At 38.5% G+C, this 121,896-nt stretch overlaps 2 protein-coding genes across 4 annotated transcripts; one reads left to right on the forward strand and one right to left on the reverse strand.

The window, feature by feature from the left end:
- Nucleotides 1-3,846: 3,846 nt before the first annotated feature.
- On the reverse strand, nt 3,847-13,083 carry LOC124868582 (protein CutA homolog). Of its 3 annotated transcripts, none has more exons than XM_047366002.1 (7): nt 12,992-13,083; nt 12,476-12,541; nt 11,464-11,612; nt 10,457-10,516; nt 10,261-10,306; nt 4,452-4,501; nt 3,847-4,249 (listed from the first exon to the last, which is right to left on the reverse strand). In XM_047366002.1, the coding sequence occupies exons 2-7, from the start codon at nt 12,536-12,538 to the stop codon at nt 4,150-4,152; spliced, it is 468 nt and encodes a 155-aa protein (XP_047221958.1). In that variant the 5' UTR covers nt 12,539-12,541; nt 12,992-13,083; the 3' UTR covers nt 3,847-4,149. The 3 variants fall into 3 exon arrangements, with proteins under 3 accessions (XP_047221958.1, XP_047221959.1, XP_047221957.1); XM_047366003.1 differs by lacking the exon at nt 12,992-13,083 and adding an exon at nt 12,813-12,984; XM_047366001.1 differs by lacking the exon at nt 12,992-13,083 and adding an exon at nt 12,612-12,806.
- A 19,114-nt stretch (nt 13,084-32,197) lies between these two features.
- Nucleotides 32,198-113,389, forward strand: LOC124869086 (voltage-dependent calcium channel gamma-2 subunit-like). Its single transcript, XM_047366816.1, has 4 exons — nt 32,198-32,763; nt 85,439-85,522; nt 105,472-105,612; nt 110,776-113,389. Exons 1-4 carry the CDS (start codon nt 32,553-32,555, stop codon nt 111,291-111,293), a joined length of 954 nt encoding a protein of 317 aa, XP_047222772.1. The 5' UTR covers nt 32,198-32,552; the 3' UTR covers nt 111,294-113,389.
- The last annotated feature ends 8,507 nt before the right edge of the window (nt 113,390-121,896 follow it).

A 121,896-nucleotide genomic window follows, 5' to 3' on the forward strand; every position in this document is an offset into this window, starting at 1 on the left:
TTGAAGGTCAACGTTTTTTGTATTAAAAACACTTTTCTTTTATTGGTCGGATGAAATATGCTAATTTTGTTAGATAGGAATTTTGGGTTTTCATGAGCTGTATGCCAAAATCATCCGTATTAAGACAATAAAAGACGTGAAATATTTCAGTTAGTGTGCAATGAATCTAAAATATATGAATGTTAAATTTTCATCATTACATTATAGAAAATAATTAACTTCATCACAATATGCTAATTGTTTTAGAAGGACCTGTATGTCTTAATGTCGTTAATATATCCTCTTGGCCCGTCATCTTGGCGCTAGTGCTGCTGCTTCTTCTTCTTCTGCTGGCGGTTCGCAACAAACTCAGAGGTGCATACCGCCACCTACTGTACATCATTGTATAACTCCACCCACTATATTCTATGTTTTAGTTTTGTATTTCATAAAAATAAGAACAATGCTTCATTTATAATACTCTTGATTTCCCCCCCTTTATCCCCTCCGTTCCTAATATTTCTTTTAGACTGAATTACCTCCCATTCCGGCACGTTTACTGGCGTTGAGGAGTGTGACAGCGCATGCGCAACGCGAATCGACTAACTATGCTCCACTAACCAGCCTGAGATCACGTGACACCAAGTCGCTGATGTAAATTCGTATTCTTAAAGAAAAGAAATCGTATTCACAAACTGTTATAGCATATTGTATTCATAAAGAATAAACTACAATTATAAACTTGAACTTTGTGTTTGTAATTTCTTAAAGCTGTAACATTTTATTTTGAATATCTTGTACTCAAATAAATTATACGCTGTATGAATCATGTTCCCTGTGGTACAAAGCAGTTGATGAGGGTTCCTACTGTAAAGTGCAAAAAAAAAAAAAAAAGTAAAGTGTTCATCTGCTGCCTCAGCTTCTGCAGGCATCACGCAACAGTATTTCAATGTACGGACATTGTTTGAGGTTTTTGTGAAACATGATCTATACATTTTCAAGCATGCAGATTGAGCTGGACATTATTACATCCTTGTCATATACTCCCAAAAATCAACTAAATAAGCAGTCACCCTTTAGGATGGAAGGTATGTAATAAAAGTGGCAGTGAACCCCTAACACTGTAGTTTGTCTGTTTTCCTTCAAGTTGAAATGTTATGAATTATATTAGGGTACCGTACTTTTAATGTTTTGTTCAAATACCTTTTGTACGATTATGTTGAGTTGAAGGAGCATAAATAATATTTAAGTGCTGAGACATAGTCTTTAAAGCTTAATTAATACAGAAACGTTTACTTTGTTTTAGCCTAGATCAGTTAAATTTTGTCAGTGTAATATTCAATGTAGTAGTATTGTATTGTGAAATATGTATTTAAGTGTTGAGACATACAGTCTTTAAGGATTAGTACAGAAATGTTTACTTTGTTTTAGCCTAGATCAGTTAATTTTTGTCAGTGTAATATTCAATGTAGTAGTATTGTATTGTGTAGTGAAATATGTATTTTAAGATTTATTTGAGACTTGTATATAATACCAAGACTGACATATTAGGCATAACGATGTATTTGACATTCTGTGTGAATGCTGATATCGCAGAAAAGCTAAGTGTTTTGAGTGTTGACATTGCACTTAATAAATGTTAATACCTTGTGTTGTATGTTGTCACTTGATCTACTTTTAAAATGAGCAGATATACACTACCGGTCAAAAGTTTTAAAACACTTTTCTCATTTAATGGTTTATGTTTAATGGTTTATGTTATTGTTTATGACTGTAGATTCTCACTGAAAGCATCAAAAATGTGAATGAACACATATGCAATTATGTGGCAAACAACAAATTGTAAAATAACTTTAAATATGTTATATTTTAGATTCCTTAGAGTAGCTGCCCTTTGCTATGATAACTGAAATACAGGTCCTTCTCAAAAAATTAGCATATTGTGATAAAGTTCATTATTTTCCATAATGTCATGATGAAAATTTAACATTCATATATTTTAGATTCATTGCACACTAACTGAAGTATTTCAGGTCTTTTATTGTCTTAATATGGATGATTTTGGCATACAGCTCATGAAAACCCAAAATTCCTATCTCACAAAATTAGCATATTTCATCCGACCAATAAAAGAAAAGTGTTTTTAATACAAAAAACGTCAACCTTCAAATAATCATGTACAGTTATGCACTCAATACTTGGTCGGGAATCCTTTGGCAGAAATTACTGCTTCAATGCGGCGTGGCATGGAGGCAATCAGCCTGTGGCACTGCTGAGGTCTTATGGAGGCCCAGGACGCTTCGATAGCGGCCTTTAGCTCATCCAAAGTGTTGGGTCTTGAGTCTCTCAACGTTCTCTTCACAATATCCCACAGATTCTCTATGGGGTTCCGGTCAGGAGAGTTGGCAGGCCAATTGAGCACAGTGATACCATGGTCAGTAAACCATTTACCAGTGGTTTTGGCACTGTGAGCAGGTGCCAGGTCGTGCTGAAAAATGAAACCTTGATCTCCATAAAGCTTTTCAGCAGATGGAAGCATGAAGTGCTCCAAAATCTCCTGATAGCTAGCTGCATTGACCCTGCCCTTGATAAAACAGTGGACCAACACCAGCAGCTGACACGGCACCCCAGACCATCACTGACTGTGGGTACTTGACACTGGACTTCTGGCATTTTGGCATTTCCTTCTCCCCAGTCTTCCTCCAGACTCTGGCACCTTGATTTCCGAATGACATGCAGAATTTGCTTTCATCCGAAAAAAGTACTTTGGACCACTGAGCAACAGTCCAGTGCTGCTTCTCTGTAGCCCAGGTCAGGCGCTTCTGCTGCTGTTTCTGCTTCAAAAGTGGCTTGACCTGGGGAATGCGGCACCTGTAGCCCATTTCCTGCACACGCCTGTGCACGGTGGCTCTGGATGTTTCTACTCCAGACTCAGTCCACTGCTTCCACAGGTCCCCCAAGGTCTGGAATCGGCCCTTCTCCACAATCTTCCTCAGGGTCCGGTCACCTCTTCTCGTTGTGCAGCGTTTTCTGCCACACCTTTTCCTTCCCACAGACTTCCCACTGAGGTGCCTTGATACAGCACTCTGGGAACAGCCTATTTGTTCAGAAATTTCTTTCTGTGTCTTACCCTCTTGCTTGAGGGTGTCAATAGTGGCCTTCTGGACAGCAGTCAGGTCGGCGGTCTTACCCATGATTGGGGTTTTGAGTGATGAACCAGGCTGGGAGTTTTAAAGGCCTCAGGAATCTTTTGCAGGTGTTTAGAGTTAACTCGTTGATTCAGATGATTAGGTTCATAGCTCGTTTAGAGACCCTTTTAATGATATGCTAATTTTGTGAGATAGGAATTTTGGGTTTTCATGAGCTGTATGCCAAAATCATCCGTATTAAGACAATAAAAGACCTGAAATATTTCAGTTAGTGTGCAATGAATCTAAAATATATGAATGTTAAATTTTCATCATGACATTATGGAAAATAATGAACTTTATCACAATATGCAAATTTTTTGAGAAGGACCGGTATTAACCTCTGGCCATCTCTCAATGAACCTCTGAAAAGTTATTTTAAGACTCTTTGAAAAACTATTTCAGGTGGGCTGATGGAGGGAATGTCAAGGATGCAAAGCGGTAATCTAAGCAAAGGATGGCTATCTTGAAGAATCTAAAATATAAAAATGCTATTTAACACTTTTTGTTTATTACATAATTCCATGTGTGTTCATTCATAGTTTTGTTGCCTTTGGTGAGAACCTAAAATTTAAATAGTCATTCAAATGAAGAGACCCATTAAGTGAGAAACTGTATCTAAAACTTTTGAGCGGTACTATACATTGAAAATAACAGATGACAGACTTGATAAAATAAATACTTTAGAAAAAATGTATTTCACACAATGCAGCCTAAGCAGATAGCAAGAAATGTACCTGGCTCATCGTTTCAAACAGGTCAAAGCAACAACACCCGTTTAATTTCGGAACATACAGATGCTGCCCTCTAGTGGTAAACACATTTGAATAAAAGCATTTTTGAAGGATAGCATCTTAAAGCATGGCTGCAACAAACCAAATTTATATTTTCTTTTCCTTGATTTTTATTTTCCCGATGATGATTTTTAGCTATGTTTTCTGTAAGCTATTTCGCATTCCTTTTTTTATCCATCCATCTATCCCTACTCCGGTACAACATCTCCTATCCACTTCAGGTAAGGTGGGTTGCCCTGGTCAATAGGCAGACTGATGACCTCGGCTACCTCGTAGGGATGGTTAGAGCTGGTGAGAAATACAACCATAGTTAACACATTGTATTGCATAGAACACATGAACACCATCACTTAAAGTTGTACTCTTCGACAGCATGAATGATGTCAGCTAACAGGCCAGATGGAAAGCATAATTATCTTGCTGGATATTAGTGGAGCAACATGTTTGTTATGGTACGATTGAATTTAAAAAAAAAAAAAAAAAAACCTACCGGACATATTCAGCAAGGGCAGGCACTTTGGAACTTCTTGTTTTGATCATCTAAATAGGAGAGATCCAAGGTCAAATAGACTTAATAAAAACATGCTATGTATTGGATTGTGGACACAGCTGTTTAAAAACTTGGCAGGAGTTCAATCAAAATTTTAGCTGTTTCCTGTGCATTTTTCCAAATACCAAAAGGGATATGACAAAGCAAATTTAATAAAAAAAAAAACACCACACATGCAGAAATGTGTTAATGATACAGTGGGTTGCTTTGTTGAGCAGAAAATGTAATTCCCTAACTTTATTGCAATGCAACTTAGCCATTTTATAGCCAAAACAAAAAATGTAGCCAGATGTTCTTCAGACAAAAAAACATACCAGATATATTAAATCATTTTAGCATTTGAAAAGGCTACTCACTATCTGGGGTATACAGGTCCTTCTCAAAATATTAGCATATTGTGATAAAGTTCATTATTTTCCATAATGTTATGATGAAAATTTAACATTCATATATTTTAGATTCATTGCACACTAACTGAAATATTTCATCGTGCACAGGCGTGTGCAGGAAATGGGCTACAGGTGCCGCATTCAAGCCACTTTTGAACCAGAAACAGCGGCAGAAGCGCCTGACCTGGGCTACAGAGAAGCAGCACTGGACTGTTGCTCAGTGGTCCAAAGTACTTTTTTCGGATGAAAGCAAATTCTGCATGTCATTCGGAAATCAAGGTGCCAGAGTCTGGAGGAAGACTGGGGAGAAGGAAATACCAAAATGCCAGAAGTCCAGTGTCAAGTACCCACAGTCAGTGATGGTCTGGGGTGCCGTGTCAGCTGCTGGTGTTGGTCCACTGTGTTTTATCAAGGGCAGGGTCAATGCAGCTAGCTATCAGGAGATTTTGGAGCACTTCATGCTTCCATCTGCTGAAAAGCTTTATGGAGATGAAAATTTCATTTTTCAGCACGACCTGGCACCTGCTCACAGTGCCAAAACCACTGGTAAATGGTTTACTGACCATGTTATCACTGTGCTCAATTGGCCTGCCAACTCTCCTGACCTGAACCCCATAGAGAATCTGTGGGATATTGTGAAGAGAACGTTGAGAGACTCAAGACCCAACACTCTGGATGAGCTAAAGGCCGCTATCGAAGCATCCTGGGCCTCCATAAGACCTCAGCAGTGCCACAGGCTGATTGCCTCCATGCCACGCCGCATTGAAGCAGTCATTTCTGCAAAAGGATTCCTGACCAAGTATTGAGTGCATAACTGTACATGATTATTTTAAGGTTGACGTTTTTTGTATTAAAAACACTTTTCTTTTATTGGTCGGATGGAATATGCTAATTTTGTGAGATAGGAATTTTGGGTTTTCATGAGCTGTATGCCAAAATCATCCGTATTAATAAAAGACCTGAAATATTTCAGTTAGTGTGCAATGAATCTAAAATATATGAAAGTTAAATTTTCATCATTACATTATGGAAAATAATGAACTTTATCACAATATGCTAATATTTTGAGAAGGACCTGTATACACTGCTCAAAAAAATTAATATAACGAAAATTGGAAGTAACTGTAGAACCTGATTTGTGTTTGGATTGTTTTGATCCTGTGAAGCTTCCTGAGTTATCAAAAATATTAGCTTCATCTAAACCTTCAACTTGTATGTTAGACCCAATCCCAACCAAATTATTTAAAGAAGTGTTCCTTCTGATTACCAGCCCCATTTTAGATATGATTAATCTATCCTTAGTTAATGGATATGTATCACAGGCTTTTAAGGTAGCTGTAATTAAACCTTTGCTTAAGAAACCTTAGCTTGATCAAGATGACTTGAAAAATTATAGACCTATATCCAATCTTCCATTCTTATCTAAAATTCTTGAGAAAATAGTTGCTAATCAAATGTGTGAGCATTTACACAGCAATGACCTGTTTGAAGAGTTTCAGTCAGGTTTCAGAGCTCATCATAGCACTGAAACAGCTCTGCTGAAAGTCACTAATGATATTCTTATGGCCTCAGAAAATGGACTTGTGTCTGTACTTGTCCTGTTAGATCTCAGTGCTGCATTTGATACAGTCGATCACAATTTTCTCTTAGAAAGGCTGGAATATGCTGTAGGGATCAGGGGAACAGCGCTAGGCTGGCTTAATTTGTTTGACAGATTCCAGTTTGTTCATGTAAATGATAAATCATCTTTAAACAGGGTTAATTGTGGAGTACCACAGGGTTCAGTCCTTGGGCCAATTCTATTTACTATATATATGCTTCCAATAGGTCAAATTATCAGGCAGTATAGAATACATTTTCACTGTTATGCTGATGATACTCAGCTCTACTTATCCATGAATCCTGATGAGTCCAACCAGTTAGATAGACTAAAAGCATGTCTTGAAGACATAAAAACTTGGGTGACTTTAAATGTTCTGCTTCTAAATTCAGACAAGACAGAAGCTGTCGTCTTTGGACCGGAGTCTTTAAAAAAGAAACTGCTTAGTCAATCACTTAACCTGGATGGCATTAAATTGACCTCCAATAATAAAGCTGATCCAAAATGCTGCAGCAAGAGTTCTGATGAAAATTAAAAAGATAGATCATATTTCCCCTACTTTAGCTTCCCTTCATTGGCTCCCTGTTAAATCCAGAATAGAACTTAAAATTCTCCTCCTCACATATAAAGCCCTTAATGATCTAGCTCCATCATACATCAGAGATCTGATTGTTCCATACGTTCTTAACAGAGTACTTCGTTCTCAGACTGCAGGTTTACTGATGGTTCCTAGAGTCTCTAGAAGTATAATGGGAGGCAGATCCTTTAGTCATCAGGCTCCTCTCCTGTGGAACCAGCTCCCAGCTTTAGTCCGTGAGGCAGACACCCTGTCTACTTTTAAGGCTAGGCTTAAAACTTTCCTTTTTGATAAAGCTTATAGTTAGAGCGGCTTAGGTTTTCCTGAGCTATCTTCCTTATTTTGTACCTCCGTCTTCTTCCCTCCCTGTTAGATGGAGTAAGGGGGAGTCAGGTTTAGCCTAAACCAGCTCAGTTATGGTTGAGGTGCAAACACACCCTCCATTTCTGCTACCTGTATGACCCCCTCTCTTTTCCAATGGTTATGGTCAATCTGACAGAAAGAGGTATCCCAGTCGTTGTGGTTTTTAGCATAACAATGGCCATCAGTGGGCTCTAGATGGACAAACTGTCTACTTTTAAGGCTAGGCTTAAAACTTTCGTTTTTGATAAAGCTTATAGTTAGAGTGGCTTAGGTTATCCTGAGCTATCTCTGTAGTTATGCTGCTATAGGCTTAGGCTGCTGGAGGACATGATGACCACTTTCACCCTCTTCGTTACATTCTCACACTACTCTCTAATTCTGCATTATTTGCTGTTATTTCAGTTTTTAACTTTATGTTCTCCCTCTTTTCTCTTCCTAGAAGCTACACCTGGCCTGACTCTCTGTCTACCTGTGACACCTTTCAGGAGAAGGGCATCGCCCGAGCTTCTGCTGGCAACAACTTAATGCTCACCCTCTACCGATGACCCACATGGCCCTGTCTTTCAGTGTTTAACCCTTTCTCTCTCCTAGACATGGCAATTGACTGAGCTTTTACTGTGACCAACTCTATGTGCTCTCTTTCAGACTATAACTTTGAAAACTGGCTCAAAGTTTATTTGTTCTTTCTTTCTAGGTGAAACGACTAAAGGAGCTACATCCATTAACATTTACTTTTCCTTCCCATAGAAAGTACTCCTGAATCAGTGCTTCTTTGTTCTTTTTGTGTCTCTGGTCTGTTCTCTCAAACCACCAGTCGGTCGTGGCAGATGGCCACTCACACTGAGCCTGGTTCTGCTGGAGGTTTCTTCCTGTTAAAAGGGAGTTTTTCCTCTCCACTGTCGCTACATGCATGCTCAGTATGAGGGATCGCTGCAAAGTCAACGCCAGGGACTGTCCACTGTCTCTACATGCTCATCTGGGAGGAGGGAATGCTGCAAGTCACTGACTGGATGCAATCTGCTGGGTTTCCTTAGACAGAAAAACTTTTTATCCAATTTAAATAAATAACTGAATCTGACTGCACTGTTCAATGATTAGGATTAATTGGAATGTATGTACCTGACTTTGTGAAGTGCCTTGAGAAAACATGTGTTGTGAATTGGCGCTATATAAATAAACTGAATTGAATTGAACGCTTTGAAAACACATCAGGCTATTCCAATTAACTAAAATGTTACTGCAGCAACTCAAAATGGTTCTCAGTAGTTTGTACCATGTGCTTGTATACATCCTTGACAGCATAGAGGCATGCTCCTTATGAGATGTGGATGGTGTCCTGGGGTATCTTCTCCCAGCTTCTGACCAGGGCATCACTGAGCTCCTGAACAGTCTGAGGTTTATCCTGTAAAGATCTGTAAGTCCCTCCATAGATATGCCTCCCCAGACCAACACTGACTCACCACTAAACTGATCGCACTTAACAATGTTGCAGTCAGCATAATGTTCACTGTAGCTTCTCCAGACCCTTTCACGTCGGTCACATGAGCTAAGGATGAACCTGCTCTCATCTGTGAAAAGAACAGGGCACCAGTGCCAAACCAGCTAATTTTGGTGTTCTCTGGAATATGCCAGTCAAGGTCCATGGTGCTGGGCAGTGAGCACAGGGCCTACTAGAGGATGTTAGGCTCTCATAAAGTCCCTTGTCTAGAGTCACTGCCTGTCTTCTGGAATCTCCTTCGTGCTCTTGAGACTGTGCTGGGTAACACAGCAAATCTTCAGACAATGGCATGTATAGATGTGCCATCTTGGTTGAGTTGGACTGCCTATGCAACCTCTTTAGGGTCCTAGTGTTGCCTCATGCTAACAGCAGTGACACTGGCGAACAAATATCTGCCACCTCCACCTGCAAAACCATTCCTGTTTTGGGGGTAATTTCATTGTTTCCCCTTTAGTGGACCCGTTGTTAATTTCATTAACACCAAAACAGCTGACACTGATGAACGAACCCCTTTATCAAACTGGCCAGATCAGTGTTGCAGAAGTTTAACTGACTTGATATTATACTCTCATTTAAAAGTGTTCCTTTTATTGTTTTTAGCAGTGTACATAGATGTTGAATATTGTTTTAAATAGCAGGTTATATTGTCATCATGACACTAGACAAAATTATGCATCTTTTCCTGCTACCTTGAAAATTTTATGTAGGCACTGAGGCACTAATGTAGGCACTGAAGTGGATTAAAAATATGTGTCTTAGAAATGACATCCTCCAGGTGCTATAAAAATCCTACAAACACTAAATAGTAAAAAAGTAAAAGAAAATAAAGGTTACAACACATCTGCTGTCAGAAATTCTGTACTAAATGTCAGGTAAAAGTGAGGTGAAAAAGTCTAAGATACTAATTTTGAAAGAGTCATATGCCACAAAAACAACCTTGAAGCAGTAAACGTGTTTTAATAATTCCTCATTTCTGCAATCAATTAAATTTAGTATGACATATGCCTAATAACCTGCTATTAAAATGTATAGTCTAATGTAAAGAGTTTTGTTCATGACTTGTGAAGCTCTAAAGTTTCAAAACCTAGAGGATAGTGTTTTAGTCTTGTTTAGATAATCTACTAAAGTATGTAATTAGTCTTAATATGATAAGTGGATTTCGTATCTTCATATTTTACATTACTATTTTATTTCCACAAAACCTGTGTATGTAGCAAATATTTTATGTGACGATAGAAGTGTATAAAAAAAACAATGTGTATTCAATAAGCTGCAGGTTAAATCAAAGTGTCGATGTTTATGAAGAATGAATCAGAACTCACCAGAAGCACTTCGTTATCCTCTTCGATCTTACCCTGCCACTCATATCTGAACAAAAAAGGAAAAGATTGTTCTTTTTTTTCCACTATTTCCATTTTAGAATGCCAGGATAATTCTGAGCTTGAATAATTTTGTTTGGATCAACAGGAAAGAAAAGTATCTTAAGAAAAGCTGAATAACAGCTAGGTCAAATCTTACACTGATTTAATTGCTGGGACAATGTTCACACAAGCAGCCAGTTTCCTTTCCACAATGCCCCTGCGGGATGAAAGAAAACAATTACAAGGCACATAAGTGTACACACGAATGGGCGCGGTGCTGGTGATGTAGGGGTTAAGCGCGCGACCATTTGCAGAGGCTATAGTCCTCGATGCGGCTCTCCCGAATTCGAGTCCCAGACCCTGCGACCTTTGCCTCCCCGTCTCTTTGCACTCTTTCCTGTCTACCTATTGTTGAAAAAGGAAAAATAAACGCCTCTAGTGCTGCAAAAAAACCAAAAAAAAAAAAACAAAGTGTACACATGAATATGTATAATACTTATCATTATATATAAATGGTAGGGATGCACCGATTAATCGGGCAGCCAATCGATCAGCCTCAATTTCCTTAATTCTGGGAGATGGGTGATCGGCTGATACATGTGAAACTGATCTTTCCCACCGATTTTATTTACTTGTCTAACCTATTTTGTAAGTTATGTTTCTTTTTAAAAAGGAGAAAAATGAAAGACTAAAGGAATTGCAATGCTCTAAACGTTTCATTTATATTTGAGAGCACCACCTCACGTGCAGTTAAAACAAGTTTGTATTGTTCAATGTTTTTGAATAACATAAGATTGGAATTTTAAAACTATATTGTAACCTTATAACACCTGACAGTGTCAGTTATTAAAAAATCTGTATCGGCCAAAATTGGAATTGGCAGGTCGGGCTTTTTAAAGGTTGGTAATTTGAGATCGGCCAGAAAAGCGCAACCGTTGCACCCCTAATAAATGGTCAAGAGTGCTACATGTTGTCAACTTCATGACTAAAATCTGAAATCTTATTCTTTCATAGTGACTTAGTATGCTGTAATCTGACTTAAAAAGCTTTTAGATCTTATAAAAACATAAATAAAAGGTAAACTGCCGAGGGACGTTTTATAAGTTAATTATTTAAAGAGCTATTGTGTAATTATTAAACTATACATTTAGAGCATAGCATCACCTAGCCAAATCTTTAGCAACAGTGTCATTTGGACAGGTGACAAAAGCTGCAGAGTGAGTTCCTGACATGTACGTCTCAGATGCCATAGAGAACGCTCGCAATCCAACAGTCCTCAGCAGCTGGAACATAAACACACTCAGGAGCACCGTCTGAAATGGATAAAGACAAAGAGCAAGAATATGTTGGAAATGTGCCACAAATCCTTTTAAGGCAAGACTTTATGGAATTTGTTAAAAGCAGATGTTTCTAATATTAAAAAAGTGTAACCAGATTAGATGCATAGATACTGCTTTGAATAAGTATTTGCCCCCTTACAGATTTCGGCTTCAGATTATCATCCTACAACCTAACTGCAGTGCGCTTGAGTTTAACATCACAAACTTTCAAGACTTTCAATCATTAAGTTCTCCGGACCCTGATGCAACAAAACAGTATCAAAGCATCACAATGCCACCTCTGTGTTTGGTTGTAATTATGGTGTTCTTTAAAAACCAAAGGTTATTTTACACTAGATGTTACAAACACCCTCAAAAAAGTTCCACGTTTGTTAGTCCACACAACATTTTCCCAACAATCTTGGGGATCATCAAGATGTGTTTTTGGAAATGTGTCTCTATGTTCTTTTTTGTTCAACAATGAGGCCGGTCTCTTTCTTATTGCTGAATAATGAACCATGTTTGAGGCAAGTGAGACTGGCAGTGTTTTAGATATTGTTCAGGGTTGTTTTTTTTAACTTCCTGGATGTTTTCGAACATGTTCTATAAAAGCAACTTCTAAATTCTAAGGGTTCATTCCCGACATAAGTCACATAAAGCTGGTATGGTTTGGAAAGCTTTTTTTACCACGATATATGAAATCATGAGGATCTAAATCATTTCACTGTGGCAAAAAAAAAAAAAAAAAAAAAAAGGAAAAACAGAAGAATTCGGGTTAGAAATACGTTTTCAGAGCACTGCATAACGTAATTCATCCTTGCAGGCGGTCAACGCTATTGTAAATCAAATTCACTCACCAAGATCAGAGCTTTTAAGGATCCACTCTGGAATGTCTCTGCACCGGGAACTCCAATGCGCATTGCCTGCGATATAACACGGTATTCACATTTATAGGTTTACTATTTTATAGCCTTGTTTTTTTTTTTTACTTACTTTCTTAAACCGATTTGTGTCGGACAGTGCTAAAAACATATCAAAAATGGAATGCTAATCTACGGGGTTGAAAACGTTCATCTTCAACGACGTGTTATTTGTTTACCCTTAACGCTTCAAAAGGATTAAGGTAGCTGTACAAGCCTCATAAAATACATTAACAGTGCACCAATTTCAGAGATAATAGCGTTACATTTTCACCTAAAATCCGTGGTTAATGATTTAAATGTGACACGCATGCGCAAACAGTAAACTTCACAGTTAGGCACAAAGCACTGACGGCGACAAGGAAAAGAAAAACTATAGAACGACGTAACACCGAATTTATAACTTATTGAAAAAGAGCAGTTTTTTTCCCTTTGTTTCTTGTGCAATTTCACCTTACGAAAGTGCCACTCTCCCGTTTTCTCCTTGCCGCAAATTGTGACAGTTCTATGTTTATAAAACCGTCGTAAATCAGCATTTTTCTTCTTCTTTAGTTTTAGACGGCAGCTTGCATCCGTTCTGTTGCATTACCGCCATCTTGAGACGGAACCCCGTGCCTACATTTCAAATTCAAATAAATAACTTAGTCATCTCTGAAAACCACTTTACCTACCCTCCTCTTCTCCACACCTTAGGATATCTGTAGATGATGGACATCCCTACTTGTTTAGCCTTCTGAGCATATTTATCCTATTATTATACCTCCTACATCTAATCAATACACGTTCCACTCCTGTCCATTTAAATTAACCCCATAACATGTTTTGTCTTACTTTTTAAGCACGTTTAAATATGGTTTATCCATATTTGTTTTTATTAATAATATTAATATTATTGAAAGGTTTAGCACTTCTTTTGTGTCATTCTGTTAGGTATAATGATAATACAAACAACACTATTTGGGATTAATAAATAAGCAACTGTTTGGCTTTGAAGGTATTTCATTAAATATAGAATCTGGGAATCATAATACAATAAATGACACATTTTAAACAATATTAACCTATAAAATATATATTAATGATGTCACACTAATGGTAAATTACCATATAGAAAAGCTTCTGAAGCTCTTTTTTCTGTTAATTATGATGATATTTTTGTACAGCTACTGGAAACACAGCATTTAAGGTTAGCTATTACAACTGACAAATAATAAACATTTCTAATACAGAAATGTGGGTCTGCTAAAAGAGTTCTATTTTTCAAAAGGAACTTTAAGTCTGACAAATGAGCCTTATTGGACACATATTCTAACTTATTGAATATGACTGCAACACAATGAAAAACGGACATGATGAAGTAAGGACAGAAGGAAGGAAGAAAGGAAGAATACAAGGTAAAGAAATGACCCTAGAAAGCAATGTAGGAAGGAAGAAGGACACTAGAAGGCAACAAAGGTCAGAAGGAAGGGAGGAATGGCATAAGAAAAGAAACAAGAAAAAACATACACACATGGACAGAATTGTTGGTACCCCTCAGTTAATAAAAGAAAAACCCACAATGGTCACAGAAATAACTTGAATCTGACAAAGGTAATAATGAATAAAAATCTATGAAATTGAACAAATGAAAGTCAGACATTGCTTTTCAAACATGTTTCAACAGAATGATTTAAAAAAATAAACTCATGAAACAGGCCTGGACAAAAATGATGGTACCCCTGAAAATAATGTGACCAAAGGGACATGTTAAATCAAGGTGAGTCCATTAATTAGCATCACAGGTGTCTACATTCTTGTAATCAGTCAGTGGGCCTATATATAGGGCTACAGGTAGTCACTGTGCTGTTTGGTGACATGGTGTGTACCACACTCAACATGGACCAGAGGAAGCGAAGGAAAGAGTCTCAGGAGCTTAGAAAGAAAATTATAGACAAGCATATTAAAGGTAAAGGTTATAATACCACCTCCAAGCAGCTTCATGACCACAGTTGCACATAATATTCAGAAATTTAAGATCCATGGGACTGTAGCCAACCTCCCTGAACGTGGCCGCAGGAGGAAAACTGATGACAAAACAAAGAGACGGATAATACGAACGGTAACAAAAGAGCCTAGAAAAACTTTTAAAGAGATTAAAGGTGAACTTCAAGCTCAAGGAACATCAGTGTCAGATTGCACCATCCGATGTTGTTTGAGGCAAAGTGGACTTAATGGGAGACGACCAAGGAGAACACCATTGTGTTTAACAAATTATAAAAAAGCCAGACTGGAATTTGCCAAACTATATGTTGACAAGCCACAAAGCTTCTGGGAGAATGTCCTATGGACAGATGAGACAAAAATCTAACTTTTTGGCAAGGCACATCAGCTTTATGTTCGCAGACGGAAAAATGAAGCATATGAAGAAAAGAACACTGTCCCTACTGTGAAACATGGAGGAGGCTCTGTTATGTTCTGGGGCTGCTTTGCTGCATCTGGCACAGGGTGTCTTGAATCTGTGCAGGTATAATGAAATCTCAAGACTATCAAGGGACTCTAGAGAGAAATGTGCTGCCCAGTGTCAGAAAGCTTGGGCTCAGTTGCAGGTCATGGGACTTGCAACAGGATAATGACCCAAAACACACAGCTAAAAACACCCAAGAATGGCTAAGAGGAAAACATTGGACTATTCTGAAGTGGCCTTCTATGAGCCCTGACCTAAATCCTATTGAGCATCTTTGGAAGGAGCTGAAACATGCCGTCTGGAAAAGGCACGCTTCAAACCTGATACAACTGGAGCAGTTTCCTCATGAGGAGTGGGCCAAAATACCTGCTGAGAGGTGCAGAAGTCTCCTTGACAGATATAGGAATCGTTTGATTGCAGTGATCGCCTCAAAAGGTTGTGCAACAAAATATTAAGTTAAGGGTACCATCATTTTTGTCCAGGCCTGTTTCATGAGTTTATTTTTTAAAATAATTCTGTTGAAGCATGTTTGAAAAACAATGTCTGACTTTCATTTGTTCATTTTCATAGAATTTTTATTCATTATTACCTTGGTCATATTCAAGTTATTTCTGTGATCATTGTGGGTTTTTCTTTCATTAACCGAGGGGTACAATTTTGTCCACGTGTGTAAGAAAGGAAAAGAGGAAGAACACAAGGAAGAAAGGAAAAAATAAAACAAGAAAGCAAGTACATAAGGAAGAGTTGAGGAGCAAAGGAACAATGTAAATAGGACACAATGAAGGAAAAATGTACACAAGGATGGGATGATGGCACAAGAAGGATGAAAAAAGAACACAAGGAAAGAAAGACACAGGCCAGGAAGTAGAGATGAAGGACCTGCGTTAGCGCTCTTTCCTGCCACTGAAGGAGCTGCTCAGCTTCTCTACAGTCCGGTGCAGTGGGTGAGAGGTTATGTCCATGATGGATGTGAGCTTCGTTAACATCCTCCTCTCACAGATTGCTTCCACAGAGTCAAGTGGGCAGCCCAGGACAGAGCTGGCCCTCCTAACCATCTTGTTCAGTCTCCTCCTGTCCTCCTCTGTGCTACCTGGGGTACAGCAGACCACAGCATAGAGGATGGCAGGGGGCTACTACAGACCCATAAAAAGTCCTGAGCAAAGAATTTGTGCTCTTTAGGTGCTACTAACCACTCAAAGTGCTTTACATTAGAGCCACATTTACTCACTCAGTTGTACTCACAAACATGAACAAATTCACATAGATCGGTAGGCAACTTGGGGTAAAGTGCCTTGCCTATAGGTGTACATCGACGTGTGGAAGATGACTACTCTACCCACTAAGCTACCATCACCCACTGGACATAAAGAAGAGAGATACAACACAGTGACATTTAGGGTGAACATACTTAAAGCAGACATTTATTGTAAATTGCCATGGAGAATTTAATGCATACAAATAACTAACCCCAAGTGCCATAGCAGTGGACAGCCACAGGATGGCAGGTTTTACTCAAAAAACAAGATTTTTCATTATGCCCTTTATGGTAGCTTGTTTACATTAATTACATGCATAAAGATACAGTCAATATGTATCTGTTTGCAGAGTTCCATAATGCCATGAGCTGGAGATGTTTTATTTGTAATTTGGATATATGTATGGCTCCTGCACCTACAACTGACAGCTTTAGCAAAGTCACCCACACAACCTTGTCTTTTGCTTCATCCTTGATTAAAGAATAAGACAAGCACTGGACCTACACAAGTATTTACACACACCCTCACACATGCACAAACATTTCACATGGACATTTAGAACAAGACAGGCTGATCTACAGCTGATGTGAGAACTCAACCAGGAACTCCTGGACACACATGAAGACAAAGTGTGAAGCATTAGATGAGTCGTCAGGCTTTCGCAATAGCTATGAGTGGCGTTGGTGGTGGTGGTGAAGATGGTGGGTGGAAGGGTGGGGTAGATTTGTTCCCATGGAAACTGTGCAGTCAGCACATCTGTACTGCTTATACGCTGTCCTCTCTTATTGGAGTCCAATGGCCTCTCGCCATTTCAGCTGGACATGTCAGCATGTTCTCACATGCAAAAGAAGAGAGAATGGAACTGCAAATCTATGCAAATATTTGTCAAGAAAATATCCCCACATTGGTGCTTTGAATTCAGAGGATGTTATTTAACAAATTTTAAGCATGCCTGTGTGCATATATTACAGAAACAAGGCACTCGAACATTTAGCGACGGATACTGGGAATCTGCTGAGACCACTCTGTTTCTCCACCAGATTTTCTCTCATTTTGCTCCTGTCCATCTCCTTCTTTTCGTCTGTCGTTTGCCCCTTCTCCCTGAAAGCATGAGGAGAATCAATATGTTTTCAATTTGCAGCAGAGCCTTCCTCCTCTGCATTCTAATAAGGCTTGACTAGCCCTTTAACGTCCGGAGAGATGGAGGAAGAAACAGAGGAAGAGAGAAAGGGACAACTAGGTGAAGCCAGACTTCAGCTAAAGGACATTGCAGCTAAGATGTCAACTTTAAAATCAATGCGGTATGCCTTTCATGAACATCTCCTTCTAGTTTCACTACAGGCCACTGTTCCTCCTGCAATGAAGCAGAAATCTCATTGTCACAGCTGCACTTTCCACCTTGTAGTTAACTCAGTGCAGTCTCTTCTCATTTCTTTTTTCTTTAAATTTCCCAAAAGTAAAATGTTTGTTTATGTTGTAATATCCTGCACTGAGCATTGGCAAACTTCAACACAAATTATTCAGTTGTAGTAAGTCAATCAGTGATGACCAGCAATGATTTGAGATCTGACTTAAATCTGAAAAAAAGATTAATTGTGAAATGTGTAAATGTGTCATAGAAATTACAAAATGAGTTGGAAGCCGTGTGCTAAATACATGTTTAAAAGCTTTGTTGTCATGTCTAAACAGTACACACGTTACTGCTGTGAGGTCAGCGAAAAATTATAAAATAAAGAACAAGGTGAAATGTAGTGAAGTAGGAATTTCTAATTAGTTACAACAAGAAGTGATTTCATTTTAAAGAATCAGAAATGTCTTTGTAAGGATATGATGAGGGCAATGTGTGGTCTAGAGGTAGACTGTGCACCCCATATACAAAGGCTCGAAGCAGTCATCCGGGGTTAGATTCCTGACCTTGGGACCTTTGCTGCATGTCTTCAACCCTTTCTCTCTCTGCCCATTTCCTGTCTGAATACTGCAAAAAAAGGCTACTAATGCCACAAAAAAACCTAAGAAAAAGAATAATATGATAGATAGTTTTTTTTTTTTACTGTTTTTTTATATGAAGCCAAGTTATTTATCACAAACATCTGTTTGAAAGACATCCTTGTGGTCAATATTTTAATGCTACAGCTAACATAAACAGGATGTTATGAATTATGAATAGCCCATAGTTTGTTAACAAAACCCCTGGCTAAATTACCTATGGCCATGAACTTTGGGTCATGACTGAAAGAACGAGATCACGGATACAAGCGGCTGAAATGAGTTTCCTCCGTAGGGTGGCCGGGCACTCCCTTAGAGATAGGGTGAGGAGCTCGGCCATCCGGGAGGGGCTCGGAGTAGAGCCGCTGCTCCTCCACATCGAGAGGACCCAGTTGAGGTGGCTCGGGTATGCCTCCTGGACGCCTTCCTCGGGAGGTGTTCCAGGCACGTCCCACCGGGGGGAGGCCCAGGGGACGGCCCAGGACACGCTGGAGGGACTATGTCTCTCGGCTGGCCTGGGAACGCCTTGGGCTCCCCCTGGAGGAACTGGAGGAGGTGTCTGGGGAGAGGGACGTCTGGGCGCCTCTGCTGAGTCTGCTGTCCCCACGACCTGGTCCCGGATATAGCGGAAGACAACGACGACGATGACCCCTGGCTAAAAATATAGATGGACTTTAAATCTGCAGATAACTCCATTTTCTGCTGTTAAGAAACATTAGAGAGAACCAATATACACTCTATATATTGTTACAACAAACAACCATTTGTAAACAAAATTTGAAAGAACAACATTAATGCTTTACCTAAAATATCTTCACCTACCAGCTCACTTTCACCCCTTTTTACATAAAATAAATACCGTTCATGATGGTTCAAGTCCCATGCAGACCTCGAGTCCGAATCAAATCATGACTCTTTAGAGCATGAGTTTATGTCAAGTCTGACATTTTTGTTTTGACAATTTAAGTGCGATTGAAGTGTAAGTCAGAGACACAAAGCCCCACCTCTGGTTATAATTCAAACATTCATTACTCAGAAAACGTTTATGTGCATTATTTATCATAGTTTACGCATTCAAATAACTCAGGCAGAGGCACCAGATGAAAAATAGCATGTGCACACAAATTTACAAGGAACAAAGACCAACTTGACATGTGGATTGTACAGGATTTGAACACATGACCCTACTGATGTGAAGCACCAGTGTTAACAACTACACCATCATGCAGCACTGCAATTATCAGCAACCTTCAAATTGGTATCTTTCATAAAAGGCTTTCAGCTGCCGCAGTTGAATTATGCAATGCTTAATGCATTGTCCAGGTCAGTTTATACCAAACTAGCGTGTTCTTTTCTAGTTTAAAACTAAAAGGGATACTGTAGAGCAAATTAGTACAGTAGTTGAAAAAGTTAAGCACTGACTATCAAAATACATGCTCAATCGGACACTCAAAAACTATTAGTTGGTGGTTTTAGAAATACAATATTAATCCTATTTATGGGCAAACAAGGCTTTACCAGAGCTTGTAACGAAATGCCGTAGTTAATGGGGAACAGTTATATGGGCCTCAATATTGCCTAGTACTCATAATATTTCAATTTCAATAGGGCAAATAAAGTTGTCCTAATTAACTTAGACATATTGTATCTGATACACTCTGAGTCATTCGCCTCTTTTAATAACACCCCTGGCAAAGTTTAAATTATATATTAGTAAGGAAGACCAAAATGTCAGATACCATAAACCAGCAATCATCCACAGGCAGGTGTAAACTTCTGACATCGAGGTATGCTTGTAATTTTTTGAATTGAGTGTTAGGCACAAGTGCTTGCTGAAGGGAAGTAGGGTTAGGGTTAGGGGTTAGGGTTATAAATATATACAATCAAAACAACACAATACATTATGCCATCTGTTGTCTTTGGTCCTGAGTAAAAGAGGCTTGCACTTCTGTCGTTCAATAAACAGATGGGGAAAGAGATTTTTATTTTTTTCATTTTCTCAAACATCACAGCTAAAAATGAGAAGTGGGGCAAACTTAATTTAAACTGATGACAAAAACTGGTAGAGGGCTACATGAAGCTTCTTAAAGAAGTAATTTCAGCTAAAAGGTTCATGACTGGCTATGAGGGGCTAGGGATGTCCTAATGGGAACTGAAAGAATAGAGCTGGTGCATTTAAAACATAATCCAGCTAAAATGCTGTTCCAGTTTTACTACAGATAATGAAAACAAAGCAGGCCTAATTACATATTTCCCACTATGGGCCTACTTCTAAACCTTAAAACTGTGCAGATGTACCCTACAGAACAGGCACGTCATCAAAAATATACAGTATTTAAAAAAACTAAGTCAATATTAAATTAAAAAACGGTTTTATTTGTTTTTATCTCCAGCAAGACGCCCTTTACATCTGCTTTAAGAAGGAGTTTCTTATCATTTCAAGTAATAAATTACCCATTTATTCACTTTAATGTATGGAATAATGTTAATTTGGTCTTTACATAATCAAACCTGTGCAGTTATGTTTCATACACTCCTCCACTTCCAGTATTAATAATATACCAAACTGCAATCTCTATCAGCATAACTTTTACTTTGCTAGTGGCACTGAAGCAGCAGGTAACGCAGAGTCATTCATCCAAACTTTAGATTCCTGATGAAAGCATGAGGAACTGGGCACCCTTGTTCATTCTCACACATCAAGAGGCTGAGAAAAAATGAAAGTATTTGTGTGAAACAAGACAAAAAAAGATATAACAGAAATGTGACAAAAAAGAATTACAAGTAGTGTGAAGAGAGAGAACAAATACAAAAGAAAGTAGTATAACAGAAATTAGCAGAGGTGACCTAAATTAGACATGCACAAACAAGACTCCTGTATGAGAATGTGTTTGAAACAGCTGTTGAAATACTCATAGACTTCCATAAATTAAGCCACTCTAAATCTAAAATGCAAAGCATCTGCTCTTGCTGAACCCTCTTTTCCATTACCTACATCCACATTACCCTTTGAAATGCCACTTAGGCCTAAAGTCTGTTCTCTCTCACTTTCAACCATAGTGCTGCATGGATCAACTGCCATTAATGCTCATTCTCCCAGCTATGCATAATACCATACACCAACCAAAAAGGCATTCGTGTTTCAGAGCACCCAAAACTGTAAATTAGAGCATAAGAACAAAGTAAAAGAAAACATCAATTTATCATTTTTAAGAAAATATGGAGAAAAAAAAATAAGAATGAGAATGTGTGAGCTGTATAGTAACACACATCTCCAAAGTAATTTGTTGATGGTCACTACAAAACCAGATGGCATTGTGTGCCAGCTGGAAATCATCTTCAAAATTGATCAGTGAATTAATTAATGTATGTCCAATGGGTAAACAGATATAGCAAAAAGTAAACTTTGGCTGCCATGGTACATTCCAAACACTAGAGATCCAGGGACATGTTTTTTTATTTTATTTGCTATCTAAGATTGGCCAATCCAGTTCTTAATTTAGGCTGGATACATAAATTGAAAACAAAACTGTTTCAGGCCATAGGTTTCTTTCAAATATGGCACTAGAAATATGTTGAAAGTCAGGCTTGGTTAGCCCATTTGACCTACCCAATCACCTTTCATCCATGGTTAGACATCAATAGATTTTTCAACCTTTTTTACACTCTTTTGGTAGAAGGCAATGTTTTCTTTCTTTTATGCCTTGTCAACAAAACCTTGCTCAATGTTTTATGACAAGAAACAATAATTACGTTCATTTAACCAGTTGATTCTAGTTTTTTACTCAACTACTGTCTCTGTTAGAAAATGTTTTGCAGTATGCGTTACCAAAAGGGATCATAAGCCAGTTGTGTAATTGGTCAGAGCTGTTACCTACTGTCATACCCTACAGTGACGCACTTTAGCATACCTTTCTCTCTTTCTCTCCATCTCACACACACACACACACACACACACACACACACACACACACACAATTGCTTTTCAAAAAACAGTTGGGTCTGTTGATCAATTTTAATCAAAATTGACTATTGTCAAATTTTGTCATTCACGATAGTTCTTCCCACGTTGTCTTGCCAATAAGGATATTGCCTTCGTTGTTGATAAAAGTCTCTGGCCAGATCGAGCTAAGCAAAAAGACGTGTAGTACTCTAGTTTTTATTCAGATTTGTTTTTGTTTTTCTTCTTTTACTTTACAGTACTTTTAACCTGTACTGGTAGTACAGTATTTTTATTTGTCTATTTTCTGGGCTTACAGTGTTGGGACATGTTTTGTTTTGATTGTCTATGTTGACTAATTTTGGTTATATGAAGAGAAATAAATCATATTTTCAATAGTCTGCAGCACTGATTTTGTGTTGGTTTGGTGAATTTACCATGTTGTATATTTCCTTGTGAACTTTGCTTTCACTAGGACATTGCTATACTGCGCATCAATACAGTATTCAATTACAGTTTTTTATGATTGCTTAAGCACCATTTTGAAAACAGGACTCAGAATTTCAAAACACTACACACAATTAGCACAATCACACACAAAATATTCAATTCAATTAAATTCAAAAATACTTTATTATATATATGTGGGCAGGAAGGATCTCCTGTAGCGGTCTGTCTTATAGTAGGTCTGAAGAAGCCTCTGACTGAAGACACTCTGTTGTTGTAGGACAGTCTCATGAAGAGGATGCTCAGGGTTCTCCATAATGTTCTTCATTTTATGAAGAATGCTTCAAAGGTTCCAGAGGAGTCCCCAGAACAGAGCCAGCTTTCTTTATCAGCTTGATGAGCTTTTTTAAGTCCCTCTGACGCTGCTACCCAAGCAGATGATGGCAGAAGAGATCACACTTTCCACAACAGACTTATAGAAGATATGCAGCATCTTGCTGCAAACATCCTGCATGCAGAACACCTCAGATCCTGTGCAAAATGAAACACTCTTGTAAAAATTATATACAAATTTATAAAAACCATATTATGTAACCATATAAAACACACACATTTCATGAGACCTAATTCTGTTTGAACCAATTACATACTGCTGTGTTTAACTTAAAACACTTTCAGTAATTCTACCTCCCAGTGATTAGATTACTGTAAGCGAAAGTTTTATGTTACTTTCAGAATCTTCAGAATGTTTTAAGAGAAAGTGTTGTTCTTTGAATATCGATATAGATATTAACCATTTGAATTGGTATTTTAAAGAAGTTCTGTATGACATTCAGCCCTCAGTATGATGCAGGCTACAGGTTAGACCAGAAATCTAAACTGGACAAGAATAATGTGTGTTATGTCACGGGGATGCTGCTTTTTTTGTTGTTTTGTTTTTTACTGAAAAATGTCATTAAATCAGAAAACTGGTAGAAAATAATTTGTATTTGGTGGATTGACTGTGTTTCTCTTGAACTGACAGGATTTGATCAAGAGACTTTTAAAATGTAATTGCAAAAGAGAATGCATTGCACAGGGCAGAATGTGTTCACAGGAGTCAGCCACAACAATGCAGTAACAATATCATGATTAAGGGATTTGCTGTGCCTCTTTTCTCATCTCTGGCCATCAGTAACCAGAGTGCAGCAGGGACTTCAGGCTGTGGCTGGATGAGAGGAGAGAAGGAGGAGTCAAGCAGAATGTTAAACATGTCCTTTAGACCCTGGAGGAAGAGGAACACAAGCCAATATGGAGATGATTCTCCCTCTCTATATATTCAAATGACTCTGACCCCATCATGCTGTATCACTTTCCTTTGCTCTTTGCTTTCATGTTACCATTTGGAAGCTGTTAATATTTGTCATTCTTTGTGTGTCCTTTGCATCGACCAAATCTTTTGGGCCACAATTGTAATTCAGTCAGTGCATGAAATTTCATTAGGCTAAATGATTTGTGTCATTCAATTAGATAAGTCTCATTTGACAGAAATTCAGTCACCTTTAAAAAAAGAATGAATAACTAGATGTCTAAAAAAATACTTTGTCTTTATGACAGTTCTAATTAAATACAAATAATGTGGAGTATATGACTAAAAACCTGCACTTTTGTGTATTTTGAAGAAATGTTTTTCACAATAACTTAAAGGGCAAACATTTGGAACTTTAAGAACCAAAAAAATAATAGTCAATCCCTGCACAAAAAATACAAAGTTAGAATATTATAATGATTAATGCAATTTCTTTTTGCTAGAGAAAATGTTTACATATTTATTTAAACAGTTTTAGAAAATGTATAATATCTGTCATCATATTAAACATTTAGGGATAGACAGCACGATGAAATAAACACACAATTGATCTAGCTGTTCCACTATGAATCCCAAGTCTTGCATTCACACGTCTCCTGAAGATCTGCACCAGCAACACTCATTTAACCAAGAATTCAGCAGGCAACTTTGCACATCTGAGGCAGCAAAAAGGAATAAGAGCTAACCATGAAAAATGTAAACTTTAGTAACCAAAATTCATGACATGCTGTGTGGGAATGCACCTGCTCTGTCAGTTAGCCTTTGTACTTCATAGCCTACAGCTATGTTGCTTCTTTATGTGAGGCGCACCCCAACTGTCATAGGCAGTCTTATCTAAAAAAAAGACTTGGTGCTACTTTAAATGAGGGATTTGTTTTTATATCCACCATAAAGTATAATTCAAAACTTTGTTCTTTGGCGACTTTCGTAGGTATTCTAGTATATTCGTTTCTGTCTGGTGTGTTGTGCCCCAGCCTTGGGATGCAAAATGGAATGAACTGTACCCATAAAGATACTGATAACACAAACTGAATTCCTAAATTTACTGCATTAATCTACTTTAGTCCAGCCCACGAAAAAGGAGTCACAGCTGGAATCCCTGTACTGTCATGGAGCAACTAACAAAACACTCCCAGCTATACCTATTTCTTACTACCCACGGCAGCCCAGCTGATCACGTCAGAGACATGGCACATCATCTGAATGTCTTTTTAGAATCACTGGCGAGTAAGACTTTTCTCGAAGAATCCTTGGATCCAAAGTTGATTATGATCTGGAGTTTACGTACTCACCGATCAACGGACAACCACAACTTAAATAATGGTGTTCGTGCATCCAGTGTTCATGCTAAGGGGTAATTCAGACAAGCTGTTCTAAACCCTTTTTCTGAGCTTCTGCAGAAAAAGAATCTAAACTAGAGGTTCCCCCCAAAGAGACGGTGTCTCTAGTCATGTCGTGTGATGCTGCTTCCCCTGCCTGAGAGGAGATGGCAATTATGACAACTTTGTTTCAATGAGTGGTTCAAACACAGATCATCCATAATACACTGCCGGAGCTCATATACACTTTAATATTTGTATTAATGATATTTCAAGCACATGTGAAACTAAAAGGTTTGCTAAGCTACTTTCCCGTATTAGCTAAAACTGCTAATGCTAGCGCCAGGAAGGTCAAATATTTACATCCGACACATCGCCATCTTGTGAGAGTCCATAGATGTTCCTCTCAGGCAAGTAGTTCATTACTGCACCTGAGGGCTAGTTAACAACATTAAGATCAATTGTCCAAAACGATTATTAATTACTAATTTGGTAAATAATATTTCCTCAAATATTACTTAACTAAAATAATGCTGGCTAATTAAAACCACTGTCCAAAAAGGTTATTGACTTCTAATTCGGCAAATAATTTTTAAAGCTCATTAATTAAGATTTTTAACTAATGTTTTAAAAATATTATTTATTCATAATAATGTTTTACTTACCTTGTGATCTGCATTGTCACTGGTTTTTGAAGACATACCGATTGTTATCCCAAATTAATTTTAAAACTGATCTGACCTTGTTTCCAATTTCCTCAAGATAAACCTTGGTTCTAAAAGGTAAATATCTATACTGAACTGTGATATCATTGCATCATCTTATTGGTTATGGTTTCAACCATTTTATTTGTTCCATTTTGCCTTAATTTGCATACAGTTTAGTAGTTTGTTTGTTTGTTTCTTTGTTTTGTTTTGTTCTTAATTTTATCCTTAATTTTGCTTGGTAGTTTTAGATAAATTATTCTACCCAAGTAGTGAGCTTGTTAACTGAAATATTTCAACTTTGAGTTGAATTGTTTTTAAATTAGCATTTTTTTACATTTTGGAGAGAAGTTGTTCTGAATTTATTCTATATGTGTGCGGAGTTAGCTGTTTCTAAAGCATATTATTGCACAACAGGTGGATAATTTGCATTGGGTTGCATTTAGTTGGTGTGAACTGCATTTTTATCCAAGGTTTATTTTGTAAGTTTTTATGAAAGCCAATATTTTTGCCAAGAATTTTCAGCAAACATCAATTAACCCATTAAATAAAGGGAAATTTGACCCATTTCTATTGTGGAAAGGTCAGGTTGCATGCCATGTGGCAACCAGACAGCCTATCACAAGAGGGAGACAGCTGCCATAGGTTTACTACAGGAGCTGTCCATTTCAGCACCACCGAGATGCAGCCTAAACATTCAAAACAAAGCTAAACACATATCTTTGCTAATTGTCTAAAAAACTTTTTTTTTTAAGTAACCAATAAAAGACACCATTAACTCACAGAGATGGAATACTAATGTTACACCGATTAAAGCTTTCAGAAGTAAGAAATTTCATACAAAGCTAAAAACTCAAAATATGTCTTTCACGCAAATTAGCTTCAGCGTCTGCACAAAAGACCTTGCATAAATCTGAGTAGTTGTGACAGCAGAAGGTTCATTTTCTTTTCAGAAAGGCGAGTAGATAAAAAACATAAGACTGTGTCAAACTTACAGAGCATGGATCAGCGAGTTTTACAGCCTAATACATCTACTTCTGTTCAAGCCATTGAGGCGCTTAACTGCTCAGTCAGGTGTTTTAAAATCATTGCTCCCCCCTTCCATCAAATGTGTCTCCCTTTCCCCTTCGTAGGACATATGAATACATAGCAACCTGCAGGAAAATCATAACGCACCTCTGATTACAAGGTGACACCTTATTGATCAGAAAAATGCCCTCTATTAGGAGATAAGATGTTAGGAGTCACATAGACAGCAGTAAAAGTGGAGCTGGAAGCTTTGATGGAAGAGACCTGAGCAAAGGGCACTTGGTTTATACATCTCCCAGCTCATGAGTCATCAGGTTTTTTTTCATGTACAACAATTAATAATTAGGTCCATAAAGATATACTTTGCAATCCAATACAAGTATTTAATGTAGTACACTATGCTTTGAAAAATCTCTGTGGTTTATTAGAGTTGGTTTGAAGCTGACATCCTCCAGATTAAAAATGTGATTAAACATAGATATTATAGGAAGTGTGAAATTTGACCACTTTGGTAGATTTGTTTTGAAATACATAAAAATAGTTTGCTTCTCTCCACATTGGATTTATACTAACAATACAGAGTAAGGTTTTCCATCAAACATCAACTGCTGCTCTTTTATTCCCACAGACCTGTCATTTTCAAACAATAAAAACTAGAATATTCTTAGACATATAGCAAAACCATTAAGCATTCATCCATTTTGGTATTTTTTTTTTTATCCAAGGAAATTATTTTTCTGAAATTGTTTACTCAAGGCTCTCTAAAGGTTTTTCTAAGTTTTTCTTTGAACTTTAACCTTATTTTTCTCTCTTTTTCAGTCCAGTACATGACGAATGTTATTTTTATCATCTTTTTGTACTTATTGTTTTGCTAGTGAACTTGGACCTATTAATCCTTCAGGCATATAAAAGTTGGATGGTGTTTTTTTTCTATCAGTCAACAAAATCACCCTCAGATATTGTTCATTTGCTGTTTGCATTTAGGCATGTAGACATGGTCAAGACGATCGGTTCAAACCGAGCATCAGAATGTGGAAGAAAGGTGATTTAAGTGACTTTGAACGTGGCTTGGTTGTTGGTACCAGACCGGCTGGTCTGAGTATTTCAGAAACTGCTGATCTACTGGGATTCTCACGCACTACCATCTCTAGGGTTTACAGAGAATGGTCCGAAAAAGAGAAAATATCCAGTGAGTGGCAGTTCTGTGGGTACAAATGCCTTGTTGATGCCAGAGGTCAGAGGAGAATGGCCAGACTGGTTCGAGCTAATAGAAAGGCAACAGTAACTCAAATAACCACTTGTTACAATCAAGACTTGCAGAAGAGCATCTCTGAACGCACAACACGTCGAACCTTGAGGCGGATGGGCTACAGCAGCAGAAGACCACACCTGGTGCCATTCCTGTCAGCTAAGAACAGGAAACTGAAGCCACAATTCGCACAGACTCACCAAAATTGGACAATAGAAGATTAAAAAAACATTGCCTGGTCTGATGAGTCTCGATTTCTGCTGCAACATTCAGATGTTAGAGTCATAATTTGGCATCAACAACATGAAAGCATGGATCCATCCTGCCTTGTATCAACGGTTCAGGCTGGTGGTGGTGGTTTAATGGTGTGGGGGATATTTTCTTGGCACACTTTGGGCTCCTTAGTACCAATTGAAACCGTGTCAACGTCACAGCCTACCTGAGTATTGTTGCAGACCATGTCCAACCCTTTATTACCACAATGTACCCATCTTCTGATGGTTACTTCCAGCAGGATAACGCGCCATGTCATAATGCACAAATCATCTCAGACTGGTTTCTTGAACATGATAATGAGTTCACTGTACTCAAATGGCCTCCACAGTCACCAGATCTCAATCCAATAGAGCACCTTTGGGATGTGGTGGAACGGGAGATTCGCATCAGGGATGTGCAGCCGACAAATCAGCAGCATCTGTGTGATGCTATCATGTCAATATGGACCAAACTCTCTCAGGAATGTTTCCAGTAACTTGTTGAATCTATGCCAAGAAGGATTAATGGCAAAAGGGGGTCCAACCTGGTACTAGCAGGGTGTACCTAATAAAGTGGCCGGTGAGTGTACATTTCTGCACTGTTGGGTATTCATTGTTTTATATAGTTTCCAGTGTTCCAAAAATGTTAAAAGAAAAACAGTTTCTTTCCAATAAAACTGTCAAATTGCATTAGGCCTTTAGCACATTTACAGTTGCTTAGAAAAGTATTTTATAGTCCTTGAACTTTTACATTTTGGCAATATTTAATGACATACTTCAGTGTGTTTTAATGATACATGATTTTCAGGCATACTTCTGTTTCCACATATGGAAACAGAAATCTAAAAAGTGTGGCTTGCATAACTTTTATGCCCCTTCTGAGTCAATACTTTGTAGCACAAGTCTTATGAGATAAAATAGCTCAAGCTGGCTAAGATAGGATGTGAACATAAATTGTCAAGACTTGCCACAGATTCTTCATTGAATTTAGGCCTGGACTTTGACTATGCCATTCTAGCACATACATATGCTTTTATCTAAACCATTCCATTGTGGCTCGGATTGGATGTTTTGGGTTGTTGCCCTGCTAGACGATAAGCCTCCACCCCCATTTTAAGTCTTCTGCAACCTTTAATAGGTCTTCTTGAGTTGTTGCCCTGTGTTTAGCTCCATCCATCTTCATATCACTTGTGGCCAACATACAGTATGATGCTGCCCAAGCCTTTGTTTCACTGTGGGGATTGTGTTTTCAGTTTTATGTGCAGTTTTCCCTTCACATAGATATTGTTTGTTTTGTTTGTTTTTTTCATTTGACTAAAACACCTCCTTTTACATATTTTCTTTGCCCAATATGGCTGCCCCATGACAACCTGAACTATGGTTTTCTCTTACCAATATTTTATTCTTGCCCATCTTCCATAAATCCCAGATTTGTGGTGTGCAAAACTAGTGGTTGTCCCAGATTCTCCCACCTGAGCTGCAGAGATCTGCAGCTACCCCATAATTGCCATGAGCCTCCTTGTTGCTTCTCTGATTAACAGCCTGTCAGTTTAGGTGAACCCCACTTAGGTAGGTTTGCTGTTGTACCACAGTCTTTCAGCTTTTGATGAACTGAACTTTGCATATTGATATATTCAAAGGTTGGGATATTGTTTCAGAAAGTAATGCAGTTTCAAATTTCTCTACAACTTTTTTCTTAACTTGTCTGCTGTGCTTCTTAGTCTTCACTATCCTGTTTGTTCAGCGAATCTTTAGATGACTTATGAAGGCAATTGGTGGCATAGGATTGTATTTAGGGATGTCAGAGTAGAGTGGGCCAAATAGACGTGGGCCACACTATTAATATTTTCATTTGTAAAATAAAAAAAACCTTTTTCTTCCAACTTGTAATTATGTGCTGCTTTGTGTTGGTTTGTCACCTGAAATCCAGATAAACTACAAGGAAAATGTAGGTTGTAAACTTACAAAATGTACATTTTCGTAAAGTAATATTGCATTGACTTGAATGTATTTATTTATTTATATGTTTATTTATTAAGGGGGAGATGGGGGCGCTTGTTTTTGAGTACAGCGCTGCTGCTGCGCACGGAACATCTTCCACACTCTCCGGTTTTTCCTGGCTCTCTGGCACTGTAGATTTTTTTCATCCCCTGCTTTTAACCATAATCCACCCCCTTCTCCACCTCCTCTTCCACCTCCTCCTCTCTTTTCTGCACTTCTATCTCAGCTCTGCGAAGAAGAAAAACGAGGAAACCAAGGATTGACGTGTTGCTCTACTTGAAATTTTCTCCATCTCTCTCTCTCTTTCTCCATCTCTCTCTCGGCATTTTGCGCACACAGACGCGTCGCGCAACGCCAGCTCTTCAAAAATAAATAAATAAATAAAATAAAATAGAGACAAAACCCTTTTCGATCATGTTTGACCATTTTTACGGGATGACAGTTAGTGGCCGTGTCTGTGTACTCTCGCTGTTTTCCGGCTGACCGTAACATAATCGTCTGGGATCTGTTGTTTTCATGCAGGAAGAAGGGGCTCCGGGGCACCTGGAAAGCTTCGTTCATCTCACCGTATTCTTCTCCAGCCGCGACCGGCTACATGACCGGTGATGCTCGGCCTCTTCGCCTGGATGCGCCCCTTTATCCACGGTGTACCGTCGCTGCCGCTGCCCCGATCCCCTAACAGCAGGTTTCCGCTGTTGCCGGAGAAAGGTCTAGGGACCACATATGGAAACTGGGGATCGTAATTTCAGAAAAAAGAACAACCAAACAGGCTGCTTGATTTTTTTTTAACTGTATCTTGATTCTTTTTTCTTCATTTATCCTTTTTTCTTTTTTTTCTTTTTTTACAGAGAGGAGCATCTCTTCCTTGTTTCTATGCTCCATCATCTCTTAAGGAGTGGGTTCAATGGCAGTCATATTACCAGCATATTTTGCATCATTTTACATTTTCTCCTTGATTTTTGAGAAATGTTTGATTCTGCTACTTTGAATTTCTTTTGAGACGTCTAGTACTAATTTTCTCCTATATACCTGGCCCTGTCTCTCTTGCCTGCCTTCCATCATCCCCTTTCCCCATAATATATTTTATGTTATAGCTTGATTATTCGAATCATGCTTGAGATACATTTATATAGTTTGTGTATAATTTTGAGTACATCTAATTAGTCCCATCAGTGAATTCTCCATTGGTGATTGCTGCTTTTGTTCCTTTCGGGGGGTAGGGGGTTATTTTGAAGGAAACCAGGCCGCTAACTGTATTTGTCTTAACCACACTCCACCACCACTCCCCCTTAATCTCTTTTCAGTATGAATTAATTTCAACGGAAACTGTGTGCATTTGGGTGCTCATGCATGTACAGATGTGTGTGCATGAAAGTTTGAGTCTATAAGAAAGTCTGCGGATGCCGGTGTTGGCTGCATGAGACCGTCTTCTTGTGCCACATGTACATTATTCCATGCATCACCATTAAAGCTGTGAGGACTGTAATGTATCAGAAAGCCAAAATAAGGTCTGAAACAGCCAAAGTCCTCCATCTTCTCATTATCTTGACCTTTTTCAGAGTTTGACATTTAGAGGCCTTCAAACTCAACAAAGTAGGCCCAGATCCCAGACCAGGTCTCTTGTGGAATCTGCTGGAAGCTCGTGTTTTTAGGTCAGCCTTTTTTATTTCCAGAGTAGGGCAACTTACTGCCATCTGAAGTTCAGAATTTAGAGAACTTTACCTCTAAGAGTGTTGCTGTCATTGCCAAAGGGTGTTTGACCCTTTTGTTGGGTCAAACAGCCAGAAACCCACCTAAAACCTTAATCGTCTTCCAAATTTTTTTCGTCTGTTTGTTGGTCCCCCCCCAAAAACCAACCATACGATTTCCCCCGAGCTCCCCTAATTCCCCCGCCCCCTCAACAGTCCCCCGTTACCGTCGTCCATCCGACGCAGCCCACCCCCCGCTTTCCGAGCTGGCGTGGCGACGCAAACTCACAAATATTTACTTCCTTTACATCAAAAGGAAAGGGGGCCCCCCTTTCGTGGAATGTGGCAACATGGGCGTGTTTGACCGCGGAGTTCAGATGCTGCTGACCACAGTGGGGGCCTTTGCTGCCTTTAGCCTCATGACTATCGCTGTGGGGACAGACTATTGGCTGTACTCGCGTGGCGTCTGCAAGATAAAGAGCACCAACGAAAACGAGACAAGCAAGAAGAACGAGGAGGTAATGACGCACTCAGGCCTCTGGAGGACGTGCTGCCTAGAAGGTGAGCCAAAGATATGTACATATATATATATATATATATATATATATATATATATATATACATATTATGCACAGACCTGCCACCAATGCTGCTCTCAGCACATCTATCTATCTATCTATCTATCTATCTATCTATCTATCTATCTATCTATCTATCTATCTATCTATCTATCTATCTATCTATCTATCTATCTATCTATCTATCTATCTATCTATCTATCTATCTATCTATCTATCTATCTATCTATCTATCTATCTATCTATCTATCTATCTATCTATCTATCTGTTGTCTCATTAATAATGTTTGAGGTTTGCTTTTTACAGTACAAGCTCAGAAAATTTTGCAAACAGCCACTTTACTTAATATCAATGTTCTAGTCAGGTGTACGGCTCAAGCACAGCTCCACCACTCCATTTATGAATCTACAAGTGGTGCCATTTCTAGTTCTCTGAGTCAGAAAAAGAAAATCTGATATTCTTTTAGTAGGCAGTTGAACACTTGTTTTAGATCTTACAGGGGGTTTTACTGAAAACTCCCTGTAAGAGTTTCTGTTCTCACAGCTTAGGAAAAACAGTGAGGTTGAACTGGTTGCCTTGCACCATCACGGCATATTCGCTATACAAAGGGGGGGAATAATCTATTTCCCTATTTGCACTACTGACTTTATTAATTTACAGGGATGTTAGACCAAATTTGATTCAGGCAACACAGTGAGCAGTTTGCAACGCTTAGAAACAAATGTAATAAGGGAATGAAAGGAAGCAAAAAAGGGTGGGGGCAACGAGGGAAACAACAACAAAAGTTGAAACAACAGCATTGAACTGTGCAGTGGGTACTCTTCCTACCATGCAAAAACATTTTTGGGTAATTGGTCTCTCTAAATTGATCATAGGAGAGAGCCTGCCAGTGTGTGCTCTGCAAGGGTAGGTGGTTTTAACACACAAGTAGTTGGACAACGGGAGTTAAACACTACTGGGAGTGTTAAAAAAGCCAATATATTTAATATCTGACCGATGAAAATTCAACAAAACTCTGGAGTGTTAAACACTGGAGCCCACATAGTTTTAATTGGCTGCAGTTCCCAGTAAACCCCCACATGTTAGATTACCACCGGTTTTTCAGAGATAAAGCTAGAGTTTGGTCAGTGGAAACACATATAAGGGGTGCTAAGTAAGCTTTAGCACCAGTTAAGGAACTGGTTTGGTGGAAAAGGTGCCATTAAACCCACAATCCTAATTCCATCAATCTGTTAAGGTGGCAAATAAGCTGTAATGCAGCAGTTTCTTTGTTTTGACAGTTTAAGGGCTTATTGGAGAATGAAGTATATTTTTTTCAAAATCTGACCCTCTCTAAGGTTCAAGACTCAGACAAAGGTAGGGTACACATGCTACCATTTTAGACATCTGATATAGACAGAAAATTGATTTATTGCGGCAGAGGTTTGGCTGATTGTTTAGTCATATGTTCTGTTAAGAGAAGAAAAAAAGAGCTCAAAGCATATGTGTCTTGCCGTGTGAGTTTGTTTGTGATTATACAATAGGGAAACTGTGAAATGTCTCCTTAAGTGTGAAACAGATTTGACACACTACATAGACACACTCAAACACATAAAGAGAGACACATTACACAAACACACACAAACACACACAGACCAGTCCTGTTCTTTCTATCATTAGACTGAATCAGAACATAACAGGCCCCACATTCACCTGATTCACAAGATAAAGCCATAGGCTGATGACATAGATTGGCAGCAATTGTGAGATTTCTGTCATGATTCATATGGTCCTCTCTCTGTCTGTATAAGATTGCCACAGGAATCGCTTTTGTCTTTATTTTCTGTGTGGATTTGAAATAGAGGAAAAACACCTTCTGTGTGGCTTCTATTAATGCTCAATCTAATATCGGAGGCTGCATGTGACATTTTGGGACTTTGATTGTGAAAATCTGCTTGGTTATTAAAATACAATACTGTCTATATTCTGACTTTGTCAGGCAGCATCTACCTGTTACTTGCAAATGTCTTTGTATAGGGGCTCGCTCATTTTTAGACATAATACGGACATTTTGAGGTGATCACATTGTCAAATTGGTCATCTAATCCTGTCAATTATCCTGTTTCTATCCTCAGCTGAGATAAATAAACTATGTAAAGATTTCAGTTCATCAGTAATCCGACTTCTTTGGTTTTATACATACACCTGCTTAAGTGCAGAGGTTGAAGGGATAAAATGAACAGCACTCAACCTTACATGATGCTTTTGTTTATTCTTGTCTTGGTTTGAGTCATCTCTACATTTTTTCACGGTGTTTCAACCATCAGTCAGAACCTTTGAATATAATAACATTTAAATTTCCTGTTTTTGTAGAATTCATGTACTTAAGTGATGCTACTCTAATGTATAGTGCATATTGATGTAAAGAACGTGTTACAGAAAGAGGTAACTTAATTCTTAAAATATAGTTGTTTAAAGTTTGTTTAAATTTTAATATATATGTCACCTCATATATGTCTAGACATTCTTAATTAGAAGGATAACAAATATTTAGTTATATTTATGTTTTTATTTAATAACAACTTTAATTGATAAACAAAAATAAAAAGAAAGCGTATTGTTCTGTTATAAGATTGTCAAATTACAATGAATCAATGAATCAATGAATCAAGCTTGTTTGCTCTTAAGTGAACTAATTACTTAAAGTTTTATCTGTAATATCTATAAAATGGTATGCTTTGGAGAAGTTTACTTGATGTCCTGAATTAATTTATAGTTGCTCATAGCTGCAACATTATTTATTATTTAGGTATTTATGGCATTTCTTTGTCTACCTTTTGTTACTCATAATACCAAAGATTACATGTTGCTTCCTAAAATAAGGTTCCAATATTAAGATTTTAAATGGAAATTAATGCATTTTTAACCTAATAAAATATTTCTCTAAGTGACTTACAACTTATTTCTCTGCATATAAGATTGTGGCCACAGTGTAACATTTACCTGTAAGAGACAAAATAATAATAAAACTAGTTTAACATTATTTAGGTTTTAATTTGATTTAAATTCAGACTTTACAATGATTTATCATCTTGATATGGATCCCGGTTACATTGCTACATAGTGAAAATGAATTGTGAGATGAAAGATTCTAATTGTCTAATTGTTTTTAGAAACAAGACTATCAAAATATAGTTGGATTATACGACACCATATGTAAACATATAACATAAAATCATGAGTGAAATTGCAAAACTGTGAAAACATCAACACATTTGTTGAAGGGAAAACAATCGAAGCAACTCCCTCCATGTAAAAAGCTTATTTTCTTTGCAAAGTGGCTTTACTTTGCACACTCTCAGCATGCACAGTGTCCTTGGCACCAGAGATTCAAAATGATTAAGAGTAGAGATTCTGAAAGATATCCAGCTCATACGCTTTGCATTGCCATCAGAGCTACTGTTGCTATACAAACTGTGTGGTGAGGAGAGAGGAATGAGAGGGAGAAGGGGACAATTGGGAGTTGCTGAGAAAGACAGGAAAAAAGAGAGAAAAACGAAGCAGCTCTGGTTTGCTGTCACACGCCCTCAGGCATCTTATGCTATCTTTAACACGCAGGCCCACATTCTATCTAACCTATCTTACTGCAGCTTTTAACATAATACATCACAGCGTTGCTGCAATTTCTGTTTAATGCTGGGGACAGGATGTACATAATGTGCAGATACTGGTCAGAAACTTTAGGTTTTTTCTCCTGTTGCTACCTGTCAGCATTGCAAATCTGGAAATATCTGCACTGACACTAGAAATATTTTTTTAGGTTAAATTACATAATTTTTATACATTGGTTAAATACAGATGTAAAAATGAAACCCTGCAATCTTATTAAAATTATACCCCATTACAGCTCTGACATAAATTTTTGTTACAACCAACATGTTTGGTAATTTTCCTAGTCCTTACTGTCGACAGTCTCTTTATCTAAAGCTGCAGCCAGTGACATACCAGGATTGCGCAATAACTAATTGCAGGGAATCAGATTACAAAAATAATCCACTGGTAAAAAATAAAGATGCAGACCGTCAGTTTATCTAAAGCTCCAGTAAGTGGTTCAGTGGCTGGGGAGCACAAATGATATGTAATCTGATGATTGAAGTAATCCTGTTCAGAGAAAAAAAAATTCACATGATCTCTTGTATCAAGCATCTTTCAGGCAGCTGTAATAGGTAGAAGGCAATTGTAATAGGTAGTAACATGAAGTATCATAATTTCACATGATACACTATCACTCCACAGTCAACAAACAATAATAATTTTGACCACATTTTAGTAGGTCAATTAGTAATTTCAGGTCAAAGTTTTAGAAAATAATAATAATCCAGTCACATTTGAGTTTGAGATACACCAATCAGGCTTTTACCTACTGATACAGGTTTCTGGATATCTTTTTAGGTGTCTATTAAGGTTTTGATCAATTCCTGTGTTTTTCCTAAGGATTAATATACACATACATATAATTTCGACAATTACTAAAGACCCTAAACCTTTGTAGGTGATTATTTACAGTGTCATGGGTTGGTAATTTTCTGTCACCATTCTTTGACGTGATATGGGGATTTTCATACGATTGTGATAATTGTGAACATTATGCTTTAGATAATATTTTGGTGTATTTATTCCACAATTAATTAAAGAATGACATGTAACTGGTGCTGATATTGTGTACAGAGCATGGCATTACTTTCAATAGTTCTTTGTTTTGTAGAAGAACAAATTTGAAAAGTAATTAAGAGCAACTGATTTTAACATTGTAAAAAACAGCTTATTGTAAAATAGTGTAGTGATCTCCAATTACAAAATTTTACTAAGTTTCAGGAAGAACAAAGTTGAAGATCTAAAATAAAAATAAAAAAACACACTATTTATGGTGTCTGACAAAGAAAAGGACATAAAAGCCATTGTTGTTCTTCCTTTACACAGAGACATGCAACCAGTCAGCATCAAACAGTACTCTGTGAGCGGCCTGTTGTTGATACTGTAATAGACGTGACTGACAAGCCAAGACAGCTGTCAAACTCCGTCTTCAATATGCCGCAACCACAGAGTTTCTTGAAATAGTTTTCAAAAAAACAAACAACTTACTTTGAGATTATTTTTTACTTTTCAACCTTGCCATGGCAGTAAGACAGTGAAAGCTCAAATTCAAAGAAGACTTGAAAAAATAGGAAACCTATGAGTTCTTTTAACACAACATAAGACTTTACGATCCAGTGACTGTTATAACCAATGATTATATGAAATGAACAGGTTACACTGACATATACTGCATTTCAAAATTTTTATTGGTGCATTAATTTTTAATTTGGTAAAATTTAAAATAGTAATACTGCAAGACCCCATGCATTAAATGTTTATATTTTTGTAATAAGTTATTTTGCTGAATGGCAACAAAGTTTCTTATCATCTTGCTAAGACCCAAAACCTCAGAGAAAACATAATAACACCACTAATATAAAATAAAGACATTTATAAATTTCCTACGCCTGGCGCAAAAATCTTCACACTTTCTAATATTCTGTAAAACCACATCTTGCTTTTGATTATGGCACATATCTGCCATTAAACTGAACTGAAAAAGTTTGCACTTTCTCAACATTTATTTCAATACAAATTGATTGTAATATTGAAATACTGTCTTGTCTTATTCTTCAAAGACCAACTCTAAAATCAAAGACCCCACATAACTGACCCCACTTCACTCATGAGAACAGCTATGCAGTCTGCTCCACTTGGATTCATTCAGTGTGCCTGTCATACTGGACAAATGGCTCCATGTCGGTGGTCAAGCTATTGAGGCTGGCTCCAGAAATCCAGTCTGCTGTTGGCTTCCATGATGAATCTTGCCCTGGGACAGTCGCTTGTCCATAGGCACAGATCGGCTCTGCCTCGGAGACTTCAGCTTTGACAGGTGGAACTCAGCAGGCTCTAAATGCTGTCATTAATCTCCATCATGGCAGGTTTGAAAGCAAGTGAGGTGTGTTTGACAGAATGTATGTTACTGGAAAATAGCTGTGAGTACCTTAGAAAACTGAAGATATGTGTTTATACTAGTATTCTGCTGAAAATTATTTTGTTTGTGAAAACAAAGAGAATTCTTTGAGTCATGGAAAATCTCAACAAACTTGTTTTAGTTAATGTGCGGCTTGCTTGCATTTGTAAACAGGTTTAGTTGTATGTACACTTGTTGTTAATGTGAAAAACACAAGTTAAAGGGTAAAACATGCATATCAATTTGCATTGTAATAAAAATTTATTACAGCAATAGGGCAGTCACTTATGGTGGAAAGTCACCCCAATAAAAATAATTTTAGCTTAATTATTGTGAAAGTACAAGTGAAAAAGTTAGGCAAAGTTGAAAGTAAGAAATGGACTGAAACATTGAATTTGGACAGAGCTTCGGACTACAAATGGAGCTTCAGCAGCAGCTTCCAAATTGAATAGTATAATGTGCATTTTCTTTGTAGATAATGCAGATGAAAACTCAGCTAAAAACAGCTAACATTTATTGTCCAGGATACATGGAAACACCTTCATATTAACATGTTCCAGGATCATCACTCCTTAGTTTGCAAGTACTGCAGTCCATCCTGCTTTATTCACTCCACTATGTCTAAAGTCTCAGCTTCCTCATAACATCTACAAAGCAATTAAAAGAAGTGCTGAAACCAAAAATGCAGCACGTGTCATTGGAAAATATAAATATCAAGATAAAGAGAAATAATACCACATCACACTATTGCATATTTGCCTCACAATTAAAAGGTGTAGGAAGATGCATCTCACAGTAAATAATGATCCAGCATCACTTTCTTATGCATTTGAAACTGTGGCTTACGCACCTTGATGGCCAGTTAAGCCAGGGTGAATTTTTTTGGAGAGAGCAAATTGTTTAGCAGCATGAGCACTACAACTCTGACACATCATATGTAATGCAGAATCACTGCAATTGCTTAGTTAATTACTGAATCTCATTCTACCCTATGCAGATGCTCTGCCAATGAAGATTGAACCTACATTATGCTAAATGTTTAGACCAGCTTTTATCTGAAGAAGTCTGACCAACTTTCTGAACAATTCAGCCAATAAATATTTAACCATCTAATACCACTGAGACTGTTCAGTGCAGTGATTGTTTTTTTTTAAATCTGTAGACGAGTAAATATGGAAAAAGATCAAATAAAATGAGATCATGTTGTCCTGACAAAAGTAACGTATCCCATCCTGAGGCAACATAACACATAAAAGTTTACACCTTACATCCCGATTCAAACACATTAGACAAATTGAGTTAAAGAGCATTAAAAGCAAAAGACACTCGAAAAATGTGACACGTTTAATTTCAGGCCCACACAAAATGTAGACTCTCAAAGTAATAGGGTAACAGCTACTGTAACATTTGTTACAGTGGCCAAATTGGTTTTTCTTGGTGTTTTGACATGGCCTGTGTAAGTGTGTGTATCTTGAACCTTCTCGAGTGTTTATATACAAATAAAACACAAAATTACTTCTTGTCAAAATGTAGAATCCCCATGTTGATTTTAGCAATGTTATTTTTGGATGTAAAACACATTAGATAACTCCTAGTTTCTCTAGTGTCTTAATTATCCAAACTATGTGTTTGTGGTCCAATTTAAATGTATCTTTCATTAAAAAACCTTTTGTTAAATTGTGAAAGCTAATTAACTAAAAATGCATTCAATTGAAGGCTTTTAATCATACCTCATCCATATATTGCATACCTTAACAAAACATATAACAACAATGTAGCTGACTTTCAGGAGGGCGGTGTATATCAGCCATTGTCTCAGATGTTTGGGATGACTTACATACAATTCGGAACCAGTAACAAAGGAAAGTAATAACACTTAAGGGTACTGCCTTTGGTAAATAATGCTCTAATGTCATCTGTCTGCACATTTCGTGGTATACATAATTTGATAACCAGCTAAGCCAGGCTGGGGAGCTTAATCCAGTGCAGAGTTTTGTGGACTTGTTGAAAAATGCCACTGCTACAGAGCTGATGTAACTGCTAAATATTTTAGCAATGTTCAAAGGATAACTTCTAACGTAACGCTATGCAAATAATCTATCTGCTCTGATGAAGATTCACTCACACCAGGATGCCAAATGGTTAAAAGTAAAAGTGAAACTAACTGCATGACCTACTTTCTGATTAATTTGACTAGTTATTTTTTGACCACTTTTGGGCATTCATAGATCATTTAAATTTCATTCCTAGGTGGTCAGCTGATTCTTGGAAAGAAATGCACAAGACAGTGACCTCACTGCAAAATTGATGTACCACACATGCAATATTTAAACTAGGGCCCATCAAAATCAACACAGGTCCTTAAAAGATGTGATGGAATTTGATGTTCCACAAAATCCACAAAATTGTTTCATCACATTTAGACCTGTGTATCACACATCTCTCATTGTGGCAAAATACATGGCAATACAGGAAGAGTGATGTGATAGCAGGTTACGTTTGCACTCTATGGCTTTCATTTTTTGTGCCATATAAGAATTGCCCAATAAATTCATAGAAAAGGAGATCTGGAAAAGGTTCTACAAGGAGGGTGATGGTAAAATAGTTCAAATGCAGGACCTTGAACCTGAAGAGGACAGGTTACTTCTATTATCATCTGAGGCATGGTTATTTTTGTAAGCCAAACTTACTTAAATTAAGGAAAAGATCATAGTTTGTATCATCTAGCAACATCAGAAAAAAGCACACCTTGCAGAGTGTTGGCTGTTTTGTGAATTACATCTTATTGAAATGTTTTGCATATAAGGGGTGGTCAGTATTCAAGCTTATAGCAGTAAAATAAAGGTTTTAAATGATAATGGCACATAATTATACACATGTTGATGACCTCTGCTATAGGTAGTATTATCAAGTTGTGGTTATTTTGCTTAATTACAGGTCAGTCTTTTCTTCCAAATCAATGCTTAAAATATGAGTTTTTAGCATTATTGGGCATCATTTTTGACATCTTTTTAAGCGTCAGGAAGAGCATCCGGAGTAAAAACTTTGTGAATGCTCTGTGCAAGTTGTAATGACTTGCTGTGGCAACCTCTCAATAGGGGAGCAGACAAAAAGATTGCTCATCCTCCTACACCCTTAACCTTAAATGTTTTTACATTTTTTTTTTTTTTTTACTAAAGTAACATTTAAGTCTAATAGTAACCTTGTCCTGTTTACCACATTGATATGGTCTCTACCAGCTTCTATTTGTAGCAACTCTCCTTGTCCTCTTTTGTGGCAGTGCTGGGTATTGATGGCCACATGACACTGTGTAACTATGGCGATACAGCAGTCTGTTGGCAGCACAAGGCCGCCTGTCAAACGGACATCACGGTCTCTCAATCAAAGAGATTGTTTACAAGTGCGCACACACACCACCTGGGACTGACAAACACTTCGCTCTGCTCCATGGGAGGGACATCAGTGACACACAAACAAAATCACACACAGGACATATTTACATACAAAAACATTAAAACATGCAGAAGTGACACAGAAACATGCAAGCCTTTACACCTTGCTTGACAAATTAAACAAATTCTGTTGTTTGCATTAAGATTTTTTTGTATTTTATGATTTAAAACAATGGCCCATATTACAATTATTTCCTCATTTTTTTTTTATTTCCAAATTGATAACTCTAAAAAACAGAATACTGTTATGTTAAATATTTTTAAAAGCGACTTGTTATTTTGGAAAATTTTAATCCCATATCTCATATTTAAAATTACAACAAATGGGCAAATGGTGGATGCTGTTTGTGGATAATGTTTTAGGTCAGCCTATTTATTGAATTTAACTGTGGTATCACTATTACTGGTGTTGCGTCTGGTTTGCATCTGAGTAAACAGGACGTCTATTTAATTCAATCTTAATCTTTAGTATGTTGCCTGTGTGACCATGGTGCCAAAAGCCTCCTGTGTTAATATCTTAAAAATGACAGAGCTGCACAGGTGCGTCCATCCAGTAGTGTGTTTGCTCTTTTGCAGATACTGAGATGTTTCACAAACAGGGTTATGCAACAGGACAGAGGTGTTAGCAGTCAGTGGTATGACAAAAAGCCACAGTGTGCAAGAGTGCTGTAGTATGTATAATGTGCATATTCAAACTAAAATGCTGCATAGCTGAGTTTGAGTGAAAGGTCTGTTGTTGCATTGTTTTTGTTGTCAGTAATCTGCAGTCCATGGTTTAGCTCATTTCATTGTGCTCTAATTTATACAGTGTGGAAAAGATAAAGATAATTGACACTACCTCTGGAAATGCCCCACTTGGTGGTCTTTGCTTTCAGTGTACATGTTTTTTGGGTTGAAAAGTTAGCTGTTGAGTAAATAGGAAGTCACAAATAGGCCATGTGAGAAACTGGAGCAGCAGCTCCCAACCAGGGGTTTGAGGCCACAAGCTAATTATGAGGGATTGCACCATTATTATAATGTAGAAAAACCATCTTGTCTATAAGGGCTTTATATTATTCTACCTTTCTTTTCTATTGTATGAATGAAGTGTACCATTACTTGTTCCTCAGGCTGTTCTTACATGCATATATTGGGTAAAAATTAATTTTGCACTCTAAAGCCTGCCGGGTTGAAAACAGCCCAATTTAGATTATCTTGCCAACCACCCCTGGCTCAAATATGGATCAATCCAGGCTGGTTTGGATTAAACACAAAAGGGTTGGAGACTAATGTCTAACATCAAAGCTCTCAAAAAGTGGGTTGAAAAAGATAACTGATAACATGGATTCCTAAACAAGTAATAATTGGGGTAAAATGAATCAATTTTATTTTAATTCTGCATGAAAAATTATTAGATACAAAAACTCATAATGTCTAAAAAGCCTTTGATTGACAGTTAAATTTGGATAACAAAAGTCATTCTCAATATTAAGCTGTTGCAACTAATTGACTAAACCTTTTAGTTTCTATTTTGGTTACAAAAGATCTGAAAAACAACATAACCATAAAATACAATTATTCTTTTTACTAGTATTTTGGCATATTTCACTTTCCAAGTGTACTCTTATTTTGTAATATCTCCGAACTGATGCATTTTTCCACATGTTTTGGAGACCAAACCCACATGCTTTAAGAGCAGCCATATATATAAAATTGCATAAAAAATTACTTTCTCTGTTGACTTAGTTATTAGTTTTTTTTGGTCAATGTGGGAACAAATACATGTCAAGCACCAGCTTGGACTAAGTTCTTCGCAATATAAATTTTACATATCAGTAAGTCTGAAGGTCCTCTTTTCTAGCTGCTAGATTTGCAATCATGCCCCTGGTTGCAGTGTCCTGCTAATATCACTTTTTGTTTGCCATCACCTGTAAAAAAAAAATGCTTGAATTCGTGCTGATAACAAAAAAGATTTTAAATTGTCTTTCTGTTTACTTCCTGTTAGCTACACAGAAAATACACAATGTCACAGTCAAGTGAAAGATAATGTCTTCACTACATAAAAAAACAAAAAGGATATGATGATTTCAGGAAAATATTTAATTGAGAAAATTGCTAAAAATTGCAACAGTGAAACTGATTGCATTTATCTCTCATTTTGGGACACTTTTTGTCTTTTATTATTACATAATATCCCCACCACTCTCTATCAGCTTTGGCTTCTAAGCCACCAAGAAAATACACCAGGTGTGGGTGGTAAGGGAAGTTAAAGTCCATTAAGTTGTCCAAATATTTTACAGATATGCATAACGTGAATGCTCGTGCTCGTACTCGTACTCATCGTCTTCCGCTTATCCAGGACTGGGACTCAGCAGAGACACCCAGACGTCCTTCTCCACAGACCCAGACACCTCCTCCAGCTCCTCCGGGGGGAGCCCAAGGCGTTCCCAGGCCAGCCGAGAGACATAGTCCCTCCAGCGTGTCCTGGGCCATCCCATGGGCCTCCTCCTGGTGGGACGTGGCTGGAACACCTCCCGAGGAAGGCATGAACAGGTCCGACTTAGTGCCGGCAATGCATCCAGAGATTTGAGGTACTCAGGGTGGATCTCATCCACCCCCGGAGCCCTGCCACCGCTGAGCTTTTTAACCACGTCGGTGACTTCAGCCTGGGTGATGAAAGAGTCCAACCCCGAGTCCTTAGCCTCTGTTTCCACCAGGGAATGCGTGATGGCAGGATTAAAGAGATCCTCAAAGTACTCCTTCCACCGTGAATGCATGACACTTAAATATTGAATGCTACCAAATATTGCATCCAAGTAGTCCTTTTCACTTATAGAATTGCACACACTGCGATGGCGATTGTGATTAGAATTATTGCACAGCTCTAAAAACAACTACAGTTGGGCAAAGTGATACACAGGCTACAAAATCACCAGTAGTTAAAGCAGGTAAATATGAAGTACAATAAAACAATAAAACACAAACAGATAAATACTTAATAATTAAATAAAATATGTTTGATATTTAGAACAATAAAAGCTAAAATATTCTGCTCAACTGGCACTGAGAGCCAGAGAGTATGAATAGGCTTTTAATGCTTAAATAACAGTCTATTTACCTTTAATGTTCAAAAGCAGGTTTTCTGCAGATAAGGCACCACCACTTAGGAAGCTTGTTCACTTCTACCTTTGAGCTGCGATCGGAATGTCTAACAACTCATTTCTGGACCTTAAGGCCCTGGAAAAGTGCAACAGCTCAGAAACAGTAAGCAACAAGTTAAAAAAAATCTTGATGTGGCACAGGCGTGATGTAATCAGAGTTCTTAGTTCTTATTAGAAGGCAAGCGACATTTTTACAGCTTGCATCCTCTGAATAGATCTTTTATCAACACAAGCATGAGATTAACAGTAATCAGAGCAAAATATAATAAAGACATGAATTACTTTTTCAATGCTCCTTTGATGGAATGTAGGACTTTACTGAGGATCAAGCTCTTCTTTACCACTGAGATAGTCTTGACAAATTTATAGCCACTGTTGAGTCTCCGATGAGGAAGACAACAATAATGTTAGAATAAATGCTGTGTTCAAATTGTATTTTCCTATACGAAGGTTACAGATCACACAGAGGTATAAACCATCTCAACCATAGTCCAAAATCAAAGTCTATGAAGAATGAGGAGACTCTTTCTAGTCTCTTATCTAATCCAACAAACTAGGTGATAGTTTTTGACCCAATGTTTAGATAAAACTACCCACAGAAATAACCATAAGCATAAACTACCAACAGCAGAAAGTCTGCATTTAGGTTAAAGAAGCAACCATAGTGGGTGAAAGTATATCAAATGAATATGACAAGAATTGCACGGTAGTGTGGGAGTTAGTTATGTGCACCTCATGCTGCCTGAAATTCTAAATTACGCCCAGTATATTTCAACTACGCTTGTAAAAACCTGGACATTTTTTTTTAACACAAATGAACAATTGAGGCATGACAGTGATCTCTCTGTATACAAGAAACATTTAATGGTTCAAGCTCTCTCCTGTTTTGTCTTTCCTTATTTAAAAACCATAGAACAAAATGAAATAAATTATTAGGCCATTATTTTCTAAAAATAAAAGTTTGTCATGTAAATTAGCTGTGAAATCCCCTGTAAAGGTAAAAGAGAAGCTGCAAAGGCTTTTTGTGGCTCTTCTTTTTGCTCCCTTTCTTTCACCTTCCATACGAGCAACCTGTATCTGAAGTGTCTCTGTTGCTGCTAGAGTCCTTTGGATGGCTACCTGCTCAAACCTGCACACTGCAGTGCATGCCTCGTGACACTTCACAGATCATGACAGCTTCAATCCATCTTTTATTGTGAGTAACACACATCCCCATGTGTAATCCTCTCTGTATGATTTGACGTGCGGGTACACTGGAGTTCTGCAGGAGCACTGCTGCTCTAAAACAATAAAGAGCTCACTGCAGCGGGTATTTTAAATAAACCACAATGTTCAGTCGAGTATCAAAATTTTAATTGCATCTGTTTGTATTACTTCAGTTTATCCCAAACCCATAGCTTGTTAAAACTCTTAAATGAGATTTTACTGGGCGCAGCAAATCAATACTGTGGCACATTCCTTTGTTCTTATAAATGAGGAAAGGAGCTTGAGAGGAGGTAGAGGGCATTTTTTTTTTACTTCCATTTTATGCCTTTATTATTTTCCTTGTCATTCACCAGTAAATTGAGAGCTTTGATTTATGTTACAGCTTTTTACTTACAACAAAAGAACAGAGTTTTACACACAATTATGCAGACGTGGCCCCAATCCGTCTGTCTATATCCTTTTCTATCCTATTAAGTTTTAGGAAATTATCTGTTTTTGTCATTACAATTACCATTAGACTATTTCCTGCCAACCCAATCTCCTTGATATATCATACAACAATGCTCCAGTACATGCAAAACCTTTGTCAACATAAACCACTAAATCCCTGTGACAAACTAATCATCAACCAACATCATCATCAAGTGGTACAACATGGTGAAGAATATCTGGCACATGCAAATGTAATGGAAACAAAACTGCTGTAGATAGGTCAAACATTAACAACAAAAATAGTTAGAAAGCTCAAGCTAGGTTGGCAAAATAAGGCCCAGCTCTCACAGGACTTGCATGCTTGCAAGATGTGAATGTATATGCAAATATATGATTTCTGAAATGAACTAACAACACATCATAGACAAGAAGGTATCATTCACAGATGGACAGCTCTTAGATTACTTGCTGGAACTGGTGGGCTATTTGCATAGCAAGAGTCATAAAGGAACAGTTGAAGAGTGAAGTAAATGGGTGTTTTTTACACTAGGTAAAGTCCCTGAAGATATCACTAGTAAATGAGACACTTCAGGCTTGATTCAAACCATGGGTACCATAAGACTTGAACTGAAATGTGTTTCACACACAATGATCCCCCTGAAGCCGGTGGTGTATAGATTGAACAAGCATAGAAGAATGCAGCTGATGAAGCCAAAAAGCCAAAAAGAGTCACTGCCGATAGGACTATGCTGTTACTGCTGCTGGCTTATGTTACCTGCTGCTGATGTTACCATATGACCCTAAAATCATTCTTGCTTTTGTCCCAAAAGTAAAAAGTGATACAAAAAACAAGTCCACCAGATATGCAGTAACCCGAATGCATTCTAAATGTAGAAATGTACCTGTGTTCTGGACATGGATGTTGCACTCGTCTGTATTTTAGAAAATGTAAAGTGGCATTATATTTTAGTATATCAGATAAAATAAAATAATCTATTATTTCAATGTTGAAAGTAGCAGCGCTGAGTGCATGCCTGGTTATGGCCCTTTATAGCCCTACTGCTGTGATTTCCCCTAAAACAGCTGCAAATGCTGTGTTTCACAGCAAGGCCCATCATCCTACAGTAGTAACAGTATGTCATGCTCTTTGTATTACAGTTTACTGGGTTGAGAGTTTTGTTGAGAGCTGTTGGCACCTCCATGCAACCTGTTTAACGCCTGGTGGGAGAGGTGCTGACAGGCTGACTGCTTTGTAAACCTAAAAATATGAGAAGGCAAAGGGAATGACTGCGGGACTTCACCCGGATTTTGCGTATGCTTCCATGCATTAAAAGGGGTGGAAAAGTTTAATTCGTCACAGTGAGCCAGTTGCATTTGTGAAATATTTGTGCTCACTTAAAAAAAGAAAAAAACACATTATCTGTGGATACAAAAGTATAAACTAGGGCTATTTTTGCAGAAAAGGACCTTCTGGCTCTGACGATGACCACAATCAGTGAAAGTGGTGTCAGATAATCGAACTGCTGCAGTGTGAACGCCAGTAAAGCAGCTATGGAGTTTGTTAGTCATAACATATGGCCAAACCGATGGAGTAACATTGCTGTCATCTGTAGGCCATATTATTCAGACTGCTGGTGTGTGTGTGTGTGTGTGTGTGTGTGTGTGTGTGTGTGTGTGTGTGTGTGTGTGTGAGTGTGTGTGTGTGTACTTGTGTGTCTTCACACAAAGCTTTTCCTTATAGTTTGACTGATATGATTTAGGCATCAAGTAATATAAGCAAAACCCCCACATATTTGTATGCATCCACACCGTAAAGGACATTTTACACACATAGGGGCTACTGTTATCTAGACTAGTGAGTTAAGTAATTACATTCTCACTTACCCACACTACGATTGACCTGAATGTTGTAAAATATATTTTGTCAATAAAATAAAAACTGTGAAAATGAACCTGCTTTTTTGATATTATTCTGCATTTACTTGTATGATTATATAGAAAAATAATATACAGAATAATATATTCTCAATATAAAACATCAGCCAGATAAGAATGATTATCTTTGTCATGGTTTTAATGATTGCAATGTTAACATTTCTGACTGTTCTTGTTACAGTTTTAAAGCAAAATCACCACAAAATCCATATGCACTTTCCATGATGATCAATAACATCTAGTTATTTTATTGTCCATCAAATGCGTCATAATAGAAATGTTGTCACAGACACAAACAGAAATTTTGGGAAGTAAGACGGGGGATGTTTAAACCACCCATGAGCACCAAGTGTTAGGTGTAGCTGTATCTTGAAGTTCATAACTGCTCATGGAAGATTTAATGTAGATGTTTCTGTCCTCAGTACAGGGAAAAGACTTTTCTAGTCCTGTGCCTCAAGCAGCCTCTACCTGCCGTACAGATATTGCTAACTAACTTAACTTTTTACCGGATCTATAAGGTCTTTAGAATGTTCATTAGATTTCTGGGACCACCGTCATAGTGAAGCCAAAGATCTGCTTATATTTGGCAAGACAGCCAAAATATTTTTTACCTGAAACAGTATGATGATTGAAAGCATCAAGATACAGAGGAACATAAACATAGCTTTCTTCAAATCTACACAAAGACGTCCTTAAGCATATACAGTCATTTTCAATAAATTAGAATATGCATTTTGATGAGCCACGTTTGTTAAATTAAAAGTACATTTTTAAAAATAACCTTTAAGCAGATATTAAACGTCCTTTTCATTGAGCCCACCTTTCGGTATTAAAATTTGTTTTTATTGGTCTGATAAAATATTGTAATCTTAAATGTCTTGTAAGCCGAACATCATCATAATTAGCAAAACAATAAAGCCCTGAAAACATCACTCTGTGTGCTAGGTAATGTAAATAATATATATTATATTTGTTGGTGAACTGAGTTACTGAAATAAATGAACTTTTCCATAATATTTTAATTTATTGAATATGACTGTGTAGTGTGTTCTCAACTTCAAGTAGAATTTTTTCAAAGCAGATTTTAGTAATTTACGGTGCATTCTGTGTTCTGGCTACAGATTGTAATTTGTTTGTCACATCATTTCATAACGTGCATTGTTAGATTTGCTCATTTTGTTAATCACGGCTTTTAAAAACACTAAGAAATATGTTAATGCTGGAAGCACCATGTGTGATAAACTGCATACAGAAATTAGGCAGTTACATATTTGTCTATTTGATGATTAAATCTCCTCGCTCCACTGCAAAACCTTTGCCTTGTTATAACAATGTAAGCATTTTTGCAACACATTTGAATAAAATCCAGATAATACTGGTGATTGTGAAGAAAATGCGATTTTCTTCTTTTCTGAAATTCAAAAAATTATTTGCAGCAGTGTCAGAAACAGATCTGTGAATAAGAGATGAGTTCCTTTTGTGACAATTCTGCCTTCCACATGTAAGGTCATCAGTGGAGCTGGTTGCTTTTTTTTCCAATTTGTTCTCCAATGTTGTAATTACAATGGCTTTCAGTTGATTGCTACATATTTCAATTTAGCCATGTGTCACAAACAGCTCTGGACTGCATCTGCAAAAAGAGACATCATTTGTATTGCATAACAGTTTGTGGTGCAAATCTGCCCATGGGAGGGTTAGAGGGGTGGGTAACTGGTTTGCACACATTTTGCGGATGCAAACCCCATGCAGTCTATTAGTGGTCCAGGCTAACTGTGTCTTCCCCCTTGACAGATCTTTTACATCTCACTAGACTGTGCACCTGCACAATGTAGAAAAAGGAACAGACAAAGGAAATTCAACTGCAGTGCTGACAGTGATAGCTCAGTTACCAACTCTTAAGTGGAAGGTAACGGAATCCTATCAGAATCCTTTGTTTTTCTCATCAAGGTCATTGTGAAAGTTCAATGTGAAATTCATCTTCCACCCTAGCAGGGGGGTAGATTGGATTCCTAATATTTTTTGACTAAATATATATTTGCTTTGTTAAATGGTTCAGCTCTCAGCATGTTGAATTAACTGGTTTTAACCCCAGAACAGGGCAAGGAAATTGGTAATTGCTGTAAATAACAGTTGAGTGCTTTTCTTACTTGATCCTTCAACCTTTCTGATTATTCCAATAGACTCAAAGGCTTGTATTTGTGTTCATGGGGTGTACATAAACCTGCAACACAACAGATCGAAATTTTAACTTTACTTCTAATCAGTTTAATGATTCGTTTTGTAGCTTTTTAAAACATTTATTATGGATAATGTTTTACAGTTGGTCATCAGCAGTACTGTTTAATATATTTTTTTGATACTTTAGACATCTCTACATAAATAAATAAAATATTCAGGGACATAAATTATTCCAACTCCTGACAGGTTTGCATATTTGCAAGCAAAAACAAGTATGACAACAAAATTAAGATGTTATTTGGTTTTCTTCCGCAACTCAGATTCGCTGTAGGACAGAATCGGAGAGTCACAGAGAGGCAGTACAGTAAGTACCACAGTGAATAAGTTACGCAGGCATTTAGCTGCTCATTGAGGAACTGCAGCTGCTAAATGACCCAGTAAAAGACTGGTTGTAATGGACAAGTAGTGCCATGTGATTCTGGCAGAACACAACAATGAAATGTGATCTGCTCACAATCTGCTGTTATACATAACCAGTATTAACCTGTTTTTCAAATAATATTTTATGTTTCATTCGTGTTAGTTTGTATAAAAATGTAGGTGCTGAAAGGATACGACTCTGTGTTCATTTCATTATCATATAGGGAAATGTAATGGGCAGTTCAATGATTAAAATATAAAATCAAAAGATTTTATGTCAAAATTTGTTTCCCCAGGTTGACAACAATAAATAAAAGATAAATAAATAAAAGATACATTTCTTACACACTATACATAAGTAGCTTAACTACAATAGGCTGTAAAGTCCATATTTTCTTTTTTTATTTATGTTTTAGAACCTCTCTTAAATAACAGCTAATTTCATCTCTTTGTCAGACTCTTCTTTGCAGCACGTGATGAGTGCATGAGCTGAGTCAGAATAAGCTAAACTATTCAGCAGTTTCCTGGAGTGTCCTCAGAGTTCAGTGACACAAGCATGTGGATACAAAATGGCCCTTAGCCACTCTGCTTGTTTGGTGTTTTGTAACTGCAGTCTGACACGCTGAGTAGCAGGTGACACATGCAGAATGAGCTCAAACAAAAAACAAACGGTTAAAGTTTGTGTATAGCTGTTATATAGGTGTTAACAATTTTTAATTAAAAGTACCTTATAAATATACAAACCTAAAATTCTTGCATTTTTGTAATCTTTTTATAATCTGTAAAATGGCGAGAATTTGAGCTGTTGATTTATGTCCTTAATAATAAAACTTTTCAACATCTTAAAACAATATAAAAACTCAAAGGGGTAAAAACTACAATTGTATGTATTTGACGCCTTATTGATTTCTTCCAAAATAACTAAAGTAAATAAAACATTTTAGGATTTAAATTATTAAGGCGAAAAACTTGGCCAACCATGCATACACACACTAAGGGCAGTTTATAATTGTCTCAGTAATGTTTTTGGACTCTTGGAGAAAGCCAGAGTGCGCAGAGAGATCCCTCATGTGCCAAGGAAGAACAAGTATAGAGACCCAAAACTCAACACCTTCTTGGGGCAAGACAATAAACCATTATATTTCTCAATAAAGTGCAGTCTGTCTTGTCAATCGATATGCAGATAGTCAGCTTCCAAGTTAATCTGTTGAAGTAAAGGTAAGCAATTATTTGGGGCCCAGGATGTAAATATGTGTCCTTTAATCTTGACACCCTGTATTTATGTTTGAGACAAAAGAACAGCACTAAGTTACATAACCACTGAAGAAGCCACCACAACCAACCTCTAGCAATGACAGCATTGTCTGTACAAGGTGGAGAAAAGAAACAGTGAGATAAAAACAATGATGGCCCAAGCATTAGCAGCTAGCAATGCTTAATCTTGCCTCTGCCTCACTTCTTTCTGTGCTTAAGAAGAGGGCTTTTTACATTAACCGTTTCTAAAATATGTCTAGACTGTATTTGATCATTTGTAACTATATCTAATATAATGTAAACTAATGAAACTTTAACTGCATTATTTTCAGAGATTCTTTTAAGCTCGGTAAATGCTCTGAGATTTCTAAAATTGTAAAGGACTTGAATATATCACATGGTGTGAGCTGGATATGACTGTAACTCCGTTTACATTGTACAATGGAAGATGTCAGACTGCCATAGAACCACCACAGAAAGATCCAACCAACACAGCAGTTTATCAGTAAATTATCCGAAAGCTACAAGTGTTAATGCAACTATTATTTGAGTTGGATCACTAAAAGAGAGAAAGGTGGAAGAGAGAAAGCAGAAGGGCTAAATTTATGTTATATTAAAAGTTTCTAGTCAAATTAACCTCCCAAACCTTTATACTACCCACCAAGATTTACTCAAAAACATTCAGACATACGTACCGCGATATTCAGATCTCTAGGCAACTTGTAGTTAAGTGCCTTGCCCATGGGCACATTGATATGTGGTGTGGTAGGAAGCCGGAAGATATCTGAGCCACAGTGGCCATAGGGAAAAGAATCACACATTAGTTACAGATGTCACTATGATGATTTCCGCAGAAAATAGAGCCTTTATCCGTGGGAGCGCTAAATCAGTGGTTTAAGCTCACAACTACATTTTTTTAAACTTAGACCATTTTGGCTAAAACAGCTGAACAGTGTTTATTATGCAACATATACTCTTATAGATTCTCTAAAACATCATTTGTGATTTGTGAAACCTGCTCAGTTATTAAGAACAAAAAAGGAAATTTCTAGTTTTAGCCTAAAATATTGATAAAGTCTTATATGTGTTGTATATTTTCTTTTTTTCATTTGCTGGATGTATTATTACATGCCTACTAATAAAAAATTTTTTAATAACATTGCTTTGTCTGTAAGCAAAAGCACAACACACAAAACCCTCCAAAAATCTAATTAAATACTATAAATGTTTTTGTAATTTTTGGAAATAAATTCACATCAATCTAAACAGATACAGTATTCAGCTGGGGCTGAATTGGTGTATTGAACTAATACCAGTAAATACAAGCTCCTTGGTTTTAGTTTATTAACAATCTACGAATCCAAGTTGCTAATATTTTTATTTTTGTTTTCTAAGCACTTTCCCTAACTCTTCCCATAGTTCCTTCCTGCTTAATGCTGAGTGCTGAGGCATTTGTTGAATATTCACAGATTAATTAAATAGTGCTATACTCAGGAGGCATGAGGTAAGTTTGGGAAGAGAAAAAACGCGAGAGATGAAAAGAAGAGCTGCAATAAGAAAGAGACAGGGAGAAAGAGAAAAAAGGATGGATGGAGGTGATTTTGCGCATCCAAACTCCACGCTTAGCTTTCTTTTTTTTCTCAAACGAAACACTGGAGGCGAGAGCTGCAGCGAGGCGCTACTGAGAATACTGGATGCTCCTTCTTTCCCTCCCTCGCTTTCTTTCAATCCCTCCCACATTCTCAAGGAATCAATAGATGCAAATTAATCATTTTGGTCACAGCACTTTAACACAGAGACACAGAGAGATAGTTTGCATAAAGCAGGGAAGCAGCATCAGTGTGTATAATCGCACCTTCAGCGCATCGAGTCTGATTAGATGTTATTCATTGTTGTTTCACTTGTTTGGGGATGAGTAATCATTGTTGTCATGGTGATGGTTAGATGCTCTTTATATCATTTCATGGAGGAATTTTTTCTTGCCTGGGTTGGACCATCAGCAGTAGCAGATTTTAAAGCTACGCATGCCTGAAAATACTGATTCTGTTTGGTTTAAAAATGTGCTAATGTGCTACTTCCATTAGCCTACATTTTTATTGCAAGATTCAATGCTGTGAGGGTATATATTGTTTTGGGAGCACAGCAAAAAGTTTTTGTTGGAAACTAATTGTGAATGCAGGATGGACAAAGGTTGTTAGGTATTATTAAGGTTATGTACTTTATTAAAAGCAAGGATACTGAAACATGATTTTAGATTTTTTTAATTTAGAAAAATCTAAAAAGTGTGCCATGAATTACTCTTATACTTCTAAAGAAAATGCTGTGCCACTACTTGCTTCCAGAAGTCATATAACCCCATTGTTTTTTTGTTTTTTTTTAAGTGTGAGTATAAATACTGTTGTTTTGTGAGGCTCTCAAGAGGGTTGTTAGAAAACATTGATGAAGAAACAGCCTCAAGAAGCCCAAAAAACACAGGGTCAAAGCTGTAGAGACACAGAAAACACATGGTGGAACGTACTCTGGTAAGATAAGACCAACACTTGTTTTGGCCTCAAAGTAAAGCACTCCGTATGTTGGAAAACTAAGACTGCACATAACCTTGTACATACCATCCCCGCAGTAAAAAACAAGGGGACGATGCGTTTTTCAGGGCGGATAGAAAAACTGGTCAGATTTGATGGGAAGATGGATGGAGCTAAATACAGGGTGATCCTGGAACAAACCATGTTAGAGTCTGCAAAAGACAAGAGACTGGGTTCACATTCCAGCAGGACAATGACCCTAAAATACAGCCAGACCTCGAGGTTGAATTGAAATGTATGTTGCACTGTTTAGAGTTTTGTTTGTAACATACATTAAAATAGTTGTTTCATTCTCCATTCAAATTCACAACTATGCACTATTTTGTGTTGATCTGTAACATAAAATACCAATAAAATACAACGATATATATGGCAGTAAAATCAAAATGTGAAGAACCTGAAAGGGTATGAATGTTCTGGACAGAACATGTTCAAGTGGCAATTGCGCCTTTAGACATTTCCCTGCATAGCAGGTTTGATGAAGGAAATGAAGGGGTGATAAAAAGAGGAAATAGCAGAAACTGAGAGCTTGAACAGTGCATGTATGGAGGCTGAGGTATGAAATAAGAGCTTAGACTGGAGGTGGAGATATGAGGAAAAATCCTATTGCGAACAGATGAAAAGATAAACACTGGTAAGAAACGGAGATATGGACCAGGAAGAATAAGAGTGAAGGAGAGGCAGAAAAGCAAAAGAAGATGGGAACGAGTAGACAGGTCCCAAAGAACATCTATGAGGGTAGGAGAGGTAGCTGTGAATGTGTTCAGCACAAACTCTTCCCAAACAACATCTGCACAGACATCAACATCTGTAATGAGCGAGGGAGAAAAAAGTGAGGTGAGAGAAAGAATAGTGAAGTGCTTAGGTGATGATTTGTGCTGCTTTGAGTGGTTTGGAGTTACTGGTCATGTTGACACAGCAAGCAAGTTTAAGATCCATAAAGTAGAAGCTTGTTTATGTTTCACAAACTCAGAAGCATCCGATGATAGTGATAAGCAGAATGTTCAGTTCAATTACTGCGTTGCTGATTTGGGGAAAAGAGGAAGTAAGTGAGCCTTTTAGGAAGCATCATCCATCACAAATATGGCTTATTAGCTTTGCTATTTGCCCCACATATTAGCGTTTATGGGTGCTTCGGCTTCCGAAGCAATCAGCACACAGTTGCCAGCCATTGAACAGTAGGTTTTTGAAGCTCTGCTTTCTCATAATAATGTTTATGTGCAAATGAATTGCATTTATAATTATATTCAGGTAGCAAAATAATTGCTAGTATTGCAATAAAATATTTTTAAGTCAGTGTTATTACTATAGGTGCCCAAGCATGCCCATAAAAGTCAAATGACATTGTGGTCTCTACTAGGGGATAATCCACTACAGGATAAAATTGGATTTTTGAAATGTGTTGTCAGAGGACATGCTGAATTTCACCTTAATTTGCTTTTCCTGTTTTATAAGATTGCATGCCATTAAAAATGTCTTTTTCATTCAGATTTTGATATGGATTTTCCTAGACAAAGTATTTAACTTTTTAAGTATTAAGTACATTAAAAAGGTATTTGTCACCTTATAGATTTATTGTATTTTGGCTTTTTTAATAACACTGAAATGTGTTAATCACACAAATTTTAATATCAGACAAAGACAAAGTTTATAAATAATGACTTCCTTCGTTAAGGGAAAAAGGCTATCTAAACTAACCTGGTGCTATGAGAGAAAGTAAATGCCCGTTTGCAACAACAATCAGGCCTTTTCACCAAAGAAATTCCTAGTAAACGATTTACAGAGTCTAAGACATCTAACATCTAAGAATGTCTATAGATCTCAAGAAAGGGTGACATTTTACTTTAAAAATGAGCAGTAAGAGTCTGAAATTGATATAAACCCAAACATGATGCCAGTGTAGAAAGCAAGCAAGCAAGCACAGAGATAATATTTTCATTCATTGTAGTCCCAGAAATGAGTCAGGCTGAGGTGTTTTACTTTTAGCATTGTAATTGTCATTTTAAATCTTTAGCAAAATATTACCCAACATTCATGCTATATTTGCACCACCACTCCAGATGCAAGTTTTTAGTTAGAAAAACTGGGAAATGCTTCTTAAAGATATATTGTGACAGTTTTTTTTATGAATCCATGTATACTTGACAAAGAGAAACCTTTGCAAAACACTGACATCAAAACTTGCTTCATATATTGCTTTATATGTGCACCAATAAGAGTTGGCTCAGGCTCTTACACCTTTAACCTAAAAGCAGGAAGCTAAACAATGGTAGCTAAAACAATGTGTTGAAAAGAAATGCAAAAAAATTATTTGTTCTTCCCTAAAAGAAGATATTTGTAAGATGTTTCATTGAGGTTTTGATGTAGTATGTATCTTGCTATGACTTTTTCTTTTCGTTATTTCAGATATGATGTAAGGTATAGCAGTAAGTTTTGTTCCATGTTTAGTATTAAAAAGGTTTTGTGTGATCTGCAAGTTTTATGTTAATATATTTGGTGTTTTATGTCTTATCTCATTTAGTGTGTGTTCTGTGTTTAAATAATGCTATACAAATAAATTTGACTTGCCTTATATATTTAAGTTAGTTTAAATGCATTTTACCTTTTTTCTTGCACCTTTGTTTAGTTTCAAACCCCTCTGTTTTTTATTTTATTTTATTTTTTTAAGTATGTTTATTAAAGTTTCTGTCTGGATCATAATTTTATTCACCAGGATCCTCATCTTCCCAATTATAGGTCCCCTAGTTTATTTTGTCACTACCTGTCAATGTACAGGCTTGCGTACAAATGTTTACTTTCAGAACGATCACCTTATATCACAATTTCTCTTCTTTCAGCTTTCTGTCTGGTCACATAAAAATACTTGTTTGTGTGTTTTTATAAATGACCTCCTGAGTTCTTGTAAATGCTCAGCCAAACCTTTGGCATGGTCAGTCCATGTAGTGTTTATAGGTCAGTGTATTAACATCCTGGTTGCCATGAATCTATATGAGTTTTTGCACAGCTGTTGCTATGCAGGGAAAGCCAACGAGTAGGAGCCAGAGACCCATGCAGTAGATGACTCATAGCCTCTAGTCCCCACACCCTTCACAGTCATACCCCCTGATTTCCTTCCTCTGACTCAGTGGGACTTCACACACATAAACACATGCAGCTGGGTATAAACATGTATTCACCTGGACAAACCCTTACACCCACAAACACACACACAGCTCATCATTGTTTTTTACCAATTCTCTCAGTGGTAGTCAAACCTGTTAACATGTCTTCCCTGTGGATAACAGCTCATGTCTCATATTCAAATATGTGTATACACTTACACCGTCAGATAAAGCATGCATATAGCAGCACACAGCACTACATGCATCGCTGCACATACAATGCACACGAAGCTCATATGTAATGCATTTAGACACGACACACAAATCTTCACACTTGCAGGTGCACGCAGAGATGCTATGCACATGCATTTACCAATACATACAAATGTGTACAAACATAAATCCACTGAATGTTCAATTTTACAGGCATGCACATACACACTCCCTTAACCCAATATTTTGCTTAGTAAGCATGTTTTTTGGTAGAGTTTGTAAAGAGGATTTAAAATGGCCACTATTATTGCTGTCATCTAATTGATGTGAAGCTCCTGTTAACTTTATGCTCTAAAACAGAAATTTTCTCATACGCCCATATATATCTCATTTTTCTGCGCATGCCCATCAGTGAAACGCATAAGGTCAGAGTAGCTGTGGCCTCACCTGCCCCAGTATTTTCTGCGTACTTGACATTTTTGCCCCAGACTGAAGGGCTTTTCTTGTTGGGGCATGTTTGGAAAACAAAGGGCATCTATTCATATTATGAGAGGAAACATACATCAAATGGAAAAAATAGGCCGTCATTACATTGACTTTATTGACACAATATTGCACAATAATCTTCTAATTGTATTATGCACATTTCCTTTTTTGTATTTCTATATAAAAATATGCAGATTTATTTTGGCTGTTACAAATCTCAACTTATTTAAATGATTTCAATAATATTTTGAACAAGGTTTGTTGATTTGATTAAGGTATTTTAATGTAATCACAGGAGAACCATGATATTTAAAACTCTGGAATATGTCTTTGCAAGCAAAAATGCAGCTGTTCAATTATTTAAAGTTAAAAGAAATTGTGAGCTATAGAAAATTTTAAACTGAGAGATGATGAAAAAGACGCTGGGACATTTAACCAGTAAGACATGTTTAGGACTCTCCCACCATATAACTATACTTTACCCATAATTTCTAAAAAGCCAAAAGGCCAGCTTTTAATCTTAAAAACAACAAGAAAAACCATCACATATATATATATGTGTGTGTGTGTGTCTGTGTGTGTATTGAATTGTATTATTTGCTTGGATGTGGTGCTTCAATGTCTGTCAATGTAAATTTTAATAATGTTTTTTTTTATTATTATCTTATGTCATTTTGGCAAAGAAACCTTGGATTTCCATGATTTCCTTAAGCATTACACGTTTACGACTTGAACTGCCTTGTCTTTAAATCAGAATTATTGTCTAAAAAATTATTACACAAAGCAATCTTACCATATACTGAGGTTCAGCATAAGGTAATAAATCACTACTTGAAATCAAAGGACAGGTTTCACTGAACTACATCAATAATTTAAAATTGTTTAATTTGCTTGGTGAGATGTATCTAAAAAAATGTAAATTCTATATCAAACACATGTGGAATAAGGGAGGGAAGTATTTGAACGTGGGGTGAAGTAAGAAGGGGATCAAAGCTGCTAGTATGATGGTTATTTATAGTTTAAATGCCTCAACTCTTTTTGCCTGTATTCATTGTCTGCCCCTCTCTGTCTCTTTCCCTTTCCTCCCTCCAGTCTCTTTCTTTCCCCTTTTTGTTTCTCCATCTCATCATAACTCCCCCCTTTTCATGATTTCATACCCTAAGTCTCCTAATCTCTCTTCTCCAGTTTTTTCTTGCTATGCCTTTCTCAGTTTTTTAATTTCCATTATTTCCCTCTGCTCCTTTCCCCTTCATATTTGTGCTCTCTCATTAGATATTGGGTCAGTGCTTCCTGCTCAGCACCCCCCCCCACCCCACCCCACCCCACCCCACCCCCCCCACCCTCACTGATGATGCTCGCTGGTGTGCTGTTTCTTTAGTAATGTTACGCAACCGCCATCACAGACACACTGGGGGCCATAGGATGGTGGTGGGGCGAGGAGGAAGAAAAGACATAGAGCTGAATGGGGTGGAGAAACACTGCATGAGAAACGTGAAGGGGTGGAAAAAAGCAAAGGAGAAAGCAAAAGCATCCTCCCTTTTCATTGGTCAGTGACCCACCATCTCACTTGTTCTCACGGTTCAGTCAGTCAGCCTTTATGAGCTAATATCTGATTCTGACCCATTTACACTTGTGTTTTTCTCTGGAATAAATGTCTTTTAAATTAGCTTTATTATGTGACCTTATGACCAAAACCAGCTTCTATTTTGTCATTGTAGTTTATCAAGTTTTTGTTTCATAAATACAAAACTGTAGTATGTGATCAGGGTATGCAACCAACACATATTCTCATTTTAACTGTACTACAAATGATATGAACCACTTTGTGAGCTGAAAATATGACTTCATCTTAAATTATTGATTAGATCTGTAGGTTAATTAAGTTGAATGGTCTTTCAGAGCTGGTGAGTATTCAGGGTTATGTGAGGAGGTTGAATATTAATATTTGAAGGTGCTAAAATATATTAAAACTATGCTGGTGATTTGTGCTTAATAAATATGCAAAGAATTTGGGAGATAGATAGTGGAATGATTGTTGGCGCTGTCTTTTTCTACAGAAGAAAAGTTTCTGGTGCAAATCTTGGCTGAAGCCTTTCTCTGTGCAGTTTGCTTCTCTCCATATGCATGCGTGGGTTTTCTCTGGGTACTCCAGATTCTTCCCACAGCTCAAAAACACACATTTTAAATAACTGAAAAATAAATTGATGAATGGAATATGTGGAGTTTCAGCTTTATTGGCACTAACTAGTTACCATCAAGTAGCAAACTAAAAGTAATAAGTTACTACAATATTTAGGTTCCCATGGGGGTTAATAAAGTTTTTTTTTTTTTAAGTTGAACCGAATTGAACTGAAACCCAATGTTTTTTTCCCAGTCAATGAATGCATCATACTATTAAGCTGCCAGGACATGATAAAAACAACTCTTCAGTAAAGAAGTTGCTCCCTAGTGCAGACAAAAATAGTTTTCACTGTTTTCAGTTAACTATTTCAGTATTATCTTTGAAAATGAAGACAGAGGACACACAGAGGTGTAACAAACTATTTAAAAGGAAAAGGTTTTTTCAGGCTAAGACATGTCTGTGCTTCTGTCAGAGAGAAAGAGAGAACGAGCAAGGTTTTCCGCTGATTACAAAAAGGCTCTGAAAAATACTTGAAAGTTACAAAGTTTTACCCTTTTTAGTGTTAGACCTCGGTCTGTCGTGGAACTTCCTGATTTTTAAATGTTAAATGAACAACCTTTTCAGCATCTCAGAGTTAATGTAAAGATATACATTCTCTAAAGAATACACACAGAGATGGTTGCTTTAGTAATGCCAACCCCATCAACTGATAATATAAGATGTTAAAGATAGTAAAAAATGTAAACTCCATTATCATTATTTCTTTGTTTGAAATAGTAAAATTCTGTTTTATATTGGGTTGCATGGTGGCACAGTTGGTAGCACTGTTGCTTTGAAGCAAGAAGCTTCTGGGTTCGACTCCCAGGCGGGGGTCTACCTTAAATTGCCGTAATATAAGTGTATGTGTGATTGACCAGTACAGGGTGCAGCCTGCCTTTTTGCCTGCCTTTGAACTACTGGTATGGGCAGTTGCGATTCTGAACAGGGATTTGGAAGAATAAGAAGGTCGTTATTATGAAGGATGCTTTATTTTCAGTGATAAGCAGAATATATTTAAGACATCATGCTAACAACCTTAATACTAAATTGTTATTTCTTTGCCTATATATGGTCATAATTACCTTTATGTTATTTCCTATTTTCACATCTGTTCTTCAAATGAGTAAAAGTCATCTGCTGCATTTGCAAAGCAGCCAACAGTCTAAATGCAATCTAAAAATAATTTGAAGGAATTGCTACAACAAATTTGTTTTTGTTTTATTTTTTTGTTATTACATCCATCAAACGAAACCCCATTTATGTTGTTGCTTTAACATGAAATCAAAAATAGAATCCTTTCATACAATTACCTAAAATGGTTTTAGTGCCAACAATCTGAATTAGTTTTTACTACTTAATGATAAGTTTTAAGCTATAACTGCCCTTATTTGAAAATAAGGTCTAAGAAAAAAGTCAAAATTTAGTCTGAGATTTGCCTTACATTTGGATTTATTTTATTGTAATAAGAGGTAACTGATAATAGTGTGCCTTATATCCTTTGAGCATTTTCACATTTTGTCATGTTACCACAAATTATAATGTATTTTATTAGGATTCTGTATGCTAGAGCAACAAAAAGTTTATAAAAGGTGTATAATTGTGAAGTTAGGGGAAAAAAGAAGCATGTTTTTCAAAACACAAATAAAATAAGTGTTGTGTGCTTATGTATTCACCCTCCTCCCCAGTCTAAAATATTTTGCAGCCTCTAAAACATTTTCTTCTCATCAGCATGTTGTATTGTGGGGTGGGGTGTTCAAGGTGATGTGCAGTGTTAGATTTCTCACACACATACCAGTTTGCATTTAGGCCATAAATTGACATTTAGCCCTAACCTGTCGGGTCGTCTTGTCTTAAGGATGTTTGCTCACTAATGCTCTCTAAAAGAGACTGACGGACTGGGAGAGCGTATTTGTCACTTCCTGTTTTCACTGTTGCACTCGGTGGATTGTTTGGTGTGTGAAGGCTCTCTCGTTTGATCTGATTTCTCTCTTCTATGATATCTCTTACTTGTTCTAATACATAAGCATATTAAAACGCATACTTTCTGTTACTGCATTTAACGTTCGGGGACTTTCCGTGTCTTACACGATTTTTTAAGTAATGTTAAGGGGCGGCTAGCTTAGCGTTGCTTTAGCTCCACCATGGCTACCCATTCTACTGTTTCTCACTCTGAGTCTCCTCCTCTCTCCTGCTCTCTGTGTCAGATGTTCAGTTACTCCTCTGCCTCCTTTAGTGATAATGGTACGTGTAATAAATGTAGCATTTATTACACGTACAGGGCCGGTTCCGCGCTGTTGAAAAACTAGCAGATAGCCGAGGCCCCTTAGCCAGTGCGGAGGCACCAAAGGTAGCTCCCCGTAGCAGTCCTTCGGCAGAGCCCGCGCAGCCGGGGCCTCAGGCCGGCTGGGTGACGGTACATTGAAAGCATAGTCCTAGATCCCAGCCCACAGGTCACCACCAACCCGTCTGCGTTTCTAACAGATTTTCCCCGCTCAGCGACACACCCGCTGAGAAGCCAACTCTGGTAACTGGCAGCTCCATAGTCAGAAACGTGGCACTAGAGACACCAGCGACCATAGTCAAATGTCTGCCAGGGGCCAGAACGGGCGACATCAAATCCTACCTGAAACTGCTGGCTAAGGATAAGCGCAAATACAGTAAGATTGTAATTCACGCTGGCGGTAATGACACCCAATTACGTCAATCGGAGGTCACAAAGTTAGTGTTGCTTCGGTGTGTAAGTTTGCCAAAACAATGTCGGACTCCGTAATTTTCTCTGGTCCCCTCCCCGATCTGACCAGTGACGACATGTTTAGCCGCAGGCTGTCATTCAACCGCTGGCTGTCTAGGTGGTGTCCAGAAAACGATGTGGGCTACATTGATAATTGGCGAACATTTTGGGGAAAGCCTGGTCTGGTCGGTAGAGACGGCATCCATCCCACTTTGGATGGAGCAGCTCTTCTTTCTAGGAATCTGGCCAAATTTATTAGTTCTCCAAACCTCTGACAACCCAGGGTTCAGACCAGGAAGTAGGGTTGTAGTTTAACACTCCTCTCTGCAGCTTCTGTACTGCTACCCACCCATTACCCTATTAAAACAGTGTCTCGCCCATGGCCAAAATTGAATAGATTAAAAAATAATCTAAAAGGAGGAAATCAGGAAAATCTCAAAAAAATAAACACAACTCCGGCTAAAAAGAAAAATAAAACAATTAAATGTGGCTTACTAAACATAAAATCTCTCTCTTCAGAGACTTTGCTAGTTAGTGACCGGCTTTGTGACAATCAAATTGATTTATTTCGCCTCACAGAAACCTGGCTGCAGCAAAAGGATTACGTTACTATAAATGAATCAACTCCTACTAATTATTTAAATTTCCACATTCCTCAAAATACTGGGCAAGGAGGAGTAGCAACCATCTTTCAGTACGATTTATTGATTAGTCCCAGACCAATCAATAGCTACAACTCTTTTGAATAGTTAATCCTTAGTTTTCCTCATCCAAATTGCAAAGCGCTAAAACCACTTCTGTTTGTTGTTTTAAAACCGTCCACCAGGCCCTTACTCTCACTTTTTAGATCTAGTTTTCAGACCTTTTATCTGATTTAGTGTTAAATACAGATAAGGTTATTATAGTGGGGGATTTTAACATTCATGTTGACACTGAAAGTGATATCCTAAATATAGCGTTTAATGCTATCTTAGACTCAATTGGCTTTGCTCAAAACAATTAACAAACCTACCCACCTTTGTCTTCATTCTCTGGATCTTGTACTGACATATGACATTGAGTGTAAAGACATAACAATATTTTCTCATAACCCTGTCCTGTCTGACCATTTTTTAATAACCTTTGAGTTTAATTTAACCGAGTACTCCACACCTGAAAGAACATTTCATTATTGTAGATCATTATCAGACAATGCTGTAACAACCTTTAAATAATCTGTTCCACTTTTAATTTCCTGATTATCACAGAAAAACACAGTGGAAGGCAATACATTTGTTTCTTCCCCTTCACAAATTGATTCTCTTGTTCATAGAGTTACTTCATCATTGCGTGATGCATTAAACAATGCAGCCCCCTTGATAAAACGGTAATTATTCATAGGAGGCTGGCTCCCTAGTTTAATTCAGAGCTGCGTACATTAAAGCACAATGTTAGAACATTGGAGAGAAAATGGCGCTCTATACACCTAGAGGATTCCTACTTAATCTGGAAAAATAGCCTACTGTTATATAAAAAGACACTTTGCCAAGCCAGAACAGCTTATTTCTCATCATTAATGGAAGAGAGCAAGAATAATCCTAGATTTCTCTTTAGTACAGTTGCTAAACTTACACAGAGTCATAGCTCTGTTGAGCCATCCATTCCCTTAGCACTCAGCAGTCATGACTTTATAAGATTCTTCTTAAACAAAAATGGATTCTGTTGAAAAAAAAAATATTTGACATACTCCTTAAGATGATTACTTCATCCTCAGCAAGTGAGACAACATGGAAGTAACTGTAAAACCTGATCTGTGTTTGGTGTAGGGAATGTGATTATTGTTTAATTAATATTCATCAAGAATCATAATTTAAAATAATAATTAGAAAAATAGTAATTTCTTAACCAAAAATCATCACTTACGAATAGAAATCAGAGATATCCTCTGGTGTTGTGATTATGGGCTCAAAGCTCATTAATAATTACAAATTATTAACCAAAACCACAAACTGTCACTGTTTATTCAACCGCTTCACCGAAGGTGGGGGAACTTCGACCTTGTTTTGACAGATAAATCTCTCTTGCACGAAATAAACACAGACGCTTCTCTTAATTATATATATGAAGATTTATTGAAGCCAAATAATCCTGATATACCATTATTCCGGTCCAAAACCTTCACCTAACTAACAAGCACCGTTCTACACAAAGGGAATAACAATGACTACCTAACAATAATAATAAAAGAAAAATATATATATGCATTTAGTGTCTATGAAGATCAAACCAGCAGTTTATGGACAAAATGTGTAATTTGGGTTAAATGGAAAGAAGTCCTCCTGTCGTGTTGATGTCTCGATCGCAGCGATCAGCTGATGAAACGTGGGGCCACGCCCCTTTAGCCACTATCAGCTGTACGCCCCAAATCTTGACAAAGGGTCATAAAACTCTTGAGGTGGGAACCCAGGCTGTACCAAAAACATTTATAATAATAATAATAGTACGGCACTACTTAGGCTATCAGCCAGGTGTGTTTGTGGAGGTTGCAAGGTGTCTGCTGTGGTGGACTTTAGAATTTTCTCTACTAAATCCAGCAGAACTCAGCAAGTAGGTATCCGTGCCTAGGTGAGAGCGCCTACAGATGAACCAACCTCTCTTAATAAGCCTTTGCCTGAAATCTCTGGCAGCATGTGTGTCCATTACGTCATTCTTAATCACTTCTGTGAGGGTCTGCAGTGCATGCAGAGGTTAATGGAAAAATAGCGTGCAACTTGCAGTTTAACACTGTGTCCTGGAAGGTAGTTATATTTTTAACAGTTCCTGTTGGAGAAAGTTGTTAGTGGTTAGTGCATGTTAGTGTGAGTTTATGAAACATGCACCTATTTAAACTGGTCCTACGCACTAGTCTCTCCTTTCCCGGACATGGAGACAAGCTCTGTTCTTGGGGAGGACAGTTCGACGTAGAACTTTATCTGTTTCAGCAAAAGAGCAGTGCTGGGATAACAGTTTCATTTGGTGCTGACTTAATGAAGCTGCATGTCATAGTTAGGAGGAATTTGTTACCTCCTGCTAATTTTGGATCTGGTTCGACCCAGTTGGTCTTAAAGTGGAACCAAAGTAATGTAACCCCCCTTCGCTGAAGCGGAGGTTGACCGATTGGCTGGGATGGCTGAAACTGGCAGCCAGTTAAGCATCCTTGGATGTAGACCTGAGTGTCGTGAGACGTTGGAGGCCCGTACGCCATCTGTTGGAGGGTGTGGTGTGTGGCTTTGTAGCTCCTATGGTCTCCTATAGGAGAGTAATGGACATAGGCTAATGTGACCCCCCTTTGGTCTGTTGGAACAATGCTGAAAGCTTAGGAGAGCTGTTTGATGCCAATCTGCACACTGGAGGTGCACACTCTGGCTGTCTTAAGGAGAGGGCGTAGCCCGTCTGCTAAAAGGAGTGTGTGGCTGTGTTGTGCCTGAGTTAAAAGGGGATCTTCTTGGCACATGCGGTCATACAGCTCTCTACCAGTTGATAATTTCTCTAGCCAGAAAGCTAGAAGCACTTCTGGTATGAACATGGTTCCCAGGTGTACATCTTCCACCACTTTAAAGAGTGAGGAAATGATGCATGAGTGCATCTGGGATGAGTTTTCTGGGTTGCTGGGTGCAGCTGTGTCCCAGAGGTGCCCATGACCGGCTCTGACGGGGGCCTGAGAGGCTCTTTGGGCTCCTCTAAGCTGGTGACCTGATTGGTCACAACGGATCGTTCGCTGCTTGCACCCAGTGGGTTTGGCATCTCCGCCTGGACCCAGAATTGGTCCTGGTGGCAGTCAATGAGTGGGGCCAGCCTGTCCAGCAAGTCCTGGCCACCAAGAAAAAGCTCTGTGTTTAATGTGAACATATAGATGGGGTGCACCAGAGTCATGTCTTTGAGTGTGATGTTCATCTCCACCCAGCTGGTGATGCTTACATCACAAGCTTCAGCCTGAAAAGGTTTACTGAGGGAGAGCATGGCTCTACTCACCTCCTCAAACGAGACCGAGAACATCAGGCTGATCTCTGATCCTGTTTTAAAATGAAACCTCAGTTTGATGTGTCCTCCTATACTAGTGAGATAGTATAGATAACCTATATGTTCATTATGGTTCAGTTTACCTAAGAACCTTGGAGCAATGGTTTGTGGTGTTTCTCCTGGAGAGGTCCCAAGGGGTTCTTGGAGTTTCCCAGGTTTGTCTCTCCATCTGATCAGGTAGCCTCTGATGGCTGTGGAGACTGGGTCCACTCCTAGTCGTGCTGGCGGGGGTTTTGGATCCGGTTTCACCGGATGGTCAGCTGCCTCTGATGATGGTGGAGGTTGGGTGCATGCCTGGCGCACTGCTTCTGTCAGAATCTTGCGGAAGGCATCCTCCATCTCTTTCCTCTGGTTCCATCCTGCATGTTGACTCCAACCTTTACCGTCAGGCTTACCTTTGGGCCTCACATGATGGTCAGGTCGTCTGTTTGACCGGAAGCGGTCCAGCAACTTTGACTGTGGTTGGTACTCAGTACCACCCCCCCGGTCCAGCTGACCGAACATAAGTTGTTCCTTTAACCTGTTCTTAACATGGATTCTGTTTTAAGGCATTTCTCTGCCTTCTAACGCACCACTGTCTTCTTCTGTGTGGACCTGTAAAACTCTAACCTCACCTTCTGATCCATTAGTAGGGCTTGCACTTGTTTCCCACGCCATCTAAGCGTGTTTATGGATCTCTTGCATGGTGAGGGTTTTTGTTTTACAGTACATAGTAACGTCGTAATGTGCGCTTTCATGAAGGTTGTGGAGGGACAGAAATTTAAAAGCATGTTCCTCCTCTATGCCAGGAGCATTACCACCTTGGAAGTAAGCGGCTCTCAGGCGCTGGTCATACTATCTTGGTGCTTCGCTTTTATTTTGCTGGATAACGAAAGCACCAAGTGTTGTGGAGGCCCGGTCCGTGTACACAGAATATTCTTCCCTTAAAGCTTCGCAGAGGGTTGAATAATGGTCTCGGACTGCAAGGGGCAGGCTCTCCATGAAAACATGGACGCTCCTGAATGTTGTCTTCCAGATGAGCTTCAATTTGTCTTGTGCTGATGGGCAGCACAGGTCAAAAAGGCAGCGTTCAACTTCCCTAAGACAATCATCAATGTTTGATTCCTCATTATTAGGGTCAAAACGCTCTATGCCTTGGGCAAGAGACTCAAGTTGGCGTGTGCACGATCCACTCTCAGGGATTGGTGCTGGCCCATCTGAGTCATCAACTGAAGGTTCACTCCTGCTGCATTCCCCTTGTGTCAGGGCATCACGCTTCACCCTCGGGGGAGGCGCTGGAGGCTGCTCATGGTACAATGGTGGGCCCCGTGCTCCCGGGAATCGGGTCCTGGGCAGCGGTTGAGGGCGGTATGAACCACCAGAGTCCCCGAGATGGCTCTTGGGGACTCATAATAACAATCACTACCTAACAATAATGATAAAAGAAATATATATATATGCATTTAGTGTCTATGAAGATAAAACCAGCAGTTTATGGACAAAATGTGTAATTTGGGTTAAATGGAAAGAAGTCCTCCTGTCGTGTTGATGTCTCGATCGCAGCGATCAGCTGATGAAACGGTGGGGCCACGCCCCTTTAACCACTATCAGCTGAACGCCCCAAATCTTGACAAAGGGTCATAAAACTCTTGAGATGGGAACCCAGTGGAAGATTTTCAGCAATAAAACTGGAACAAAGAGTGGACGGGCGAGTCCCAGACAGCAGCTGCCTTGAATGAAAAACTTTTAAAAGTCCAACTTCCAACTCCTGGCTGATTTGGGATCAGCCGGACAAACATTAACCATGGTTCCGCAGCAAATCAAAACACAGCTCAGCATAACATAATTCAATCAGTATTGCATGCAACAAGTTAATACCTTAGATTAACTACAGGTGATCCTACATCACCTTAACTGCCTCATTCTGCCCAGACCCCTAAATGCACCTATCCGGTTTACTATGAAAAGAACGAAATTACTTTGAAGTTGATTTCTTTTCTCCACAGGCTGAGGATGGGATCAGGTCTGAAGAAAAAGAGGTGGGGGGGTCTTCGATCGGCAAATAAATCCTGTGATCTTCTCGTATCAGACAGATTTCCAGCTTTCAAGCTCTTCCGGGAATGGCCTTGTGGAGCAAAAGTTTGCCTGCGAGCTTTTGTCTCTCCAGAAATGCGCCTCCTACACGCTGTCCTGCGACAGGCGGAAATGGCCCCGAGACTCTGCATCTCAGCCGGTTTATACTTCCAGTGACGTCAGAGCTGCGACGTCTGTTGAGCTGTGCGTCAAAATGTGCGACCAAATGGATGGCCCCAACATTGGACTGTTTTGATCCTGTGGAGCTTCCTGAGATATCAAAAATATTAGCTTCATATAAACCTTCAACTTGTATGTTAGACCTAATCCCAACCAAATGATTTAAGGAAGTGTTCCTTCTGATTACCAGCCCCATTTTAGATATGATTAATCTATCCTTAGTAAATGGATATGTACCACAAGCTTTTAAGGTATCTGTAATTAAATCTTTACTTTAGAAACCTTCACTTGATTGAGATGACTTGAAAAATTACAGACCTATATCCAATCTTCCATTCTTATCTAAAATTCTTGAGAAAATAGTTGCTAATCAAATTTGTGAGCAGTTACACAACAATGACCTGTTTGAAGTGTTTCAGTCAGGTTTCAGAGCTCATCATAGCACTGAAAAAGCTCTGCTGAAAGTCACTAATGAAATTCTTATGGCCTCAGATAATGGACTTGTGTCTGTTCTGGTTCTGTTAGATCTCAGTGCTGCATTTGATACAGTCGATCACAATATTCTCTTAAAAAGGCTGGAATATGCTGTAAGGATCAGGGGAACATCGCTAGGCTGGTTTAATTTGTCTGACAGATTCCAGTCTGTTCATATAAATGATAAATCATCTTTAAGGGTTAACTGTGGAGTACCACAGGGTTCAGTCATTGGGCCAATTCTCTTTACTATATATATGCTTCCAATAGGTAAAATTATCAGGCAGCATAGGATAAAGTTTCACTGTTACGCTGATGATACTCAGCTTCACTTATCCATAAATCCTGATGAGCCCAACAAGTTAGATAGACTACAAGTGTGTCATGAAGACATAAAAACTTGGATGACTTTTTTGCTTCTAAATTCAGACAAGACAGAAGTTGTCGTCTTTGGACCGGACTCTTTAAAAAAGAAACTGCTTAGTCAATCACTTAACCTGGATGGCATTAAATTGACCTCCGGTAATAACGTAAAAAACCTTGGTGTTATTTTTGACTAGGACATGTCAATTAAATCCCATATTAAACAGGTTTGTAGGATTTCCTTCTTTCACCTCCGGAACATTGCCAAAATCAGAAATATCCTGTCCAGGAGTGACGCTGAAAAACTAGTCCATGCATTTGTTACTTCAAGGTTGGACTATTGTAATTCTTTACTATCAGGATGTAATGTAACAAATGCAGTTAAAAGCCTTCAGATGATCCAAAATGCTGCAGGAAGAGTTCTGATGAAAATTAAAAAGAGAGATCCTATTTCTCCTATTTTAGCTTCCCTTTATTGGCTCCCTGTTAAATCCAGAATATAATTTAAAATTCTCCTCCTCACATATAAAGCCCTTAATGATCTAGCTCCATCATACATCAGAGATCTGATGGTTCCATATATTCCTAACAGAGCACTTCGTTCTCAGACTGCAGGTTTACTGGTGGGTCCTAGAGTCTCTAGAAGTAGAAATGGAGGCAGATCTTTTAGTTATCAGGCTCCTCTCCTGTGGAACCAGCTCCCAGTTTTAGTGCGTGAGGCAGACACCCTGTCTACTTTTAAGGCTAGGCTTAAAACTTTCCTTTTTGATAAAGCTTATAGTTAGAGTGACTTAGGTTATCCTGAGCTATTCTCTGTAGTTAAGCTGCTATAGGCTGCTGGAGGACATAATGACCACTTTCACTCTCTCAGCCTCATTCTCACACTACTCTCCAATTTTTCATTATTTGCTGTTATTTCAGCTTTTAACTCTATGTTCTCTCTCTTTTCTCTTCCTAGGAGCTACGCCTGGCCTGGCTCTGTGTCTACATGTGACACCTTTCTGGAGAGGGGCATCGTCCAAGCTTCTGCTGGCAACAACTTAATGCTCACCTTCTACCGATGATCCACATGACCCTGTCTTTCAGTGTTTAACCTTTTCTCTCTCCTAGACATAGCAATTGACTATGCTTTTACTGTAACTAATTATACATGCTCTCTTTCAGACTCTAACCTTGAAACTGGCTCAGAGTTTATCTGTTCTTTCTTTCTAGGTGAAATGACTAGAGGAGCTACATCCATTAACATTTACTTTTCCTTCCCATAGAAAGTACTGCTGGATCAGTGCTTCTGTGTTCTTTTTGTGTCTCTGCTCTGTTCTCAAACCCCCAGTCAGTTGTGGCAGATGGCCTCTCATACTGAGCCTGGTTCTGCTGGAGGTTTCTTCCTGTTAAAAGGGAGTTTTTCCTCTCCACTGTCGCTACATGCATGCTCAGTATGAGGGATTGCTGCAAAGTCAATGCCAGTGTCTGTCCACTGTCGTTACATGCTCATCCAGGAGGAGTGACTGTTATAAGTCTCTGACTCAATGCAATTTGCTGTGTTTCCTTAGATAGAAAAACTTTTTATCCAATTTGAAAAAATAACTGAATCTGACTGCTCTGTTCAATGGTTAGGATTAATTTGAATGTATGTACCTGACTTTGTGAAGTGCCTTGAGACAACATGTGTTGTGAATTGGCGCTCTGGTAAACTGAATGGAATTGAATTTAAAAAATCTTTGGAGGCCTTCACAGAATAGTTGTATTCATACTTAAAATAAATGGTATACTGGTAGAGACCATTTAATAGGGATAAGGTATATAAAATTCACAGTATTTCTCGCGAAGGGGAAGTCCTATCAGTTCCTATCAGCATGTGAATCCATCTGTTAATGTAAGACACTATTACTAGCTCTGGATATGAATGGCAGTGATTCTAGCCTGAAACTTAATTTGAGACTCTTGTGTTGAACTTAGAAAAGGAGTAATTCATGATTAGACCTGCTGTGTTGACAGTCTGCTCACGGACTACTTACTGCTCCCCCATTAGTTTGAAGTTGTGTGTTTTGCAGCCTTGTGGATTCTCTGCACCAAACATAAAGTGATGGAGTGATTTGACAAGATACAAAGACCTCTATTACAGCGACTGGTTAAATGTTATCTGCCTTCAATGCAAGCTCAGTACTGGTGCAACAATAAAGGGCCATTTCATAATTTTTACTGACATAGGACTGCATTTGGTTCTAACTGATTTTAAAACCTAAAGCACCTAGCCTGACCTGCCCTCAACTGAATTTTTCTATTCACAACCATGTTTACTTTCCTTCCACTTCACAATTATGTGCAACTTTGTTTGTCTACCACATAAAGTCCAAGTAAAATACATTTAGGTTTGTAGTTTTAACGTGACAAAATAAGAAAAGGTATGCAAATACCTTCACATGGCTGAATAATATACGTTTTGTGTTTTAGATATGTAATGACATTATTTGAAACACATACTTTTTGCTAATTATGACTTTTACCAAATCTTTTATGTTATGCCTGAAAAATAGCACCGTATAGTCTGGGCTCACATCTTGCTCCATCTCTGCCGCAGATCAGTCGCAAAAGAGTTTGGTAAAGAAGCATACAACAGCCTGATATGATTTAATAAATGGCTTAACTTTTTGTGTCTCATTTATCAGTGAGTTTTGCCGTAATGCCATCAGCTCTGTGAGTCTCTCACTTTTTTTTCCTTGTATCACCCCTCTGTTTTTTCCAGCTCCGACTGTCTCTTTCCTCATCTCATTTTCTCTCTTTCCTCTTGTCCTCCTTTTATTAGGTCCTGTCACTCCCTTTTTTATTATCGTTTTTTGTGCCAAGGGTATTCATCGGGGTGGGAGGAGGAAGAGGAGGAAAGCATTGCAGAAAGTTTTACTAAACAAAACTAGGATACAGCAGTGAGGGGACAGGACAGAGTGTTGTGGGAGTAGTGAAAAGGGGGACAGCATGGTTCTTCCCAGAGTTTGATTTTGCTTCTGTTCAAAGCTGGGTAAGTTTTAACAGGGGTGCTTATTAAATGTCCAATAAAATATGGCTCTTTCAAAATATGAAGGTTTACCCTAGTATGCATACAACTGGTGCATTTGTAAAGCTGTCCCATTTAAATTCACACAGTTTTGGAGCCCCAGGCTAGCAGAACTCCTCTCTCATATCTTGTCTCTATCATTTCCAATCACTTTTGTCTAACTATTTATTTATGTCAATACATTTTGTTTTTCCAATAACTTGGAATTGTTTCATATTTATTATGAAACTAATATTAAACATATTATATATCACTTAACCACAAATAGAACATTTTTGTATGATATTTGACCATCTAGTAAATTATTATAATTTGGAAACTAACTTTTAAAAAAATCAGGCCAAAATTAAAAGAACTTTGTAGTTGTATTGCATGAACTTTACTAGTTCATGCAAGAGTTCTGTCATGGTCTCAGTAAATCCCAAAAATAGGTAGGGGGCATGAGTGAATTATTTGAAATAGACCCACTTTCATTAGGGTTGCTTAAATATATTTTCTTACAAAGAGCATACATTTATTTTTACCAAGATTTTAGTTCTCCATGCTTCCCAGGAATGTTTCTTTGAAGTTTTGTCAGTCTTAAATGACTACACACACTCTGTAAATGTCAGTCTGCTTTCTCCCATTAGCTTTTTTTCTGTCATAACGTTCTCCCCATGGCTGAAAGATTAAAATGTTGTACTTCTAAGGAGAGAGGATCATCTGAATATCTGAAGTTCTATTTGGAGACAAGTGTGCCTCTGACAAAGTGGAAATGCTCTTGTTCTAGTTGTGCAGGCACTGGTGGCACATCACAAGGCCTAGTTTGAGTACAAGAACTACAGCTGCTTCATCTTTGTCCTATAAAAGAAAAATGTGTTTGGACTTTTTTACCACTTGAAAGTGTTATGAATTTGTCTGTTAGAAAATAAAAAAAAAATTTAGAGATGTTTATTGGAGATTCACGGGGGGATGTTTGTAGCACTTCACCAGAAACCCAGATGTGGGATATATATTCAGTATGTTTGAAATTTATGGCCAGAGTCTAAGTGAAGATGGCATGTTTCTATGTTATACTTTATGTTGCCAGGTTAGACCTGACCTGGCAATAATTTTGTATTCTTTCAGAGAGACTCCATCCTATTAGGCTCATCAGGTTTCTTGCCCCAGCCCATTTACTGAAGTTTAATTGCCTGTTGTTCACCAAGCTGTTGTAATCTTGAATAGAGATGCACCAATCACAGACAATAAAGCTCTGGCCTCCTTATTTCCATATCAGACATACCAGGAAAAGGTTTTTTTCATACTTTTTGAGTCAATAGGAAATAAGCAGTCTTATCAATAAAATGTTTCTAATAAAATAAAAAATTATTTCTTGAAATCTTGTCCAGAGTTACTGTTTCTCTGAAAAACAGAGCTATCGGCACAAATAAATCTGAAAACAATGGCAGCATGTCTGATGTACTTCTACACAAGATTTCTTTTTGCATTCCTGATTATGTATCCTTACATGTTAAAAAAAATAATAATAAATGACAGCACGGTCCAACTGAATATTTTAGAGGAATCAACTCAGGTGAACTGTTGAACCATTCATTCATTCGTAGTAACTATACAGAGTTTTAAGAAGCCTTTCTGTCATGATCGATCACCGATTGTTTCAGTATCTAAGGCACCATCACCCCATGTTTGTGATAGAGGTTATTCAATTACACAGCTCTGTATTCCCTGTTGAATTAGGAGGCCCTTAAAATAACTGTGAGATTAAAAAAAAAAAAACGTCAACATTTATCAATCCAGTAGGTCCCATGACAGGCACAATTGCACTCTCCAGAAGAATAGAACAGAAATAGCTTTGTTCTACTATGTTCAGCTTTATGCTATTTCATTTGAGATATGGGCCATATGGGTGATTACCTAGGGTTACACTAGAAAGGCGAAGGTGGGGTCTTGAGTTTGATTGGTTGGGGACAGCAGAAGAAGTGACTCGCCCAGGCCGCTATTTATGCAACCACAACTGTGTTATTTGCCAACATCTATATTATGAGAGCCTAAAATAACAGCTAAATGAAAGCCTCCAAAGAAAATAAATATTTAGTTCTAGAGACGTGTTACACTTTGTGTTCTTAATCTGATTTAATATGTAAAGATCTTAATGATCCTAAAAATATTTCACTTTGAGTGCTCTTCTTTCAATATCAACTTCCACACTGGAGTTGATGTCAGTGCAACATGGTAGACATGTATGTGTTATGTATTATGTACAGTGCTTTCACTGATCAAGAAAAGATCATATTATTTGTTCACAACCAGCCAAGCACCAATCAGACCCAATTCTACTCAGCAGTTGATTTCTTCTGTCTCTAATTCAGAAAAAATCCTGACATAAACAGCCATGAAAAAGGTGTCAATGGCAGTCAAGTGTTTCAAGGGAAACCATTATCTATATTTGAATGTGATCAGTCAAACAGCTGTGTTGAAAAACATAAATAGTTTAATATTTTCCATACTCATATTGCCAATCCACCTACACTCATACTTGAACTTATTTTAAACAAAGCATATTTTAAACAAAAAGATATTTTTAAATTATTATATTTCTTGCCAAAATGCAAACCCTACCTTATTCTTTCCAACTTTTTGTCTTCTTTACATTTATGAAAAACACAACATCTAACATTTAATACGTTTTACCCTGCATAGTATGGGGAAATAGAAATAAGAATACTTTAGTTTTCTTTTTCAAGGCAAAATAAACTAACATGTCTAGATTGGATCAGGAGATGCAAATCAAACCATTTTCCTAAAGCTCTCTCTTAGATTTGAAACACTGGGGGTTGGTTGTGTCCTTACTTGTGTTTAAAATCTTAACACTTGTTTTGGCAAAGGTCTTTGAACCCCTTTCAGCTTTCTAATCCGCGTTTTGGCTACAATTTGTAGCAGAATTAAAATAATTTTATTATTTTCTGTGTTTTATGCAACATCACAACACAGAGCACAGAATCCTCTTCTCAATGAAATCGAAGTCCTATGGAAAAAAAAAATTTCCTACTGCTAACCCAGCAGTTCTCTAAGTCCCTCTGTCTCCCTTTTCTGCTTTGGCACTGCACATGAAACTACTGTATGTGCTGTGCATGCACACATGTGCAAGCCTGCTGATAGGAAGGGCAACTGCTTACTCTAAATTAGTTAGAGCAAATGGGGTAAGAATCTAATTCCACGTTTATTACAATTATCTTTAATAGGTCTTTCTCTTGTTCTGAAATTGTGTAGAAATGAAACACGCTGTCGGGGTTCAAAGATTAAAATGAACAGCAGCTTGCAAAGCAGTTGTTAAATGAAGTGCAAGCTTTTTGTGGTTATCTCTATTCTGCTGTATCCAAGTTTTACTTTTGAAATGTGTAACTTTATTGATAATATTTAATCTGGGCTTATAGCTTTTATTTTTATTAACAATTTCATTCAAATGTATAGTTCTACAAATAATTTTGAAACATCCATACAGTTATCGCTTTCAATACAGTTACAAATACATATATGTAGAATATAGTTATAGAATGGAAATAATGGAATACAATAAAAAATACCCTTCATTGTCCCACAAAGAAAGATTCAGATCTGTCAGCAATAAACTAAAAGGCAAATGAAAGCATACAGGTACTCACAAAAGTGAAATCAAAAAGTAGAGTAGACTGTACAGTAAAGGAAAAAAAATTACAACAAAAGAAATGTAAAAGTGACATAGTTAAATCAAATGAAATGTGCAACTAGGTAGGGTGATTTGAAAATGTAAAAAAAGTGCATTTGTAATTGTGCATGAGAAAACAACAGACTATTTACAAAAAAGGTGGAAAAACTGCAAATAACAGCATGGATGTAAACACTTATTGAGCTTGTTGGAAGCAGTGGTGGTTATAAAGTCGAACAGCTGCTGGAAGGAAGGATCTGCAATAATGCTCCTTTGTGCACCTAGAGTGCAGCAGTTCACTGAAGAAGCTTTCCAGTTCTGCAACTGCTTCATGCATGGGGTGGGAGACATTGTCCAACAGTGATATAATTCAGCATCTCAGAAAATTAGTATAATGTGAAAAAGTTAAATAGCAGAAACTCATGGTGTCACACCCTAATCAGCTAATTAACTTAAAGGACATCCAAAGGTTGTCCTTTAAGTAATTCAATTCACTTCAGTTTATTTATATAGCACCACGACACATGTTGTCTCAAGGCACTTTACAAAAGAGTTCTAGTTATCAAACAATGCAGTCAATTTCAGTGTAATTTTCAAATTGGTTAAAACGTTTTTTTATCTAAGGAAACCCAGCAGATTGCATTGAGTCATGCATGTAGCAACAGGGGAAAGGATGTCTCCCCTTTGGCAGGAAGAGCCCCCTAGTATGTTTTTATTTGGGCGTTCTTATTATACAGTTACTTCAGGGGAGAGTTTAAAAATCTAAATGATTTTACTCTTGCTTTTTTACTTTCATGTTAAATGGAAACCTGCATCCACAGTTGTGTAATTCACTTAGAAAAATTAACCAATTAACATTGTTCCACCAGTTACTTGCCTGCTACCTTTGAGAGTATTTTTGTTTTATCTCTACTATTAAAATAAACCTCTTGTTAAATGTTTTGAGGATTTATTGGCCAACACTGAGAAATCTGCATTTTGAACAAACCATGAGTGTAGCATTATTTGCTTATTAAAAAGAAAGAAAGAAAGAAAATCTTTGGAGGCAGCTCTTACAACCTTTAGAATAGGCAATTTTCAATTGGAGCTTCTTTAGAAACACAAATACAGTAAATGTTCAAAAGATTATGAATGAAAGAAAAAGGTCCCCTATGAATTAACATTATTAGATTAAGAAAGAAATCTCTCTGTGAAATTTTCTTTGGATCACCTTTGTAATCCTGCAGACTGAGCTGATGAAGTATTTTGGCTTGAAGGTTTCTAATTAGCAGTTTATTATGCATATAGACTGAGCCATAATTACCTTAGGATATAAAGAAACTTTTTTAAGTATTTACATAACAGCTGGTTGAGTGGAGAGCATTTTTAATTTACAATTCTCATTCTTACACATACTCACACAGGCAAAAATACATTTCATATTGCAATAAGGGTTACGATGTTAATACTACATAAAAGGTTGCCTGCAAGTGCTTTGTCACACTACATTAACTTATCCTTAATGGCTAAGAGGTCAGGCGATAAGCAGGTTTCTGATTGGCTTGTGAAAGAAGAGAGGGTCATTGGGGTCTCCTCATATTAGCATAAATCAGCCCCTCTTGCTGTCAGCATAAGTGGATGCCAGAGACGCTTTGACCCCAAAGGTACAGGTTGATATCAGAATAATAGTATCTCTTCCATGTTTAAGTAGAATGTATAATTTAAAAGGGGCAATTTGGCAGAGCGACACTTCATTATGACAACAGTGCTGAGAGAAGAGAGAAGGAGTGGAGAACAGAAACGTTTCATGGAAAAGGAAAAGCCTGGTTGATGTTAGTCTTGTTGAAATATGTAAACTGTATTGTTAACAAAAACATGCAGGTTATGTCATGACACAACGGTTGTTGTAAGAGCCAAATAAAGAACAGTAATGGTGTGTAGGGCGTTAATGAAATAAAAAATTTTTTTGCTCTCGCACATTTCTTTTGCAGAGACCCTCTTACAATGTCATGCAGATCTGGCCTGATTTTATAGGGCTCTTAGCAGATTTCATTTGGGTCCCACTTCCAGTCAAGGCCTTTACTCACCACCCAACACGGCACCCATAATATAAAAATGTATCCATGCTTACTCATTTGAGTGTTGCATATGTAATGGCCCTAAATTTAAAGCTTTACTAGTAGGCCAACAAGTGAATTTGACTTAATCACAGAATGTGTTTTGATTGACCCACAAACCTTTGACTTTACATTATTTAATTAATACGCAAAGTGATTTCTTTATCCTCTTACGCAAAACAATTGAAACTCCCTTTTTGATGTCTCTGTTTTTTGAAAGTACTGTGAGTATGGGGGTTGAAGGTAACCTGCTGTTGTTATGCCTTTGACAAGCCAAGAGAGACAGTCACATCCCTGTCTTGACAGATTTGTGTAAGGGTTAGCCAGCTTCCCACCTTGAATGTGTGATGGAGTAATTACAGATGGTCTCTGTGACCAGCTGGCAGGGATTTCATTGCAAAAGCAGACAGACCACTGTGGCGCAGTGCGTCTTGATTTCTTGCTATTAACAGTAATAATGAGCAGGTTGTCCTGGAGTGCAAAGAGACAGAACTGGTCACTGGACCTCAGCCAAACTTGTTTTGTTTTTGGTAATGGTGACACTTAAAAATAAAACTGAGAAGCCATCATACAACACTTGTGTAATTTGCTATTTAGAAAAGGAGATCTCAACATAAAATTAATCTTTAATTTGCCATATCCACTCTGCTGAGCTGTCTGAGAACTGCTCTATGTGTTTTGGAGTGTAGAATGAAGGTCAGGTTTGATTGGTTTAGGTCAGGATTATACATGGAGAACTGTCATTCATTGATTAATTTGCATGTCTAGTGTGTATAAAATAGAAATAAATACTTTAACAAATGATGAACAAATGGTTTCATGGTTACAATTAGCTTATTTGTCAGTTTTTTTAAATCCATACAAAATGTTAGTTTTTTAGGAATTTTAAAGAACTTTTTGCTATAGTCACTAGAACCTTTTTTAGTAACTTTTAAATGTTTGTTTTTGAAAAAAAAATAATAAAAATTCAAAATTTTTACATGACTATTCTTTGTTAAATATTAAGAGCTTTTGGGGGCTTGGTGATCAAAAGCAATAGCTTAGGTTACCTAGGCCTTGAGCCAGTCTTATCTCATCCAATACATCGTTTTTATATATATCTGTAAGTCTTTAATAACATTTTATCACCTTGCCATAGAGGTCAATATTTTGTTCAAAATTCCAGGCGAATTTAATTCAGCAGCCATTAACTCCATGTTTTATATAGCCCATATACCAAACACGAAGTGTGCTGTTCAAGCCTCTTTCCTGTTGGTGCAGTAAAGTGTGCTTTTAATTTTAACTGCAGAAGGCGTAAGGAGAAAGAAGAGTAAAGGATGAAGGAAGGACTCATAGCTGCCAGCTCTGTTTCAGTGGGAATCTGGTCTTCAGAGTACAGGCAGCAACATTTATGTATGTGAAAGACAGATAGGAGGGCAGGTGAAAGACTTAGAGAGAGGGGTTGAGTATGAGAGAGAGAGATATAAGAGACGACAGGGAAAATGCAATTCCAGATTACATGTGCTTGTGGTGCAGTGTGGGTGGGCATGTATTGGAGCAAGTGAGGGAGCGTGTGATAGGGATGGATGGAGAGAAAAAGAGAGAGAAAAGAGATTTGTGTTGGTGGAAGAAGAAAAGCATGATGGAGTTCCTACACAGTGATGCATTTGTCAAATCGTGAGATAATCACATGAAAGCACCAGTGCTCATTGCAATAAGTTAAACACCAACACAGACACAAATAGTATTGTAATTAAAGTTGTGGGAGTGATGGGAGCAATGGAACAGTGTCTTCGCTGTATATTCTTCTTTGTATATCCCTTAGCAACCGCTATAGGGAAAGTTTTATGATGCTGATAGGCACAGACATGCTAAATACTGGCTTAATTATAACAATTATGTGTACCGATTTACTGTGTGCATTCACAATGTGATTACTGTTGTTCTTTGGAGACTATGTTAACACCTTATGAAGCAACACGTTAACTCTGTAATATAATAGATCAACATATGAACATGTTTCCTAAAATTACCTAGTAAAATCCAATAAAGATGATTAGAAAGAGGTTACTATTCTACTGTTTAAGTAAAATATAATTGCATTGTAATTGTATATTTATTTCTGTTGTTTTGCTAAGCTTTTGAGATATTTCAATATGAGTAAACAAATTTAGCAGTCTTAAATATATAAATAATCTTACATAATGTGTGATTTATTTAAGAGTAATTAGCATGAGTATGTAAACAGCTAACACATCAAGGCAAAGGATCCAAACTCTGAACAAAGGAGGTTCTTCAGAACTTCAAATACAACAATGTTTTTCTTGAAAGGAGAAACTTCCATTTCACTTATTTGGAGTTCAATTGTTAAATTGCTCTAGTCTACAGTAATTTAAAAATCCAAAGATTGATTAAACTCTAAAAATAGCTGAAACAAATAAATTATGCTGCAGCTGCTATGTATTTTATTAAGGAAAACTGCTAGTTATATAATTTACAAATGTCTTTGTGGGTACTAAATGGGTCCAAACCACAGTTTGCGCATCTTTCTAAATCTTAAACAAGACGCAGAGGTCTGTTTCTAAAATAGCTATAGGGAGCAATTAGCATCTATCAGTTTTCCCAAGTTCAAATGAGGCCATTATGCATGCATTTAGGGAAAGGTCTGGCAACATTTACGTAGAATTATGTAAATTACAGGCAGATCAAATATCTTTATATTCTCAAAGATAATAGTTGTGTTACAAATATTGTGCAGCAAAATACAATCTTCTCAAAGCTGGTAGTAATTTTGGTGCATGAGAAGAAAAAGGCAAAACAGCAACTTGAAACTTTTGACTGTTGACTGTTTACAACTTCAGGGCTATTCATTTCCAAATGAATCAGTCAAAGTTTTGTCTTCTGGTACAAAAAGGAAGTAGGAAAGACCAAAATGGCAATTTGTGGATATGAAATGAGGGTACAAGATGGCAAATGGGTAAATAAACCTAAGCCTAATTGTTTCACTAACACTTGTTATGTCGACAAGACAGCAAATGGTATCCTTTACTTTTTCTATATTTAATTATTTAAAAGATTTTGAAATTGAGAAAATGATTAAACCAATTCAGTTTCAATTTAACTTAATATTAAAAAAAGTAAATTCAATCAAATCAAATCATACAGATTCCAAGTCAAGTACATACATTCCAAATTGATTGTAGTTATTAAACAATGCTGTCAGGTTCAGTGCATCGAATCATTGACTTGCATCATTCACTCTTCCTTGATGAGTATGTAGCGACAGTGGACAGTTGCTTGCATTGTTCTTTTGACTTTGCAGCAATCCCACATGCTAAGCATGCATGTAGCAACAGCAGAAATGAAAAGTCCATTTTCACAGGAAGAAACCTCAAGCACAACCAGGCTCAATGTGAGCGGCCATCTGCTAAGACTGACTGGGGGTTTGAGAGAACAGAGCAGAAACACAAAACAACACAAAAGCACTAATTCAGGAGTACTGTCAATGGGAAAGAAAAGAAATGTTAATGCCAGAGAAAAGAAAAGTTAATTCTCTTCTAGGAGAGAAATACAGATAAACTCTATAGGATACAGTTAAACACTGAAAGACAGGGCCATGTGGATCATCTGTAGAAGGAGAACCTGAAGTTGCTGGCAGCAGAAGCTCAGCCGATGCCCCACTCCAGGAAGTTGTAACAGCCAAACACAGAGCCAGGCCAAATGAAGCTTTTACGAAGAGAAAAAAACACAGAGCAAAGTTGAAATAACAGCAAATAACGCAAAATTGGAGAATAGTAGGAGAATGTAGCAGAGTGGGGTAGAGTGTCCATCATGTCATTCAGCAGTCTAAGCCTATAGCAGCATAACTACAGAGATAGCTCAGGATAAGCTAAGCCACTCTAACTATAAGCTTAATCAAAAAGGAAAGTTTCAAGCCTAGCCTTAAAAGTAGACAGGGTGTCTGCCTCACGGACTAAAGCTGGGAGCTGGTTCCACAGGAGAGGAGCCTGATAACTAAAGGATCTGCCTCCCATTCTACTTCTAGAGACTCTAGGAACCATCAGAAAACCTGCAGTCTGAGAATGAAGTGCCCTGTTAGGAACATATGGAACAATCAGATCTCTGATGTATGATGGAGCTAGATCACTAAGGGCTTTATATGTGAAGAGGAGAATTATAGATTATATTCTGGATTTAACAGGGAGCCAATGAAGGGAAGCTAAAATAGAAGAAATAGAATCTCTCTTATTTTTCATCAGAACTCTTGCTGCAGCATTTTGGATCAGCTGAAGGCTTTTAACTGCAGTCTGTGGACATCCTGATAGGAAAGAATTAGAATAGTTCAGCCTTGAAGAAACAAATGCATGGACTAGTTTTCAACATCACTCCTGGACAGAATATTTATATTTTTTGGCAGAATTCTGGTTTATTTTCTTAAACTTATCCAAGAAAGTCCATTTCTACTAAAAGAAAAATAAAGTTGTTCACCAGAATGTTTTTGGTTTGGCGTAATTTATTTTATTAGTCTTATTAGCCTTTAACTCCCTTTCCTGGAGTAAGGGTGAAATCTCCATGTATCTGAAAGTTACCATTTAAATGTCTTAGTAAGAGGCCTGATGCTACAGTGTAAATACTTGCATGTGTGCATATGGCTGCTAGTGTGAGGCATATTTAAGGGTGGGTGTGTGTGTTTATGTTAACTGCTGCCCATCTGAAAGCCAAGTGCTGGTCTTTCGTCCTCTAATTGCCAATTAACAAGGGCCCATTTAGTTGCAGTGGTTTGGGAAGGCATACAATTAGCACTGGAGCTGAACCAAGCCACACACACAAACACACCCCCACACACACTCTGCCTTAATGAGCTGCACTCTGTCCTTCCATTTTCTTGGCTAATTCTCTCCTCCTGCCCTCAACTCAATCATCCCTCACAAGGACACACCTTTATTTAGCAGAATCTTTAAACATATTTCCCCCCTTAGAAAACTTTTCTCCTTTTACTGCATGTTGTTCAAAGATGTTAACAATCATTTCTAACTTTCATCACAGTCTGTTCATCACAGAATCAGAATCAGAATCAGAATCAGAAAAGCTTTATTGCCAAGTACGTTTTTGGACATACAAGGAATTTGTTTTGGCGTAGTCGGTGCAATACAATACAAATTAAACAGTACAAACATATCTACAATATAATATAAATATAAGTGCACAGTTTTAAGTGAGTGAGAGTAAATATAGAGCAGTATAAGATGCAAGAGCAGTACAACAGTGCAGGTGATCATTGTGCAAGTAAGCAGGAGTCCAAGCTGAGCGTTAATGTAACAGTCACAAATACAGGTTTCCACTATATAAATTACCCATTCACTCTTGTTTGTTTTAACCTTTTTATGCTACATTTCTATGTTTTTTTTTTTCATTTTGTCTTTCTTTTCTTCCAATACAGGTTCTTTTAAAGGCATGTGTAAGCAGATAGACCACTTCCCAGAGGATGCTGACTATGAGGCAGATGCTTCAGAATACTTCCTACGTGAGTTCCTTTGATTTTCTTTCCAGTGCCTCTACTGTTTCTTGGTCTTAGATCAATGAGGTTTGGTTTTCTTGTCCTACACTCTCTTGAAAAGGTGTTCATACACCTAACTAACTTTGTCAAAATCCATGAACAAACAACACTGTATTTTATTAGGTTCTTTTCTGGTAAACCAACACACTTTTTGAAAAGAAAATGCTGAAAGGTGGGACACTAGTTTAAATTCAGTGCTCTTTTCTCAGATATCCCAAACTAAAATCCACTGCAACCAATTACCTTCATTGCATCATGTGTGTAATTCAATCTCAGTGTAAATACAGCTGCTATATGAAGCACTCAGAGGTTTGTTATAAAACATTAGATAACAAATAGTATCATGAACACAAAGGAACACTCCAGACAGATCTGGGGAAAAGGTGTGGAAACGTTTAAAGCAACAATGTTACAAGTCCTGAATATCTCACAGAGCTCTGCTCAATCCAACATCTAAAAATTGAAGGAATAAGTGCAAACCTTCCAAGAGATGGCAGCTCCACTAAACTGAAAGACAACCTCAGCATTGATCGGAGAAACAGCCAAGAGGCCCATGGTAACTCTGGAAGAGCTGCAAAGATCCACAGCTCAAGTGAAAACATATGTAGACAGGACAACTATAAGTAATGCCCTACACAAATCTGGTCGGAACTTTTTGGCATACTGTGTGTGTGGAGAAATGCTATCACTGCACATTGCTCCGAAGAAACCATCCCCACTGTAAATCATGGTGGTCGTCACATCATGCTGTGGGGATGTTCTTCTTCATCAGGGACAAGAAAGCTGGTCAGGGTTAATGGGGAGATGGATGGAACTAAAAAAATTGGTGAAATAAATTTAGATTAAATATAAGACTGAGGCCAAGCTTGACCTTCTAGCTGGACAACAACCCTAAACATAAACCAAGAGCTGCTATAAAATAGTTTTAGATCAAATCATATTTATATGACCCAGTCAAAGTTCAGACCTTATTACAATTGGGAATATGAGGCAAGATTTACAAATTTATGTTAATTAATGCTTTCTATCCAATTTGCTAGCTGTTTTGCAAAAAAGAATGGGCAAAACTTTCAGTTTTTTCCCTATGCACCATAACTGATGAGGAGGTAAAACTGGAAAGAGAACGAGGTAAAATCAGAGCACGGAAGGAGGAGGGGTGAAATGGAAGAGGAAGGATGAAGAGAAGGTCACTGATCAGTGAAGTGCAGTAGGTGGAAATGGCACGAGAAAGAGTGATGAGGTTTTCAGATTGAATACAGGAGGAAGGGGGTAACAGAGGAAAGCAAAAGACTGCGGAATGAAAAGGTTGAAGAGGTGAAGGACTAGGAGTAGGGCACCAGTGCAGTGCTGTTGCTCTCCCAGTGGCTCACCAATTAGGACACTTAGTTCTATAAATACTCTAGGCTCCGCAAAGTGGGTCATATGTCTCCCTCTCCTCCTTCCATCCGTATGTCTCTCTCAACCTCTTCTCTCTTTCTTTCCACCCATCTGTCTGTCCATCTCCAGCGAGGCCTTCAAACCTGTCTGAAAGCTGCCGGATGGAGATTGTGAGGTGGAGCATGAGGTGGAGATGGTGGGATAGGACAGAAATTTAGTTGGAGTTGTTATGTTCATGAACTCAGGTTTCTTAGAAAGTTTGTGAAGGTTTTCAAGTACTTTTTTAAAGATACACACAGAATTTACACACAATCTATTTTATTAACATTAAAGCTTATCTAAAGTTTTTTTGTATATGTTTATTATTGATTCAATATGGTGCTTCGTAAGGGGAGACAAATATTACTCAATTCAAGCTAAATGTTAGAGATGGTTAAAATGTTTATTTAATTGGGTAACTGACTAGGCCGACTCAGTTGCAAATGGACTCAAAAGAAGTTAAGCACAATTTTTTCAAGTAGCTAAATTATTGTGCTAGTGAGTATACAAGTTAAAAATAAATTCTGTGTTCACATCCACTATTTTAATTAACTAAAACTTTCTTAAACTGTCATGTAGGCCATGCCAGTTGTTGGTTCAAACAATAAAGAATTAACTGGTGTCACTCTGTCTTTGTATTTTTCATGATTACTAAGACAAATCTTTGCAAAAAATAAGCGATGACAGAAGGCTATTTCATAGTTATTTATTTCATACTTGTGTAATATAACTATTAACTATTAGGAAGGAAAACCCCAGCAGACATTCAAGCTATTTCTGTTTAATTCCTCTTTGTCATTTTCCTCCCTGAGACCTTTTTCATCATGAACTCAATGCTGAACCATTTCTACAGCAGTAATAACATACCTAATAATTCAATAAAATATGAGGTTATCCAGATTTTTTCACAATAGGTAAATATGGATTTCTCTTTCTACAAAAGTTAATAATGTGTACTACCTTGTTGAAAAAGCATCAAGCTATATTGTTGTTTCTTTTGGTTTAGGACCGTTTACTCTAAAACTATGTAGCAAACAAACTCAGGATTATGTGTTGAAACTAGCTGCCAGCTATCAAATAGCTTTCAGTCAAAGGAGTGGCCAAATTCAAACACATCCAAAAAAAATATGGTTTATCTTTAAGAATTGTACTTGAGCAGTATGATCTTGGTTAAGTTTCCAACAAGCTAAAACATGTATATAAAAGTGTAAAACATGGCTCTGTTGACTGATAGTAAATAAGAAAGGCATTTCTCAAAACATACTAAAACTATATAAAAGTTGAATCAGTTCTGAAAAACATAGTATCTGTTTTTGTTGACATTTTGTTTAAATGGCATGTCGAAAAATATTTATACCCTTCTTAATAATCAATGGAAAAATCTTTATAGCCATTAAAGCAACCAAACCTGTCTTATAATTGCTGACAAGCTATGCAGATTTCAACTCTTTTTTGGAGGATTTATCTTTGGTGAGGTGCTCCAAGTCTTTGAGGTTGGATGGCCCCCTTGGAATCGCCCTAATCGTCTGCTCCCTCTACAAAATCTCTACCAGATTCTAGTCAGGACTCTGGATGGTCCACTCCAAAACATTAATATCACTTTCTGTTTTTAGTGGCTCAGAAATCACTGCAAGTTTAAATTTCAGGTGGCTGAAGATTGCTGTTGTGTTGATTTTGTACATACTGTTTTTTCAGAAAGTTCTCACACATTTGATACTGCTACTGTCTCTGCGGCTGCTGGTCATTTTTCCTCTTTGCCGTGTTGTGCATTTGCAGTTTTGGTAAATGGTGCCATCTACTACGGGATAGTTTGTACGGAGTATGATTTGATTCATATCCGCCAGCATGATGGTGCGACCCCACTCCACTCCCCTTTCTGCCACCTTGCATCAATTTTTGGAAGTGCAGCTGCAGAAATGACGGGTCCGCCTCAAAAAGGGCAAGAGCATATATCAGGAATGAGAAATTACAACAAAAGAGCACACTTGCAGAGCAAAATATGCAAAAATAACAATATTAATGTTACCTTGTTTTCATGAATGTTCGGAGCTGAAATCAAAATTGAATGACAAACTGAATTAATTGCACAGCCCTAATATATTTAACACAAAATGTAAAACATCTGCCACTGGATTTTGAGTTTGGCTCAAAAAGACTTCATCATAATTTGAGCACATGTATATATGACAACCCTGAAGAGCAAGACACAACGCATTTTACATAGCCCAACCTCAAATGTAAAAGCAAAAAATCCACTACATTAAATTTTTTTTAAGAAAAGAAAACAACTATACACTCATATTCAATAATAAAATATTTTCCACCATCATCCTGGTCCCCGAAAAACACACTATCACAACAATAAATGACTCCAGGCCTGTCGCCCTGACGTCTGTCATCATGAAATCCTTTGAGCGACTGGTATTGAAGCATTTAAATGGCATCACATGCCCCCTGCTGGACCCCCAGAAATTTGCTTACCAAGCTAACGGGTCGGCAGATGATGAAGTCAGCTTGGAACTACACTTCATCCTGCACCATCTTCACCACCCAGGGACGTACGCGAGGACCCTGGTTGTGGAAATTAGCTCAGCTTTCAACACCATTATACCAGACATCCTCTACCTGAAGCTCATCCAGCTCACAGTGCTGACCTTTACCTGTCGGGATCACCAGCTTTCTTACTGACCGGCAGGAGCAGGTGGGACTGGGTAGCATCTTTTGCTGCACAAGAGCCATCTGCACCGGCGCTCCCCAGGGGTGTCGGAGATGTGTCCTCTCCCCACTCTTCTTTTCTTTGTACACAAATAACTGCACTTCAGCTGACTTGTCTGAGAAACCCTTGAAGTTCGCAGATGACACTGCTGTTATTGGTCTGATCCACGATGATGATGAGTGCATATAGACAGGAGGTGGATCGGCTGGTTCACTGGTCTGGTCAGAACCACCTGGAGCTTAACCCACTCAAGACAGTGGAGATGATGGTACACTTCCTAAAAACACTCCCCACACTCCCTCCCCTCACCATTCTCAACAACACTGTGTTTGCTGTGGATTACCTCTGGTTCCTAGAAACAACCCTTTTCTCGGGACCTGAGATGGTCCTCACACCTAGATACTGTTTGGAAAAAGGCCCAGCATAGACTGTACTTCCTGAGGCAACTCAAGAAGTACAACCTTCCACATCATCTTCTACACTGCCATCATTTAGTCGGTTTTGTGCACCTCCATCTCTGCTTGTTTTGGCTCATTTACAAAACAGGACAGGTCTATACTGCAATGGACAATTAGATAGGTGTTTCTTTGGGTCATCCTGTTTGTATTTGTCTTAATATGGACTTGACAACATTCAAAGCCCAAGCAACACTGTGCCTTACAAAAATGTTTTAAACTCCTTTACCTTTTTCCCATTTTGTCACGGTTACAACACAAGGTATAGTGAAACCCATTACAAAGTTGATTGTGAAGTGTAAAGTTAAAAATAGGGGGTTTTCAAATCTTTTTGTGGCTTGCATGTAAGTTAAATCTTTGTACAAGCACCTTTTGCTCTAATTAAAACTACTAGTCTTATGGAGTATGTCTTCATCAGCTTTGCACATTTAGAGGCTGAAGTTTTTGCCCATTCTTCTTTGTAAAATAGTCAGATTGGATAGAGGGTGTCTATAAATGTCGATTTTAAACTTTTGTCACAGATTCTTTGTTGGATTTATGTCTGGATTTGACTGGGCCATTCCAATATTTAGGGGTACTTTAAGTTAAACAAATCCATTATATTTCTGACTGCACGTTTCAGGTTGTTACTCTTCTGGAATGTCATCTTCCTTCCCAGTCTTTTGCTGCCTCTAACAGGTTTTCTTCCAGGAGTAAAGAGAAAATGGAGAAAAGCATTCCCACCAGAATAATGTTGCCACCACCATGTTTTGCCATGTTTATGATGTATTCAGGCAGATGTACATTGCTAGTGCCCCATAAATTGCATTTTGCATGTGGGTCAAAAGCTTTAATTTTAGTCTCCTCTTACTGGAGCATCCTTTTCCACTGCTGTGTCCCTTACACTGCTAGTGGCAAACTGCAAATAAGGCATCTTGTTGCTTTCACTGAACAATGACTTTTTTTCCTTGCCACTCTTATGTAATTTGACTTTTATTGATTTGACTAATCTACTGTTTTTCTGCCACCCAAGTTATGGATAACTCAAGTTACAATGTACAGCTTGGCTGCATCTTTTATTAATGATTGCCATGTTGTTTAGGTGGATGGTCATGTCTTGGTAGGTTCCGTTATATCAAAGTCTTTCCCCATGGGAACAATGAAGTAAACAGTGCTCTATGAGATGCCCCAAACACTGTGTAAATGTTTGATAACCTCGCTCTTCTTTTAATTTATCCTAAACTTTATATTTGACCTGTGTGGTATGTTCCTTGATCTTCATGATGCTGTTTGTTTCCTAATATTCTCTAAGAAACCTCTGGGGTCTTCACCCAACTGCTTTATTAGATTAAATTAAACACAAGTGGAGTGATTTTACTAACAATGACCTCTGAAAGCTGTTGGTTGCACTGGATTTTATTCAAGATTATTAGAGTATAGAAGGCTGAATACAAATGCATGCCATACATTCAGATTTTCATTTGTAAAACATTTTAAAATGTAATTTTCCTCTTACTTGACAACTATGTGCTAGTTTGTGTTTGTCTGACGTCAGAATTACCTCCAATAATGTTTGTTGTTGTAACATGACAAACTGAGCTCTGCATATTGATGTGTGAAATTCTAAAAACACATAAAAATTGTAATATTTTCTAACATGGTGATTATTCTTCAGGGTGCATGCAGATTGTCCTTTTAATCTCAACTTGGCATTAGCACCTATCAACTGAAGCACTGCATTAAGAAACATTTCTACTTTATGCCGCTGAATTTGCTTTCCTCAGGACTGAGGTAAAGACACTGCAGTAGGTCTGAACATTTGGTGAAAAAATCCAAGTCCCTGCATGTGGATGGCATTCTCAGAGAAAACAGTGTGTAACAACTGATACAGAAGCGGATCAATAAGACGTAAAGGCTGGAAGCTGTCATTCAGTTTGATTTTTTAATCTCCTCCTGTTCTTTCATTCTCTGTCTCTCACTTTCCCTCTGAGGTCTCCTCAGTCTCCCCCACTCCCACCCATCCCCCCTGCTCAAATCCTCCTCTCTCTGGGTGAATTTGCATGTGTGGTTATGTAACAGAGAGAGCAGTCAGCCTTCATCCTGCTGCAGTTGTACTATGAGCCACAGCCATAGAGAAACAGTCAACCATCCTTCGCTTCAGCATGTTTGACCTTATGCCAATCCAGCCACCTTTGGTCTTTCACTTTAACAGCAAGCTCTTTAGTGTTACATTGCTTACAATGTTAGGTTACTATAGAAATAAAAAGATCAGCAGCCTCAACAATATGATTGGGTGGATTTACAGTAACAGGTACATCAGTTATTATTAGTAGTACTGTGCCCTTCACAGTATTTCCCTAAACACTATTAAGTTGGGCATTAGTTCTGTTTCTGCATCAGTGCAATGTGTGAAATGACTGAAGCTGAATAGGGGGTTAAATCAAGCCCACCGCTGTTATGCCTCTCAGCCAGCACAAACGGAAGACTCAGAGCCAAACTGATGAGTACGTGTGAAGTAGGAGGCAGCAAATGAAGCAAGTTAAGCTTCACTGCATCAACTCTGATATAACAGAGGTATATCAGTGGCTTTGAAACCTTCTGATTAGAATGTGCAGCTGTGGTTATCTGTTTTATTGTTTTTATTTAAAGGGATATGTTAACCTATTTAGTGGATCACTTTTAATTATGCTTGTCTTTCAAATACACGGTAAAATGGTAAATGGCCTGCACTTGTATAGCGCTTTATCAAGTCTCCAGAAACCCCAAAGCGCTTTACACTACAGTAAGTCAACCACCCATTCATACGCATTCACACACTAACAGTGGTAAGCTACATTTTAGCCACAGCTGCCCTGGGGCAGACTGACATAAGCGAGGCTGCCATACAATCGGTGCCACCGGGCCCTCTGACCACCATCAGCAGGCACAGCAGGTAAAGTGTTTTCCCCAAGGACACAACAACTGAGACAAACGGAGAAGGGGTCCTTACCGGCAACCCATCGGTTATAGGACGAACTCCAACCACCTGAATTACAGTTGTTAGTGAACAAATAGCTAGTTCCATATTCATTAGCAGTATTTTGTGAAGTGATTATTTTCAGTTTATTTACACCGGTTTAATTCTGCAGTTCTCTTTCTCATATACATTGCACTTTAATGTGGCCAAAATCCGACCCTATTATGATGATGGCATGATTGTGTCGCAAATGTAGTAGGAGTGGGTTGGAGTGAAAGAGACAAACAGTGGGAGGTAATGGCCAGAAATTCACCAGAGCAGGTAGGAGCGGGGTTAAAAAATCTGTCCTGCAAAGGGCTCTACTTGGGATTCAGTTATTTTTTTCTCCAAATAGTAAATGTTAAAGGGAAATTTACAAAATTTATATGGCTCTTTGCTAATTATGCTGATCACTCAAAGCACCTTACGGTGGAGCAGGGGTGTCCAAACATTTTGACATTTGGCCAAAGTCGTCAAGTATAAAGTACTCACAGGCCAAAAACATAAAATAAAAAAAAATCATATCACAAAAAACTGAATTGTGATTTTTTTTTAACCAGTTAAAAAAATTAACTAAGCGTTTTTATAAAAAATAAAGTAGTCCAATTTATTGTAGTAACAGGATGAGTAAATCATAGTAAGTCCAAATATTAAAAAGGTTTCTGCACGTTTGACTTAATAAAATAGAGGATACCAGATCGCAAATTTGGAATTGATTGAAAACAGTCAGTCAGTCATTTTCTACCGCTTATTCCATAGTGGGTCGCGGGGGAGCTGGTGCCTATCTCCAGCAGTCTATGGGCGAGAGGCAGGGTACACCCTGGACAGGTTGCCAGTCCATCACACATACAACCACGCACACACTCATTCTTACACCTAAGGGAAATTTAGAGTGACCAGTTAACCTAACAGGCATGTCTTTGGACTGTGGGAGGAAGCCGGAGTACCCGGTGAGAACCCACGCATGCACGGGGAGAACATGCAAACTCCATGCAGAAAGACCCCGGGCTGGGAATCGAACCCAGGACCTTCTTACTGCAAGGCAACAGTGCTACCAACTGCACCACCGTGCAGCCCTTGAAAACAGTTTAGTCAATTTTCAGCAATAAGAACAAGATTTGGTTCACGAAGTTTTAAACTTTTATGAAAGTTTAAAAATTTTATTAAATGCAGATTTAAGTGGACAAAAGCCTAGAATGAAATTTAAGTTCAAAAAGTGTGGATATTCAACTATAAATACTGTGTGTTGTACCTTGCATGTTCCCTTGTAAGAAGATTTGAATTGGTCGGTGAGCCACAGTGGCCCCAACCAGGCATCATTTTGCACAACTTCCAATAGTGTGGCTAAAAAGGCAAAGTTTGTTTTCTTGACTACCCTGCATGCTAGAAATTCAAATGTACCTCCAGTTATAATTTCAGCCAGCTGCATGCCAATAAACAGGCATGCAGTATTTTACCCTCAGCCCACAGAGTATAGCTATGAGAGGGTCCCTGGACATGAAAATTAAACTCCTCATTTCCCCTCTGCTTTGAATTAGAGAGACAACTAAATGACGATGCAATGTAGCATGGCTCATATTGGCTCATAATGACGAGAACTAGACTGTTGAGCACATGGTTAAAAAGAGAGACAATTTGATTTCAAAATTAAACAGAATGAAAGAAACAAAAATAAATTGCTTCAATGTGGAGCATGGGCTTTTTCATAAAAATGGTACAGACAAACTTTGGCAATGTCTCCAACCTCCTGCAAGAAGCTGTTATCACAAATTCAGATCCACAGAATCATCACTGTTATCGAGGGACTCAATGAGTATTTACAGGGGTTGGACAATGAAACTGAAACACCTGGTTTTAGACCACAATAATTTATTAGTATGGTGTAGGGCCAATACAGCGTCAATTCGTCTTGGGAATGACATATAGAAGTCCTGCACAGTGGTCAGAGGGATTTTAAGCCATTCTTCTTGCAGGATAGTGGCCAGGTCACTACGTGATCCTGGTGGAGGAAAACGTTTCCTGACTCGCTCCTCCAAAACACCCCAAAGTGCCTCAATAATATTTAGATCTGGTGACTGTCCAGGCCATGGAAGATGTTCAACTTCACTTTCATGTTCATCAAACCAATCTTTCACCAGTCTTGCTGTGTGTATTGGTGCATTGTCATTCTGATACACGGCACCGCCTTCAGGATACAAGGTTTGAACCATTGGATGCACATGGTCCTCAAGAATGGTTCGGTAGTCCTTGGCAGATGCCCATCTAGCACAAGTATTGGGCCAAGGGAATGCCATGATATGGCAGCCCAAACCATCACTGATCCACCCCCATGCTTCACTCTGGGCATGCAACAGTCTGGGTGGTACGCTTCTTTGGGGCTTCTCCACACCGTAACTCTCCCAGATGTGGGGAAAACAGTAAAGGTGGACTCATCAGAGAACAATACATGTTTCACATTGTCCACAGCCCAAGATTTGCGCTCCTTGCACCACTGAAACCGACGTTTGGCATTGGCATGAGTGACCAAAGGTTTGGCTATAGCAGCCCAGCCGTGTATATTGACCCTGTGGAGCTCCTGACGGACAGTTCTGGTGGAAACAGGAGAGTTGAGGTGCACATTTAATTCTGCCATGATTTGGGCAGCCGTGGTTTTATGTGTTTTGGATACAATCCGGGTTAGCACCCGAACCTCCCTTTCAGACAGCTTCCTCTTGCGTCCACAGTTAATCCTGTTGGATGTGGTTTGTCCTTCTTGGTTGTATGCTGACATTACCCTGGATACCGTGGCTCTTCATACATCACAAAGACTTGCTGTCTTGGTCACAGATGCACCAGCAAGACGTGCACCAACAATTTGTCCTCTTTTGAACTCTGGTATGTCACCCATAATGTTGTGTGCATTTCAATATTTTGAGCAAAACTGTGCTCTTACCCTGCTAATTGAACCTTCACACTCTGCTCTTACTGGTGCAATGTGCAATCAATGAAGACTGGCTACCAGGCTGGTCCAATTTAGCCATGAAACCTCCCACACTAAAATGACAGGTGTTTCAGTTTCATTGTCCAACCCCTGTACATCCCTCCTAATATTTGCAACTTTTTTCCATTTCTGTAAATAGTCTGTTGCCTTTTTTTGATACACAAATATACATACACATGTTGTAAATTTTTTTTATTATTCTAATCAGTGGCAGATTTCTTTTAATCTGAATAGGCTATCTTTTGAAAAAACTGCACAGTATTTTGTATCCTGTAAATTTGTCCTTACTTTACAGTCTCTGTCGAGGTAGGACATTTTTACTGGTCGTCCGTTAACTCTTACATTACTCCTCACCTCTAATCGACTCTTTTTATTTGGCACCCCAAAGGACAATCCTCAGTCAGAGATCAGTTGTGGTTTCCACAAGTTTATTAAAACCAGTTTGAATTCAGAGAGGGAGACATCACACTTACACTGCTACCTGGAAACCTCTGTGTGTTGTCTCACTGGGGGGTGTTACGTTACATTTTATACCCCACGCTGCTATGCAGTACACATACACAATCATTCTGTCTGTGGATGTCTCCCCAGCAACAATATCAAAGAAACAGAGATACATTTAATCATTTAATTAAATAATTGTTTCCCACACGTCTTCAGGAATCTTCAGGGAGAGGAGTACCATGCCTCCCCAATACACTGCCGGCTTCTCACGATACAGACAGAAAACACCTGCAAGCTTTAACCTTGAATAATAAACATTCATTGTGTAAAAACTGGACTCTATAATACTAGAGGCTACTGTTATGTTTTTTCTAACTATCATTACTAAAAACTCCTAATAATAATCAATCTATAAGCAGCAAAGTCCCAAATATATCTTAATCTTAGCTACTAATAATACTGCATTTATATTTCCACACTACTAATAATAAGGCATTTATATTTCCACATCTCTTATTCTTACTTTCTTTTTTTATATATTTTTACCTTTGTGCTGCTGGTACATCCGAATTTCCCCACTAAAGGTTAAAGGTTATTTCGGCTCAGTCCTAAGGTCTAAAACATAGTCCTCACAAAGATAAAAACAAAAAACCTGAAGACTCCCAATTTGCTCCAAAAATCTCCAAAAAAATCTGAAGTCGAAACAGTGCTCAATCTTTGTGTTGCTAAAATTAGAAAGCTGAATGCTTATTCAAAATGCTAATGTTTCGGATTGGGATACTAGGAAACACGTGACGTCACCCCCCACCCCCATTTGATGACCTCATCTGACTCAGTGCTGCCTCTGTCGCTATTTTTGGCTTGCAAGTACTGACATTGGGGGCATGTCACGATTTACATGAGTAATATGGCATGATAATGACTGGCAGGCTGTGTGAACTCCTCCGTGTGTGTACTATATTCATTACAAAACACACACATCTGTACATATTTGACCAGACACATGGAAACACTCATCCAATGGACAGTGTCAGCATTCGTTCTGGTTTTGATTACTTCTTCCATTCCAGAAAGATCAGTTACATGGTTCCAGTGATGGGCATGTTTCTGAGCGTTGCATGCTCACACGCATGCACAGATAGTTATTCCCTTGAAGCTGTTTTACCAAGTTCCCAATCCTACGTGTTCTTTGCTGCTGGATTCTCCTTTGTGGGCGAATTGTGCATGTGTGTGAGAAAGAAAGCATGTGTGGGAGAGCAACCAGATTGTTCCTGCATGAGCAACGTGCAGTGTGTATAGGAAACACCCCACTTTAGAGACTGAGTGAGTAGGTGGTAGGCTGATCGATGAATGTGTTCACTTTGTAGCTTGTTGAGCTAGGGTGTGTGTGTGTGTGTGTGTGTGTGTGTGTGTGTGTGTGTGTGTGTGTGTGTGTGTGTGTGTGTGTGTGTGTGTGTGTGTGTGTGTGTGTGTGTGTGTGTGTGTGTGTGTGTGTGTGTGTGCGTGTGTGATAAAGCAATAGGAGGGTTTCTGCACGGTGAATTGTGCGTACACATTAAACAGTGGGTTTGTGTGAACCCGGGAGCTCCCATGGCAGAGTCCACCCCCGCCTCCATAATTCAGCAACAATTACAAGGTTCCCCTTTGCTGCAACTAATGAAACCATAAGTCAGTGAGACACACACACCCCCACACACACACCCACAAACAAACACTTCACTGCAGCAGAGACATCCTGGAAGAGGGAGGATGAAAGGGAGGATGAAAGCATTGAGAAGATGCAGGACCGTTGGCGTGTGAATGTGCCTCATTTGACCTCTACTGGTGTATTGTAGAGCCATTGTACAAGTGTGGGTGTTACTTAAACTTAAACACATCTCAACAATATCTCACTGAAAATCAGACTAGAATATAGTGTTCTATGTGCTTCTTGCAAACGTATTTTAAGTTAAGATTTATAAGCACAAAACATTAATAAGCCGTTAAATTCATATTTTGACAATTTGAAAAATCATAATCAATAACGACTTCAATGAGATTTTTTACCACCTCCTTTTGGATAAAGACTTGATTGTTGATTAACTGTAATAAACCTACTTTGAAACCTTATCGAGTCATTAATCTTGTAATATCCAACAGAAAAAATAGAAACAACATTGCTAACCATTTTTATGACAGTAAATAGTTCAGAGTAAATGACCCCCTACAGCCTCACTCATTTATTACCTGAGATACTTAATCACCTTACTGAACTGTGCAGAAAAACTTGCAAATGGTCATTGGATTATCACTTTGCTTAGAATCGTAGATGTTTACTGCATGTCAAATTTGGACACCAGTTATCCATTTGCTTTAAATGTAAGTATTTGCTCCTTCATACATCCTTCAAACATTTATGAACATGAGTGATATCCCATTCCTAATCCATATAATCCATTATTATCTCAGCCCATCCTCTGCATCTCTAATCGCTTCAGCTCTTCTGCGAAGGGTTTCTACAAGGAAACGATTCTGTTTATGAGTATTGTTTAACAATCCTTCGAGAAGCCCATTTGTGAGATCAGACACTGATATTGGACAAGAAGAGATATCTCACAGTTAAGTCAAGTTCTTCCTCACTAAATCCACTAATCCATCTTTTTTTTTACCTTGCTCTGTGCAGTGGTGCACAGTCATGTTTAAACCTGAAGGGACCATCCCCAACCAATTCCCACAAAGATGGGACCATGAAATTGCTCAACTTTTCTTGGTATGCTGAACTAAGGGAAGGAAGGGGTTGATTCCAGTTCCAGAAAACAGTCCCACAGCATAATCTCCTCTCCACCAAACTTTACACTTGAGACAGTGAAGTCAGGCAAGAACTGTTTTCCTGGCAACTGTCAAATTCACACTCATCTATTACATTTCCAGACAGAGAGGCATGATTCGTCATCCCTGAGAACATATTTTCCCAGCTCTGAAGTCCAGTGGTGTTGTGCTTTACAATACTTCATCCAACACTTTGCTTTGTACTTGGTGATGTAAGGCTTGACTCCAACTGATGAAATCCTATTCCATTAATCTTTCTATACACTTTTCTAAAACGTATGTCAGCATCTGCTCTGTTACGTTATCTAGCCTAACACTGTGTTTTATGAGTTGCTGTTGTTCCAAATTGCTTCCACTTTGTTATAACATGAGTTACAGTTGACTGTGAAAAACTTAGTAGTAAGGAAAAGTCACAACTAGATTTATTGTACAGGAGGCATCCTATCACAGTGGCATCATGGAAGCAAAGGACACATAGAGTAGAAAGGAGTGCAGTCGACACAGAGCGTTACAAGTAATATGTGCGTCAGACATCTCTTTAATAAAGGCTTAAACACATCTGTCACGTGACATTTTTTTGTTATTTTTTGTATTTTCAAGTGTCATCACTATAGAAGGAAATACCTTTGGCTGACTTTCAGTGATCTGTTCTGTTTCTAGCCAGCTGGCTACAACATCTGTAATCAATGCATCACACAATCACGTGTTCACCCATAGGTCAACTGATACAGGGCTTTGACAACCTCACTTAGTCAGGGATGTAACACCGTTGAGTTGACTTCAACCCACATCTCCTTCTCAGTCCTTTCACAAAAGTCAGAAATTATTAAATGGTGTCTAAGTCCTTCCTTAAAATGTTTTCTATTAGATGCTTATATTGTACAAGTCTTTTTGGTTGTAACACTAAATTTAGTTTGCCTGAGTAGCTGTGTTTCCTTAACATTTGAAAGCCTCTTCAGACTGAACAGCAATAAGTATATTTACCTAAACAATCATCATTTTCATTTTTGCCAAGCCAATGCAAAACACAACTATTGACAAAGCTGAGCTGAAGATCCAGTTGTCCAGAAAACACAAAAAATAAACCTCTGTTGGTATGAAGATTGTATCCACTTGTAGAACACAGCAAAACACAGATTTTAAATTATAATTACACATAAATTTAGGCAGTGAAGAGTTAAACTAACTGCTACAGGTGTAATTATATAACGTAGTGACATTTGGCCATATTTTGTATCAAAATCCGTTCATCTCTGCAACTCAGAACATGTCTCATACCTGAACAGTATGATTGTTTGACATTCCCATGGGGTTTATAATTGCTTCTTTTGGATATCTTGTTGGATTTCTTTTGATTTAGTTATTGTTACACACAAGGAAGCAGTGTACTTGAGATGTGTTCCTACACATGTACAGGTGTAACTCCATTAAATTGAAATGTTGGGAAATAACCTGGGCTTTCCCAAGTTGTTTAAAGACAGAGCAATCTTAACGTGTATCAACTTCGTTCGTTCGTTCGTTCGTCGTCTTCCGCTTATCCAGGACCGGGTCGCGGGGGCAGCAGACTCAGCAGAGACGCCCAGACGTCCCTCTCTCCAGACACCTCCTCCAGCTTCTCCAGGGGGAGCCCAAGGCGTTCCCAGGCCAGCCGAGAGACATAGTCCCTCCAGCATGTCCTGGGCCGTCCCCTGGGCCTCCTCCCGGTGGGACGTGCCTGGAACACCTCCCGAGGAAGGCGTCCAGGAGGCATCCGGTATAGATGCCCGAGCCACCTCAACTAGCTCCTCTCGATGTGGAGGAGCAGCGGCTCTACTCCGAGCCCCTCCCGGATGGCCGAGCTCCTCACCCTATCTCTAAGGGAGTGCCCGGCCACCCTACGGAGGAAGCTCATTTCAGCCGCTTGTATCCGGGATCTCGTTCTTTCGGTCATGACCCAAAGTTCATGGCTATAGGTGAGGGTAGGAACGTAGACCGACCAGTAAATTGAGAGCTTTGCTTTTCGGCTCAGCTCTCTCTTCACCACAATGGACCGGCACAGCGCCCCCATTACTGTGGCAGCCGCACCGATCCGTCTGTCAATCTCCCGCTCCATTCTTCCCTCACTCGTGAACAAGACCCCGAGATACTTAAACTCCTCCACTTGAGGCAGGAACTCCCCTCCAACCTGAAGAGGACAAGCCACCCTTTTCCGGTCGAGTACCATGGCCTCGGACTTGGAGGAGCTGATCCTCATCCCAGCCGCTTCACACTCGGCTGCGGACCGCCACAGCGCATGCTGTAGGTCTTGGCTAGAGGGGGCCAGCAGGACCACATCATCCGCAAAAAGAAGAGACAAAATCCACTGGTCCCCAAACCAGACCCCCTCCGGCCCTTGGCTGCGTCTAGAAATCCTGTCCATAAAAGTTATGAACAGGACCGGCGACAAAGGGCAGCCCTGCCGGAGTCCAACATGCACTGGGAACAGGTCCGACTTATTGCCGGCAATGCGGACCAAACTCCTGCTCCGCTCGTACAGGGACCGGATGGCCCCTAATAAAGGGCCCCCGATTCCATACTCCTGGAGCACCCCCCACAGGGCATCACGAGGGACACAGTCGAATGCCTTCTCCAGGTCCACAAAACACATGTGAACCGGTTGGGCAAACTCCCATGAACCCCCGAGCACCCTGTAGAGGGTATAGAGCTGGTCCAGTGTTCCACGGCTGGGACGAAAACCACACTGTTCCTCGTGAAGCCGAGGTTCGACTATCGGTCGGACTCTCCTCTCCAATACCCTGGCGTAGGCCTTACCAGGGAGGCTGAGGAGTGTGATCCCCCTGTAGTTGGAACACACCCTCCGGTCCCCCTTCTTATAAAGGGGGACCACCACCCCAGTCTGCCAGTCCAGAGGCACTCTCCCCGACCGCCACGCAATGTTGAAGAGGCGTGTCAACCATGACAGCCCTACAACATCCAGAGACTTGAGGTACTCAGGACGGATCTCATCCACCCCCGAAGCCTTCCCACCGCGGAGCTTTTTAACCACCTCGGTGACTTCAGCCTGGGTGATGAAAGAGTCCAACCCCGAATCCTACGCCTCTGTTTCCACCACGGAATGCGTGATGGCAGGATTGAGGAGATCCTCGAAGTACTCCTTCCACCGCCCGATAATGTCCTCAGTCGAGGTCAGCAGTCTCCTGCCCCCACTATAAACAGTGTTGGCAAAGCACTGCTTCCCCCTCCTGAGGCGCCGGACGGTTTGCCAGAATTGCTTTGAGGCCAACCAGTAGTCCTTCTCCATGGCCTCACCGAACTCTTCCCAGGCCCGAGTTTTTGCCTCTGCCACAGCCCGGGCCGCAGCACGCTTGGCCTCACGGTACCCGTCAGCCGCCTCGGGAGTCCCACAAGCCAACCACAGCCGATAGGACTCCTTCTTCAGCTTAACAGCATCCCTTACTGCCGGTGTCCACCACCGGGTTCTGGGATTGCCGCCACGACAGGCACCGCAGACCTTACGGCCGCAGCTATGGGCAGCAGCATCGACAATAGATGCGGAGAACATGGTCCACTCGGACTCTATGTCTCCAACATCCCCCGGGATCTGGTCGAAGCTCTCCCGGAGGTGGGAGTTGAATACATCCCTGGCCGAGGGCTCCGCCAGGCGTTCTCAGCAGACCCTCACTATGCGCTTGGGCCTGCCAAGTCTGTCTGGCTTTCTCCTCCTCCAGCGGATCCAACTCACCACCAGGTGATGATCAGTGGACAGCTCAGCCCCTCTCTTCACCCGAGTGTCCAAAACATGCGGCCGAAGGTCTGATGATACGACAACAAAGTCGATCATCGACCTCCTGCCTAGGGTGTCCTGGTGCCAAGTGCACTGATGGACACCCTTATGTTTGAACATGGTGTTCGTTATGGACAATCCGTGACTAGCACAGTAGTCCAATAACAAAACACCACTCGGATTCAGATCGGGGAGGCCATTCCTCCCGATCACGCCTCTCCAGGTGTCACTGTCGTCCCCCACATGGGCATTGAAGTCCCCCAGCAGAATAATGGAGTCCCCGGGAGGGGCACTATCCAGCACCCCCGACAGGGATGCCAAGAAGGCCGGGTACTCTGCCCAACCCGAAGGCGCAGGGATACGACCCTCTCATCCACTGGGGTAAACCCCAACACGAGACGGCTGAGCTGGGGGGCAACAAGCAAACCCACACCAGCCCGCCGCCTCTCCCCGTGGGCCACTGCAGAGTAGAAGAGAGTCCAACCCCTCTCAAGGAGATGGGTTCCAGAGCCCACGCTGTGCGTGGAGGCGAGCCCGACTATTTCTAGACGATATCTCTCGACCTCCCGCACAAGCTCAGGCTCCTTCCCCCCCAGCGAGGTGACATTCCACGTCCCTAGAGCCAGCCTAAGCATCCGGGGATCGGGCCGCTGAGGTCTCCACCTTCGTCCGCCACCCAATCCTCTTTGCACCGGTCCCTCACGGTTCCCCCTGCAGGTGGTGGGCCCACTGGGGGATGGCCTCACGTCTCTCGTTCGGGCTTGGCCCGGCCGGGTCCCGCGAGGAGCAACCCGGCCAGTAGGCGCTCTCTGACGAGTCCCGAGCCCAGGCCTGGCTCCAGGGTGGGACCCCGGCTCCGCCGTACCGGGCGACGTCACGTGCCTCGATATTTTGTTCTTCATGAGGGGTTCTTGAACCATTCTTTGTCTGACCCATCACCTAGAGCCTGTTTGCCATGGGAGACCCTACCAGGGGCATTTAGGCCCCAGACAACATAGCCTCTAGGATCATTTGAGCACTCAAACCCCTCCACCAAGTTAAGGTGACGGTTAAAGGAGGGGGTGTATCAACTTAATCTGATTTAATGTCAGCAAATCAAACTTTATTCATGCCTACACTGTCAATTTATACTATGACTGAACACCAAATAAACTTGAATTTTAAGTTTATTACATTTTGATGTGGAGGCTCCAAAATAACTGTTGCGCTGACTGTCTTAGTAGAAAGGCACTTGAATAAAAAATGCCTATAGGGTCAAAACTTCAAAGCAAGTTGAGCTTCTGTGCAACAGATTCTATAGGTATGTTTTAAAAGTTTGAGTTTGTATGTATAAAGCTGTGTGAGTGGCATAGTAGAATGGGGAAGGCTGGCGTTATGTAAAAACCAACATCAATCAACAACCATCAAGACAGTGTCAGTCTCCACAGCGGCCTCAAGGAGGCTTAAAAAGGAAACTAAAAACATACTGAGCGTGTCTCTTGATGCTGCTGCCATGCGGCGCATTCGCTCACAGCTCAATCCTCTCCATCTTTCTGTGTCCGTGCTATGATGTGCTTGGTGGCAGGGTGTGCCTGGAGGCCCACACATTTAAAAATTCTTCCTTTTAAACTGCCTGCCTTCAGCTTAAAGCACAAGTGCAAAGAGAGAGCGGGAGAGGCAGTGAGACAAAGATGGCTGGAGGCAAAGCAGCTTCACAGAGAAGTGAAGGCCTGCAGTCTTTGTGCTCTTCCTCTTGTCTTTGCTTCTCTGCACTCATATTTTTCTTTAACATCCTTTACTTTCATTTCTTGTTTCTGTTTCTATCCCTTGTATTTTCACAATTTTAGCATTATTACACATTTACCTCTAATGTGTCCTTTTTCTTGAACTCCAATTTAGGCTGCTGTTTCTACAGGTACTAGCTTCTGTAACTCCAGATAATTTCTCACTCTACCTATTTTCACTACCAATGTAAATCCTACAACACATTTAGACAGTGGCTTGCAAAAGTATTCACACACTTGAACTTTTCCACATTTTGTCAAGTTACAACAACAATTGGACTGATAAATGAACAGCATTGCATAATTGCAAAGTGAGAAGAAAAGGATAAATGTTTTTCAAAATCTTTTAGAAATAAAAATATGAGAAGTCTGGCATGCATTTGTTTTCAGCCCTTTTAAATATGAGATTCCTAAAATAAAGTTGTTTTCTACATATATAAAATAGGGATGATTAATTTAACCCAGAATTCATACACTAAAATTCCTACTAGAAGCTTTGCTAGTTTTACAAATTTGGTCATTTTGTTTCCAATAACAGTCCGAGGTTTGGCTTGTGCACCACAGTTAGAATCATTTATTGCCTCTTTGTCCTTCCAGGTGCGGTTCGAGCCTCTAGCATCTTCCCCATCCTGAGTGTGATCCTTCTCTTCATGGGGGGGCTCTGTATCGCCGCCAGTGAATTCTACAAGTCACGCCACAACATCATCCTCAGCGCCGGCATTCTGTTCGTCTCTGCAGGTATGCAGGGAGGAAGAGGGGAAGAAGGAGTGGGGAGGGGTGTAAAGAAGGGAGGAAGGGACGGAAGGAGGATGAATAACTGCCAAAGAAAAAATTAGAATTGAAGGTTGATGACCCGAAGTGAATTCATTCCGGAGGAAGTGACTAAAGTAAAAAGAAAATCAAAAACTGCTATTCCTTGAAAAAAAAAAGACAAGGAAGCTACATTCTTGAGTGCGATTATGAACTGCTTTAAAAGTTTGAATAAACAAAGTAGACAAGATTAATCAAAAATACAAAATAAAAACAAAAACAAAAGGTAAGACCTGATGCTGAAACTTAATTATTAAATAAATGTGGAGATCTATATTTTACTGTATTCGGTGGCATAGCTATCCGGAGCAACCTATAAAAGTTGAAAAAAATCCATGTCACTTCACATCATCGAAATACCTGGCCCAGACATAAAGTCAAGAATGTCAAAATAAAAAAGCAACACTTATGTCATGGAGGTGATGAAAGACCACCAGGCTTTTTGATGTGCATCAGAATGAAGCTATGCAGACAAAGACACTGTCATTTTTCTGAACACTTTATGTGTTAATGTATACTACGGTCCTTGGCTGTGGCCTACTGCGCTGCACTAGATAACTATCCTCCAAGTCAAGAAGTTGTCTGTGTTGTTGTATTATTTTTGCTGCATCTGTCTCTCTCAGCCTGTTGCTGGGCTCAGAGGATGCCACTGGGATTGCGCTCTAAAAATAAAGCATCCCTGATACTCATTTACTTTGATCCATCTCAATCAAGCCTTTGAAAAAAAGGGGGAAACAAGAATTAAGACCTCTGTCTAGTTTGTATTGTTTTTATGGTTATATTTGATGTTTGTCGTTTTGGCTCTCAGTTTGGCTCTCTCTCTGTATCAACTTTGTGGCCAAAGAGGAAAAAACTCCTGATGAACGGGAGGACAAAAATAATTACCATAAATGCAGGGAAAAAAAATCAAAACAGATTAAAAAGAATGTGAATTAAAACATTTTGTTTGCGGTAACAAAGCAGCTGTCACAATGTTTCATATCCTGGCATGCTTCTATTTTCTTTTTCTGATCAATGATTGCATTATATTTCAATTTATTTGAGAAGCACATTTAACGCCACACTAGAAGAACCAAAGTGCTTTACAACACGTTGAAACATGTAAGGAACATAACTAAAAAACATAGAGAAAAGATAAAATATTATGTAAATTATAATACAATAAAACGTTAAGACTAACTTTGAATCACAGGAAGATTCCATCATAATGTCAAAGCCTCACTAGAACTGAAAGCCAAATGGGTTTTTAGAAGGTTATTACAAGGTTTGTTACTGCAAAGACACGGTCACCCCTATTTTGGAGTTTGGTTTGTTGGATTTGCTAGAGAACCTTGTTAATAGACCTGATGCTCAAGATACCTATGAACAACCAGGTTGTTTGTAACAGCAACACCCTTGAGTGTGGAAGTTGTTACTGAGGAAGTAGGACAAAAGAAATGTCTAATTTATAAATCAGTGAAGGGTTTAAAATAAATTTAGAGAAAGTACAACAAAGGAAAGTAGATTTCCAATGACATTGCAGTTCACTAAGACAACAGATAACCATACAGATTACAGCATATTAGCTCTGTTTAATCATATTAAACTTTGAACCTCAGTTTTAGAACATTCTAGATTTGAAAATGCTGCAATTTAGAAATATCAGTTAAGGACCTATTTTTCTTTGCGAATACACAACGATAGTGCTGTTTGTATAATGGTACCAAGCTAATTACTAATATAGGATGCTAGAGTGGATTTAAAACATAAATACCGTAATCATTTTGTCTTTGTTTCAAAATAGCCAAGCCATGTTTCACACGTTTATATTTTATAGAGCCTTTATAAAGCTAAAAAATTAATGATTATTCACAGCAGGTAGGAAAAGACAAATATATTTCATGCTGTTAATTGTAGTTCTTAAAGAGAATTTCTAGCCTAAATTATCATCAAATGAAAATCAAGACCTTTCACATCAATGAAGTGTGTATGTCTCACTTATTATGTGACCCATTTTGTATGGTGTGGGTTTAGTGGGATGAAGGGTGCAAAATATACAGTGGGCTATCGCTTCAGGACAGAATAAGCTAGTTTTGCTGTGATGTCCCCATATCATGTTTTTCTTTTTTCATTGTGAATGATCACCTGACCACTTTGAACTAAAAGGGTAATCATCTACACAATCAGCATAAATGCATTGCATAAAAGAAACAGATAATAAAATACAGATATTAAAGGCATCAAAGCATACTACAATTTTAAACTGTTTATTAGTGTGATTCTTTGATCAAAAATTGCTGACCTATAGGGGATTTTTTTAAACCTCAGTCAGTCATTTTCTACCGCTTATTCCATAGTGGGTCGCAGGGGAGCTGGTGCCTATCTCCAGCAGTCTATGGGCGAGAGGCAGGGTGCACCCTGGACAGGTCGCCAGTGCATCGCAGGGCAACACACAAACAACCATGCACACACTCATTCATACACCTAAGGGCAATTTAGAGTTACCAATTAACCTAACAAACATGTCTTTGGACTGTGGGAGGAAGCTGGAGTACCCAGTGAGAACCCACGCATGCACAGGGAGAACATGCAAACTCCATGCAGAAAGACCCCAGGCTGGGAATTGAACCCAGGACCTTCTTGCTACAAGGCAACAGTGCTACCAACTGCGCCACCGTGCAGCCTTTTTTTTTTTTTTAAACCTATTAGATTTAAAACATTCAACAGTTAGCCTGTACAGTGATTTAAAAACTGGTGTGACATGATCCTTTTCCCTGGTGTTGCTCTGGACTCTAGCAGAAGCATTTTGGATGAGACCAGTGAAGACACGGTTGCAGTAATCTAACTTACTGAGGATAAAAGCATGCAGCAGTTTTACTGTGTCGCTCATTTGACATGAAACCTTTTATTCTGGCAATGTTTTTAAGGTGATAGTAAACTAATTTCACATCAGACTTCATGTGATTGTTGTATGTTTGATATACTGTAAAGGTCCAAAACAAACTGTAGCTGCCTGGTTTAGCTGGAAATCAAACTTTATATGCTACAGCCTCTGATGTGAGGTAGATATGCAATACTGTGAAAAGGCTGACAAGGATGAGATACAGAGATATAGAATATGACATATGAAAGAGAGGAAAACAAGGAAAGGCAACAAGAATAAAGAAAGGAAAAGTTTTGTTACAAGTTTTATTTGTTGACATTATTCTAAAAATGTTATTATTGCTATCTTAAACAGATAGCAAAATAATATTTTGCCTGGACTACATAATCAAAAGTGTGGTATTTATGATAAATCACTCGATTCTAATTTGAAACTAGTTTATTCAAACATGTCAGTTATTCAAATTAAGCCCCACTTAATGATAAATTACTCATACTGTTATGTTTGTAGGGTTTAAGTAGGATATAAGCTGATAGGGTTCTTTAATAACAAAAATAAAAACTTACAAAAGATGTGGCACAAGGGGAACAGGAAAAAAATCACGGGTAGAGAAACTAGCAGACTCCACCGAGATCTGGGGGACAGGGCAGTAGAATGGAAGATTCTGGTAGTGAACAATGAGAAATCATGAGCTTAAATACTGAGGTAATGGTGGTAATCAGGGGAAAATATAGAACAGCTGATGCAGAGTGAAAGCAGGGAGCTGACGGAGGGAGACTAATTAACCTGCATGAAGTTGAACAGAGATACATGAAACCTTAAGGAAAAGTCTAACAGAGATCATTCTAAATGTACAAAAAACACAAGAATGAACTAAAATGGCAACACCTAGAGAACATAAACAGGAAGACAGTGAAAATGAAAACCAAAACATAACACCCAAGGACCATGGCACATACTTGCTAACTCCAGAGCATTTTTACCTTTATGTTCAATTAATAAGGCCCTTCATTATTTATTGTACTTTAGACTAAAATATCTGAGTGCTTCTCTTTGTTACTTGTTTTTACCTCTTAGTTAGTTGACAGCTTCTTTTATGCTGTCAATTAACTATATTTTAAGCAAAAAATAAGTTGCTTCCTAAAAACATGAATTGTATTCAGAGATGGATGAAGGATATTATCTAAGAGGAAAAATGAATTTCATGGTGTTAGAACAACTTTAAAAAGCATATGCATTACAATAGCAAGGATTAAATTATGGAACAGTTTAACAGCAAAATAAAACAAAGTAAAAACGTAAGCCAGTTAAAAAGAAAACATAAAGTGCAAATTCTATATATATATATAAGGACAGAGAACATGTTCAACTGAGACTATAAAATATAAACGCATCCTTTGTTCTCTTTTGTTTTGCTTTCTTTACTTGTGTAACTCATGTGAACTTGAAAAGCATCATTTATTGATTTCTTTGATTGACAGGTATCGTATCTGTGTATCTTATGTTTCCACAAACAGGACAAGTGTTGTCCTGTTTTTATTGTTTCTTCTTTTTGAAGAATAATGTGTAAAGTAATTTGCATCTGAAAAGAAAGGGTAGGGTGAAATAATTTTATACTTCTACTACCTCATTTTTAAACAAACGTTAATGTAAATGTGTATTTTGGTGTATGGAGATAATGTGTATATGTCTGAAATAAATAAACAAACAAACAAACAAATGTTATAGTGTAACTTGGAGAGAGACAGAAGTGACTCTTTTTTGTCCATGCAGTGCTGCTTTAAGCCTTCACAGAACGGCTGTATTGATACTGAGATTACATCACACACATCTGGACCGTACTTACTCATTACTTGAAATCCAAAAGCAATTTGTGTGTATTTTATTAGGGGTATCAGCCTAAAAAGGGTGGTCTACACATACACACCATGATTTTCAGATTTCTATTTGGCAATCCTTCAACTTTATAATTATGAACTAGCTTGTGTTGGTCCATAACATCGAAGTATTAACATTTTTTGTTGTACTGTGTTAAAATTTACAAAAGCGTATGAAAACTTTCTATTGTTTTAAAGGAACTTGTTGAACTTGTTGATAAAATTCAAACTAGGTTTAGCTGGAGATTTTACAACCACAGACATGCTTCACATTCTTTGCTTCATACAGGAATCTGTTTGAGTTTTCCTCCAATTTACTGATCAAAGTTTACTTCTCTTTCCCCTTTTCAGGCCTGAGCAACATTATAGGAATCATTGTATATATATCAGCCAACGCTGGTGACCCTTCAAAGAGTGACTCCAAGAAGAACAGCTACTCATACGGCTGGTCCTTTTACTTTGGTGCCCTCTCCTTCATCATGGCCGAAATGGTGGGTGTGCTAGCAGTGCACATGTTCATTGACCGCCACAGGGAGCTGCGAGTTGGAGCACGAGCTGCAGACTACCTCCAAGGTGCTGCCATCACGCGCATCCCGAGCTACCGTTATCGCTATCGACGCCGTTCGCGCTCTTCTTCCCGCTCCACGGATCCCTCGCAATCTCGCGAGGCATCTCCGGTGGGCCTGAAGGCCTTCGGGACGCTGCCTTCCACCGAGCTGTCTATGTACACGTTGCCAAAGGGCCAGACGGGCACCCCAACAGCAACCTATAACTCTACGGAAAGGGACCACAACTTCCTGCAGGTCCACAACTGCGTTCAGAAGGACCTCAAAGACTCAGCAGCCAACCGGCGCACTACACCTGTATGAAAAAGAAGACGGACCATAGATTCTGGGGTAGAGTAGCAAATGAATAAAATGGAGTAAAGAAGGAGAAAACAGCTGAGAGGGTGGATGAATAGAATAGACTGGTGAGGAAGTACATGGGTTAAGTTCTGAGCTCTTCAGAAGACCTCAGAATATCACTGAGCTTCTGGTTAAAAGAAAACCAATAAAAAAAGAAAAGAATTAAAAATGCATAAAAAAGAAACATGCATGATTTTCTCATCAGTAATGTTTAACATGTTTTAAACATGTTTGAGGGGGGTGATAAATCAGGAGGGGGGGGTGTCAGGGGTTTGTGGCTGTCTCGGGGCTGTGGATCCATGGAGTGGTAGGCTGGGCCAGACTGCCTTTACAAAGGTGATTTTTTTTTTTCTGTTAAGTTTTTCTTCCTAACATAAACAAATTGGGTGCACAGTTTGCCCCTTTGGCCCAGCCTATGAAACTGCCCTTGCACTGTCATACCACAGGCCCTCTTACACACAAACCGTGCACTCCCAAACACCCCGCTCCTTTGTTTAGTTGCTGTTTCCTCTTGATTTCATCCTTTAATCGCATTAAACTGTAAACCACTGCAGTTTGGGATTCGAGCGGGGAGGGAGTAAATCAGGCCTCAAAAAAAGGAAAAATAACAAGTTACTATATGTGCTGATTATATATATAAATATATATGTAACTATGTCATGATTAGCCTTCCCTGGTGCAAAGCAACAAGAACAAAATGTAAAGTAACCCAAGAGTTACTTTAGTAAAACTAAAGTCATCTTGCAAACTGAAACCAAGATGGAGGATTCAGCATGACTGGCTCATCTGTTGGACTTCTGCCTAGTCAATAGAAATTGGTTAGTATTAGACACATCACATTTTTTATAATAACAAAATAAAATAACAAAAATTTGGAAGTCCACCAACAAAACCCTGACAGCCATATTTGTTCAGGCTTAACAAGTTAAATGTTGACCTTTCTATTTTTGATGTAGATTTTTTTTTTATTATTTAATAATGAATCTATTTATTCATTTATTCTGGGCCCCTCGAAGGGGTAAAGAGGAAAAGAGCTGTGGGCAAGGAGTAAATTTCTCTCCAAACTTGAAGACGACTGTGGACAATGAAACGCCACTACTGCCAAAGACACAAGGTAGTGCGTGAGAGAACACAGCTACCAACGAGCTGAAGTAAAGTGACTCCGCAAAAAAAAGAAAAAGAAGTATCAATTTACATGCATGCTGATCAAAATCATCAAATCTGCTTTTAAGGAAACCTATCTTTTTGAACAATTAGACAATGGTACGATGTAAGGGCGGTGGAACAATAGAAATAACTGTTACAGTACTGTGTCTCTTCCATTTTTCTTCCTATTTTTAAGGGGTCAGGCTTTTGGAGTGGGGGCTTCATTTTGCTTGGAACAAAGACAAAACTTTGGAAAACATGTCAAGGCTATTTTTTAAAAGAAAAAAATCTTGCCTTTTCATTTCATTTTGTTTTCACAGTTAAGTTAAACTCAAATACAGCCTTAGTATTTTTTTCTTTATCTCAGTTTTCTTGCTTCTTTGGTTTAACATTGTGTTGTTGTAAATGAGAATATATATTTAAAAAAGAAGTCTAATATCTTTCAGGGTACCAAAACTGAATGATTCTGAACTTGGATGTTTCAAGTCCTGATGACGAATAAAAAATCACCCCTCCCCTGTAAGAAACTGAATGAGTGTGTTGTTTACATGTGGTCAAAAACACAAACTAAGGCATTCCTGAGTATAGCCATCCTTTGTTCACATGTTATATTCCTTGATAATATCTGGGATTCATCTGAGTTAGCCTTTACTTTGCCAAGTGTTTTTTTTTATTTATTTTTTTTTTTCACAACATGAGCCCTATTATTCATGTAAATGTTATTCTATGACTGTTGGGAGCTAATAGATGTTAAACAGCATTCTTCAAAAAAAAATTAGCAGCTCAGATAAGATTAGATAGTAAAGTGTGTAACTTTAAACCTGTTAAACAGTGCAGTGGCTGTGCTTTAAAAATGACAAGAAAAATGTAATTCCATCAACAATTAATAAAACAAGACTGTTTAGTGCGCTGTACCTGCAATAGCTCTGAAACAGATTGTACCATTTCAACTCCTCTCTCTATCGTCTGCAGAACCCTCGTCTGCCATTTTGCTGCTAGAGTACCAAGTTAAGATCCAGTTCATCAACACACTCTTAACAGCAGTTCTTGTGAGGATGCTGGGAGTGGTATTTATTTTAGTTTTGTCAGTAAATGCGGTCTCCCCTCAGCCTGTTGCACAACTTCAGTCATGTTTTTTGTCCAAGTGAGGTCATCATAGCGCTGTACTCTAAATAATCTAAAGCTATCAACTCTGAACTCATAGGGAGGGGTGTGTGCTAAGTTTGTGACCTCTGGAAGTCAATGATCATCTCCTGATCTTGTCCAAGTTGAGCACCAGCTTGTTTTCTCTCTTCCACCCCTCTAGCAGTTTGACTTCCCCCTCGTTCTCTGATTAATCAATGACATCAAGTAGTCCCACTGCTGTGGTATCACTCACAGGTTTAAATGTCAGGTTTTTCTCATGTGTGAATGAACAGTTGTGTGTTGAAGTGCCCTTGAGTGTACCTGTCCTCAGTGAGATGAAGTTGGGAACCAAGACAGACTGTGGTCTTAGGAAGTGTAGGAATTCTGAGACGTGGAAATGGTAAACCTTTAAACCCATTTAAATGATCAAACATCCCTGAACAATGTTACAAAAGTTTACCCACTTAAAATTTCATTGCATATAGTTACAGTATATGCCTGGCTTTCCATGTTTAATACCAGGAACACATTTTTGGAAATAATAGACCATCCTGAACCCAAAAATACTTTTACCCACGTGATTTGATTTGTACACCTATGAGGGTATGATTAAAGCTTCATCATTTTAGTGAAGAAAAAAATAAGTCTTCTAGCTTCATATACTGTCAATATTTCCCTCTGCATGTGACATATTGCATTTAACAAGCCGGCATACCAAATGACAACAATCAAACATTAATTATATCTGATGTATTTGAAATATTTCCATTGTTATTTTATTGAGACATTTTCGATTTATTTGACAGTTTATGTCAGCTCACAGAATGGGGCTTTTATTGCCATCACAAATTCATTCACTGATAACCGGATTTCCCTGTGACAACACCACCTGGGACACGTGGCAAATTGTGTTTACTTCAACAAAGTCCTGCTGAAACTGACTTTAAATATAACGGAAATAGAAGGCACCATTCCTCCATTAAGTTGAGGGAAACACACCATGAAAGGGGCAGGTAGAGCTAAAAGATCCAAGGTGCACTGTAAAAGTAAACAGGGAAGACATCTGCAGGTTGTGTGTGATAAGGTGACTGATTTAATCACTTGGACAAATTTCTCCTAACAGATCTGTTGTTGAAATCTAAACGAATGTGAAGTTACAGACAACCAAGTGTTGCATAACTGGGTAAACTTAGACCCTGTAGAAAGTTTGCAAAATGTATGTTGCATTTGTAAGGAGGAGGTTTTCCTGTTTTTATTCATTTAAAAGAAAAACTATATTAAATTATTTTGTGTTTTAAGGATGATAGCAATTACCTTACTTTAAACATTATGGAAGCCACATTGTAGAGCATTAATTTAATATTTTTTCTTTCATTTTTTTATTTTGGATGACATGATACAATTAGTTTTTTTATATATCAAAAGGTTGTAGCCGAATATGAACACATTAGCAGTGATTAAAATGCCCAAAGGGGAAAAAACACACTAATGCAGTTACATTTAATTATTATATTACAGGAGAGGTTTAAAATTCATATTTACTTAACGTGGATAGCTCCTGACATATGTTAAAAGTTGAGCTCCTTAATTTTCAGCTTATCAGTCCGTTCTTGACCAATAAGATACAGTTGCCACAACAAATATGCTTATTTTATGCCTCAGTGCACCCGCTGGGTCAGCTGTCATTCAGTCAGGCCCACCCAAAGGTTTGGACAAGAATGGATAATTTTGAATTGGTATAGCTGTTTACTTAATGGCTAACACACAGTACTGAACATAAAAGCAGGCTTGTTTAACAAGCACACAGCAGCAGTCTGTCACATTATGAATTTATTTTTGTTGACGGGTGTTATTTTAAGGTTCTTGTTCACTCATCATTCTGCCTTTTAATGAAACCCCTCTCCAAGGTCTAATCTGTCTAAAATGATGTGTTGATTATAAGCTTCAGGATCTAGCTTTCAGTGGTTTGTTTCTACAGTTTGCTGTGGAAACAGCTGTTTTGTCCATTTTAAGTATCTAATTCTTTACATAAGTCTCACTATCCTACATGTATATTTCTGCCATTTCTTTCTCCATCTGTTGCCACCTTTTCTCTTTCTCTCCCTATGTGTCCTCCCCTGGTGTGACGATTGGAGAGGCTGCCATGTCTCTCTGCAGCACTGCTGTGATCTCTGAAGGGAGGCAAGGGAGGAGTGAGTGGGATCAGGGCAGCTGTGCAGCCTGAGTGAAACAGTGCCACACTGCCTCCATCTGGCCTGGAGGTCCTCAGAGAATTTTGTTTGCCTGAAGGAGCCTTACTCAAGTGTACATTAGGGTGTATGGGTTGCAAAATGTTTCCTTACAAAAAAGGAATTTCTTGTGAGTTCAGTAAGAGTATCTTGAAAATTTGCAACCCTTGAACTTTATTTTACTTCGCCATGTTTCAACCACACATTTCTTTTTATTTTATTATTTTAATTTTAGATTATTAATCACCACAAAGTAGTGTAACACTGTAAAGGGGAAAGAAAATGATGCAAGGTATTAAAATATTTTACAACTACAAATTTAAAAAGCATACCGTGCATTTGTATACTGTTTTTGTAAATGAAACCCAATGGCCTTACAAATTAGTAAATCCATCTGTACACTATTTAACCATAATATAAAGCCGGGAGCACTGGGTAATTCTTTCTATTTTTACCTGAAAATGGAAAGACTATGACCAAACTGAAAACCTACAAAGTCATGGCTGCCTACCAAAACTGGTAGGCTGGTAAAGGAGAGCATTAATCAGGAAAGAAGGTAAGAGGCACATGCTAACTCTGGAGGAGCTGCAGAAATCCGCAGTTCAGATGTGGGAATGTGTACAACAGCTGGTCGTGAATGACAAAAAAATCTGGCCTTTATGGAAAATAGACTAAAAAAGAATGACTTTATTGAAAGAAACCAGGACATGTTCTGTTAAAGTTTGTTACATGCAATGTGGGGGATACAGCAAACGTAGAGGATTGTGTTGTGTTCAGATGTGTTGGGGAAAACCAACATTGCTTCTCACCCTGAACACACCATTCCTACCATGACATACATGGTGGTGGCAGCATTATGCTGTTTGGATGGTTTCTCTCAGTAGGGGCAGAAACTCTGGTTAGAGTTGAAAGAAAGATGAATAGAACTAAACACAGGACAACCTTTAAAAAAACCTGTTAAAGGCTTTGGCGAAGGATCACCTTTCAACAGAGCATGACCCTAAACATGGATCTAGAACTACAATGGATTAGTTAAGTTTAAAGCATATTTGTGTTACAATGCACTAGTCAAAGTCCGGACCTACGTAAGTCCAGTTGAGAATCTGTGACCTGAAAGTAGCGGTTCATCAACTATGCGTATTCAATCTAACTCTATGGTCTCTAGGTGTGCAAAGCTGGTAAAAACATAACTAAAGACACCTGCAGCTATAATTGCAGCAAAGGCAAGTTTAATAGTGCTGACTCAGTTGGGCTAGAGCAAATGCATGTCACACTTTTTATCAAGCTTGTTGAAATTGATGTATCCTTTACTGTCCACTTCACAATCATTCACTACATTGTAATAGTCTATGACAGAAAATCTTATACAAAACATTCAGGCATGTGACAAAATATAATAAAGTTAAAAGGGTATTAGTACTTTTGCAAGGCAAAAGTAAATAAAAAAGTGAGGAACATTTAAATTCTTAGTTTAAATGAAACAGTGTTTTCATTATTAAACCTAATATACCTTGTGTAACTTTAGGCTTAACCATAAAAAGATACCTAATGTGAAATAATTTTGGCTATCAAAAAATTGTATATTTTATTAAAAATAAAATAAATGAGGCTTGAAGAGCTTTTTGCAACTTACATTTTCTAATGAAAAGAAACACCATTAATTGATCTGTTGTTTCTTTGGCACTGACCCTGTTGAACTAAACGGTGTAGAAGGAGGCAAGGCAACCTAATACACTCACCGGCCACTTTATTAGGTACACCTTGCTAGTATTGGGTTGAACCCCTTTTGCCTTCCAAACTGCCTTAATCCTTCGTGCCATAGATTCAACAAGGTACTGGAAACATTCCTCAGAGAGTTTGGTCCATATTGACACACAGATGCTGCTGATTTGTTGGCTGCCCATCCATGATGGGAATCTCCCGTTCCACCACATCCCAAAGGTGCTCTATTGGATTGAGATCTGGTGACTGTGGAGGCCAAAATTGTTGGTACCCCTCGGTCAATGAAAGAAAAACCCACAATGGTCACAGATATAACTTGAATCTGACAAAGGTAATAATGAATAAAAATTCTATGAAAATGAACAAATGAAAGTCAGACATTGCTTTTCAAACATGCTTCAACAGAATTATTTAAAAAAATAAACTCATGAAACAGGCCTGGACAAAGATGATGGTACCCTTAACTTAATATTTTGTTGCACAACCTTTTGAGGCGATCACTGCAATCAAACGATTCCTATAACTGTCAATGAGACTTCTGCACCTCTCAGCAGGTATTTTGGCCCACTCCTCATGAGCAAACTGCTCCAGTTGTCTCAGGTTTGAAGCGTGCCTTTTCCAGACAGCATGTTTCAGCTCCTTCCAAAGATGCTTAATAGGATTTAGGTCAGGGCTCGAAGGCCACTTCAGAATAATCCGATGTTTTCCTCTTAGCTATTCTTGGGTGTTTTTAGCTGTGTGTTTTGGGTCATTATCCTGTTGCAAGTCCCATGACCTGCAACTGAGACCAAGCTTTCTGACACTGGGCAGCACATTTCTCTCTAGAATCCCTTGATAGTCTTGAGATTTCATTATACCTGCACAGATTCAAGACACCCTGTGCCAGATGCAGCAAAGCAGCCCCTGAACATAATAGAGCCTCCTCCATGTTTCACAGCAGGGACAGGGTTCTTTTATTCATATGCTTCATTTTTCCGTCTGCGAATATAAAGCTGATGTGCCTTGCCAAAAAGTTAGATTTTTGTCTCATCTGTCCATAGGACATTCTCCTAGAAGATTTGTGGCTTGTCAACATATAGTTTGGCAAATTCCAGTCTGGCTTTTTTATGATTTGTTGACACAATGGTCGTCTCCCATTAAGTCCACTTTGCCTCAAACAAGGTCGGATGGTGCAATCTGACACTGATGTTCCTTGAGCTTGAAGTTCACCTTTAATCTCTTTAGAAGTTCTTCTGGGCTCTTTTGTTACCGTTCGTATTATCCGTCTCTTTGTTTTGTCATCAGTTTTCCTCCTGCGGCCACGTCCAGGGAGGTTGGCTACGGTCCCATGGATCTTAAATTTCTGAATAATATGTGCAACTGTAGTCACAGGAACATGAAGCTGCTTGGAGGTGGTATTATAACCTTTACCTTTAATATGCTTGTCTATAATTTTCTTTCTAAGCTCCTGAGACTCTTTCCTTCGCTTCCTCTGGTCCATGTTGAGTGTGGTGCACACCATGTCACCAAACAGCACAGCGACTACCTGTAGTCCTATATATAGGCCCACTGACTGATTACAAGAATGTAGACAACTGTGATGCTAATTAATGGACACACCTTGATTTAACATGTCCCCTTGGTCACATTATTTTCAGGGGTGCCATCATTTTTGTCCAGGCCTGTTTCATGAGTTTATTTTTTTAAATCATTTTGTTGAAGCATGTTTGAAAAGCAATGTCTGACTTTCATCTGTTCAATTTAATATAATTCTTATTCATTATTGCCTTTGTCAGATTCAAGTTATTTCTGTGAGCACTGTGGGTTTTTCTTTCATTAACTGAGGGGTACCAACAATTTTGTCCACGTGTGTATGGTCAAAAGGGCAAAAATTGTTACAATTATTTTAGAAAACAACAATAGAAACAGTAATAATGCAACAACTATATTTCCAAAATATGTTAGCAAGCCCATTGAATGCAGTTGCTGCTGTTTAATTTTTTCTTATAGTAATGGCGTAGAACTTTCAAACTGCAAATAGCAATTAAATTAATCTTCTTTGTAGTTATGCTTGTGAGACTGGAGGTATTACAGCTAATTATTGCATTCTGTAGTTCAGGCAGAAGGATGGCAGATTTTTTTTTTTAAGAACAGCTGTTTCCTTCCACACCTGCAATTAGCCAGCTTTTTAGGTCAGGGACTGTTTGAGGCTATAGAACAAGCTGTGCTGGGTACACACACATCCACACAGAAATCTAAAACTAGAAACAGAGAATGAGGTTAAGGTCAGTTCAACAAACCACAACATTTAATTTTTTTAAACATATTTTTACTGTTTTGACATTATGATATAATTTGGTGTTTAAAGTGGTAATTTGCATAAGTTTTGGATAAATATCATGTCTCATTAATTTATCTAATTATTTGTATGATACAAAGGCAGACACAAAGTCTTGTGTTAAAATTAAGTATGTTAATGACAGGAAATTCTGTGGTTTAGGAAAAAGCCATCTCATCTTCAAGCTGTTTTAAATTACTTCAGTTTAAATTCTTTTCTGATTATCTTTTTTTAAATAACTGCAATAATGTCATGATGTAATTACCGGAACCATTAAAAGGACATTGGTACTAATCTAGGAACCTTGATTGCCTTTTCATGCATGGCTGCAAATTTATCTTCACTATCAAACAAGGACATATTCTGTATTTACTTATGAGAAACCAAATGAAAAGAAAATCACCTTCACTTGTTTATTACTAAAAATAGAAAACAAAGGGTGTAATGTACTTATTTTACATTAAACAATCTTTCATCACTTTGTTCTAAAACGTGTTCTGCCTTTACATAAATCAAAAATGTTTTCTTTTGTGTCATTGTAATTTTAGAATCTGGTCATTGTGTCCTTGTTGTTTTGTCCATGACAACAACCACCTTTGTTTTACTGATTACATAAAATATATCAACAAAAATAGGAATTCTAAGTAAAAGGTTATTAACTCAAAGGTTAATAAGTTAGGAGACTACACTTTTTTTTCCGCTGTGAGAAGTTGGAGGGGTTTCTTGCCTGTACTGCTTGTTTCAAGCCACTCCACTGCATCCTAAAAAGATAAAGATCTGGGCTTTGACTCTGCCCAGGACTGCCAACAAGAAAGAGACGGAGCAAAAATTGCTTGCATTGCAAAGCTCCAGGACGAAAACCACTGCTGAGCAAAAGGAACATAAAGGTTTGTCTCGGCTTTGCCAGAAGACAGCTTGATGATCCCCAAGACCTTTGGAAAAATATACAGATGAGATAAAAGTTTAACTTTTTGGAAAATGTGTGTCCTGTTACATCTGGCGTACAAGTAACGGCATTTCAGAAAAGAAAAATCATACCAACAGTAAAATATAGTGGTGGTAGTGTGATGGTCAAATGGTTTTTTGCAGCCTCAGGACCTGGAAGACTTGCTGTTTTAATTGGAACCATGAATTTTGCTGTCTACCAAAACCTCCTAGGGGAGATCTTTTTATGACCTCAACCTTAATTCTGCAGCAGACTTCAGAGTGGCCTAGTTAAAGTCCTGAACTGAATCTTAAAAATGGGGTTCAAGAACACCCTCTAATGTGACTGAATTACAAAAATTCAGCAAAAATGAGTGTGCCAAAATTCCTCCACTGCGCAGTAAAAGCCTTGTTGCTGCTAAGGGTGTGAGGTTTAGAGGTAATCACGTTTTTATAAAGGGCCATGTAGGTTTGGATTTTATCCTGCTGCATAATAAGAACCTTCATTTAAACATTTTGTTTTTACTTGTTTTATCGTTGTCTAGTATTTAGATGTGTTTGATCTGAAACATTTATTTGTGATATACAAAAGTGCATTAATACTAAATATTGAGAAAAGATTATTATATTTGGAAAAAACTTGCAGAAAACTTCGGAAAACCTGAAAATCTCCTGACCTAAGCATTTCAGTTTTCTTTGACCAAGTGTTTCAATATCTGTGGATATGAGCAGGCTTCTCCCAAAGCAATAAGCAACAGCCCACACTCTAGCTTGTGAAATTATTTTTTACTCCCAGGATATTGTACTACTAGAACATTAGAGTTCCAACTGAAGTACCCAGAATGAAAATCTGGAGTGGTATAAAACTTGTTATACTTCAATGGATTTTGTGCCTGTTGTTTGTTTTGTATTAGTGAGAACTTTTTAGGTTATATGTTTTGTCCACAATTGTCCTTTTCTAGACAAAGAGAGGTCTATGTTACAAACTCAGCACAAAACTCACTTTAAATGTTCCTTCTATCAGTTTTCCATACCTGATTAACCGTTGCAAGGTAGCAGGAGACTGGTGTCTTTCTGTGGTCAGTGGGCCACCATGAACAGGTCA

Source organism: Girardinichthys multiradiatus, chromosome 5, assembly GCF_021462225.1.
Source record: "Girardinichthys multiradiatus isolate DD_20200921_A chromosome 5, DD_fGirMul_XY1, whole genome shotgun sequence".
Taxonomy (NCBI): Eukaryota; Metazoa; Chordata; class Actinopteri; order Cyprinodontiformes; family Goodeidae; genus Girardinichthys; species Girardinichthys multiradiatus.

Bases quoted from the DNA above. Each gene is read 5' to 3' on its own strand.
- LOC124868582 (XM_047366001.1), bottom strand. From the start codon at position 12,650: ATGTTTTTAGCACTGTCCGACACAAATCGGTTTAAGAAA. The intron at 11,613-12,475 runs GTGAGTGAATTT...TATCCATTTCAG, and splicing joins CCTTAAAAGCTCTGATCTTG to ACGGTGCTCCTGAGTGTGTT. The intron at 4,502-10,260 runs GTGAGTTCTGAT...TCTCCTATTTAG, and splicing joins AGGATAACGAAGTGCTTCTG to ATGATCAAAACAAGAAGTTC.
- LOC124869086 (XM_047366816.1), top strand. From the start codon at position 32,553: ATGGGCGTGTTTGACCGCGGAGTTCAGATGCTGCTGACCACAGTGGGG. The intron at 32,764-85,438 runs GTGAGCCAAAGA...CTTCCAATACAG, and splicing joins GAGGACGTGCTGCCTAGAAG to GTTCTTTTAAAGGCATGTGT. The intron at 85,523-105,471 runs GTGAGTTCCTTT...TTGTCCTTCCAG, and splicing joins TGCTTCAGAATACTTCCTAC to GTGCGGTTCGAGCCTCTAGC.